Source organism: Anomaloglossus baeobatrachus, chromosome 5, assembly GCF_048569485.1.
Source record: "Anomaloglossus baeobatrachus isolate aAnoBae1 chromosome 5, aAnoBae1.hap1, whole genome shotgun sequence".
NCBI classification, from domain to species: Eukaryota; Metazoa; Chordata; class Amphibia; order Anura; family Aromobatidae; genus Anomaloglossus; species Anomaloglossus baeobatrachus.
Genome location: NC_134357.1, coordinates 228,801,573 through 228,945,751, shown reverse-complemented (window position 1 = coordinate 228,945,751; position 144,179 = coordinate 228,801,573). Strand labels below are relative to the sequence as shown.

The 144,179-nt window shown below is 46.0% G+C and overlaps 1 protein-coding gene across 1 annotated transcript; it reads right to left on the bottom strand.

Moving 5' to 3' along the window:
• Positions 1-35,581: 35,581 nt before the first annotated feature.
• OSBP (oxysterol binding protein) lies at positions 35,582-131,562 on the bottom strand. Its single transcript, XM_075349145.1, has 15 exons — positions 131,380-131,562; positions 131,152-131,338; positions 74,833-75,041; positions 74,494-74,744; positions 73,519-73,711; positions 72,180-72,288; positions 64,994-65,045; positions 64,571-64,702; positions 58,289-58,534; positions 41,141-41,261; positions 40,956-41,059; positions 39,242-39,337; positions 38,890-39,059; positions 38,577-38,797; positions 35,582-36,533 (listed from the first exon to the last, which is right to left on the bottom strand). The coding sequence occupies exons 1-15, from the start codon at positions 131,552-131,554 to the stop codon at positions 36,391-36,393; spliced, it is 2,409 nt and encodes an 802-aa protein (XP_075205260.1). The 5' UTR covers positions 131,555-131,562; the 3' UTR covers positions 35,582-36,390.
• Between the last annotated feature and the right edge of the window lie 12,617 nt (positions 131,563-144,179).

The following is a 144,179-nucleotide window of genomic DNA, read 5'->3' as shown; positions in this document are numbered from 1 at the left end:
GACCCCCCTTTTGAAAAAGAAAAAGATGCTTTGCATGAAGCACTCTCAAAAATACGCGTGCCTTTCCCGTCCCCTGGCTGACCCAAGGGAAGAAAAGTCATCTGAGAGCCATGACATGTTCATCTTGGTTATTTTAGAAACACAGCGAGGGGACTCCAACCACAGTCTCCCTCGTTGCCACTAATTGGGCCACACACACCCCACTTGACTGGCATCAGTTGACCCCCCTTTTGAAAAAGAAAAAGATGCTTTGCATGAAGCACTCTCAAAAATACGCGTGCCTTTCCCGTCCCCTGGCTGACCCAAGGGAAGAAAAGTCATCTGAGAGCCATGACTTGTTCATCTTGGTTATTTTAGAAACACAGCGAGGGGACTCCAACCTCAGTCTCCCTCGTTGCCACTAATTGGGCCACACACACCCCACTTGACTGGCATCAGTTGACCCCCCTTTTGAAAAAGAAAAAGATGCTTTGCATGAAGCACTCTCAAAAATACGCGTGCCTTTCCCGTCCCCTGGCTGACCCAGGGGAAGAAAAGTCCTCTGAGAGCCATGACTTGTTCATCTTGGTTCTTTTAGAAACACAGCGAGGGGACTCCAACCACAGTCTCCCTCGTTGCCACTAATTGGGCCACACACACCCCACTTGACTGGCATCAGTTGACCCCCCTTTTGAAAAAGAAAAAGATGCTTTGCATGAAGCACTCTCAAAAATACGCGTGCCTTTCCCGTCCCCTGGCTGACCCAGGGGAAGAAAAGTCATCTGAGAGCCATGACTTGTTCATCTTGGTTCTTTTAGAAACACAGCGAGGGGACTCCAACCACAGTCTCCCTCGTTGCCACTAATTGGGCCACACACACCCCACTTGACTGGCATCAGTTGACCCCCCTTTTGAAAAAGAAAAAGATGCTTTGCATGAAGCACTCTCAAAAATACGCGTGCCTTTCCCGTCCCCTGGCTGACCCAAGGGAAGAAAAGTCCTCTGAGAGCCATGACTTGTTCATCTTGGTTCTTTTAGAAACACAGCGAGGGGACTCCAACCACAGTCTCCCTCGTTGCCACTAATTGGGCCACACACACCCCCCTTGACTGGCATAAGTTGACCCCCCTTTTGAAAAAGAAAAAGATGCTTTGCATGAAGCACTCTCAAAAATACGCGTGCCTTTCCCATCCCCTGGCTGACCCAGGGGAAGAAAAGTCCTCTGAGAGCCATGACTTGTTCATCTTGGTTCTTTTAGAAACACAGCGAGGGGACTCCAACCACAGTCTCCCTCGTTGCCACTAATTGGGCGACACACACCTCACTTGACTGGCATCAGTTGACCCCCCTTTTGAAAAAGAAAAAGATGCTTTGCATGAAGCACTCTCAAAAATATGCGTGCCTTTCCCGTCCCCTGGCTGACCCAGGGGAAGAAAAGTCCTCTGAGAGCCATGACTTGTTCATCTTGGTTCTTTTAGAAACACAGCGAGGGGACTCCAACCACAGTCTCCCTCGTTGCCACTAATTGGGCCACACACACCCCACTTGACTGGCATCAGTTGACCCCCCCCTTTTGAAAAAGAAAAAGATGCTTTGCATGAAGCACTCTCAAAAATACGCGTGCCTTTCCCGTCCCCTGGCTGACCCAGGGGAAGAAAAGTCATCTGAGAGCCATGACTTGTTCATCTTGGTTCTTTTAGAAACACAGCGAGGGGACTCCAACCACAGTCTCCCTCGTTGCCACTAATTGGGCCACACACACCCCACTTGACTGGCATCAGTTGACCCCCCTTTTGAAAAAGAAAAAGATGCTTTGCATGAAGCACTCTCAAAAATACGCGTGCCTTTCCCGTCCCCTGGCTGACCCAGGGGAAGAAAAGTCCTCTGAGAGCCATGACTTGTTCATCTTGGTTCTTTTAGAAACACAGCGAGGGGACTCCAACCACAGTCTCCCTCGTTGCCACTAATTGGGCCACACACACCCCACTTGACTGGCATCAGTTGACCCCCCTTTTGAAAAAGAAAAAGATGCTTTGCATGAAGCACTCTCAAAAATACGCGTGCCTTTCCCGTCCCCTGGCTGACCCAGGGGAAGAAAAGTCCTCTGAGAGCCATGACTTGTTCATCTTGGTTCTTTTAGAAACACAGCGAGGGGACTCCAACCACAGTCTCCCTCGTTGCCACTAATTGGGCCACACACACCCCACTTGACTGGCATCAGTTGATCCCCCTTTTGAAAAAGAAAAAGATGCTTTGCATGAAGCACTCTCAAAAATACGCGTGCCTTTCCCGTCCCCTGGCTGACCCAGGGGAAGAAAAGTCATCTGAGAGCCATGACTTGTTCATCTTGGTTCTTTTAGAAACACAGCGAGGGGACTCCAACCACAGTTTCCCTCGTTGCCACTAATTGGGCCACACACACCCCACTTGACTGGCATCAGTTGACCCCCCTTTTGAAAAAGAAAAAGATGCTTTGCATGAAGCACTCTCAAAAATACGCGTGCCTTTCCCGTCCCCTGGCTGACCCAGGGGAAGAAAAGTCCTCTGAGAGCCATGACTTGTTCATCTTGGTTCTTTTAGAAACACAGCGAGGGGACTCCAACCACAGTCTCCCTCGTTGCCACTAATTGGGCCACACACACCCCACTTGACTGGCATCAGTTGACCCCCCTTTTGAAAAAGAAAAAGATGCTTTGCATGAAGCACTCTCAAAAATACGCGTGCCTTTCCCGTCCCCTGGCTGACCCAGGGGAAGAAAAGTCCTCTGAGAGCCATGACTTGTTCATCTTGGTTCTTTTAGAAACACAGCGAGGGGACTCCAACCACAGTCTCCCTCGTTGCCACTAATTGGGCCACACACACACCCCACTTGACTGGCATCAGTTGACCCCCCTTTTGAAAAAGAAAAAGATGCTTTGCATGAAGCACTCTCAAAAATACGCGTGCCTTTCCCGTCCCCTGGCTGACCCAGGGGAAGAAAAGTCCTCTGAGAGCAATGACTTGTTCATCTTGGTTCTTTTAGAAACACAGCGAGGGGACTCCAACCACAGTCTCCCTCGTTGCCACTAATTGGGCCACACACACCCCACTTGACTGGCATCAGTTGACCCCCCTTTTGAAAAACAAAAAGATGCTTTGCATGAAGCACTCTCAAAAATACGCGTGCCTTTCCCATCCCCTGGCTGACCCAGGGGAAGAAAAGTCCTCTGAGAGCCATGACTTGTTCATCTTGGTTCTTTTAGAAACACAGCGAGGGGACTCCAACCACAGTCTCCCTCGTTGCCACTAATTGGGCCACACACACCCCACTTGACTGGCATCAGTTGACCCCCCTTTTGAAAAAGAAAAAGATGCTTTGCATGAAGCACTCTCAAAAATACGCGTGCCTTTCCCGTCCCCTGGCTGACCCAGGGGAAGAAAAGTCCTCTGAGAGCCATGACTTGTTCATCTTGGTTCTTTTAGAAACACAGCGAGGGGACTCCAACCACAGTCTCCCTCGTTGCCACTAATTGGGCCACACACACCCCACTTGACTGGCATCAGTTGACCCCCCTTTTGAAAAAGAAAAAGATGCTTTGCATGAAGCACTCTCAAAAATACGCGTGCCTTTCCCGTCCCCTGGCTGACCCAGGGGAAGAAAAGTCCTCTGAGAGCCATGACTTGTTCATCTTGGTTCTTTTAGAAACACAGCGAGGGGACTCCAACCACAGTCTCCCTCGTTGCCACTAATTGGGCCACACACACCCCACTTGACTGGCATCAGTTGACCCCCCTTTTGAAAAAGAAAAAGATGCTTTGCATGAAGCACTCTCAAAAATACGCGTGCCTTTCCCGTCCCCTGGCTGACCCAGGGGAAGAAAAGTCCTCTGAGAGCCATGACTTGTTCATCTTGGTTCTTTTAGAAACACAGCGAGGGGACTCCAACCACAGTCTCCCTCGTTGCCACTAATTGGGCCACACACACCCCACTTGACTGGCATCAGTTGACCCCCCTTTTGAAAAAGAAAAAGATGCTTTGCATGAAGCACTCTCAAAAATACGTGTGCCTTTCCCGTCCCCTGGCTGACCCAGGGGAAGAAAAGTCCTCTGATAGCCATGACTTGTTCATCTTGGTTCTTTTAGAAACACAGCGAGGGGACTCCAACCACAGTCTCCCTCGTTGCCACTAATTGGGCCACACACACCCCACTTGACTGGCATCAGTTGACCCCCTTTTGAAAAAGAAAAAGATGCTTTGCATGAAGCACTCTCAAAAATACGCGTGCCTTTCCCGTCCCCTGGCTGACCCAGGGGAAGAAAAGTCCTCTGAGAGCCATGACTTGTTCATCTTGGTTCTTTTAGAAACACAGCAAGGGGACTCCAACCACAGTCTCCCTCGTTGCCACTAATTGGGCCACACACACCCCACTTGACTGGCATCAGTTGACCCCCCTTTTGAAAAAGAAAAAGATGCTTTGCATGAAGCACTCTCAAAAATACGCGTGCCTTTCCCGTCCCCTGGCTGACCCAGGGGAAGAAAAGTCCTCTGAGAGCCATGACTTGTTCATCTTGGTTCTTTTAGAAACACAGCGAGGGGACTCCAACCACAGTCTCCCTCGTTGCCACTAATTGGGCCACACACACCCCACTTGACTGGCATCACTTGTCCCCCCTATTCAAAATGAAAAAGATGCTTTGCATGAAGCACTCTCAAAAATACGCGTGCCTTTCGCCTCCCCTGGCTGACCCAGGGGAAGAGAAGTCCTCTGAGAGCCATGTCCACATTGTCAGTGGACAGACACGTGTGCTTATCTGCCAGCAGACCCCCAGCAGCACTGAAGACAGGTTCCGAGAGAACGCTGGCTGCAGGACACGACAAGATCCCCAAGGCGTACGTGGCGAGCTTAGGCAATTTATCCAGATTGGAAGCCTAAAATGAGCAGGGCTCAAGTTGCACATTAATGGCATCAATGTTTCCTTGCATATACTCATATATCTGTGTCTCCTCCTCTTTTTCCTTGTCCAGCTGTTTTGTTTTCGCATGAGTATATGTCCTTGTCACTTTCCTATGTGTTTGTGTTTGTGTTGTGTTGTGAGTTGTTTATCACCTTTTGGACACCTTTGAGGGTGTTTTCTAGGTGTTTTTATGTGTTTGTGATTGCCTGCCATTGTTTCCTATGCAGTTCGAGTTCGGTTCGTCGAACGTTCGACGAACCGAACTCGAACGGGACCTCCGTTCGGCGAACCGACCTCGAGCCGAACCGCGACCGGTTCGCTCATCTCTACTCATGACTTGTCTACTAGTTCCCCATTGGCTGATATCACGCCTGGGGTATTTCCCCAGGTCTTACTCCCATAAAAAGGGTGTGCCAGCATCGTCCGCATGCGGAGACACCATTTTTATGCCTGCCATTTTTATGGGAAATATGGCTTGCGAGATATTAACCATATTTTACCGGAGTCGTTTTGTCTGGATACTTCCAAGCTGCTACAGGGTCACGGCAGGGAGTCATCCTGTGTCCACTGTTCCCAGCTCATCTAATCTCCATATCACAGGAGATGGCCATGGGATGTGTTGCTAGGATGTGACACCTTCCCAGATGTTGGACATCTGAGAACAAGAAGGGAGGGGCACTGCCATGGAGTGATGAGAGCGATTATGACTGGAAATCATAATTCCTCTTCATATCCCAGGATTTTCCTCACACCTCCCCCCTTTTGAGGGCGCTAGGGGGCAGCACACTCCGGTGTTCCCCTGTGCGCCCGTCCACGACCTCTCCTTGTCGGGACAGCCCGTCTGCGTTACCGTGGTCGCGGCCCCTTTTGTGGCGAATGGTGAAGTTGTATTGCTGGAGCGCAAGGCTCTATCGCAACAACCGCCCATTCGTCCCAGAGACGGTGTGCAACCAGCTGAGCGGATTGTGGTCCGTCTCCACGATGAAGTGGCGCCCGTATAGATAGGGTGGCAGACGCTGCAGGGCCCACACTATGGTCAGGCATTCCTTTTCCATCGTGGAATAGGCCACCTCCCTCGGTAACAGCTTCCTGCTCAGGTACAAGACTGGGTGCTTTTGGCTCGCAGAGTCCACCTGGCTGAGCACCGCACCGAGGCCGAAGTCACTGGCGTCGGTCTGTACTACAAACGGCCGCGTGAAGTCGGCTGCCTGTAGCACGGGCGGGCTGGACAGGGCGTCCTTTAAGGCCCGGAAGGCTGTCTCGCAGTCCATTGTCCAATCGACTGCAGAGGGCAGCTTCTTCTTGGTGAGGTCCGTCAAGGGCTTTGCCAGGCTACTATAGCGTGGAACAAACCTCCTATAGTACCCGGCGGTCCCCAAGAAGGACATCACCTGCTTCTTGGTCCTGGGGGTGGGCCAGCATGCGATGGCCTCCACTTTCTCAGGCTCGGGCTTCAGTGTTCTCCCGCCTACCCGGTGACCGAGGTACTGGACCTCGCTCATGGCCAGCTGACACTTTCCCGGCTTGATGGTCAAACCTGCCTGGTGGATCCGCCTGAGCACCTGTGCTAGATGCTCTAGGTGGTCCTCCCAGGTGGGACTGAAGACGGCAATGTCATCCAGGTACGCGGCCGCGTACCCTTCAAGTCCCGTGAGCAGGGTGTTGACCATCCGCTGGAAAGTGGCAGGGGCATTCCTCATCCCGAATGGCATCACCGTGGACTCGTACAGTCCAAATGGGGGAATAAAGGCAGAGCGGTCCCTGGCCTTGCGAGTCAGGAGGATCTGCCAATATCCCCGGCTCAGATCCATGATGGTCAGGTACTGAGCCCCGGCCAACTGATCGAGCAGGTCATCGATGCGTGGCATTGAGTACGCATCGGCGACCGTGACAGCATTGAGCCCCCTGTAGTCCACGCAGAACCGAGTGGTTCGGTCCTTCTTAGAGACGAGGACTACAGGTGAGGCCCAAGCGCTGTTGGATGCCTGGATCACCCCCAGCTTCAGCATCTCGTCTATCTCCTGGCGCATGTGTTGCTGCACCTCCAGGGAGATCCGATATGCTGAACGCCGGGGGTAAACAACCCCCGGAAGGGGTGTAGGGTGGCCCACAGCTGGGACCGTTGGTCCTCCAAGAGCTGGTGGCCAACCTCCACATCCTCAATGGATCCGCCTGCCCTAACCTGGGCTAGCATATCCAAGAGGGTTTCCGCTTCTCCCGCCTCGGGCAGGTTGCACACGGGGAGCGCACACGCCTCCCGCTCATGATGTGCCTTCATCATGTTCACATGGAAGGGCTTCCGCCTTCCACGGGCAGGGTCCAGGGTGACCAGGTACGTCACAGGGTTTAGCTGCTGGTATACGAGGTATGGGCCTTCCCAGGCTGCCTGAAGCTTGTCCTGTGGTACAGGGACCAGTACTCACACCTTTTGACCCACTTGGTAGGTCCTCTCACAAGCGTTCTGGTCGTACCAACGCTTCTGATCGGCCTGGGCTTGAGCCATATTGTCGTGTACCAGTTGCGTCAAGGCCTGCATTTTGTCCCGGAAGCGCATGACATACTCGATAACTGACACTCCGGGGGTGGCCAAATCCCCTTCCCAAGCCTCTTTCACCAGAGCCAGGGGGCCCCGCACACGTCGCCCGTACAGGAGCTCAAACAGTGAGAATCCTGTTGAGGCCTGTGGAACCTCCCGGTAAGCAAATAACAGGTGTGGGAGATACCGCTCCCAGTCACGCCCATGGGAGTCGACCAACATCTTAAGCATCTGCTTTAAGGTGCCATTGAACCGCTCGCACAGGCCATTAGTCTGTGGATGGTACGGGCTGGCCACCAGATGTTGCACCTGGACTTGCTTACAGAGGGCCTCCATCAGCTGTGACATGAATTGGGTCCCCCGGTCAGTGAGCATTTCCTGGGGAAAACCCACTCGGGAGAAAATCTCCAGCAATGCGGTGGCCACCTTGTCAGCCCGAATGGACAAGGCCACTGCTTCAGGGTACCGGGTGGCATAGTCCACTACCGTCAGTATGAAGCGTTTCCCGGAGCTGCTGGGGATGGCCAGCGGGCCGACTAGATCCACAGCCACCCTCCTGATGGGCAGAGATACCAGTGGGGCTTTGGGGAGTGGCCCCGCCTTCCCCACTCTCTGACAGGTGTCACACGAACGGCAGTAGGCAGCCACATCGGCCCCCATTTTTGGCCAGTAGAAATGCTGGCTTAACCTGGCCTTGGTCTTAGCGATCCCTAGGTGTCCGGCCATCGGAATCTCATGTGCGATCCGCAACAACTCCATCCGGAACGGATAGGGTACCACCAACTGTCGGTCCCTGGGCCACGCCTCCGGTGAACCCTGCTGGACCGTGACCCGGTACAGCCGTCCTTGGTCCCAGACCACTCGCTCCGGGTCCGAGTCCGAGGGAGGCTGTGCCGCCTTCTCCTTAAGAGCTTTCAGGCTGTCGTCAGCTTCTAACGCTGCCTGAAACCCCTGACTAGATATGGCCAGAATCGACGAGACTGTCACATCTTCGGTCAGTACCCCGGGACCTGTGTCCTGGCCTCCGCCTGACTCTGCTGCCACTTGGTCAGAAGGGGAAGAGCTATCGGACCTCCGTGAGGCCCCTTGGCTTCCAGCACTCCCACTGCGGGTGACAGCGGCCACAGCCGCTGCGACCGTGGGTCGTGCCTGCTCCTCCTCCGTTCCTGACCAAGTCGCCGGTTCAGGCAGACCTACCTGGCTTTTTGACACCCCGGTTGTGGGGGAACCCTGCACCGAGAGATTACCTGTGAGCACTTCCGCTCCTGGACCAGCCCCAATCTCACCTGCCAGTTCCCCCCCTGCAGCAACAGAACCCCGCTGTGAAATCTCTGGGGACCCCACATTTGCTGTGGTAGCCCCCACCCCACACACTGGTTCTCCCCCTGCAGCACCCTGCTCTCTGCTTATCCCTGCAGAGGGCAACAGATCCCAGCTCACTGGCTTACTTGTAAAGGCATTGTCACACCTTTCTCTGACCCCCTCCCCTGTCACAGCTGCCGCTGTGTGTGTGTCTATGGTGTCTGTGCAAGCAGAAAAATCAGAGCTCACTCCCTCCTCCCTTACATCATTCATAGATAACACATTAACATTGTCAGGAGTCATGTCAGTACTGGCTGAAGGTTCAGCCCTTGGGGGGGCCCGAACTGGGAGGTTATCTGCCCCAAATCTGTCCCAAGTAGCACATCTGCGGGGATCCTATCAGTTACCCCCACCTCCTTCACCCCTCGTCCTGCGCCCCAGTCCATATAAACGCTGGCGATGGGCAGCGCCGGGTCAAGGCCTCCAATTCCGGAGACAGCGAGGGTTTTTCCGGGTACCAAGTCTTGGGGGGACACCATCTCAGGCTGCACCAGAGTCACCTCCGAGGCGCTGTCTCGCAGTCCCATGGTCACAGACCGGCCGACGGTGACAGGTTGGAAGCTGTCCAGGGACCTACCACCACCCCCCTTTACACAGTGCACCGTGGGCGGTTTTGGGGACGGGGCCGGGGCCTTGGGACGCTGAGGGCACATGGCCTTGAAGTGTCCAGGTTGGGTGCACTGGTGGCACCGTCTTGGTTCTGCCACGGGCCTGGAGAGGGGAGTTGAGGGGGACACCCCCTGCGGTCTAGGGGCAGGTGGGGCAGTCGCAGAATTCATCTTATCCCCTCTCCAGGTGCTGCTGGTGGCCATTCTCCTGGCCTCAGGGGCCCGGTTGTTGGTGTAGTCATCGGCAAGGGCAGCTGTAGCCGTGGACCCCTTTGGCTTCTGAGTTCAAGAGTTGCTCCCTGATGACCAAGTCCAGGATCTCCGGTCCGGTGGAAAGCTGCAGGCCTTGGGTCCAGTGGTCGGCAGCTTGGGCAAGTGCCCGCCGGTGGTCAGCCCAGGAGTCCTTTGGTCCCTTCTGCAGGGTCCGGAACTTCTTGCGGTAGGACTCCGGAGTGAGGTTGTACTGTTGGATCAGGGCACGCTTGATGGTGTCGTAGCCCTGATCTGCCTCAGTAGGCAAGTCCAGGGCCTTACCCCTTAAACGGGGGGTCAGGTATTTGGCCCACTGGTCCTTGTCCAGATGGTGCTGTAGGCAAGTCCGTTCAAAAGCAGTCAGGAAAGAGTCCAAGTCTCCATCCTTCTCCATCACTGGGAAGTCCTCAACACGGACCTTTGGGGGTTTGGTGTCTCGAAGGTCATGGGTGGATGATGAGCGCTGGAGCTGAGCTAGCCGCAGCTGGTGGTCACGCTCTGCCTGTTGCTGTCGCTCTTCATGCGTTGCTTGCCGCTCCGCAGCCTCAGCCTCACGCGCTGCCTGTCGCTCACGCTCTGCCATGAGTATCTCGTAGGTATCCCGGTCTCCAGCCATAAGCCTGGCCAGGGCAGCTTGAAGGAGAGCCTCTGCACCTCTCAGGCCGGAGGGATTGGCAAGTGGTGATCTGCGGCACGCTGCAGAGCCAGGTGATTCACTGTCCACTGCAGAGTGGAGGACTGGCATCCGGCTCCCTGAGGACATTTGGGTGTGCTCCTCCTCATCTTGTCCATGAGTGCCAGGTTGTGCGATGTCCTCTGCAGAGCTGTTCTCTGGCGTCGGGCTCTTGGAGGGCTCGTGGACAACCTCCTCATTGCTGTCCACAGCACCGTCCTCCCTCTCTTCGGCTCCTGCCTTAGCATTGGCCAGTTGCATAGCTCTGCTCCTGGTGCCATCAGCCAATCTTGCAGACTTTGGTCACTGACACAGAACTGACACCTGATGCCTCCACACACCTTACAGTATCTGCACTCTGACACTCTAGTGTTGGTCTGGTCTGAAGACCCCAGCAGCCACAGCTGCTGCAGGCAGTCTTTAGTGTCTGGGAGTATGGGTCTCACACTCACACACACTATTATCTCGATCCCACCGCTATGCCACCAATATGTCACGAACCACCGGGGGGGTCACTCAGAAATCCCCCGTGCTGTCCACCAAGGTCACGATCGGGGGGTAACAAGTGGGGGTCACCCCTCCTTTATACCTCCCGACCGACAGACAGAGCACGTGACGCGCTCTCTAGCGCCCCTCTTATAGTCAGGCCAATTATGGAATTGCCCGAAAATAAGCAAGGAGGCCGCTATTCTCCTGTGCCGATGATTGAAGGGTCCCCGGTGAGAGCAGAGTATATATTCCTCCGACCTCCGCGGACGGAATATATAAGAACCTCCTCGCCTCTCACTGGCTGCCCCACAATGATCCTTGGCACACACTCGCTGCCACAAACCGATTTACGGTAACTATTAGCCGAACACACAGACGTGGGATTCAAGATCGAGATAACAGAACAGCCCAAGATTAATTATATAATTTAATCGGCCTAAGCCACACTAGAAACTACAATATATACAATAGGGGATCTACAGAATATACATAGGTCAGAGTACAGTTACAATTAAAGCATGATTTACAAACAGGCATACACAGTTCGAGCAGTTACCTTGTGCGTCTGGCCACAGGGGGGCGCCGTGGACCAGGTTTCCAGGATCTCCCTCACAGGTCTTCCCTGACCAGACCCCCGAGCAAAAGAACACTGGAAAATGGCCGAATTGGGGGTTATCAACCTGGGCAAATCCAGGTCCCCTCCTACCTTTGTGACCTCAGAGGGAGCACTGCTCCACCCCTGGCTGGAGTTATGGATAATATCCACAACAGGGAATATGGGCCATAACTTGGCCTGGGAACGTCGTAGGCAGACGCCAATGCTCTCATTGTGACAGTTATGAATTTAGCTGCAAACGAGAGGACTCATGACTTGTCTACTAGTTCCCCATTGGCTGATATCACGCCTGGGGTATTTCCCCAGGTCTTACTTCCATAAAAAGGGTGTGCCAGCATCATCCGCATGCGGAGACACCATTTTTATGCCTGCCATTTTTATGGGAAATATGGCTTGCGAGATATTAACCATATTTTACCGGAGTCGTTCTGTATGGATACTTCCAAGCTGCTACAGGGTCACAGCAGGGAGTCATCCTGTGTCCACTGTTCCCAGCTCATCTAATCTCCATATCACAGGAGATGGCCATGGGATGTGTTGCTAGGATGTGACACCTTCCCAGATGTTGGACATCTGAGAACAAGAAGGGAGGGGGCACTGCCATGGAGTGATGAGAGCGATTATGACTGGAAATCATAATTCCTCTTCATATCCCAGGCACTCAGCTTTTCAAATATTCAGATTATTCGCGGGAGTTACAACAATACATATTGGTGGTGATATTATTTTTGTTGAATAACAATTATTTCATGTTTCTGGGGGACTTTACAGACTTACTTACAGACACAGGGACGTTCGATGCAGTTTTTCACCCTCCCTTGCAAACATATTCATGTTTTGGTGGGAGGAGGAATATATTTTTAACATCAGGAATCCCGTCTGCAAAAATCTGTCAATTTATCTTAGCTATATTGACGATATTTTGATTGTTTGGAATGGCCCCATGAGTGACATAGAAAACTTCATTTCATATACTGTATAAGTAATAACCCACACAATTTAACTGTCACCTACCAAAGTGATTCCCTTGAAATTCAATTTTTGGATATGACTTTGACAGGGAACATAGAGAATGGTAACATAGATTGCAAATTGTTCGCAAACCTGAGTCAGGAAATTCTATATTACATGCCAGCAGTTGCCATCCAGGCATTGTCATAAAAAATATACCCACGGGAGAATACGTTCGGGCCAAACGTAGCTGTACTAAACAGAGTGATTTAACAATAGACTATGACAGAAATGATAAATGGTTCATAGCCAGAGGATATTCCCAAAAAAATTTGAAACAAGCCAGAAAGAAGATAAGTACAAAAAGTTGAGAACAGTTCCTTGAACATATAAAAAGAGAGAAAAAATATTGATAATACTAAATTATTTTTTTCCACGAAATTCAGCAAAAACTATTATGATGTTGTGCACATTATAAAAAAAATTTCTTACGGTGTTATCTTCCGATGAAACTCTTAATCACATCCTAGGTGAGGGTGTTAAATTTGTTCCTAGAAAAAATACTACTTTGGGTGCCCTTCTTTCACCTAGTGATCACTTAAATAAAGGCAAAAAATCTGGAAAAAACGCCAATTGGTTGTCCACATCTGGGTCATATAAGTGCGGTAAAAAAATTGTGTGGTCTATGCAAATATATGATCAACACGAAAAACGTCTCATCCTATTCTAATAGCAAGAAATTTGATATAAAAAATATGATGAATTGCGGCTCTAAATGTAATTTATATGATCTCATGCACTGCATGCCGCTTACAATATATTGGATATACCACACAAGAATTAAGAAAAAGAATATCTGAACGCATATATGATGCGGTAAATAATTCTACTAGAAGCCCTTCAGGTGCTTCTCAGCATTTTCTGAACGCACATAATGGGAATCACATAATGGGAATGTGGACAGCCTCCAAGTGAACGCTATAGAAAGGGTAACGTTGCCAAAAAGGGGATGGGACCTAAAAAGTATTTTACACTATAAAGAAACAAAATGGATTTTTACTATGGAAACGAGGACCCCCTCTGGATTAAACATTAAGAAAGATTTATTTTATATGGACCTAGTTCTTTTTGCAACCTATGTATAACTATGTAACTTAATTGCCAACAGTTCCCTATTGCCAACATCATAGTTTTTGTCTGCGGAGTTAATTTTTTAGAAAATGTACATTGATGCCATGTACCAGGTGATGTACCCTGCGTCAACACAGCCCCAAAGCTCACCTTTGATGCATCAATCTCCACGATAAGAGGCTGTGAAACATAAGGCTGGATGGGCATAGGTGCTGTGGAAAAACATCTCTTTAGAGGAAAAAAAAGCTTGCTGTGCAAGATCCAACCATTTTGAGATATCAGATCCCTTTTGTGTCATGTCAGTAAGAGGTCTTACAATTACTGAGTAATTCTATATAAATTTCCACTAAATATTGGTAAAACCTAAAAAGCATTGTAACGCTTTCACGCTTTTTGGAAAATCCCAGTCAAGTACAGCACAGACATTTTCTGGATCAATCCGAAAACCTGAAGACAACAACAAGCACCCCAAAAATTGCACTTGTAAAATGTCAAAAACACACTTCTCCAGGTTGGCATACAGTTTATCATCTCTTAAAATCTGTAACACCTCTTTAACATGTACCAAATGTGTCTCCATATTGGGCGAGTAGATCAAGATATAGTTAAAATACATAATTACAAACTTGCCTACCAGATGGTGAAAAATGTAATTGACAAAATGCTGGAAACTGGCGGGGCATTCATGAGGCCAAATGGCATGACCAGACTTTCAAAATGCCCCTCAGTATTGAAAAATTGTATTGAGTATTGAGTATTGAAAGCCATTTTCCATTCATCCAATTCTCTGATTCTAACCAGGTCGTAGGCCCCTCTTAAGTCCAACTTAGAGAACCATTTAGCTCCCACAATCTGGTTAAATAGATCCAGACGAAGAGGAAGTGGGTATTGGACAGTAATCTGATTCAATTCTCAAAAAATCAAAACAATGACAGAGGCCCCATCCTTCTTCTTAAAAAAAAAGAGTCCTGCCACCGTGGGTGAAGAGGAGGGTCTGATATAGGACGGATGGGGTCATGTATCGCAAGATTTTGACCAACAACCTCCTTCCCTCAGTAAGACCATTGAAGATGCGTCATGTTTGGGTCTTAAAGCATGACAGGGATCCAAATCACACAGCCAGGGCAACTAAGGAGTGGCTCCGTAAGACGCATTTCAAGATCTGGAGTGATCTAGGCAGTCTCCAGACCTGAGCCAAATAGAAAATCTTTGGAGGGAGCTGAATACTGAAACCTGAAAGATGTGGAGAAGATCTGTATGCCAGAATATCTGCTGCAGGGTGTGCAAAGTTGGTCAAGAACTACAGGAAACGTCCGACCTCGGTAATTGCAAACAAAGGTTTCTGTACCAAATATTAAGTTCTGTTTTTCTATTGAATCAAATACTTATTGCATGTAATAAAATGAAAATTAATTATTTAAAAATCATACAGTTGAAGTGTACCTACAATAAAAATTACAGACATCTTTGTAGGCCCTTGCAAGCAGGATCATGATACAATGTACCCATGAATTTTACCATCTTGATAGCCTCTTGATAAACCCCAACTATCGTTAAGAAAAAGGAGGGGAACGCATCAAGGCAGAGGTGGAAGAAACTTTTATATACTGGATGATCTGATAGTGGGGTGCTCTGAATATATGGGAGTAGCTATACCTCGTATAAGCTGTATGTGCACCAGAAATCTTTTCAGATCAAATATTGGCGAATGTGAACCCATATGATTTGGACTATGGAGTCTCGTTAAACTGTGTAATATCAAGATGTAGTGACACAGTTTGGGAAACATCTAAAATCAAGAAATTACTAATGGACTATATGACCATGCATTGGATGATGTCTGTTTTGTGTCTGCATAATTGGACCTTTAACATTGTTGGCTCCCTACTTTGCACCTTATAAGGATAATTTGTCTTTTCTCCTCTATCCGTCTCCCCGGGGGCTTCTATCCCTCTACCCCTTTACTATTGTAAGCTATTGGCCTAAGTTTTTGGAGAGTTAGGAGTTTAATAGCTGCATCCTCTGTTAAGCAAGGGCACTGGAAAAATGTAGGGTGTTCCTCCGTGGATAGGAAGGAATTTATATAGGGTGTATGTAGGGTAGCAAGTATATCTTATGTAGAATCTTATTGTGGAATTTCCTATTGTGCTTTATTACTCCATTGTTGTATTTTGTATTGACTTTATTAAACTTGCAAAATTGTCAGTGTGTCAAATATTTATTTTCCCCACTGTGTATAAATATGTATTCACTTACGCTGGTCATGTATTATTCTTTATACTGGATGTGAAATAATGTGTGATTTTATCTGATGTTACTATCACATACTATTCTGTATATGACATCTGATGTCTGTAGTCATAGGACCCAATTCATTAAGCACGTTTCAGTAGAATTCTGAACTAAAGCTGTTTGAATGGTGGTAACGTTTTTGGCCAGCTCAAAGTTGTGCAGACATTTTGTGACTTTTGGTGGGTTTTACACCAGGCCCAGCCAGCTCCACCCACGCTTAGAAAAGCTCAGTCAGGACATAGTGTGGCCAATAACACCAGACAAATTCATTATGACTCCCACAATGTGGTGGACCTTTCTGCCAGTGACGCACAGCAGTTGAGAGATGCACCAAATTCATTGAAGATGTGCACACCAATGAGTACACCAATGAGTGTGGTGCATCTTACTCCAGTGTTCCCTTCATCAATACTGGCATACAAAATGTCAACCTTAGGGAACCTTAATATAACCTATCCAAGTAACATAACCTGTATACTGGATATAGAATACTACATGCACAGATATCTGATATGTATACAGGATAAGTGACTGGTTTATCATATTCTATGACGTATTTTTCATTGTTGTGGAATTCACATGTACATTAGTAGTTGGTCAAGTGAGTATGTGTAATTGGAAAAATAGAGTTACCAAAAGCTAAGAAAGTGGTATGCAGATGGACTTCGAACAACATGAGTTACTGTCTATGTATACTATTAGGACAAATGCCATGTCTAAACTGTACATTTTTTCTCCAACACTTTCCCATTTCTTTGCAGTAATCTTAGTTTAATTACAGTGTCCACACAGTAAATATGGTTCTGTTCCCGTATCTGCATAGCACTTTTTTGGTATCTATCGTATCCATATGTATCTATGGTTCTGTTACTGCATTTATTGGTTCTTCTAACTTATCTGCTCTCAGTAAAGCTGGTTTTGTTACTGCATCTATGCATTCTACGGCTTATCCCCTTTCAGCAAGTTTTCAAATCTTTCAGCTACATACTGCAGTAGTTATACAAAACAAAGAAAAAACGCATATCACGCACCCGCCTCAGGTTCAGTGCTGAGTATCTGACACTCGATATGTCACCTTTGCAAACAGAGATCGGAGCAACAGTGAAAGCAATCTGACTGAAAAACAAAAGTTGGTCATAAATCTCATAGTGCCTGTCACACCAACCCCTGGGAGTAGAGGCTTGGCGTGGATGGCACTATGAGGGGCAGCTAAGTGTGGCTATTGTGTCGCCCAGGGAATGGGGTACTTGGTCCCGGGCAGTGTATAACTGGAGAATGTCACTTTGGTGGCCGTTGCCCGGTCCCGTGCCCTGGGTGCTTTTTAATGGGGAGTAATTACAGGGGAGATTAAAGTCATTGGTGTGATGCCACCTGCGGGTTGCAGTTAATATGGGGGAATTGCCGCTGCTGAGTTGGTTATCTCTAGGGCTGGTGTTAATGGCAGCTGTGTTGGTAGGCCCTCCGCAGGTAGGGCTTAGCCCAGGAAGATGTATGGTGGAGACTTTCGCCATTAATAAGGGAGGTCACCCCGTGTGTTGTAGTTAACAGTCTCTACTCACTCTTGACCCTTGGATGGCTGGTTCAGGTCCCTGTATATCCAGTGCCAGTTGATGACTCAGTTGCTCTGTCCCCGACGCCCTCAATGTGATTGGGTCTCCGTAGTATGGAGCGGTTTGGGATCCGACTGTCCCTTTTTGTGGCAGTCTCCTTGTCCATACGGCTGGCTGTGTGGACCCTGTAGGGCTGGTCTGTGTCCCGAACCCCGATTCTTGCTTTATTGCTGGTGCCCCCGGATCTGTGGGTCAGTGAGGTCCGTGAAGGTCCCCTCACTGTGCAGGTATTTGCCAGGCTGTATGAAACTATCGCCTGCCCTAGGGCCCTGTCGGTGCTCTGGTCCCAGCGGTACTCGGGTGTACCTGCCCTGGCAACCACTCTCCTGTGCCCCGGGTCACCGTTACACGACCCAGCTCTAGGCACGTCTTTCCACGTTCACTACTTCTCTAGACTTCTGTAGACTGACTGACTGCTGTCCCCTCCCACCAGGTTGTCTAGTCCTCTGGTCTGGCTTCGCCCTCTAGGTGGCCATCCCCTTGTGTCCGACTAACCAATTACCCCTGATGTGGAGTGTTAACTAGGATTTTGGTGTGTCTAGTTGTTGCTGGCACTAATGTTCCAGGTCCCTGGGGGTAGGCCTGCATCTCTGTGTGGATGTAGTTTCTAGTAGTGCCCTGAGTGGCGTAGGGGCGCTACACTGTCACTGCTGGAGTATGTGAATTATTGCAGACAGCATGAATCAGGTCTTGGCTGAAGGAATGCAGCCAGGTATATTTTACTCTACATTCCTCCTTCAGAGAATATACAGTACTTGAAAGATCGCTCCCTGGCTGGCTTCTTCCACCACTGCTGCAGGTGATTGCCAGATTTCAGCACTGGGCAGAGCTGGCCAAGAGCGGTGCCGACTAGATCTAAAAGTATATTTTCTCTGAAATGATGCATTTCAGAGTAAAATTTACCTGACCGCAATCTTGCAGCCAGGCACTGACACGTGCTACTCCTGTTCTGGGGAGCATGAAAGGGGTAAAAATATATTTATTGATTTTTTTAAATGAAGATAACAATAGCTGACCAGTAAAACTTTCAATTATTTTGTTTTCAGGAAACCATCTAGGTGATATGAATTTACCAGATTCCATTTATGAAAATATTGAAGCCAACGAATTGAAAGACACTCCACCAGTCTGAAAAGGACGAAGGATCACCATTTTTTTTACTTCTCTTTATTATATATATTGTCGTAATGGGCAAGTTATAGCCTCAAACCTTTCCCACTGATAATGAAACATTATGTAAAAATCCACTTGTCATCTATAACCTTTTAGTTTAGCACATATGTATATTGTAGAAATGTTTGGTGGATATGCTCATGACATCACACATGCACTTATGGAGGGAATATAGGCAGCCTGTTACCCCCAAGACACTCATTGAGTTCTTGCGCAAATATAGGCGTTGTGTGCCTGCGTGTGAAATGGGCTCAAGAATGGACTGATTTTCACGTGCTGTAGATGCCTGCCATATTATGTTTTGGTTTCAATATCTTTTCAAACGTACACTGTGATAAAAAGGAATGTACAATATAGGAATAATAATTTAGACAAACCTGAGAATAAACAAAAAGAGACGAAACAAGGAGGCATAAAGGAAAAGGGGTGGGGGTAAGGTTATTTCCCCTAAGCACTGTGCCCCTTTTCCTTTATGCCTCCCTGTTTTATGTCTCTTTTTGTTTATTCTCAGGTTTATATATTTGTCTAAATTATTATTTCTATGTTGTGCATTTCTTTTTATCACAGTGTAAGTTTGAAAAATATTGAAAAAGAAACGTCACATGTTGTACACTTGTTTTGAAAATAAATACTCACCTTGCAAGTTTCAGTGCCGGATTTCTTCTATGTGATTTGCATTATTTTTAACGTTTGCACAGTACTATATTATAATATAATTTAGCACTCTGAAAGGCCAACACCATCCCCTGGTAGAGATCTCTGATCGTCCTGTGCCTAGAAAGATCGTCGCCAGGCAAAACAGCAACTACCTGCCTGTTAGTTCTTAGGTCCATAGTAAATGCGGTAAATATTCCTGTGAGGAACATTTTCTTGGATAAAAAGGTGCAGGCTTTTTCATATACTACAGCAAGAGGAAAGTACAAGAGTAGAAGTATAGATCTATGACTGTAAGTGATTCTGCCACGGACTCATTCATCTGGTCTGTCAAGAGCAATTCTCATCTCATCAGTTCATAAAACCTTTGAAAAATCTATCTTCAGATATTTCTTGGCCCAGTCTTGACACTTCCACTTCTGTATCTTGCTCAGTTGCAATCATGTTTCAGTCTCCCTCACCTTGGCTATGTCTCTCAGCACTAAACACCTGGGCACTCCAGAGAGCTTGAAGTTCCGGACTACGACAACACTTGAGGATAATCTGTTGCACTCCCATGTAAGCCGTGTACCGCGATGGGCTCTTTAGATACAGCGAAGTCACAAATGGGAAATAAATGGTTCCAACACTAGATCAACCAACTAAAGTATTTTACTTCAATATGTAAAAGAACAAAACTAGAATAAAGGAAAACACTAAGGGAAAATCCACAGACACTAAGCCAAGAGGCTGAGACCCTTGTGCTGTACAAAGTGGCAGCCTACAATATTTATACTACGTGTTACCTACAGGCATGCCTGGATAATCCAACCGCCAATTTCCTATTAATACCCTTGACCTGAAACAATTTAATGGGTGTGTTGTATGAGCCACCTGCAGTACAGCACAACAGTTTACAAATTTACAATAAATCCACTCTAATCCTCAACTAAATATTCCCCTGCCTCAATATAAGTACAGTGAACTTTGATGGATGGTCCTTCCTCAGATTCTCCTGGAATGGTAGAACAAATTATATAATATGCAATTGCTGCTTAGCCAAAACCTGAGTATAACAAATTGAACAAATAGCACGTACTTTTAGGCTATGTGCGCACGCTGCGTTTTTTTACGCTGTGTTTTTGGTCTCTAAAAACGCATAAAAACGCACCCGCGGCAAAAACGCGCAAAAAATCACCGATAAAAATGCGTTTTTGGCTGCGTTTTTGATCTCTGCATTTTTCTGCGTTTTCCCAATGCATTGCATGGGGGAAAAACGCAGAAAAACGCAGGAAGGAATTGACATGTCCATTTTTTTTTTAAGCTCAAAAATGCAGCGTAAAAAAAAAAAAGATGTGTGCGGACAGCAAAAATGAAAACTCATAGACTTTGCTGGGGAAGCAAAGTCATGCAGTTTGGAGCCCAAAAACGCACCCGAAAAATGCGCAAAAACGCCACAAAAAAACGCACTGTGCGCACATAGCCTCAATCTTCTTCACAAGTTCCATCCTGGATGTGCTCAAATATGGACTAAAATCTATGAGAGACCTTGTCAACAGATCTTTGTGGTCAACACAGAATCCTCAATGGTGAAGAGACAGGTGGTATAGCAGTGGAAATGGTGGTCACAAAGCGTGATCATGTCAGTAACTGCGAGCTGACACAATAACTATACCTACCTAAACTAACTACATGCTTTGCCCCAGTGTCAAGTATATTTGTGCCAAACTGCTGTGAGGTGCGTGCACGGTTACCCACTGTGATGGCGTAGTGGGTGTTACTGATCTGGATCTGCTCTGGAAAATACAACTGAAGCATCCATACAGATGAGAGACCTCTCCAATAGATGAGCAGTACTGCTGGTAACTGTGGCTTGACTCCTCGGGGGCATCCTATCAGCAATTTTCTCCCATCTGGTAAGGATTAGGATATGGACAGGGTCAGCTCCACTCTGGTCAAGATGATATACTTTATGCGCAGATATTATTGACTCTGATCTGCACATCCTCTCTCTCTTCATTCAGTAACTGACAACTGCTCCCAAGATGGCCGTCGCTTTACTTCCTGTCATGTACATTATATCACAAGCTATGTATTGCAGTCTTTCATCTGTGCTGGGAAACAGCGACTTCTTTTGGCGGAGTAACAACATTTTAGTCCCTTATAAAGCATTATCACGTCATTCGTGATGGAAGAAAACGAAAAAATCCAGCTCAACCCAGTAACGTACATGCTCTCGGCGGTATGGAAGGAAGTGATCCCGCTGCTCCTCAGTGCTGAGACACAGGTGCAAGGGTAAATGATCCAGCTTCCAATTTCAATAAAATCCAGCTTTAATGAAAAACCTTAAAACATACAAATCCATTCCAATTGAGTATATGCCATTATATGTATACCATCTCCAGGTCTGGAAAAAAATCCAATGCTTATGCTGCACACCAGACACATTTTGAATTTTTGACCAAAGTTTAAGAGCCATGCGCTCGAAACGCGTCTGGTGTGCGGCATAAGCATTGGATTTTTTTCCAGACCTGGAGATGGTATACATATAATGGCATATACTAGATTGGAATGGATTTGTATGTTTTAAAGTTTTTCATTAAAGCTGGATTTTATTGAAATTGGAAGCTGGATCATTTAACTTTTCACCATTATCACGTCATTACAGACAGCAAGCAGGGGGTAAACTTCCATACAATAAGTATAATGTTCATACTTATGCTACAGAAATATGTACATCTAAACCATGCTGGTGAGCTAGTACAGGGGCTTGCCATCTGTTTCTTTAATTAGGAACATATTTCTGACCATGAACAATGGGGACTGTTTCACCATCTCACACCTGCATTAGCATTTCTCAGCCACCATTTTCCTTGTATTATACCATATTATAGTGGTGATTGAAAAGTTTTCCTTGTAAACATTTACTAATACCTAACATTGTTATGCGAGTACCCCTCTGGCTGATGTAACTTTTATGGTTTCCTAATTCACATCTATTTTATCATCTTTTCAACGCTATTATCTAATAAAAATCATATTTCAAGTTTAAATTGTGAGTGGGGGTATATTTTTCTATATAGGATTTGTTACTTCTACAACATCATCAGCCATTGTATTTGTGAAATACGTATTGTCTGTGTATGGAAATGTATGAGCAGAAAGTATTTTTTACACTTTATTAGGATTCAAAAAAATGATAAAAAATAAGACTTAATACTACAGATATAATTAAAAAAAAAAAACCTCAAAGAAGAAAAACAAGTATATAAGAAAAAGAAGTAGAACCAAAGAGAGGGTCACTCTGTAAGCTAAATATAAAGAAATTACCGTACATTGAATAAGGATTTTTTTTCATGGCACAAGGAATCCCACAAATGAAAAAGGGGAGGAAAACATAACTAAAAAAAAAAGAAAATAATTACATACTGGTACTTTTATTTTCCTGATCCATGACAGCACCTGAGAGAGTAGGATTCATCCCTATAACTGGACAAGAGCACAAAAAGGCAACTCCCACTTCTTCCTTTAATGTGGTTTCCGAGAACGTCAAGTAAGAGTCACCTAATTTGTAATCTTTATAAAATTCTTATTATTTCAAAAAGAAGAAAAAAACTGTACAACGGCAAATTGTGAAAAATAGTATAAATTTATTTATTTAATCAATTCAAAATAGACATACGTAAAAGGATTAAAACAGAACTTTGGTGAGAGGACCAGCAGGTGGCGCACTCACTCTCCACAACTCAGTGACCAAAGGTATAAAGGTATTGAGAGAAAAATAGCTGCAGTAAAACACCACACAAAGATGTCCACTGAATACCAAATAAACAACTATATATGATAGGCTGTCATGGTGCAAACAGCGGAGACAAAGTGTCCATACAGCAGCAAAGTATGTGATACCCAGGGGACACAGAGGTGGGATTAATCAAAGCAGCAAAAGACTCATCAACACATCAAAAGGATGAAGCAGGCATAAGATCGAAACCTATAGGTCGGGGTTTCCTGGATCCTCACTCTACGACTCAGGTATTATATACTCACCTTTTGATGTGTTGATGAGTCGTTTGCTGCTTTGATTAATCCCACCTCTGTGTCCCCTGGGTATCACATACTTTGCTGCTGTATGGACACTTTGTCTCCGCTGTTTGCACCATGACAGCCTAAGTGTCCATACAGCAGCAAAGTATGTGATACCCAGGGGACACAGAGGTGGGATTAATCAAAGCAGCAAAAGACTCATCAACACATCAAAAGGATGAAGCAGGCATAAGATCGAAACCTATAGGTCGGGGTTTCCTGGATCCTCACTCTACGACTCAGGTATTATATACTCACCTTTTGATGTGTTGAGTCGTTTGCTGCTTTGATTAATCCCACCTCTGTGTACCCTGGGTATCACATACTTTGCTGCTGTATGGACACTTTGTCTCCGCTGTTTGCACCATGGCAGCCTATCATATATAGTTGTTTATTTGGTATTCAGTGGTCATCTTTGTGTGGTGTTTTACTGCAGCTATTTTTCTCTCAATACCTTTATACCTTTGGTCACTGAGTTGTGGAGTGAGTGCGCCACCTGCTGGTCCTCTCACCAAAGTTCTGTTTTAATCCTTTTACGCATGTCTATTTTGAATTGATTAAATATATAAATTTATACTATTTTTCACAATTTGCCGTTGTACAGTTTTTTTCTTCTTTTTGCATTTATGTTCTGTATATGGCTCTATCCATGCACAAATCATGGCACGGTTTAAATTTCCGTGTATGTTGGTTGTTCTAATCTTTCTAAAATTCTTATTATTTATACATTCACTCAAGCCCATTCCTTGAAGAGCAGATTGTTGAGAACCATCACCAACCATAAGCCAGCAGGAGGGAAAAAATAGGGGTGCTGTCATGTATTCAGGAAAATGAAATTACTGGTAAGTAATTATCATTTTTCCCCTCACCCATGACAGCACAGAGACGATAACCAAAAAATCCACTGATTGGGAGAGAGCACCTCTCTAAGATCTTATACCTGAAGAAAGATTCCAAAAATATCCTAGTTCAAGGAATCGTGTTTCAGGAAGGAAGATTGTGAAAGTTTTAGATATCATTCAACACAGGTAATGCTTCTATCAATTTGGAGCGCCAACAAAAAGCACCAATAAGACTAACAGAATTCTTTTAAAGGATACACCTTTTTTTACTCATATGTATGGCTGGTTATCGTCCTGGAAGTAAATATTTTGTACTTACTAAATCACCTATCGAACAGCTGAAGTATACAGGAACTGGTACTAAGACTTAGCATGTTAATGGAAACAGAAGCCAAGTGATTGAAAGAAACAAGTAACTGTTAATGGAAACAGAGGCCAGGTGATTAAAAAAAATCTAGTAACTTCATCAGCAACTGAACCTGCTTAAAATATTAAGTAACATTAAACCCGATATTGCCACCAAGGAGTAGAAATCCAACAACTGACCGAAACAATGAATAAAGAATAGCATCCGAAACGCGTTTCTTTCTGTTCTCATCTCTATTTCTCTGGAATATTTATGCTACCGCCTATGGATCTATTTTAAAAGAAACATTTTTTTGGAATAAAGATTTATATTTTTTAAGAAGCTCGGTTGCTGGATTTCTACTTTTTTGAATCTTTCCCTGGGGGCAATACAGCGTCCGTGCGGTGGACCTTCAGTGGGAGAAGTGAGCTGAAAACTTTACTTTTTTTCTATCAAACCCAACAATATTGTTGACAATTTTCATTGAAGTAAAGCCCCCTAGTGTTGATGATCACCAGTGGCGTAACTAGAGTGCGATGGGTCCCGATGGAAAATTTGGACCTGTGCCACCCTCCTGACGTTGATCAGATGTATGTGTGTATGTACAGGTGTTCATATATCTGAGCACCTGTACCATTCTAAATCATATAAAGACATATGAATGCCCCCTTCATTATGCAGTAATGTCTCCCATCCTGGTACATATGTCCCCCATCCTGGTATCCAGGTATCTGTCCTGAGAACATAGAGATTACAGTACAGTTATAGATGGTGATTTTCAGCTGACATTCTTTCTAAGAGAGTCGTTCACTTTTCCCGTCTTTTTCATCTGGCCCAGACCGACATGACGTCTGCCAACCACAATTCATCTGTAGGGATTACAACAAAGACACATTTGACTTCTCACATTTCCAACACTGTCCCATCTATTCCCAAAATGACCTGCAAAAACTCCTCATCCTCCTGATGCCCCAATACTGAGCTGCTGCTGCCAGAAGTGTTCGTATTACTGCACCTGCTATGTGACGCAAAAACTGTGCTCCTCTTACTATCTCACATAATAATGCCACCACTGTGCCCCTTACATGGTAATAATGCCTCTTTTGTACCCTCTAGATGGTAAAAAATATTTATGCTTGGTTCAAGTGCCCTACAAAAGTGTTCACATTTTGATCCTAAAAAGTAATAATGCTCCATGCGCTCCTTTGATGGTCACACTACCCTGAGTGCTCCTATAACAGTAATGGTTAAGTGCCTTCTTAACATTTTCTAATGTCTCCCAAGTCTCCCTATGAAAACCTCCCATATACACATTATGATGGACCCACAGCTCCCCCTACATTGTATAAAGGCTTCAATAGTAGACCACACACTGTACGAAAATGTCCAAAGTAGTCCCCACAGTATATGACAGCCCCCACACATTAGCTCCTATACTGTATAAAGGTTACCCATTAGCTCCCACACTGTATAAAGGCCCCCACACTGCATAAATCACCCCCACACCGGCAGCATAACTATAGTCCTTTGGCCCTGGTGCAAGATTTGGATCTGCCCCCCCATTCCTACCCCCCTGCATGTTGATATCAGATGTACGGGCCCTTGTAGCTTTCTAAAAGTTATAAAGACATACGTGTTGCTTTCCTAGTAATGCAGCCTGGGCCCCATCTTGGTATACATACACGTCTCCCAGCCTGGTAAAGGTTATATATATATATATATATATATATATATATATATATATATATATATACACACACACATATATATATATATATATATATATATATACACACACACATATATATATATATATATATATATATACACACACACACATATATATATATATATATATATATACACACACACACATACATACATACATACATACACATATATAATACACATACTATACATGTTCCCCCAGCTTGGGTCCTATCCTGGTATACATATGCTCTCCAGCCTGGGCCCTATCCTGGTGTATACATGTCCCCCAGAATGTGCCCTCTCCTAGTATATATATGGCCAACAGCCTGGGTCCTATCCAGGTATACATCCCCCAGCCTGGGCCCTATCCTGGTATATGTCCCCCAGCCTGGCCACTATATTGGTGTATATATATATATATATATGTCCCCACCCAACCTGGGCCCTATCCGGGTGTATATATATGTCCCCCAGCCTGGCCACTATACTGGTGTGTGTGTATATAATATTATATTATCTATAATATATATATATAATATATACACATATATATATATAATATATACACATACATATATACATATACATATATATATATATATATATATATATATATATATATATATATATAGTACCTTGCGAAAGTATTCGGCTCCCTTGAATTTTTCAACCTTTTCCCATACTTCAGGCTTCAAAAAACGGATTTTTGTGTACTCACCGTAAAATCGTTTTCTCTTAGTCATCATTGGGAGACACAGGACCATGGGACCATGGGTGTTATGCTGCCTATCCATAGGAGGACACTAAGTAGATACAAAAAGCATTAGCTCCTCCTCTGCAGTATACACCCCCTAGCCGGGCCATGTAACCTCCGTTTTAGTACACAAGCAGTAGGAGAAAAAAAACAGTAAAAACTTATATCAACGGAGGAACATGAGAAAAAAAGAGTCATAACCAAATAAGGTACCGAGAGAACCAAGGCCCAACAGGGCAACAGGGTGGGTGCTGTGTCCCCCAATGATGGCTAAGAGAAAACGATTTTACGGTGAGTTCACAAAAATCCGTTTTTCTCTGACGCCTCATTGGGGGACACAGGACCATGGGACGTCCTAAAGCAGTCCATGGGTGGGAAAAATAAAAGAAGACAACACAACCCAAGGACTAGGAACCTGTCCCAGACAACCTGGAGCGCCTACTGAGAGAGGTGCTCTACTGCCATTTGCAGAATTTTCCTAACCAGATTTGCCTCAGCTGAAACCTGGGTATGGACTCTGTAATGCTTGAAAAAGTATGTAGGCTAGACCAGGTCGCAGCCGTACACACCTGTTCCACTGAAGCCTGATGCCGAATGGCCCACGAAGCTCCAACTGCTCGCGTGGAATGAGACCGCAGCCCACTAGGAATGGGCTTGAGTTGCAAGCGATAGACTTCCTGGATCGCAGAGCGAATCCAGCATGCCAGAGTTGCCTTTGAAGCGGCCTGTCCCTTCTTAGGCCTCTCAGGAATGACGAACAAAGAGTCCGTTTTCCTAAAGGGGGCTGTCCTGGATATGTAATATCTGAGAGCTCTGAGGAGGTCTAACGAATGCAGAGGCCTTTCCACCCTATGAACTGGGTGTGGACAAAAGGAAGGCAGAACAATGTCCTCGTTCAAATGAAACGGGGTAGGAACCTTTGGAAGAAAATCCGGAAGGGGCGCAGAACCACCTTGTTCTGGTGAAAGATCAGAAAAGGCTCGCGGCAAGAGACTGCTGCCAGCTCCGAAACCCGTCTGATGGACGTAATTGCCACCAGGAATGTTACCTTCCAGGACAGAAGAGCAAGGGAGGATTCCTTGAGAGGTTCAAAGGGAGACCTCTGGAGACCGTCCAGAACGAGATTGAGGTCCCGTGGATCTAGCGGCCATTTGTACGGGGGAACTAGATGGGAAACGCCCTGGAGGAAGGTCTTGACTTGCGGTTTTTGAGACAGGCGGCATTGGTAGAAGATTGAGAGCGCTGAGACCTTCCTTTTAAGGGAACTGAGAGCCAACCCCGCTTGCAAGCCAGACTGCAGAAAGTCGAGAATTTTGGGGATGGCCAGAGGCATAGGCTGGACATTAGTTTCCCTGCACCATGAAAAGAAGATTTTCCACGTACGGTGGTAAATGCGGGATAAAGCAGGCTTTCGGGCGCTGATCAAGGTGGAGATAACCGCGGGGGAGAATCCCGCTCTTGTTAATACCCAGGTCTCAATAGCCATGCAGTCAGCTTCAGGGCTCTGGAGTTTTGATGGGAAAATGGGCCCTTGGGTCAGCAAGTCTGAGATGTCTGGAAGGCGCCGCCACAGTACGTCTGCGAGCATTTGTACTAATTCGGCGTACCAGGCGCGCCTGGGCCAGTCCGGTGCTATCAGTATCACCGGGACGCCCTCTGCCTTGATCTTCCTGATTACCCGCGGCAGCAGGGGCAGAGGTGGAAATATTTAGGGCAGGTGGAAGTGGTGCCTGGAGCAGACTAGAGCATCCGCGCCGATGGACTTCGGGTTGCGTGACCTGGCTATGAACGCGGGTACCTTTGCGTTCAACCTTGAGGCCATTAGATCCACGTCTGGTGTGCCCCAGCGAGTGCAGATGTGTAGAAACACTTCTGGGTGGAGAGACCATTCTCCGGCGGCCAGGCCTCGGCGACTTAGAAAGTCTGCTGCCCAGTTCTCTACCCCCGGTATGTGTACCGCTGATATCACTGACCCCGTCGATTCGGCCCAGCTGAGGATCTTGTGGGCCTCGAGATAAGCCGCTTTGCTGCGGGTGCCCCCCTGCCGATTTATATAGGCTACAGCTGTCGCATTGTCCGATTGGACTCGAATCGGACAACCCGCTAGCAGAGGGCAGAACGTCCTGAGCGCGAGGAAGATTGCGCGGATTTCCAGGATGTTTATGAGTAGGGAAGACTCCTGGGGCGTCCAACGTCCTTGAGCAGTGTGGTGCCGGTACACTGCTCCCTTGCCTAGGAGGCTGGCGTCCGTGGTCAGGACCAGCCAGTTCACTGGGAGAAAAGATCTCCCCTTCGATAGGGATGAGGACCGAAGCCACCAGTGGAGTGCATCAGTGTGGACTGAAGGCGTCAGGTGAAGATGTTTGTCCAGGGAGAAGGGGCTCTTGTCCCAGGCAGCTAGAAGGGCTAGCTGCAGTGGGCGGAGGTGCAGTTGAGCAAAAGGTACTGCCTCCATAGCCGCCACCATCCTGCCGAGCACCTTCATGCTGAATCGAATGGAGCGAGACGGAGGACGTAGACGGCAGCGTACCGCTTGTCGAAGAGTGATCGCCTTGTCCTGAGGGAGAAGGATCAAGCCCCGACGGGTGTCCAGGGACATGCCCAGGAAGGTGATGGATCGTGCTGGGACCGGGGATGATTTGTCTAGATTCAGTAGCAACCCTAAGCGGGATAGGGTGTCCACGGTGATCTGTACGCTGGTTGAGCAGTCGCGGAAGGATGGGGCCTTGATGAGGAGGTCGTCCAAGTAAGGGAGAACGACTACTCCCCTGGCGTGAAGGATGCTCATGGCGGCCGCCATGACTTTGGTGAAGACCCTTGGTGCGGTAGCAAGGCCGAAGGGTAGGGCTACGAATTGAAAATGGGAGACCTGAACTGCGAAGCGGAGGAAATTTAGGTGATCTGGGGCGATGGGTATGTGCAGGTATGGGTCCTTGATATCTATGGAGGCGAGGAATTCCCCTTCGACCATGGATGCAATAATGGACCTTAGGGACTCCATTCTGAATGTCCGTACGTGTACATGTTTGTTTAGGTGTTTGATGTCCAGGATGGGTCGAACTGACCCATCCTTTTTGGGGACCGCAAAGAATAAAAAAACCCTGAACTTCTCGTCGTCCGGGACGGGTATTATCACTCCTGCTGTTTGGAGCGAGTGGATTGCTGAGAAAAAGGCCTCGCATCGTTTTCGAGTCTTTGGGGGGTTTGAGAGAAAGAACCAACCCGGGGGTCGGGTCCGAAATTCTATGTGGTAACCGGAAGACACAAGGTCACGCACCCATTTATCGTCTGAGGAGTCAGCCCAGATGTGTTGAAAGAGCCGCAGTCGACCTCCTACAATGAGTGTGTCTTCCGGGGCGCCGAAGGAGTCATGAGGGGGGAAAACGTCGTGGACGAGTCTCCTTAGTCCTGGACTGTTTCGGTCTAGGCTGTCATGACGAAGTGGGTTTCGGGGAGAGCTGAGGTCGGTCTCTGCGTAGTCCGCGGCTAGTGGCGGCGACAGCGCGGGATGTCGACCAACCAAATGAGTTCCGAAAGGAGCGGAACGAGGACTGTGAGCGTGTGGTGAAGGTCGTCCTGGGCTTCAGTAGGGGGAGGGAGGTACTCTTTCCTCCCGTGGTGTCAGAAATGAGCTTGTCCAGATGTTCGCCAAACAATCGGTCTGTAAAAAAGGGAAGGCCCGTGAGAGACTTCTTGGAGGCAGAGTCCGCTCGCCATTGTCGGAGCCAGAGAGCTCTACGGATGGCTATGGTATTTGAGGCGGCAAAAGCTGCGCAGGTAGCAGCATCAATGGAGGCCTGCATGAGGTACTCTGCCGCAGCGGCAATTTGAGCTGTTACCTCAGTGACGGTATGAGGGAACTGGGATTCCTCAAGCGAAGTGTTAAGGGATTCTGCCCAGACCGAGATCGCCTTTGTGACCCACACAGAGGCAAAGGAGGGTGAGAGGGAGGAACCCGCAGCCTCAAAGGCAGAGCGGGCGAGGTGCTCCACCTGTCTGTCGGGTCCTTGATGGAGGAACCATCGGGTAAAGACAGGAGCGTTTTTGTGGCAAGGCGGGAGACCAGGGGGGGGGTCGACCGAGGGCGGATCAGCCCAGCCCTTAGGGGCAGGTGAGGCAAAAGGGTACCAGGACTCCATGAGTTTACGGTTACCGAAGCGCCTGTCAGGCTTCTCCCTTTGCTTTGTGAGGATATCATGAAACTTTGGGTGATCAGCTAAAACCTTTTGGGGTTTCCTTGCCCTCTTAAAGGAGACCACATGGTCAGTGGTAGTGGATGGGGGATCCTCCACATGCAGAGTTTGGTTAATTGCTGCTATAAGGGAGTCTATTGCAGTTTGATCATCTGGGGAGGGTGAAACCAAGGAATCATCCTGGTACAAACAGCATTCTCCCTCCTCCAGCTCTTCAGAAGCCGTGGAGCGTGTGGGAGAGCCTGCCCTGTGTGCTCCCGAGGGAGAGCCATGGGGGCCATGAGAGTGTGCTGGAGACACCCGGCCGTGTGCTCTTTTTCTGATCCCTGCAACCGGTGAAGTATGGGCCCGGATTACCTCAGAAGGACCCTCCATAGGGGTATCCTCAGGCTGCGTTCCGTCCAGGGGCCCAGAAGGGTGTGGAGGACGACATTGCATAGCCAGCACCAGGTTCTGTGAGTTTTTCATTGGATTGGGACAGAAACTGTGCCCATTTCGGTGGGCTGGGAGCCCTAGGCTCTGGGCTGACGGTTGCGGTGGTGGTGGCGGGGGGGGGGGGGGTCTTGGGTGGCTATAGGGGCACAGGACTCACAGAGAGGAGGTGTGTTTACGTGATAGCTCAGCGTGGCAGGCAGTGCAGGCTGAATAATAGACTATGTGAGCCTTAGCACTCTTAGTACCCTTAGAGTTCTGCATGTTCCTAATAGGAGTATGCCAGGAGGGGGAGCAATGATATGCAGAGCTACAAGTGAAGCAAGGATTGTATTTGCTTCGGTGTACCTCACCAGAATCAGCCGATGGCCCTGCGTCCTCAGGAAGGAGTCTCTGTGGAGATCTTCGCGTGTTTTTCCTGGGGGGCGGAGCTTATCATGGCCCGCGGGGGCGGGGCTTAGCGCTAAAAGAGCGCCAAGAAGAAGTCAGTGTGCCCCCCTGCTGTCGTTAGTAAAAAAACGGCGGGAAGGGAGCTTCTGCAACAGTTTTTCTCCCCCTCCTTCCAGTCAGCACACAGCTACCAGTACAGTAGATTATCTCTGCAGGAGTCCCTGCAATCAGCAAGGGACTCCCCCTCCTCCAGCCAGCACGCAGCTAGAGGGAATAAACACTGAATTTATGAGCCCTGGGAGCCCTCCCCCCGCCACCGTTAGATTATCTCTGCAGGATTCCCTGCAATCAGCAAGGGACTTTCCCCTCCTCCAGCCAGCACACAGCTATGGTGGGAATAAAGACTGTAAATTCAGCAGTCCTGGGAGCCTTCCCTGCACCGTCTTTCTCCCTTTGTCTGGGAAACCAGTCAGGGGGGTCTCACCTTAACACTGCCTCAGTGCAGGCAGTGGAAATAGCAGAGTCAGCCTGCTGTGTCCGGCCACACAGGTGCAATGTATCAACTCAGAGCCTGCAAAGAGGGGCTGAGGAATTGTGCCTCTGCCCTGGGCTCTGGAAAATCATTGTCTGTGGGACCCGTCGTCCAGTAAAAGGCAGCCCCGGATCCAGCGTCGCAGGAGGGTGTACGTGGAGGCAACACTCCGCGTTCCCGCCCGTTGATGGTATTGGGAGATCGGTACCTAAGGGAAACCGTCGCCCTTAAAAAATAACAAAACCTTGAAAGGATGTGCCACCTACAGACACTAAAGCTAAAACTGAGGTTGCCTGGCCAGGGGGTGTATACTGCAGAGGAGGAGCTAATGCTTTTTGCATCTACTTAAGTGTCCTCCTATGGATAGGCAGCATAACACCCATGGTCCCATGGTCCTGTGTCCCCCAATGAGGCGTCAGAATACAAATATTAAAATGTTAATGTTATGGTGAAGAATCAACACAAGTGGGACACAATTGTTAAATGAAATTTATTGCTTATTTTAAACTTTTGTAAAACATAAAAAACTGAAAATTGGTGCGTGCAATATTATTCGTCCCCTTTACTTTCAGTGCAGAAAACTCACTCCCGAAGTTCATTGAGGATCTCTGAATGATCCAATGTTACAATCCAGTGTACTTTATATAAGTCTTTACTCTGTACCTGTTATATTTTTGTTATTTAATAAACGAATAAGAAAAAAACCCCAAAAAAAATGTATTTTTCGGCGTATAAAACGACTTTTTAACCCCTGAAAATCTTCTCAAAAGTCAGGTGTCGTCTTATACGGTGGTGCACCGTGCTGCATCAGCCCATTGTTTAGTAATTCCCTCCTACTGGTCCCCTTCTTACACACTAACATTCTCACCTGTCCTCTGTTCCCGCGGTACCTTCAGCTTCTTCTGGCAGACTGCAGGCCAATGGACACCTCCGCGATAGCATCCTGTGACTGGGCTGCTGCTGTCATGGCTTTACTGCAGTTGAATGCTTTGCGGTGCCGTAAAGCATTCAACTGCAGTAAAGCACTGACAGCAGCGGCGGTGGCCCCATGTATAGAACACGATCATGGCGGGAGCTATGGGCCTGAGGTCCACAAGAAGCACTCCTACATGATTGCATCCCATACACAGGGCCGCTGCTGTCAGCGCTTTGCTGCAGTTGAATACTTTACGGCACCGCAAAGCATTCAACTGCAGTAAAGCCATGACAACAGTCCTATGCATCGGACGCTATCATGGAGGGGTCTATATGCCTTGCGGTCTACAAGAAGCAGCTGAGGTCACCGCGGGAACGGAGGAGAGGTGAAAATAATGTTTATTATTTGTAAACAACGGCATAATAGGGGACAAGTAGGGGACCGGTAGGAGGGCAATACTAAACAATGGGCTCATTACTACAAGGGGTGGGGACAAGGATGGTCACATTACTAAACAATGGGCAAATTACTGCAGGAGACATTACTAAACAATGAGCACATTACTCGGGTTGGCTTATACTATTATATACGGTACTAGCTGTAGTACCCGAGCTTTGCTCGTGATAGTAACTATCTTTTTGTCTCTCTCCCAGTCTCTGTCTGTTTGTGTCTATGTCTCTCTGTCTGTGTGTCTGTCTTTCAGTGTCTGTCTCAATCCATGTGTGTCTCGGTCTCTATCTATGTCTGTCTGTCTGTGGTTATCTCTCTGTATGTCTCTGTCTGTCTCGGTCTCTCTCTCTGTGTCTGTCTCTTTCCCTGTTTTTGTCTCTTTCCCTTTCTTTCTTTGTCGCTTTCCCTGTCTGTGTCTGTCTGCCTCTGACTGTCTGTCTCTCTCTTTCCCTATATGTCTGTCTCTGTCGGCCTCTGTCTCTTTGAGTGTCTGTCTCTCTGTCTCTTTGTCTGTCAGTCTGTCTCTTTCCCTGTCTCTTTCTCTGTCTGTCTGTGTCTGTCTCCCTCTGTCTCTTTCCCTGCCTGCCTCTTACTCTGTCTATGTCTGTCTCTTTCAGTCTCTCTGTATCCGTTTCTTTCCCTGTCTGTCTCTGTCTGCCTCTGTCTCTTTGACTGTCTCTCTCTCTCTGTCTCTTTCCCTGTCTGGCTCTATGTCTGTGCCTATGTCTGTCTGTCTCTCTGTTTCTCTAGCGACATCTATTAGCTCACACATAAGCTTCTTATACTATGAATGTCTTTCGTTCCTATAGCAACCACTCACAGCTGCTATTAATAACCTATAGCTTGTAGCTCCATTGGCTTTAATAGAGGCAGGTTTGTTGGAGAGTAACTGTAAAGCGCGGGGTTACATTTTTCCGCATAGTCTATGACGTTTCCTGAGTCACATGAGGTGTCTGTGCAAAATTTCGTGATTGTAAATACAACCGTGCTGATTCCTTTAGCGGACATACACACACACACACACACACACACACACACACACACACACACACACACACACACACACACACACACACACCACACACACACACACACACACACACACACACACACACACTCAGCTTTATATATTAGATATCCCAAACTCTATAGTTTAACTGGAAACATTGGGGGTCGTCATACGCCCAGTCGTCTTATACGCCGGAAAATACGGTAGTTTTTTTCATCTATTGTGGATGCTGGACTAATTGCTCTAGTCCTTTCTGTAGGTCACCTGGGAGTCGGACCAGGTTACCCGAGCATCGCACTTCATCTAACATTCACCGGTGAGCTGTGTTCTCTATTTGACTTATATGTACACACAAATACATATATTATATACAATTTCTTGCAGTTATATTCCCCTGTATACATGATCTGATGGGCCAAATTCCTCACTTGAAATGTAGAATATTCACATATTCATGGATGTAAATTCCTCTTCATTTCGATCAGCAAAGTCAGGTCCTTGGCAAGTGAAAAGATGGGGCCTCCAGTTGCCTACCACTGAATGATTTGTGTAGCAGCTAATGTATTGTATGTAATGTGGACAGGTAGACATGGGTAGTTCAGTGAAGGCCAGTGTACAAACAAATCTAAAATCACTGCAAGGAAAACTGGTCATTATAGTCCCAAAATTTAAAATCCCACAAACTTGAGAAGTGTAATCTGATCTTTATTTAATTTAGTATTTGCACAGAAACAGAGAAAAAGGTGAGACACACAGCGAGAGGTAGTGACGGGAGAGAAATGAAAAATATACATATATATATATTTATATCTGGGGCAGAATAGAGGAAACCCTCAATTGTATACCCAAAATCGATACCAGAGGTCTGAGAAATTGTACCCTCCCACACCTTCATCCCCACCCCTCTTCAAAAGAAAAGAAAAACAAACCAAAACAAACAAGAACACAACAAACCCAAAAATCACAGAGATTAACTCAAACATAAGGCAGACAAGAGTGCCCCCACCCACCCTAGTGCACTAGGCAGGGGCTGTGAGATGGTTCAAAGACCCAAAGAGAAGGATTTTATCAGAGCAATGCTCTGCAGACTAGAAAGAGCCCCCACAAACAAACCTAGGAAAGCAAAATATTTTGTGCAATAGCACTGTCACCTGTACGGCTGATTGATGGCAACTGTACGCATATATTAGGTTATGCCACGCACCGGCAATGCAGAAGAGCTTTATCACTAGTGGCGTAAGTGCAACTGTCAATATTGCAGACACAATGATGAATTGCTGGTGACAGATGGGAAATGGGGAACGGTATTTCTTTAAAAACTAAAGATAATGCACTACCTTATTCATTCACTGGGGATGATCTGCAGAGCATTGCTCTGTTCGGGGGTGCCAGAACTAGGGTCAGTAAGGCATTGCAGAAGGTAAAAGGACATACAGAGCATGGGGTGGAAGAAGATGGGAGGGGATCGAGATGTTGCCACTTCCACTTGCTCCTCAGAAGATATCCGGGCAGGCACTCCAATGTTGCTTTTCCTTGGCTTCCCAGTAAGTGCCTCGGTAAATGTGTGTTATTTCTTTGCTCATTGGATCCATTTTGCGTTCAAACCATAAAGGTTTGTATGAATCCACTGGGGAATCTATGAGAAGAGATGGAAAGGTCACATAAAGCAGTCTGCCCCTGTTTATGATGGGACACTTAAAACATATACAATGCAGAGTGATGAAAAACTGATTCAGATTTCTGGAAGCACGTCATTAATATGTGGACCAACACAATCAATCGTTTTGTACTATTAAAAGGGATTTTGGTTATGTCGTTCTAATTACCTACATTCCTGCTGATGTAGTACATTTAATAGTGGCTGGGCTTGGAAGTACAGATAAGTGCCATTTACTTGAATGGGACTGACTGAATTCCAATCACTGTTAGGCTAGGTTCACACTTCCGTTGTTTTAAATCCGTCAGGTCCGTCAGCAACGGATCAGTCGTTTTTAAGTTGTCAACTGATGCAACGGATGTGTTTTTCACAGAATTCCTTTCACAGGAATCCTGTGAAAAAACTGATCCGTTGCATCCGCTGTGCGTCCGTTTTTTGACGGATCAGTCATGATCTGTTTGTGTTTGGGACAGCCCAGTGGGTGTGACAAACCTGCTGGGCATGCTCAGTAGAGCATGACGGAATCCAGCGCTGGATTCCGTCGTAAAACGGATTACGATGGAATCCAGCACCATAGACATACATTACAAGTGTGACGGACTGCGGCGGATTCCTGCATGGTGCGTCAATTTTAACGGCCAGAAAAACGTTACATTCTGCGTTCCTCCCCGCCCAGTGGTCAGTCAAAAAACGATGGACCGCGACGCAGCGGACGCAACGCAGGGTCATCAGTCGCAATCCGCCACTAATGCAAGTCTATGGGACACAACGGAATCCGCTAAATGGATTCCGTTGTTTACCATAGCAGCGGATTAAGACTGATACATTTTAGCGGAAATGTGAACTTAGCCTAAAACGCCTGGCACTGTAATAGTAAACAATGCTGGGGAAGAGGAATTTTGGACTGCATCATCCTTTTTACTCAGCCGAACACATGCGGTAATGGAGTCAGGACCCCACAATTATATTCCCCAAAAATAGGCTATCATTATTCACAAAAATCTTCAACGCATTATGAACTAGTGGAGTAATGACGTTTTGATACACACCTCCTAATAACTAGAAACACTGCTGAAGAAGTGACACCTATCAAGTGTGGCAATGGAAAGAACTATGCATCGTGTATGAGAAGCTACTGAATGTGATGCCAAGATGTGGCACATCTCATAGCAGAAATAAAGCCGCTGATTATTTACACCTCGAGTGGCTTGGACGTTGCAGAACTCCATATCAGATCCAAAAAACACAGAAACATGGTGTGCGACAAATGGGATCACCAAACAATTCAGAAATTGCAAAAAAAAGCTTTATTTACAAACACCAAATTCTATTAAAAACATTTAAAACACTCCAAAACATGAAACATACACACAATGGGGCTTGCATATAATAAAGCATCATAAATCCTCAGAAAAAACCCCTTATATCGACCCCACAGGGAAATGGTTTAGCAACATTTTTTTTTTCTATCCTTGCAATGTAACAATGATAGAAAAAGGCATAGAAACAACACTGCAGTGTAACATCACCCACACTGAGGTGAAACACAAACACTGAGATATAAGCATGAAAAATCATATGCTGATACAAATTGAAAAACCATGAATGCCATACCCATTAAGGTCAAATAAAGTGGTATCCAAAAGAACCAAGTCCTAGGTGCAAGGTGAAATGACCATGATAAGGAAGGAACCTGAACCCCCCCAACGCACGTCGCCACCCTAATGGCAGCTTCCTCAGGGAAAATGGGGATTTATCATGCTTTATTATATGCAAGCCCCATTGTGTGTGTAGGTTTCACTTTTTGGAGTGTTTTAAAATTTTTGTGTTTTTTGTAAATAAAGATTTTTTTGCAATTTCTGAATTATGTTTGATGATCCCATTTGTCGCACACCATCTTTCTCTGTTTTTTGGATCATATGTTACAGGTGTGCGCCTTTGGCTTGATCCCATTCACTTCAGCCGTGGTGCCCTCGCATACCCCTTCTTAGAACTGGCATTTCTTTCATAAATGCTTCTTACCATCTTCCCCAACTTTCTCTCGCTCAGCTTCTCTCCTTCGTCTTGCACTTCTTTGCTTTTCTTCAAGTCTCTGCTTCTCAACATTGGCTTCATCCCAATTGCCATTCTCCATTAGCCTTTGATCAGGCCGCAAACGGCTGTCTGTAGGTGCAACCCCCTCTTCTAGGGCATTAAGGGTCAATGCCAGTTCAGAAAAGTAATACATGTATTCTGCATTCTTCCTGCAAATTAAGGGAAAACAGCACAAAGTGAAAACATTACAGTCAACAACGGCGAGAAGGCAGAACATAGGAAATCTTGTGCAGAAACATACGGCAAAGGGTTTCTTCTCCACAGAAGAGTCTTGTTTTCTGGAGCCTTATCAGCACCGTTCTCAAAGCCACTACCAGGTGGAGACACTGGAGCACACTCCATCCGCTCGTCCCACGTCCCCATCAACGTGTAATGTACGCGCCCACTTACATCCAACACCTCACCCGTCACCTATGAGACAGGAGGTGCGTTAAGATTACCAATACTGTAATACTTCATAAAGCGGGTGCACACGTACAAACCATGTGACACTGATTAAATGAATACATTTGGTGATCAGTCTGTGTATATGGATCTTCAGCTAAGGGCATTGTACAAACCATCAGGCGGATTTGGGATGCATAGAGACTCACCTTGCGGGCCACATCGCGAGAGAAGTAGCTGTAAGGAGAGAATTTAAGTTTACACTTGTCTCCTGTCTTGTGATTGACAATTTCAATTTCTCCAGACTGAAAGAAGAACAAAATGTTAATACACACTATAAATCGTTATATTTCAATTAAAACACCACTCCAGCAGTACAATAAAAAATGCTGGAGTGGTGGTCACCTTCCGGCGGCTTCACCCTCTATTGCTGCTGCTTTGTCAGGCTATGGTGATTTGGGACCTGCCAGCAACTCCAGTGCTTCATGGAGCGGGCCGGAGGTCACTCTTCAATGCATCTCTATGACAACCTCATTCTAGCTTTGATAGAGTTACATTGAGACCTTGTCATATAATATCTAACTTGTGGCTAGTTTTAAAGGGAACCTGTCATCAGAAATTTCGCCCAAAAGCTAAAAGATTCCCCCTCTGCAGCTCCTGGGCTGCATTCTAGGAAGGTCCCTGTTATTATTGTGCCCCATGTGAGACCAAAATAAAGACTTTATAAAGTTCTACCTTTTTGTATGCAGCTTCTGTAAATCTGACACGGGGGCGGGCTCTCTGCCGTCCGTTATTCTGCCTCCTGGTCCTGTATGCCGCCCCCATCGCTCCTTTCCATATCTGATGCACCGCCCACTGCTCCAGCCATCCCCACGCATGCCCAGTGCCAGTCTCACAGGACTGAGCAGTGTGACCGCTGGTGACGTGTGCGCAGGCAAGTGATTATGGACGGGACTGTGACTGTTATCAGCAAGTACCCGGCCATAATCTCGTGAGCGCGCAAACCTCTCCAGCGGTCACACTGTGCTCAGTGTAGATGCTAGACTGTATGGGCTGCTTCCAGGGATGACGTCCCTTTGTCATGTGATAGGGGCGTGTTCGAAATACTATCACATGACAAAGGGACGTCATCCCTGGAAGCAGCCCATACAGTCTAGCATCTACACTGAGCTCAGTGTGAATGCTGGAGAGGTTTGCGCGCTCACGAGATTATGGCCGGGTACTTGCTGATAACAGTCACAGTCCCGTCCATAATCACTTGCCTGCGCACACGTCACCAGCGGTCACACTGCTCAGTCCTGTGAGACTGGCACTGGGCATGCGCGGGGATGGCTGGAGCAGTGGGCGGTGCATCAGATATGGAAAGGAGCGATGGGGGCGGCATACAGGACCAGGAGGCAGAATAACGGACGGCAGAGAGCCCGCCCCCGTGTCAGATTTACAGAAGCTGCATACAAAAAGGTAGAACTTTATAAAGGCTTTATTTTGGTCTCACATGGGGCACAATAATAACAGGGACCTTCCTAGAATGCAGCACAGGAGCTGCAGAGGGGGAATCTTTTAGCTTTTGGGCGAAATTTCTGATGACAGGTTCCCTTTAACTTATAGTCACACAATGGCACTGTGGGACTGGAGCGGTGTCGATAAGAGGTGAAGCCACTGCAAGGTGAGTATATGACAAGGGGCTTGCATTTAAAATGCCACTCTAGCACTGAAAAAAAACAAAACGTAGGCATGGAGCTTTAAATAAACAAATATGATTGAGATGTATGACTATTTATATTGTATGAAATGGCAGGGCTTTGCTATAAACAGTGGTGCTGACTATAAATCTTCGAGGAATGCAGTGACTGGAGCAGGCCATGGCGCAGACAATGGAGCAGAGGAGAGAACCTGGAGCCAATGCTTCATCCATTCTATTACCTGGTCAATCCATAATTTTCCTACAATGATGTTGTGCACAGTTGTGGTCACTTTCTTCCATGTGTAATGGTTCCCAGAGTTATTAAATATACAGTGAATGGTACCTAGGAGGATTAGAAGAATAAGTCAGCATCAAATGATAATGACTGTGCATCTAGTTCTTAAGTGGCCCATCATATTCTCACCAAGGGGCATGATGGAGAGATATTTCCCTCGGAACTTGCTAGTAATTTTGATCTCCTGCCGCAGGGTCCAGCCATTACGGGATTCAGCATGATGGGCTGCTGCAGGGGGGTGATGGCTGACCTAAAAAGAAAAAATATATATATATAATATATTGTTGACAAAGTTCTATTTAATACTGTTATTCTGCTCTGTCACTACATGCCAGACATCAGTAGCACCCAACACACCAGTAAGGACTATGGGGTCAATTGGGTTGATATCTTCAAACTTGACATCAGGACATCCAAGACTGATGTAAATGGAGCAGTAACCTTGAGCCCACATTACAGAATGATTTACTCTTAAACAGTCATTTCCAGGTCTAGGTTTGCACAAATATATGTAGTAGAAATCATGCACTTGAAATTTATCCTTAATTTGTATCATTCTATAAAACGGACCACGATAATTTCATAAATATAAATCCCCCTAGAGTATTAAACCTTGTGGTTCTTGGTAACTGTAAAATGGATACATAATTATAAAGGTATGAACGTTGCAAAGAAATACTGGAATATTCCATGGCACGTGTAGACTAACGTACATGTATTAAGGGTTACACTTAATAGAACAAATCAAAACATGGAAACGCAAATTTGTTCCTAATCTTACACTTTAAAAGTAACTAACCCTGACTTGTCAGGCTGGAACATACATGATTTTAAAGACGGAATAAGAGTGCTTGTTTTACAGAAATACACATCAGCAAACTGAAGGTGTAGACAGCCGCTTGCTGTAGGCATATGAACGTGGACTTGTATGGTTAGGTATTTATTCTAGAGACTAGTTTGAGCCTCAGAAGATACAGTCCCATGGGTATGATTGACAGTACCTGCATATCTCATCAGCCAAGAATGAGCAAACGACGGATGAAGACATGAGCAGTGCTGTGAATAAGTCACATCAGAGGGACATGACCACAGGTATTGGGGCCAGACTAGTCTCTGCGACAAAGTATCTGGTCAAACTAGTCCATGTTTATATGCCTACAGCAAGCGGATGTGTACACCTTCATTTTTCACAGATATGTGCATTTGTATAAAAGATAGGAGTTTAAAGAGAATTTTTCAAAAGCTTTTTGCTATGTAATAAGAGCAACATTATATAGGAGCTGGAACCGTGATTCCAGCACGTGGCACTTACGAGGCTGCTTGCTGTCATTTTGATACAATAACGGTTTTCTCAACTGCAGAACTAGCAGTGGTCAGAATTAATGATGAGAAAATACTAAAATATCCGGGTTTGGGATATTTGTACCGAATACTTAGTAATATTCCAATATTCGCCACGAATAACAAACCTAATGCAAGTCAATGGGGAAGCAGAGAATATTTTTTGAAGATTTTCCAGAAAAAAAGGCTCGGATTCTCCATTGACTTGCATTAGGTTTTCTATTCATGAAAAATTCTGGAATACTACTAGGTATTCAGTAGACATATCCCAAACCTAGGGGTGGGATTCAAATTTTTAACAAGTTCTCTGTAAACCCCGCCCATTTGAAAACCACACCCATTCTGTAACCACACCCATTTTTACGCACTTGAACCGGCCATTTTTTGCAATTTTGACCAGTGTCACTTTATGAGGTTATAACTCTGGAACGCTTCAACGGATCCCAGTGATTCTGAAATAGTTTTTTTCGTGACATATTGGGCTTCATGTTAGTGGTAAATTTAGGACAATATTTTTTGCATTTATTTGTGTGAGAAAAAAAAAAAACGGAAAATTTTGAAAATTATGCAATTTTCAAAGTTTGATTTTTTATGCTCTTAAACCAGCCAGACATATGACACAAAATAATTAATAAATAACATTTCCCACATGTCTACTTTACATCAGCACAATTTTGGGGGAAAAAAAAAAAATTATAATGAAGTTATAGGGGTTCAAAGTTTATGAGCAATTTCTCATTTTTACAACAAAATTTACAAAGCCACTTTTTTTTTTGTTTTTAGGGACCACATCACATTTGAAGTGATTTTGAGAAGTCTACATGACACAAAATATTCAAAAGTGACACCATTCCAAAAACGGCACCCCTCAGGCTACTCACAACCACATTCAAGGTAATTAACCATTCAGGTGCTTCACAGTAACTAAAGCAATGTGGAAGGAAAAAAATAAAAAATTTACTTTTTGCAACAAAACTTAATTTAGCCTCAAATATTGCATTTTCACAAGGGTAGCCGGGTTAAATGGACCCCGAAATGTGTTGGGAAATTTCTTCTGAGCACGCAGATACCTTATATGCGGTGAAAAACCACTGTTTGGGCGCACGGCAAGACTTTGAAGGGAAGGAGCGTCATTTGATTTTTTGAACGGAAAATTAGCTGGAATAGTTAGCCGCAGCACGTTGTGTTTGGAGAGCCCCTGTTGTGCCGAAACAGTGGAGCTCCCCCATGTGACTCCATTTTGGAAAATTATAAAAATGGCATAAGAAAAAGAAAAAAAAAAAAAATCAGGACGCACGCTCTGATGTGCTGCAAAAAGGGGTGGGAGGACTAGGTGGGATGGAAAAAAATAAGTCCTGTCCAAAGTAGAGTACGGCTGCAGGACGCTTGCTGATCAGGTACCTAATTGTTCAAGTTTTGTCTTTTTTTTTAATTTGGAGTGCACAAAAAAAGCAAAAACTCAAGCAATTACGTACCTAATCAGCCAATCATGTAGCTGGAAGGGGAGTGGGAGGTGAGACTGGGGATAGCTACCTTACAGGATGGATCTAGGCAGCAGGATCACAGCAGATGGAGGAGGAAGCAGATGAAGGAGGCAACAGATGAAGGAGGCAACAGATGAAGGAGGCAACAGATGAAGGAGGCAACAGATGAAGGAGGCAACAGATGAAGGAGGCAACAGATGAAAAGGATGGGAGAGAACGGGCAGCAGATGGAGGAGGGCGGCGGAGGATTGGGGGCAGTGACTGCGGTGGCTGAAAGGGGGCAGTTGCGGTGGCTGAAAGGCGGCAGCTGATCGGGGGCGCCGGCTGATCGGGGGCAGTGGCTATAACTTACCGACGGGGCACGCAAGGGATCGCTCTCCTCAGCTTCCACGGACGGATTGAAGCTGAGGGGAGCGGTCACCGGCCCATATCCAGTGATTGGAAAGATCGGTCACAAGGTCACAGAGTCGACTCTGGCATAGATCTACATGATTGCCTTGCTCTCCTGAGGCAGGAAACCTCTGGATTCAACACAGTGAAGGATACAGCCTTGGAAGAGCCTGACTTAACTCCTTTGCGGATGAATCAAGATGTGCATCAAGAAGGACGATGCCACACGGGTATGGTGGTGGTAGCAGAAGACGCTGTGCTGATAGAGCAGTTGCTACCCACATCCCTGTCTGCAAAAGAAGCAGAGGTTTGTGCTCTCACTGAAGCCTGCAAGATGGCAGCCAACATCTACTCTGTATGGAAGACGAGACACTTGATCACCGGCCAATGGAACTGTACACCACCATGAGGCCATAGAAGAACTGATGGAAGCTTTGCTATTACCAGAAAGTTGCGGTGAGCAGGGTTGAGGCCTACAATGGAGGAATAAAGGGAAGCAATAAGAAATGCCCTCGCTGACAGAACAGCCAAAGTAGCAGCAATGCGATCACATACCACAGAAACAGTCAGACAATCTGTGCTCCTTAAGTGACCCCGATGTGAAAAAGAAAGGAAAGATGGAAAGTCTTGAGCAAACATTGTCCTGACCCTACAAAAGCAAGTCTCAGAAGAAGAAGAGGACTGAGATAGGGTGCGGCTGTGGGCTCCTGGAAACCATAGAAAGTGGCTAGTGACCTGCTTTTACTGCTAGCCAAAGAGATATGGCAGGCCTTGGGGACAGAACTGACCCTACACACGGGTCATTCCATGTCAAGTGATCCAAATATGAATATTTTTTTTTTACCTGACGTCTTTAGATTTTTTTTTATTCCTTTTTTTAAGAAGTACAACTTTAGTTAATACAAATTAAAAGTTTTGAATTTTTTTCTTCATCAGTTAATGTTTTACAGACTTTTAAAGTTTTGAAAAAGCACAAATTTTGGCCTGGTATGGCATTACATTTTTTATCATATCTCAGGTTAGAAGTAAGATAAAGAGGTGGGAGAGGCATCATTAGTCTCAGAACAGTAGCGGCTTTCATTTGATATGTCACAAGACTGTTTCTTTATATTCTGTTTTAGAGAAATCAAATTCAAAATTTTGATGCGCAATTGTAGAAAAAAAGTATGTTTAAAATTGTGAAAAATTGCATGTGTGTTACTTGTGTTCTTTGTTATATTTGTACAGGGAATCAACTTGGGACCTATCAGATTTTATTTTATTTTTTTTAAGCCTTGAATCCTCTGATTTTCTGTTTCGGTTAGTTTCTTCCTTTTTCTTTCCAAATTACCGTACAACTTACTGAACAGAACATTTAAATGCAACAATAAAAAAAACACAAAACACAAATACCGTAAGTGCCAGAATAAATCCATCTTAAAAGAGAACACGTCATCAGAAATGTACCTGTAAACCTAAAAGTTCCCCCCTCTGCAGCTCCTGGGCTGCATTCTAGGAAGCTTCCTATAGTTTTTGTGGCCCCTTTTATACCAAAATAAATACTTTATAAACTTGTACCTTTTCGTATGCAAATTTTGAAAATTATCCATGGGGGCGAGCTGCCTGGTGTCCGTTGCTGTCATCCTGCCGATTTACGCCGCCCCCGAACGCTGAATTTCAAACCTCAGGACGCCGCCCCTGGGCGCCCATGGTCCCGCGCATGCGCTGTGCGACTGTAGCGGTGCCGTGCACTGTGTGCACGTGTGACCGCTGGTGACTCTTTGCGCGGGCACGAGGTTATGGGCGGCACTGTGAGTGTCATCAGCAAGTGCCGCCCATAACCTCGTGACCGCACTTTCCCCTTTGCCTCCTGCGTTCTGCGCAAGAGTCTCCTCGTAACCTGTGGTGGCCTGATCCGGTCCTCCCATCTATTTCCTACTGCATGGCAAGATGGGAAAAGTGACGTCGGATCATTTGGCCAGCGCTTGCGCAGAACGCAGGAGGCAAAGGGGAGAGCGCAGCCACGGTATTATGGGCGGGCACTTGTGATGCATTCACAGCGCCGCCCATAATATTGTGCCTGCGACCACGTCACCAGCAGTCCTCGTGTGCACGGGACCTCGGGCGCTGTGGGCGGCGTCCTGATCTATGAAATGAAGCAATGGGGGACGGCGTAAACCAGAAGGAGGGACAGTAACGGACACAGACGGCCTGCCCACATGGAGAATTTACAAGAAATGCAGGCAAAAAAGGTACAACTTTATAAAGTGTTTAATTTGGTTTAAAAGGGGGCACAAAAAGTACAGGAACCTTGCTAGAATGCAGCCCAGGAGCTGCAGAGGGGTAATCTTTTAGGTTTAAAGCTCAATTTCTGATGACAGGTTCCCTTTAATTATCATAGCACAACTTGGTCAACATTTTCAACCTGAATGCATTGAACAAACTTAAAGAAAAAAGGTGGTGATATCCTCAAGGGGGATTTTGTAACAGTCTCATCCTAATTATATGTTAACAAGATTAAAAGAACCAATATTTTTAACACCTTTTTATACATGTAACAATTTTTTTTTTATTATATCACGAAACATGTCATGTCATCGCGATTTTGGCAGCATTTTTCTACCCAATTTTCAGTATATCTGCATTAGTTATTTTTAAATCGCTAGTGAAAAGGATGGCAGCTTTTTTCAGATAAATAGTGATAAATGCTGTGTTTATTGCAGCAATCAAAAAGTAGTGCAAGCAGTGATTTCCTCTGAGTGTTTCAAAAAACACTGTGTTTAACCCCATTGAAATCAATGGGGGGTGTTTTTCTGAACGATGATCACTCAGATTAGCGCTGTGTTTGTGTGTATTAGCCCTTAATAAGAAAAAGCATTAAACTATTAATATAAATGTACTCAATATTTAAACACACCAATATTGTAGCACACCAACTCCCTTGATGCCTGTGTAGAGAACGGTTTCTGCAAAAGTGAACATGTCCAAGCATGGCGTCCACATGAAAGCTCTGTCTTAGGCTAGGTTCACATTTCCGTCAATTTGTATCAGTCACAATCCGCGGCTCTGGTAAACAACGGAATCCGTTTGGCGGATTCCGTTGTTCCCATAGACTTGTATGAGCGGCGGATCGTGACTGATGATGCTGCGTTGCATCTTCTGCCCGACTGATCAGTCGCGGAACGACTGACCGCAGGGCGGCAGGAACGCAGCTTGTAACGTTTTTTGAGCAGCGAAATCCTACGAACGCATGCTCTCTCTGGCTCCTTGCACATGTAACCAGGGTACACATCGGGTTACTAAGCAATGCGCTTTGCTTCGTTACCTGATATTTACCCTGGCTACGTGTGCAAGGAGTCAGCGCTAAGTGGTGTACGCTGGTAACCAAGGTAAATATCGGGTAACCAAGCAAAGTGCTTTGCTTAGTTACCCGATGTTTACCCTGGCTACATGTGCAGGGAGCCCGACACTTCCCTGCTCGGCTCCGCCCCCTCCCGCACTACACACACACACACACACACACACACACACACACACCCAGCCATGCAGTCCCCGGCACTGACGTCCTCAGCGCCATCCCGCACACATTCTCGGCGGCCGAACGATCAGCTGATCACCCGGCGGCCAGCTGCTGTGAGCGATCAGCTGATCGCTCTCATTAGCCGGCCGCCGGGAGATCATCTCTTCGCTCTCAAAACCCGACCGGCTATTGTGAACGATCAGCTGATCGCTCTCTCTTTTACAACGGAGTCCGACAATGAAATCAAATTCTTGTCATCCGTTGTACAACGCATCAGTCACAAGCGTCAAACAACGCATGTGACTGATGCAAAACAACGGAAATGTGAACCTAGCATTACTTCTTGACTCTGCGCTGGGCAGACACTTCACATGATTTGATGATCTGAATTCAAGATTTTTGAACTGACACTGTAATAGTTATAATTTTAAATATGATCCCATCGCGATCCCAACTTGAAATTTGGTACAGATGTGGCTAGGAACATAGCATGCACATGTGCATTTTTTTGAAATTTTTAAATTAAACGTTTTTTTTTTTGGAAATTTGATTTAAAATTTTGCGTTTGCATGGGTAAAATATTAACAAAGATACTCTTGTGACATATCTGGTGAAAGCATGTAAAGTTCTGGAGTAGAATAATGTTTATTTTGTTTCTCTATCTTTTTTCTAGCCTGAGTTATGAGGAGAAATGTAAAGGCAGGCAACACCGAAATTCGCACTTTCGAAACTTTGAAAATCAATAAAAAAATAAGTAAATATCTAGAATTTTTTCTTCACATTTTGCATTCTCTGACACACTATTACCAAATAACAACATCAAAAAAGAATTATAAATATAGAGGTAAAAATCATTGGTTCACTTGACATGGAATGACCCACACCCCATACCATCCACAGAATAGTGGGAGGGTTGAGAGCTTGGGGCAGTGTAGGAAACAAGGGCATGAGAGTCTCCCCCTTGCATTGTTCAGTATCAAACACACCCCAGCAGGGACCACTAAGTTGAGACCCTATGAAATCCTGTTTAGAAGTACCCTCAGATACTTTAACTAAACTTGTTGTTTAACTAAACATTTGACTAAAATACGTTGAGTTGTCTCCTCTTTCTCCAGATCCAGGCAGACCCAGATCAGGAGATGGCTGTCTACGAATCCTGGAGCCAGATATGATGTGACCTTCCAAGGTTTCCTGATGACCAGCATTGCTGTAAAGGTGGAAGGGAGATGGAACTGTACATCACCAAGGTGGAAGGGAGACCCACATAGATCCACGCATCCCACTACAAAAGATGTCGGACCTGGGACCAGGAGATGGCCGTTTCCCCTCTTCTACCCGATACTTTGTGGACAAGAAAATGACTGTGCATCCCCCCCCTTGATGATGTCCCACCTGAGGACTGAGAATATGAGGCTCTGAGTGAAACCAACCCTGATAAATATGAGCTGATGAGAGGACTACCACCAATTCCTTTCCCCCCTCCCGAATAACGTGTGCCAGGGTGGAACATAGCCATGATGACAGTCAAGGGGATACGGACAGGATCTGACTTTCTATGCATAGTCTGTTGATTGAGGAGGTTCATCCAGCAGGGATGGGTTATCTCCTAGGCAAGTGAGGTAACCATCGGCATTAAGACAGATCGATAGCCAAAAATCTTTACTGTGTACCGCACCTCAATCTGCATTCAGCCATCACAAGACATTCTGGGACTTTTCATGTGATAAGTGAATCATGTAGACAAAGCTTAATATAAATGAGGAAACACGTATACATATATCTCAGAATAAGCTCTTTTACAGTTTACCCAATAGGAGACGTGTTACGTATTCTTGGCTCCTAGCCAACTGATTTCTTTAAATGTATCTTAATTTCCGCAATTAAACTAGTCATATGTTCAACCTAGATCTGTGTACACATCACTGGTCTCCGGATAAATGAGATTGCATTTGTCAGTAGCATGCTGACACTTGGATTGCATCACTGTAATTTATGTCCTCCCTTAACACAAGAGGGAAGTAGCTCCCTCTTTGATCAGATTGGTACAAAACAACTTCATCATGTCGATGGTCTCCATGGCGACCCTGGGCTTGAAAATGACAGCAGGGTCACCCAAGTACGGTGGCATGCAAGTTCCTGCATGTGTCAGATTGACAGCTCTAATACTCTGCAATGCCAAAGCATTGAAGGGTATTAGACCAGTGATTAGGATAGGGAAACTTTATGTACCATGGAAAGACTGTGTGTAGCATCATGACACTCCCATAATGCTACACAAAGAAGCAGTGTGTTTCAGGTGTGCACTAAAATACATCCACAGGTGTGTCTAATTAATTCAGATGTTGCCGATAAACCTATCAGAAGCTTCCATACACATTACATCAACATATGGGCTGTCCCATATTGTTTAAAGGCATAGTACTGTTAGGTGTATGTAAACTTTTGACTTTGCAAAAAGTAATAAAAATGCCTTAAAACATGCTCTCTCTTGCTCATTATTCTGGCATTTGGCAAATATAAATAATTTTGGTTCCTAATTGACCCAAAACCAGAAAGGTTTATTCCGATTTCATGTCAGATATTGAGAAAAACATGCATATGTGTCTTTATAGTGTATGTAAACTTCTGGTTTCAACTGTATATAAGTAAATAAATAAAAGTACAAGTATTTGGTATTGTTAAGTCCAGAACGATCTGATATAGAAAGCTATCACTCTAGTAACCTCTTCAGCGAACACCATAAATAATAAAAAAAAAAAAAAAAAAAAAAAAAAAGACAAACATGGCAAAAAAACATGTTTTTTCATCATACAAGCAAAAAAGTGGAATAGTAAGCCACTAAAAAGCTAAATGTAAATAATGGTATAGCTTAAAAAAAATAATCTTGTCCCGTAAAAAAGAAGCCCCAATTCAGCAAACAATAAAAAAGCTGCAGCTTTCAGAAAAAAAGCAATGCAAAAAGTTTTTATTGTGTAAAAGCATAAAAAGAAAAAAAAAAAACTATTGTGATACCACTGTATGTGAATGGACCTGGGTGATAAAGTTGTCTTATCAATTTTACCGCATGATGAATGGCATAAAAAAAATAAAATACACTGTGCAGAATTATTAGGCAAATGAGTATTTTGATCACATGATACTTTTTATACATGTTGTCCTACTCCAAGCTGTATAGGCTTGAGAGCCAACTACCAATTAAGTAAATCAGGAGATGTGCATCTCTGTAATGAGGAGGGGTGTGGTGTAATGACATCACCACCCTATATAAGGGGTGCATACTTCCTTTCCTTTGGAAAAATGGGTCAGAAGAGAGATTTGACGGGCTCTGAAAAGTCCAAAATTGTGAGATGTCTTGCAGAGGGATGCAGCAGTCTTGAAATTGCCAAACTTTAGAAGCGTGATAACCGAACAATCAAGCGCTTCATGGCAAATAGCCAACAGGGTCGCAAGAAGCGGGTTTGGCAAAAAAGGCACAAAATAACTGCCCATGAATTGAGGAAAATCAAGCGTGAAGTTGCCAAGATGCCATTTGCCACCAGTTTGGCCATATTTCAGAGCTGCAACGTTACTGGAGTATCAAAAAGCACAAATGTGTGCCATACTCAGGGACATGGCCAAGGTAAGGAAGGCTGAAAAACCACCACCTTTGAACAAGAAAAATAGGAAAAAAACGTCAAGACTGGGCCAAGAAATATCTTAAGACTGATTTTTCAAAGGTTTTATGGATTGATGAAATGAGAGTAACTCTTGATGGGCCAGATGGATGGGCCAGAGGCTGGATCAGTAAAGAGCAGAGAGCTCCACTCCGACTCAGACGCCAGCAGGGTGGAGGTGGGGTACTGGTATCGGCTGGTATCATCAAAGATGAACTTGTGGGACCTTTTCGGGTTGAGGATGTAGCGAAGCTCAACTCCCAGACCTACTGCCAGTTTCTGGAAGACAACTTCTTCAAGCAGTGGTACAGGAAGAAGTCGGTATCGTTTAAGAAAAACATCATGATTTTCATGCAGGACAATGCGCCATCACATGCATCCAACTACTCCACAGCGTGGCTGGCCAGTAAAGGTCCAAAAGATGGAAAAATAATGAAATAGCCCCCTTGTTCACCTGATTTCAATCCCATACAGAACCTGTGGTCCCTCATAAAATGTGAGCCCTACAGGGAGGGAAAACAGTACACCTCTCGGAACAGTCTCTGGGAGGCTGTGGTGGCTGCTGCACGCAATGTTGATCGTAAACAGATCAAGCAACTGACAGAATCTATGGATGGTCGGCTGTTGAGTGTCATCATAAAGAAAGGTGGCTATATTGGTCACTCATTTTTTGGGGTTTAGTTTTTGTATGTCAGAAATGTTTATTTCTAAATTTTGTGCAATTATATTGGTTTAAATGGTGAAAATAAACAAGTGAGATGGGAATATATTTGTTTTTTTATTAAGTTGCCTAATAATTCTGCACAGTAATAGTTACCTGCACAAACCGATATCCTCCTAAGATAGCCAAATCTGAAAAAAACCCACTCCAACTTCCAAAAATATTAAGCTTTGATATTTATGAGTCTTTTGGGTTGAATGAGAACATAGTTGTTGATCAATAATAATAAAAAAATCCTCTGAAATACAACTTGCCTAATAATTCTGCACACTGTGTATATATCCCAAATTGCTCTTTTTTGTTTATTCTGCCTCATAAAAGTCAGAATAGAAAGCAATCACAAAAATGTTATGCTCAAAATGGTGCAAAAATAAAAAAAATTGAATGGAGAAGAATGGTTTAGCTCTGAGCTGGCTGCATGGGTAAGACACCCTGAAAAGTGAACAATCCTGAGCTGTTCGGCAGTGTCTACAGAGAGCAAAAATGCACCGTTTTTTTTGTGCAGGAAATCTGTCCAAGCAAAATGGATGTGATTTCATAAGAACTCTGTCCACTGTGCGTTTTAAGACGCTACTGAACTGTGTAGTTTTGAGGAGTTAATTTCCCTATTGACTTCTATGGGGAGCCTCCACGGCTCCACTGCTTTTGGTGCTTGATGATATTGGCTAGTAGTACTAGTATTTTGTACTACTAGCTTTTTTTAGTGTGTGAAAGTAATAAAACCTAAAAAAAGCTACATAAATCTGGCATCACTATAAAGTAATCTTATCACTTATAATGCATGAAGAACGGCGTATAAAATAATTCCAGTTTTTAAACTACTGTCAATTTGTTCATTCTTTCTCATAAAAATTGCAGTAATACTCGGCTCACATTTATCCTGCGCTCTACGCTAAACGCTTATATCTGGATTTTCATATAAATCTCTGAAATACGCTATTCAGATGGAACCTCCGACAGAAGATTCCTTGTAATGAGGTAGACTGAGACACCTTGGGACTCAGGCAACCCTATGATAGACTGTCCCCGATCGGTCTGCCATCTGTTAACGGAAATATTATTGGGGGGTTTCAGGTTATTAGTAACATAAAGGCTTTGCAAAAGCGAAATGCCTCAGGTAGGATCTGCTACTAATTATAAGAAGTGGATTAAATTAGTGTCAGACCCTACCTGCCTATATATTTGTAGACGTTTAGTCCAGGAAAGGCATGAAATTAGGATAGGGTTCCATAAAAGAAAGGTGACCTTGCCACGGTTGATGAATTGCCCACTTTATGTGCTAAGTACATTCATTTTTCTAAGTATATTTCATATAGCATTAATGCATTTTAAATTTCATATACTCTAAGTTTGCGTATATCTTAGTGCTAACAAAGTTCTGCTGTATTCTTTTGTTGGTGTTCAATGTGACATGGCACCTGCAAAACATAACTGCAAAATCTCCACTATAATATGGCGCTCCTTTCCTTCTGAGCTTTGTACTGTGCCTCAAAAGTAGTTTTCGATCACATATGGAGTATTGGCACACACAGGAGAAATTCTGTAACAACTTGTACAGTTTGTCTTCTCCTATTAGCCATTAAGAAAATTAAAAGCTTCGAGCCAAAGCACCATTTTAGTGTAAAAAAAAAAATTGTAATTTTTTTTATTACGCCGTATAGTGTTATACAGTTTTTTGAATCGCCTGAGTTAAAAATGCTCACTATAAGGCTATGTTCACACTAGAAAAATGATTTTTCTTAAGAAATTTCTTAAGAGTGCACCTGTGTTAAAAAACGCACCAAAAACGCACCTGCGTTTTTGCCGCGTTTTCGGTGCGTTTTTGGTGCGTTTTTACCACTGGTTGCTCCCTGCGTTATTGTGCCAATTATCTATGGCAAAAAACGCAGTTAGCTGCAGAAAAGAAGTGACATGCTCATTCTTTTTCTTAAGAAAATCTACTGAAAGAATTTTCTTAAGAAAAAAACGCAGTGTGTGCAAAGCTAATTTTTTTTGCCATAGGTTTTGCTGGGGAATGTCTGCAGAAAGGTTACAAGAATTTCTCAAGAAATTTCTGCAGCAAAAACGGACCCAAAACGCAGGTAAAAAACGCAGTGTGTGAACATAGCCTAAGGGCTCTTTTCATTTGTGTACAGCTTCTGATGCGAGAGCATCGGAAGCAATATGCTAATGACCCTCTGCTGCGGGTGTCAGCCTAGGGTCATGCGACTATGATGCGATTTTGCGATCGCATCACAGGTGCGGAGAAGATGAAGGGAACACTTTCTTTCCATCTACTGCGCTGTCTGTCTCTGTGTGCACCTCTCTTCAGCAGCATAACATACGAGTGCAGTGCAATGTTTCACACGCTCCCATAGACTTGCATAGGGGTGCGTGAGCAGAAACTCGCTGCCAAACGCAGCATGCTCCAATTGCACCAAGAGCACAATACGTGTCAAAGAAAAATAAAGCAAGAGGATACTGCCTCAGTGACTAATACTGGTGCGAGTGCAATCCGATGTTTTATCAGATCGCACTCGTACATTGAAATTGCAAGTGGAAAAGAGCCCTAATACTAGATAAATTCCTCAAGAGGTATAGTTTCTCAATGGGGTCAAAAGCGAGTTTCAGCAGGTCAGAGGCTCTTCAAATGTGACAGTGTTGCAATCTATTACAGCCTAAATGGCACTCCAAAATTGAAGTAGTGCTCTTTCCCGTACAAGCACTGCTCTGCAACCAAACAGTAGCTTTCCACCACATATGGGGTACCGGTGTACTCGAGAAATTGTAGAACAAATTGTATGGTTAATTTTCTAGTGTTACCCTTGTGAAAATGAAAAGGTTTTGGCTATAGCAACACTTTTGTGGGAAAAATGTACTTCTTTATTTTAATGGCTCAACATTATAAAATTCTGTGACGCACCTGCGGGTTCAGTGTGCTCACCACACATGTAGATAAATTCTTTGAGGGGTCTGGTTCCCAAAATGGGGTCACTTGTGGGGGTTTTTCCACTTTTTAGGCACAAGGGCTCTGCAAATACAACAAGGCATCCACTGTCTATTCCAGCCAATTTATGTCCGTCTGAAGACATTCCTTCCCTTTTGATGTTTTTGTAATTCCGGTGAAGCATCTAAAGTGTTAATAAAAATCTTTAATGTAGGTTTGAGCATCTTGAGGGGTGCAGTTTTTAAAATGGTGTCACTTTGGGTACATTCGGTCGCATAGGCGCCTTTAAATCACTTCAAATGTGATGTGGGCCATAAAAAATGGTTTTGTAAATTGTGTTGGAAAGAAAAAAGAGAAATTGCTGATAAAAATGTAACCCTTCTAACCTCTTCTAACTAAATATTTTTCAAATATTATGCAGATGTAAAATAGACGTAGTAAATGTTATTAACTAACCATTTTAAGTGCTATAACTACCTGGTTTAGAGGGCATAAAAATTAAAAGTTTGAAAATTGCAAAATTTACAATTTCCTTTTTTGATATATTTATAAATGCAAATCATATTGACCAACATTTACCACTAATATGAAGTACAATGTGTCCCAAAAATATACCCCCATCCTGCTCATAATATGCCCCCATCCTGCTTATAATATACCCCCATCCTGGTACATGCTCTCATCCTGCTATATACTCCCATCCTGGTATATGGCCTGTATCCTATGGCATAGAAAAAAAAACGTTAATACTCACCTTTCCTCACTCCCTGCAGCATTGATCATCTTCCTGTCTGTGTCGGCAGCAGCGCCGCTGACCTGTGTGGAGCCGTTCCCCTGTAGCATCGCTGATGTGTGTGGAGACTAGCGGTGTGCACAGGGATGACGTCATCGCTGTGCTCACCGCTCTGTACACAGATCAGCGGACCGGCAGACAGGAGAACATCGCGATGCTGCAGGGAACAGTGACTGATGAGTATACCGAACTTATTCACTGCCCCCCGTGCTGATAATGATGCGCGGGGGGCACACAGCCGCACATAATCACTCCAGGCTGTAACTGCCAGGGGTGATCACGAGGGCCGGCTGTTTAGTATGTGTGCAACCCCCGCCCATCATCCCGCCCACCTGTCAGCGCCGGCTTCAGCGGTCACGGCAGGCGCTGCTACAGCCTGCTCGTGCCGCAGATGACCCGCTCCACCGCAGCACCCTGATTCCCCGCAGCCCTACATTCAGACTATAAGACGCACCCCCCCACTTTCCCCCAACATTTGGGGGGGGGAGGGGGTTGTATTATAGTCCGAAAAATACAGTACTTTACAAGTTTGGCATCTCTGTAAGTCTATGTTCACACAACGCATTTTTGCTGAGTTTTTTTTCGCATGTTTTTTAGCAAATAAACTGCTTTATCCAATACCAGCAAAACCTGAGATTCCACAAATCTCATGCACACACAGATTTTTTTTCCTGACCGAAATGGAAAACTGGTGTGTTTTTTAAAGAAGCAGCATCAGTTCTTTCAGTGCTGCTTTTTTTCACCATTGAAAGTAATGTGTTTTTGCTGCTTTTGTGGTAAATCAACTAACTTCAGTTAAACATGTACTGTAGACAAATGACAGCAAAAATTCAGCTTTTGTAATGCCAAGAGGTCAGGTTTTGCTGCAGAAAAAAAATGCAGCAAAAATAAATGCAATGTGTGAACATAGCCTATTACTGCTTAAAGAATAATGTTGCCACATCTTTCATAAAAATGTATGCCAAAAAAAACACGGAACCGAGAAACAAATGCTGGAATTTGGTTTCTATTATTTTAGCCCACCTGGATTTTTTTTTTAACGTTTTTTTCAGTAAAATTGAAAACTACTACCTGTCCTTCAATAAAGGAGAGCTTGTAGGGCTATGTTGAGGCAAAAAAACAACAGTTCTAGCTCAGTGAAAATGTGAGTAGTAAGAGTTTATATATTATACTAGAAGGTGGCCCGATTGTAACGTATCGGGTAGTCTAGAATGTGTATGTAGGTTAGCAGATTGAATAATAAGGTAATGTATGGGCTGGATGGGTTAGGTTTAATTTAGTATTCTTATAAATTGTTTATTGGTTTTAAAATGACAAACAACAGAAGGAACAGTTTTAATAGATGAGTCTAATGTTTAATGATGTCAATGGCTTGTAAGGAAAGAAGGCCATGAACAGTGTAAAGTTAAGTAAAAATATACTGATGCTGTGATGTGGCCCAATGCTGGTATGTGCCCCTATCGTGGTGCAGCCACCATCCTGACATGTGCCCCCATCCTGCGGGATAACGTGTGCCTGGGCGGGGGGGGGTATCCGAGCGGGGCCATGGTGCTGAGGACGTTAGTGCCGGTGACTGCATGGCTGGGGACAGGTGACTATTCAGGTGTGTGTGTGTGTTCGTTCAGTGTATACATGCGAAGGGTGGAACCGAGCGTGGTAATGTGTGCGGGGGAGGGGAGGAGCCGAGCGGGGCCATGGCGCTGAGGACGTCAGTGCTGGGGACAGATGACTGTGTGTGTGTGTGTGTGTGTTCAGTGTATACATGTGGAGGGCGGAGTGAGGGGGGGGGGGGTGGAGCCAAGTGGGGTAATATGTGCAGGGTGCGGAGGCGAGCAGTGGGTATGTGTCAGCTGTGTTGCCGATGTGGGCTCCCGGGGGTGCAGCACTCACCGGGGCTCTGTGTGGTTGCGGGGAAAAGTGTCGGGTGTCGTCCTGTCTGCCCGTAGTTCGGGCTGTTCAGTTAGCGGAGCCGTTTGTCGCAGGCTCTTTAACGCGCGCGGCGTGGCGACTGTTGTCACTGTAATGACGTCATATTGGAGACAGACAGACAGAGATATATATATATATATATATATATATATTAAATAAAAAAAAAGGCTCTGTCATGAGGAGCCTAAAAGTGTACTTAGAATAAAGAAAATGCCATTAGAAACTTCTAATCTTGGAGAACTCCTTTAGGTTTGCCAATACATGGATAGTTTAGTCGTTATGGATACAGTTGGTCAGAATGTCAGGAGCTTTCCTGGTTTTATGTTGTACGGATTAGGATTTTTGTTTCCTACACCACCTGCTTTATTTTTGGAGTTTTGTAAAACGGTTTTCAGCACAGGACGTGAATACAAGACATAGCCAAATTATCAGATTTTCCAGAACACTCAAAGATCTTCGACACGTTACCCAAAATGTAGAAGCCCACTTGGAGGGGAAAAAGTATAAAAATATACATAAATAATAGACACGCATGACAGACCTGCTCACATAGCGAGCGATAGCCACAATCCTCCATTCGATCCAGCTCAAATGTCTCTCCTAGGAGCGGATTAAAAGGTTTGCTGGCACGGAAGACTGTGGTGGAGTATGAAGATACAGTGAACGCAGCAACTAAACACAGCTGCTCAAGAGCACTCTCACACTGAGCTCCCCGGTCCAGCAGGGTGTAGTATTCCATGTCCTCGGTCAGACGTTGAAGCATTGAGAGTGGTTCGTTGAAATTCACCTGGTGGTGGAGAGGCAAGAAAGTGAAAATTATGCTGCATATATCAAATCAAAAAGACATAATTATGTTCACGTGAAGTATTTTACATTGATGGTCACAATGCTGTGTTTGACTACAATTCAAGGAATGCACTGTACAAAGAACTGGACAATCAAATAGGTTTCTGCGATTTTCACCAACTGTTCGCTGTAGAAAAATGGAGAAATGTCCTAGTTATGAAGGCGTTAAAAGGAACCAGTCATTAGATTATGAAAGCCCGATCCACAGCAGCATGAATCAGAGCATGGCTGCACGACTGCAGTTAGGCACGTATTGCCTACATAAAGAGATGTGAATGAACTGGAGTGGGGCGGAGAGAAGCCAGCGACCACATCAGGCTAGTCAAGTTTTTTACTATGGTCTGCCATTTTAAAGTATATTCACTCTGGAATAACTACAGTGTGGGAGAGTAAGGATACCTAACTAATTGCCCAGCCAGGCTGATTTCCTATAATTATGACACTCATACTGTCAGTAAACGTACCTTTACATGATACATACTTTTGTACTCTGGTGATAGCCCCTCCAGAGATATAATGAACAAATGAAAATACAACTCCAACATGTGGAACTGTTCTTCAGTGTCCCACATTGCTCAATTCTTTGTACAGTGGAACCTCGCTTAACGAGTAACCCACTTAACGAGAATTTCGCTTAACAAGCAAAGCTTTCTGTAAATTTGTATCTCTGTTTACAAGAAAGCTTTGCTGTACGAGCAAAATCCTCACCACACACCCTTCCGGTTCCGTACATCCACCACGCTCTGAACTGCAATTGCAGTCCACACAAACACACACATGCACGACGCGGGAGGAATCCTCGCGGCAAACTACAAGACCCAGGAGGCCAGCGATGGAACGGAAGGTGAGTTGAGCATAATGTGTACCTTCAGTTCCTTTGCCGGCCTCCTGGGTCCTGTAGTTTGCCGCTCCACGCTGTGTATCGGTAACCATCGGCGACGAGGCAGGAACTTCCGCTGTCAGACGCTACTCAAAGGCAGCTCGCTGACCAATCAGAGGCTCCAGCCTTTGATGTCAGCGCTCTGGGTGTAGAAGTTCCTCCATCGTCATCATGGTTACCCAATACACAGCCCGTGCTAGAGAACAGCAAGTCCCAGCAGGCCGGCCATGGAACGGAAGGTAAGGTGAGCATATAATATGTGCGTGCGTGCTTGTAAGTGTGTGGAATGGCACAACAGGGGACCAGGATGGGACATTTAACAAGTTGTGGAACAAATTGTCTGCATTGCAATGATTTCCTATGGGAAATCTTGCTTTGCTGAACGAGTAACTTGGTTAACAAGCACACTCCCAGAACGGATTGTTCTCGTTAACCAAGGTTCCACTGTAATTAGAAGAGTGTTTGTTTTTTTAACCCCTTCATCCCAGGGTGGGTTTCCATTTTTCCTTTTTTTTTTGCTCCCCTTCTTCCGAAAGCCGTAACTTTGATTTTTCCGTCAATCTTGTCATATAAAGGCTTATTTTTTGCGGGACAAGTTGTCTTTTAAATGAAACCATAGGTTTTACCATAAGGGGTTAGAAAAACATTGACGTTTGTCCAAACAAATTGGCGCAATTCTTGTGCCATTTTCCGAAAATCATAGCGTTTTCATTTTTTGGGATATGAGGCTCAGTAATGGCTTATATTTTGCGTCTCAAGTTGATGTTTTTAACGGTATCATTTTTGTGCAGATGTCACATTTTGACTGCCTGTTATTTCATTTTGCACAAAATTTGTAGCGATCAAAAAACGTAATTTTGGCATTTGGAATTTTTTTGCCACTACACAGTTTACTCATCAGATTAATTGATTTTATATTTTGATAGATCGAGCATTTCTGAAAGGCGATCCTAAATGTGTATATTTTTTAATTTTTTAACCCTTTAATTTTCAATGGGGCGAATGGGGGGGGGGGGTGATTTGAACTTTTGTCCTGTCTGCCCGTATTTGTCCTGTCTGCCCGTAGTTCGGGCTGTTCAGTTAGCGGAGCCGTTGGTCGCAGGCTCTTTAGCGCGCGCGGCGTGGCGACTGTTGTCACTGTAATGACGTCATATTGGAGACAGACAGACAGAGATTATATATATATATATATATATATATATATATATATATATATATATATATATATATATATATATATATATATATATATATATATATATATATATATATATATATATATATATATATTATAAATTTAAAAAAAAAAAAAAAAAAAAAAAAAGACTGTCATGAAGAGCCTAAAAATGTATTTAGAATAAAGAAAATACCATTAGAAACTTCTAATGCTTCTTGCTCCAACATGTCAGAATGAGAACATGCGAGGGCCTTGCTCCAACATGTCAGAATGAGAACATGCGAGGGCCTTGCTCCAACATGTCAGAATGAGAACATGCGAGGGCCTTGCTCCAACATGTCAGAATGAGAATATGCGAGGGCCTTGCTCCAACATGTCAGAATGAGAGCCTGTAAGGGCCTTGCTCCAACATGTCAGAATGAGAACATGCGAGGGCCTTGCTCCAACATGTCAGAATGAGAACATGCGAGGGCCTTGCTCCAACATGTCAGAATGAGAACATGCGAGGGCCTTGCTCCAACATGTCAGAATGAGAACATGCGAGGGCCTTGCTCCAACATGTCAGAATGAGAACATGCGAGGGCCTTGCTCCAACATGTCAGAATGAGAACATGCGAGGGCCTTGCTCCAACATGTCAGAATGAGAACATGCGAGGGCCTTGCTCCAACATGTCAGAATGAGAGCCTGTAAGGGCCTTGCTCCAATATGTCAGAATGAGAACATGTAAGGGCCTTGCTCCAACATGTCAGAATGAGAGCCTGTAAGGGCCTTGCTCCAATATGTCAGAATGAGAGCCTGTAAGGGCCTTGCTCCAACATGTCAGAATGAGAACATGCGAGGGCCTTGCTCCAACATGTCAGAATGAGAGCCTGTAAGGGCCTTGCTCCAACATGTCAGAATAAGAAGATGCGAGAGCCTTGCTCCAACATGTCAGAATAAGAACATGCGAGGGCCTTGCTCCAACATGTCAGAATGAGAACATGCGAGGGCCTTGCTCCAACATGTCAGAATGAGAGCCTGTAAGGGCCTTGCTCCAACATGTCAGAATGAGAGCCTGCGAGGGCCTTGCTCCAACATGTCAGAATGAGAACATGCGAGGGCCTTGCTCCAACATGTCAGAATGAGAACATGCGAGGGCCTTGCTCCAACATGTCAGAATGAGAACATGGGAGGGCCTTGCTCCAACATGTCAGAATGAGAACATGCGAGGGCCTTGCTCCAACATGTCAGAATGAGAACATGCGAGGGCCTTGCTCCAACATGTCAGAATGAGAACATGCGAGGGCCTTGCTCCAACATGTCAGAATGAGAACATGCGAGGGCCTTGCTCCAACATGTCAGAATAAGAACATGCGAGGGCCTTGCTCCAACATGTCAGAATGAGAACATGCGAGGGCCTTGCTCCAACATGTCAGAAAAAAGAACATGCGAGGGCCTTGCTCCAACATGTCAGAAAAAAGAACATGCGAGGGCCTTGCTCCAACATGTCAGAATAAGAACATGCGAGGGCCTTGCTCCAACATGTCAGAATGAGAACATGCGAGGGCCTTGCTCCAACATGTCAGAATGAGAACATGGGAGGGCCTTGCTCCAACATGTCAGAATGAGAACAAGGGAGGGCCTTGCTCCAACATGTCAGAATGAGAACATGCGAGGGCCTTGCTCCAACATGTCAGAATGAGAACATGGGAGGGCCTTGCTCCAACATGTCAGAATGAGAACATGCGAGGGCCTTGCTCCAACATGTCAGAATGAGAACATGCGAGGGCCTTGCTCCAACATGTCAGAATGAGAACATGGGAGGGCCTTGCTCCAACATGTCAGAATGAGAACATGCGAGGGCCTTGCTCCAACATGTCAGAATGAGAACATGGGAGGGCCTTGCTCCAACATGTCAGAATGAGAACATGCGAGGGCCTTGCTCCAACATGTCAGAATGAGAACATGGGAGGGCCTTGCTCCAACATGTCAGAATGAGAACATGCGAGGGCCTTGCTCCAACATGTCAGAATGAGAACATGGGAGGGCCTTGCTCCAACATGTCAGAATGAGAACATGCGAGGGCCTTGCTCCAACATGTCAGAATGAGAACATGGGAGGGCCTTGCTCCAACATGTCAGAATGAGAACATGCGAGGGCCTTGCTCCAACATGTCAGAATGAGAACATGGGAGGGCCTTGCTCCAACATGTCAGAATGAGAACATGCGAGGGCCTTGCTCCAACATGTCAGAATGAGAACATGGGAGGGCCTTGCTCCAACATGTCAGAATGAGAACATGCGAGGGCCTTGCTCCAACATGTCAGAATGAGAACATGCGAGGGCCTTGCTCCAACATGTCAGAATGAGAACATGGGAGGGCCTTGCTCCAACATGTCAGAATGAGAACATGCGAGGGCCTTGCTCCAACATGTCAGAATGAGAACATGCGAGGGCCTTGCTCCAACATGTCAGAATGAGAACATGGGAGGGCCTTGCTCCAACATGTCAGAATGAGAACATGCGAGGGCCTTGCTCCAACATGTCAGAATGAGAACATGGGAGGGCCTTGCTCCAACATGTCAGAATGAGAACATGCGAGGGCCTTGCTCCAACATGTCAGAATGAGAACATGGGAGGGCCTTGCTCCAACATGTCAGAATGAGAACATGCGAGGGCCTTGCTCCAACATGTCAGAATGAGAACATGCGAGGGCCTTGCTCCAACATGTCAGAATGAGAACATGCGAGGGCCTTGCTCCAACATGTCAGAATGAGAACATGCGAGGGCCTTGCTCCAACATGTCAGAATGAGAACATGGGAGGGCCTTGCTCCAACATGTCAGAATGAGAACATGCGAGGGCCTTGCTCCAACATGTCAGAATGAGAACATGCGAGGGCCTTGCTCCAACATGCCATTTTGTGATAAATTCGTGAGAAAGAAAAATAGACATGGTGCATTATTTCACCAGTGCATCCCAATGGGCAGCAAATCGAATTTTGCTCATCTCCCGCAAGCAGCTTGAACTTTACTACAAGCAGGGTATTATTATTTATCTGCCATGTAAGACTTCTGAGTATTATGGAGCTCAAGTAATAGAGGTCATTGATACTACTGCTTCAAAAGGGTTAATCACATGAGGACAGCAGTTTCTTGTAAAGGGGTCAGATATAAAGGATGCAGCCTGTTAACAGTTAATCTGAGTCTCCACAGACTAGATATACTTTAGTTGCAGTTTCTAGCCTTTTCTCTACAATGCACAGGACCTCGTCTTGCATTTCTGCTGGTTTACTTTATTTTGAATATTACATCCAGGCAAATCCCCTGCGTTATCTTGCTGAAGACTCCCAGACACCCCTCACAGTGATTTCTCCCAGTTCAAAAAGCAAGAAGTCTCACACAACTGTAAAATAGTGAGACAGTTAGGGTATGTGCGCACGTGTGCGTATTACATGCAGTTACGCTGCGTCCTGCATCCCCTGCACAATCTATGAAGATGTCACCACTTCCGTGCGCTTTGCATGCTGTCTATAGGGAGAGGCAGCATGCAGAGCGCACGAATTCTGCAGGCACCATGCGCTTCAGAACGGAGCTTTTCAGCTGCGCTCTGAAGCGCACCTTTTAGGTGCGGTGCAGAGCGCACACGTGCGCACATAGCCTTAGACTTAAGCAGGCTTCCATCTCCTTTCTTACTAGAGACAGAGCTATGATCACTATACTAGACAGCAATTTTTTAAGAAAAGTTTTAAATGTGAATTTCTATTTTACTTTATTAAGTTTTCCAGGATTTAACAAGTCCACTTTAAAATGTGATTTCTGAATAGGCTAACATATTTAAAAAGGAAAACAGTCAAGTTTTTCACACGGTGAACAATATTCTCACAGCCGAAGCTCAGCAGGGAGGGAGAAGGGCCAATATTACTATTGAGTGCATACTTACAGGCATTGGGATCTTGCTCAGCTCTTTCCCAATACAATTCTTCATCACACTCCATAAGTTGAGGCTGTAGTTTGGTTTATACGGAATTCTTGTGCGTCTCTCTTTCCTTGTGTCCTCCGATTGTGGACGAACCTATATAGTGTACCACAGAAAAAAAAAAAAAAAAGTCGCATTAGAGTCATGTGGCACTTATTTGTCTGAAAATGTAGACATTCAAAATTCAGCAAAGCAGCAATCTGCGGCTATGTGGAGGTGATTGCCCCGTGTTGTGAGAGGAAGGCGTGACCGATACTTGCAGCTATATATCCAGGAACACAATTTTCCATTCCAGCAGTCAGAGGCTAAATGTCATGTTTGTTTTAACTTTAGAAATATTCCTTTTTAATATGTGTATATGTTCTTTTATGAAGCTATGCACCTCACCTGCTCCTCCATAATATCACAGCTTGCGGCACTGATGTTGCTACCAGATCGTCTGTAAAGAAAAGATGAAAGCACGTCTGTATGGATAAAGGTAAGCATATGCAAAAAGCTTTCTTTGAATTTATGGTACTAAATTAGTTTTTACAGAATTGTTTGACTTCCAAGGCCTACAAGTAGCATTCAACCCCCTGCAGATTTAGCAGGTTTGATAAGATGCAAATAAGTTAGAGCCTGCAAACTTCAAACAAGAGCAGGATTTATTAACAGATGCATAAATCTTACAAACCAACAAGTTATGTTGCTCAGTTAATTTTTAATAAATTTTCAACATAAAAGTGTGGGTCAATTATTATTCAACCCCTAGGTTTAATATTTTGTGGAATAACCCTTGTTTGCAATTACAACTAATAATCGTCTTTTATAAGACCTGATCAGGCCGGCACAGGTCTCTGGAGTTATCTTGGCCCACTCCTCCATGCAGATCTTCTCCAAGTTATCTAGGTTCTTTGGGTGTCTCATGTGGACTTTAATCTTGAGCTCCTTCCACAAGTTTTCAATTGGGTTAAGGTCAGGAGACTGACTAGGCCACTGCAACACCTTGATTTTTTCCTTCTTGACCAGGCCTTGGTTTTCTTGGCTCTGTGCTTTGGGTCGTTGTCTTGTTGGAAGATGAAATGACGACCCATCTTAAGATCCTTGATGGAGGAGCGGAGGTTCTTGGCCAAAATCTCCAGGTAGGCCGTGCTATCCATCTTCCCATGCATGCGGACCAGATGGCCAGGCCCCTTGGCTGAGAAACAGCCCCACAGCATGATGCTGCCACCACCATGCTTGACTGTAGGGATGGTATTCTTGGGGTCGTATGCAGTGCCATCCAGTCTCCAAACGTCATGTGTGGTTGGCACCAAAGATCTCGATCTTGGTCTCATCAGACCAGAAGAGAACCTTGAACCAGTCTGTCTCAGAGTCCTCCAAGTGATCATGAGCAAACTGTAGACGAGCCTTGACATGACGCTTTGAAAGTAAAAGGTACCTTACGGGCTCGTCTGGAACGGAGACCATTGCGGTGGAGTACGTTACTTATGGTATTGACTGAAACCAATGTCCCCACTGCCATGAGATCTTCCCGGAGCTCCTTCCTTGTTGTCCTTGGGTTAGCCTTGACTCTTCGGACAAGCCTGGCCTCGGCACGGGAGGACACTTTCAAAGGCTGTCCAGGCCGTGGAAGGCTAACAGTAGTTCCATAAGCCTTCCACTTCCGGATGATGCTCCCAACAGTGTAGACAGGTAGGCCCAACTCCTTGGAAAGGGTTTTGTACCCCTTGCCAGCCTTGTGACCCTCCACGATCTTGTCTCTGATGGCCTTGGAATGCTCCTTTGTCTTTCCCATGTTGACCATGTATGAGTGCTGTTCACAAGTTTGGGGAGGGTCTTAATTAGTCAGAAAAGGCTGGAAAAAGAGATAATTAATCCAAACATGTGAAGCTCATTGTTCTTTGTGCCTGAAATACTTCTTAATACTTTAGGGCAGGGGTCAGGAACCTTTTTGGCTAAGAGAGCCGTAAACGCCACATATTTTGAAATATAATTCCGCGAGAGCCGTACAATATGTTTAAAGGGCCATTGACAGATCAATCGCTCCAATGTTCACTTAGTACAGCAAGGAATGCTCCTCCCTGCTGTATAAAGCCACAACTGGACTGAAACAATGGTAATTAGCAGTAAAAAAATTAAATAAATAACTTACATTGTGAACTTGCGATGCATGACATCAGTCCAGCAGTCTGGCTTCTTCTTTTTCCTGCGCATGACTGGAAGCTGGCATTCTTCCCACCTGATGTTGAGAGAATGCCAGCTTTGAGGCATTCGCAGAAGAAAGAAGCTGGAATATTGGACATGTCACACAACGCATTGTCAGTTATGTCAATTATCTATTTTATTATTTTACAGCGAATTATTGTTTAGGTCCAGCGGTGGCTTAGTGCAGCAGAGAGGAACACTCCTTTGTGTACTAAGTGACCGCTGGAGCAATTGTATCTGTCAGTGGCCCAGACACCCTGCTTCCCATACAGCCTGCACCCCCCATATCACACACACACACTGCTCCACATACAGCCTGCACCCCCCATATCCCACACACACACACTGCTTCCCATACAGTCTGCACCCCCCAGATCTCACACACTACACCCCCATATGTCACATACCCTGCTTCCCATACAGCCTGCACCCCCCCATATCACACACACACACACTGCTCCCCATACAGCCTGCACCCCCCATATCCCACACACACACTGCTTCCCATACAGCCTGCACCCCCCATATCCCACACACACACACTGCTCCCCATACAGCCTGCACCCCCCATATCCCACACACACACACACACACACTGCTTCCCATACAGCCTGCACCCCCCAGATCTCACACACTACACCCCCATATGTCACATACCCTGCTTCCCATACAGCCTGCACCCCCCCATATCACACACACACACACACTGCTCCCCATACAGCCTGCACCCCCCATATCCCACACACACACACACACTGCTTCCCATACAGCCTGCACCCCCCCATATCCCACACACACACACACTGCTTCCCATACAGCCTGCACCCCCCATATCCCACACACACACACACTGCTTCCCATACAGCCTGCACCCCCCAGATCTCACACACTACACCCCCATATGTCACATACCCTGCTTCCCATACAGCCTGCACCCCCCATATCCCACACACACACACACACTGCTTCCCATACAGCCTGCACCCCCCCATATCACACACACACACACGGCTCCCCATACAGCCTGCACCCCCCATATCCCACACACACACACACACACACACACACTGCTTCCCATACAGCCTGCACCCCCCATATCCCACACACACACACACACACACTGCTTCCCATACAGCCTGCACCCCCCATATCCCACACACACACACTGCTTCCCATACAGCCTGCACCCCCCAGATCTCACACACTACACCCCCATATGTCACATACCGTGCTTCCCATACAGCCTGCACCCCCCATATCACACACAATACACCCCCATATCTCACACACCCTGCTCACATATCTCACCCTGCCTGTACCCCAACTTACCCCTCTCAAACACTCTGCACCCCTTCACATCCTTCTGTCAGTCTGCAGCCCTCATATGCCACTCACCCTGCAGCCCCCCTCACCCTCATGTCCCCTCTTTTCTTATTACCAGTCATGTGTCCAAATCTCCTTCAGGATTCAGTATCTTGCTTTCTGCCGGCCTCCTGTGTCTCCTCCCACACAGTCACATGGGCGTGACGTCATCGCAGGTCCTGCAGGATGGAGTATTCCGTCTTCTGTGCAGGTCAGGAGCACTCTTGCAGCTCAGACACGGCTGGTGCCTCTCCAGGTCAGGGGCCCCTCTTCTGACACTGGGCTCCCCTGACTCACAGTTCGGCCACTACACAGCAGCACTACACATAGACGCAGAGCGGCTGCCGGGCCCCTATGTGTACTAGTGCCGCTGTGTAGTGGCCGGCCTGTGAGTCAGGGGAGCCCAGTGTCAGTAGAGGGGCGGCTCACTCGTTCCCCCGCTGATCCGGTCTCCTCGGCGCATCGTCCATTGCTGTCGCTCGCTGACCTCTCAGCAGGCGCGCAGTGATGACGTCACCGCGCTCGCTGCAGAGCTGTCAGAAGAACGCCGACAGTTACAGCGGGGAGAATGATAAGAGAGAGAGCGCGCCGCTCACTCTCTCATCATTGCTCTCAATTGTGCTGGCGCCGGCCCTGATCCTTCCCATAGACAGGTAGGAGCCCTGTCTGCGAGCCAGATACGGCCATCAAAAGAGCCATATCTGGCTCGCGAGCCATAGGTTCCCGACCCCTGCTTTAGGGGAACCAAACAGAATTCTGGTGGTTTGAGGGGTTGAATAATAAATGACCCTCTGAATAAACTTTTCTCAATTTAAAAAAAAAAATAAAGAAATAACATTCTTTTTTGCTGCAGCGCATTTCACACTTCCAGGCTGATCTACAGTCCAAATGTCACAATGCCAAGCTAATTCCGAATTTGTAAACCTTCTAAATCTGCAGGGGGTTGAAGACTACTTGTAGGCACTGTATGTTCATGGCCTTTCCAAACTAACTTTTACAGGTGTAAAGTAATGCAGCCTTTCCCTTTTAACCCTAAACTCCTTCCCTATTTTCTCTTTTTTTTTTTTGTCTGGCGTTATTGCTATATCCTAAAGAAAAAAATAAAAATGTTCTCAATCTATTTGTGCAAGGTCTTGTTTTTTGCGGGACGACTTGTACTTTTGAATGGCACCATCTATTTTATCCTGTGATTTACTGTATAGCGGGAAATTATTTTTTTGTTTACAGTGTTCTTAATACAGTAAAAATAACCTGGCACCATCATTCTCCAAGTCAGTACGATTATGGTGATAAAAAAAAAAAAAAAAAATATGCATTTTTCAATAGTGGTAAAGAAAAAAAAATATACAAAAATAAAAGTTTACAAATGAAAAAAAATTGCATGTGTTGCTGATTTCCAAGAAGCGTAAAGTTCTTAATTTTGGGTCAACAGCGCTGTGTGAGGGCTTATTTTGCACTTTGAGCCGATGTATTTATTGATAGCATTTTTCGGTAGATACAATGCTTTGATCGTCTTATTGCGTTACTTTGCATTGTTGCAGAGACTGAAAAACGCGATTCTGGTAATGTCATTGACCGACTGAGTTAAGTAATTTTACATTTTGATAGATCGGACTTTTAAAATGTGGAGATATCACGTGTATTTTTTATTTATAAATAGGGGAAAAAAAGGGGGGTCAAAGCAACACTTTTTTTCTTGCTTTTTACTTTTTATTGTATTGTCTTTTTAGGTGACTTGAACCTGCAGAAATCATGGTCTCCCATAAATGCCAGCCACAAGCCGCCATGACATGCATGGAGATCTTCAGCAGACCCCCAGCTTTCAGGGCAACCCAACAACACCTGGTGACCGTACCGATGGGCGATAAGAACAGCATGCCCCACCGGGACGAGAGCTGTGAATTCCAATGTCACAGACGGGTAGCAGCGGCTATTAGAGGTAGATGATGATTGAACAATACAGGATTTCATCTCCGATGTCAGCTACTGGATATAACAATCGATATTCAATATTGACCCTTTAATCAAGCCTTGCCACACAACTTAGGATAAGAAGCCAAAGCAGAAACTTTGTTTGTAGACACGTGAGGGGTGTTGCCCCTCTTCAATGCAACGCAGGAGTTTTGGTTAGACAAGAGGCCTCACATTGGGATCTAAGGGGTATGTCTGTGTATTTAATTCCCCAGAGGAGAATAAATCTCCTTACACTGGCATGTCAGACATGTCCCTCTACATATGGAGAGACATTACCTCTGAGACCCCCTGTCAGTGGCTTCTCACCTAGTCAACTAATTAGCAACTGCTGATGAATCTTTTTACTGCAGTCATTAAGCTAACTTAGATCTCAGCACCATAAAAAAGCAGCACTGAGGATTAAGTAAAAGCTCTCGGAAGGGCAAGAATGCAGTGTGTGTCAGCTGTATGTCATAGCTGACACCATGCCGCATCAGCTGCCATTGATATGAGCTCCAATCATCAATGTTTAACCCACTAAATACCACTAGCAAACAGCAACATTTCGATAGCTAACAGAGAATAGGCTCCCTCTTTAGCCTATTGGCACTTCACAATCGCAGACTCCAAAAGTTGCCATGGCTGCAGGGTACAGTGGCTCATTAGGCTCATAGAAACCAATTTTGACCTTAATAATCATGTCCCAATTTCCAGATCTAACATGTCTACAATGAGATTCAACAATGAAGAAAAACAAGTACCGTATTTTTCGGACTATAAGACGCACTTTTTTTCCCCGCAAATGTTGGGGGAAAGTGGGGGGGTGCGTCTTACAGTCTGAATGTGGCTGTGGGTCATGGGGGCACGAGCAGGCTGTAGCAGCCTCCCGTGACCACGTGGGCCCGCTCATTTCATATGTATGCATCCTCCAGCCCATCATCTCAGCGCTGAAGCCGGCGCTGACAGGTGGGCGGGATGATGGGTGGGGGTGCGCGCATAGTAAACAGCCGTCCGGCATGATCACCCCAGGCAACTACAGCCTGGAGTGATCATGTGCGGCTATATTCACTGCCCCCCGCTCATCATCATCAGCGCGGGGTGCAGTGAATCAGTATACTCACCGGCCACGATCCCTGCAGCCTCGCTCGTCCTCCTGTCTGTGCTGGCTGCGACTGTGTGTGGAGACTAGTGGTGTGCACAGCGATGACGTGATTGCTGTGCGCACGTGTCCACACGCAGCCGGCACAGACAGGAGGACATCACGATGCTGCAGGGATCGTGGCCGGCTGCACTCTGCGGCGCTGCTACTGGCACAGACGGGAGGAGAAGCGATGCTGCAGGGAGTGGGGAAAGGCGAGTATAAACTTTTATTTTTTGGTGTGCCACAGGATGCAGGCCATATAGCAGCATGGGGGTATATAGCAGGATGGGGGTATACAGCAGGATGGGGGTATACACCAGGATGGGGGTATACACCAGGATGGGGGTATACACCAGGATGGAGTATATTATGAGCAGGATGCAGCCATATACCAGGATGGGGGTATATAGCAGGATGTGGCCATACGCCAGGAAGGGGTATATAGCAGGATGGGAGCACATACCAGGATGACAGTATATAGCAGGATGGGGGTATTTTCAGGATGAGGGACATATATATACAAGGATGGGGATCATATACAAGGCAGGCGAATCATTACCAGGATGGGGTACCTTAGAGAATTTAGGGACATTACCTCCATAACAGTGTCAGCAGCAGATCCTCGCCCCATAACAGTGTGTCATGACCACATTTTTAGCCTAAAATTTTATTTTCCTATTTTCCTTCTCTAAAAGCAGGGTGAGACTTATGGTCCCGTGCATCTTATAGTCCGAAAAATACGGTGCACCGTTGTGAAATATCCCTATGAAGTGTGTACTTAAGGCCAACTAGAGGCTTTAGAGAGCTCTTCAACAGAGGGCAAGGGCAACTTCCAAGTTGATTGATGGTGCCCAGGTCAGGTACTGCCAGTGATATAAAAATATATAGAGAGATTTAAAAAACCTTTTTAAAACCTTCCTCCATACTTACTTGTGCCCCAAGCCATCTTGGGAAGGACTGCTAATGATTTCAGGAGCATCAAAGAATTCATTCTCATCATCTTCATCACTTAGGTCTCCTTTCCCAGTCCCGCATGGGTCTAAAGACACAAAAAGACATGTGACATCACACATATACCTTTCACCCACCTGGGCAATTTGTGATAATAGTGTGCCAGAAATTGGATGTGCTACGTTTCAAACCCAAGAACAGATTGACTGGATGATCCATCTTAAACACCTGCTAGGATGAGAAAACTACAACACAGGATGAGGCTCAGGATGAACAGATATCTGCGCCGGCTCACACAGAGGAGTGCTGTACGTCTCATGCACCAGGAGGTTTAGGGTGAACAGATCTCTGTGCCCGTTCACATAGAGAAGTGCTGTACATCTCATGAACCAGGAGGCTAAGGATGAACAGATCTACTCATCCTGAGCCTCCCTGTTCATGAATAGATGTGTAGCATTCCTCTATGTGAGCGGGCGCAGAGATCTGTTCACCCTAAACCTCCTGGTTCATGCCTAGATGTGCAGCGCTCCTCTGCGCCCACGATGTGTCCCCCTGTCCAATATAATCATATAGGAAACAGAGATCTGCTCCTCCTGAGCTTCCTGGTTCATGAATCATGAACCATGGCTCAGGATGAGTAGATCTAATCATGAACCAGGAGGCTCAGAATGAGTAGATCTCTGCCCCCCACGATTTTTCTTCCTGTCCACTATAATCATGAAAAAGGGGGCTTTGCCCCCTCCCACACCAACCTCCCCCTGCATGATTATAGTGGACAGAAGGAAACATCGCAGGCACAGAGATATTCTCATCCTTAGAATCATAAACCAGGAGGCACATGATGAGCAGAGGAGGAAACATTGCAGGTGCAGAGATTGGCTCATCCCCCCACCCCATCTAGGAGGTCTTACCCCCAGACCTCCACTTCTAGTATAAACAACTCCACACCCACTTGGACTTAGAAAAAGAATGTTCATTCAGTCTGGCAAACATCGGGCTGCATTTTGAACATGCCCCCCCAATCACATGACAAATTACATCATACCTGGAAGGAGCCCGTACATTCTAGCATCTACCTTTATTTTTAGTGCACGATCTAGACACACGCAGCACTGGAAATGAATGTGCGACCTGGAAGTAGCTTGCCGCCAAGACACAGAGCTTTGGATTTTTTTTTAAAACATTTAGCAGGGACCCGCCAGTCATGGATATCTGCGAGTCCGCTCATCTCGAATAGCAATACTAAAGCACTGAACCATTGTGCTACATTTATGATTTCTGTAGTTTTCAGGTACACAGAAGCTTTGCAGCATCTCACCTTTAGAGACCCCAGAACGAGACTCTGCAGGCAGCACAGTGGCTCCACGGAAAGCCCGCTCCAAGTGATTGTGCTGCTTTGCCAACTGCTCCAATGTCTCTTCCAAGCGTAACCTCTGATCTCGTTCATATTGCAAAGCTCTCTGCCAGCGCTTACTGTGACTCTCTGCAAGAGACATGAAATCTCGACATGCCTGAAAGGGAAAACGAATGGCAGATAAGAAGGAATCAGTTCATTCTTCCTGCATACACAAAAACACAAGAAAAGGAGCAAAGAAACCGAAATGTCTACCTTCTTACCTTCTTGTTTTTGCACTCTCTGCAGAAGATGGCCTTGTCATAGCCATAGAGAGAGGGTGTACAGCACAAGGCTCAGGTTGCCACACTTAAAAATATTTACACTCACTAATAAAATGATATTGCAACACAAAAATAGTATTGTATTCTTTTTCATTCATTCCCTTACACATTTTAATCTAAATTACATAAGAAGATAGGTATTGTATTCTTAACAGCTCAGCTGATTATAAAAAAAAACAAAAACCCCACTTGTGAGTGATACTGATGCTCTGATCACATGACCGACAAAGAAAACTCAACGCTGTTAGCGGAGGAGCTGAGCCAATTCCTGGAGGCAAGTATGATTTTTCTTTTTTTTAGAAACAATCCAGCTCTAAATCAGGGTTAAGAATTCATTACTTAACAGCTGGACGGAGTCATAAAGCTTCATAGTTAGCGCCAAGATTGGTGAAGCGCCTATGCTGACAGCGCAGACTCTTCTTGATGGTCACGCAGCCGACAGAAAACCCACTGCAGACATCAGAGGAGCGCCAATTACAGCGGTATTAAGGTATTTTTTATCCAATCATGAACAGCTGAGCTATTTTTAACAAAAACATAGGCTAACACAATTAAGTGGATTGCGGTTTTTTATTTTCTTACTATCACGAATGATATAGAGCTTCTTTACACTCACATTTATCATTGCATTAGAGGTGATCCTGAAGAGTGTTGCTCTCTCGTTGACCTGCTTGATCTTTTCGGAGCTGTCTTGAGGGAGGCGCAGACTCTCTAACTCACTCAGAGATCGTTGCAGAGCGGTTCCATGTTTTGCAATAAGGTCATTGCACGTACCCAAATCTTCAACCTTTCCTGAGAGTGCACGAAGTGTGTTGTGAACTTCTGCTTTATCTGTCTGAGAGGTGGCATCATCATCTCCAGAGTCATCTGCAAGAAACAACCAATAGATTTAGAATTCGGAAGCAATAAGCTAACAAGGTGTATGTGCAGTTCAACTGCTGAAAGCCTGACTTACCCGATTCTGCCTGCATCTTGACAGCCCGTGCCTTGGCAAGCTCTAGTGCTGTAATCCAGCGTTGACGCTCCACTTCGGAACTTGCCTTCAGATGATATGTCTGTGCTCCCCCATTGGAAATCACAAAATTGCAGGAATCCTCCACAGAAATATTGGCAGTGGCCAGATTGATCGTGCCACGACAGGTATGCCGCATCTCTGCCTTCGATCTGTAGGTGGCACAAAAACAGAGCAGAGTGTAAGTTTAGAAAAACTCAACATAATAGAGTTTGTGGGTACCCATTAGGGTCTGTGCACATGTTGCAGTTTTGTCCTGTAATGGTCAGCTTGGATGTATAGGTTTTGAAATCCAAGAAAATAACTCTCAATACACCCCCCAGATATTATCTGATCCTCAGCTGCTGTCACTCAAGAAGCTGTTTATTTTATAAACTTTACTTTCTTGGTTTCAAATCCTATATATCCTAGCTGACAACAAAAGATATGTGGAGAATCAGCCTGATAGTGCCAGCATAGCACTGGCTTTAGGTTATATACGGAAATCCTGGTGATTGGTGCGCTTTAATGAAGCAGCTGTAGACAATATTCCAGTTACTGATTCTTTGGAAACAATCTTTTCCATTATTTCCCTCTGTAAATCTAGAGAATAATCTGTAGTATTTATGGCTGAGGCTTAAATATTTCTATTCCATTGTAGAGGTCATTGGGAAGAGGATGCTGCTACAGTTTGTTGTCTTTCAGTCAGAATAATGACTAGAACATGGAGCAGATGGTTTAATGGGTTCTTAAAACTATTATGCATTGTAATTGCAAATACTGCACCATTTTCCAGATAGAGAACATTTAACTCCCAAAATGTTGTTCCTCCTGGTCGAGACTGCACTGTATTCACTCCTTCCTGAGCAGTAATGTTTCTCATTAACTTGAATGCAATGGACCCCCCTCCCCCTATAAAAAAATAAATAAAATAAAAAAAATAAAAAGGTCTACCAACATGGTCCTTCAAATCATTTTGCTCAACTAGATTGACTTTGGCATCCCCCACACCTCTTGACGGGCAGACGTGGAGCAATGTCATGCGTACATCATGTCTGACCTACTAATCAGAAGAGTGCCAGGGAAACCGGCAGGTAACAGGAGGTCAGCAGGGGTCTTGTCCAGTGGCAAGATAAAAAAAGGGTGGTCTTATAATAATGTTAACATCTATTCATTTGTGGCAATTTAGTTTTTCATTTTCCCTGGTTTGCACAAATCCCCCACCAAAGGGTGCCCCTCCAGTTACAATTGGAACTGTCCTGCTGTCATTCCACCTGTGCTGGTCAATCACATGCTGCCTGCCAGCATTACTCTGCTCTGGGTGGCGTCTACAATGGAGCGGCTTCTGTAAGTAATGAGGTCATGGAGGCGGCTGAAGCCTTCTTCATTACAGTGCAAAGTTTATAATCAGGAAACATCGATGTGCATGTGTATTGATAACTAAGTGGCACAATGTACTGCACGATGGGGCTGTATATAGAGGGGCAGAAAGATTCTGTTGTGTTTGCTGCCTGCTGCTGAGGGATTAGTGATATGAAACTACAAATGCTTCTCTGTTAAAGGGAACCTGTCAGGTGTAATATGCACCCAGATCCACAAGCAGTTCTGGGTGCATATTGCTAATCCCTGCTTAACCGTCACTGTATACACCAGAATAGATATAAAGAGATCTTTAGAGAAGTATCTTTATCTTATGCTAATGACCGCGAGGACTAGTCACAAGGGTGTTCTTTCCCCTGACTAATCCGCCCTCTTAGCATGTTAGCACGCCCACAGGAGTGTACTAACATGCTGTTCAATGCAGCGTCACTAGTAATGCCACACAAACCTGTGTTGACTGTGACCGCTCTTCTGAATGCCCGCCACTTCCAGTCATGCGCAGTAGACCTATCTGAAGCCGGGATGCGTAAATCTGGGTTCATACTGAGCATGACCGGAAATGTCGGTCACAGCGAACACAGGTACACGCGTCACCGCTGGTGATGCTGAATTGAATAGTGTGCTGCCATGCTAAGAGGGCGGACTAGTTGGGAGATATAACGCACTTAAGACTAGTCCCTGCACTCATTAGCAAAAGATAAACAATCTTAAAAAATACTTTTTCTATAGATCCCTTTATATATGCTAGTGTATACAGTGACGGTTAAGCAGGGATTAGTGATATACGCCCAGAACTGCTCGTGGTTCTGGGTGCATATTGCACCTGACAGGTTCCCTTTAATGCATATGGCAGAAGATAACGCTCTACCATGTGCATCAACACAGCAGTATTTACAGTTTCACATTACTAATCTGTCGCCAGAAGGCAACAAAAAGTCCAGATCTCCATTGCCTAGATATTGTAAACGCCGGTGTCAAGGATTACAGTAGAAAACAGCTAAAAATGTAAAGACACAGAGGCAACAATACAGATGTAGAGTGGGGAAAATAAATGTTTGATACACTGCTGGATGAAGAATGGAGAGGTCTGTAATTTTCACCTATGAGAGACAGAATAATAATAATAATAATAATAATAAAAAAAAAAATCCAGAAAATCACACTGTATTACTTTTGAAGAAATAAGTATTTGATAGAGTAGAAAAACAAACTTAATATTTGGTACAGAAACCTTTGTTAGTAATTACAGAGGTCAGACATTTCCTTTAGTTCTTGATCAAGTTGGCACACACTGCAGCAGGGATTTTGGCGCACTCATTCATACAGATCTTCTCCAGATCTTTCAGGTTTCGGGGCTGTCACTGTGCAACATTTTGTTTCAGCTCCCTCTACATATTTTTTATTAGGTTCAGGTCTGCAGACTGGGTAGGCCACTCCAGAAACTTGAAATGCTTCTGAAGGAGCCACTCCTTAGTGGCCCCGATGGTGTGTTTCAGGTTATTGTCATGCTGTAATACCCAGCCACAACCCATCTTCAATTCGCTTACTGCGAGAAGGAGGCTGATGGCCAAAATCTTACGATGCATGACCATCCTCCCTTCAATATGGTGCAGTCGTCCTGCCCCCTTTGCAGAAAAGTACTTCTAAAATATGAGATTTCCATTCTCATGATTCACGGTTGAAACGGTGTTCCTGGGGTTGTACTCATCCACCTTCCTCCTCTAAAACACAGCGAGTGAAGTTGATACCAAAAAGTTCTATTTTGGTCTCATCTGACAACGACCTTTTATGCATCCTCTGGATCATCTAGATCAGTGTTTCTCAACTCCAGTCCTCAAGACTAGAGATGAGCGAACCGGTCCCGGTTCGGCTCGAGGCGGTTCGCCGAACGGGGGGTCTGGCTCGAGTTCGGCTCGTCGAACGTTCGACGAACCGAACTCGAGCCCATAGGAAACAATGGCAGGCAATCACAAACACAGTAAAACACCTAGAAAACACCCTGAAAGGTGTCCAAAAGGTGACAAACAACTCACAACATAACACAAACACATGGGAAAGTGACAAGGACATATACTCATGTGAAAACAAAACAGCTGGACAAGGAAAAAGAGGGAGACACACAGATATATGAGTATATGCAAAGAAACATCGATTCCATTATTGTGCAACTTGAGCCCTGCTCATTTTAGGCTTCCAATCTGGATAAATTGCCTGAGCTCGCCACGTACGCCTTGAGGATCTTGTCGTGTCCTGCAGCCAGCGTTCTCTCGGAACCTGTCTTCAGTGCTGCTGGGGGTCTGCTGGCAGATAAGCACACGTGTCTGTCCACTGACAATGTGGACCTGGCTCTCAGAGGACTTTTCTTCCCCTGGGTCAGCCAGGGGAGGCGAAAGGCACGCGTATTTTTGAGAGTGCTTCATGCAAAGCATCTTTTTCTTTTTCAAAAGGGGGCTCAACCGATGCCAGTCAAGTGGGGTGTGTGTGGCCCAGTTAGTGGCAACGAGGGAGACTGTGGTTGGAGTCCCCTCGCTGTGTCTCTAAAAGAACCAAGATGAACAAGTCATGGCTCTCAGAGGACTTTTCTTCCCCTGGGTCAGCCAGGGGACGGGAAAGGCACGCGTATTTTTGAGAGTGCTTCATGCAAAGCATCTTTTTCTTTGTCAAAAGGGGGGGTCAACCGATGCCAGTCAAGTGGGGTGTGTGTGGCCCAGTTAGTGGCAACGAGGGAGACTGTGGTTGGAGTCCCCTCGCTGTGTCTCTAAAAGAACCAAGATGAACAAGTCATGGCTCTCAGAGGACTTTTCTTCCCCTGGGTCAGCCAGGGGACGGGAAAGGCACGCGTATTTTTGAGAGTGCTTCATGCAAAGCATCTTTTTCTTTGTCAAAAGGGGGGGTCAACCGATGCCAGTCAAGTGGGGTGTGTGTGGCCCAGTTAGTGGCAACGAGGGAGACTGTGGTTGGAGTCCCCTCGCTGTGTCTCTAAAAGAACCAAGATGAACAAGTCATGGCTCTCAGAGGACTTTTCTTCCCCTGGGTCAGCCAGGGGACGGGAAAGGCACGCGTATTTTTGAGAGTGCTTCATGCAAAGCATCTTTTTCTTTTTCAAAAGGGGGCTCAACCGATGCCAGTCAAGTGGGGTGTGTGTGGCCCAGTTAGTGGCAACGAGGGAGACTGTGGTTGGAGTCCCCTCGCTGTGTCTCTAAAAGAACCAAGATGAACAAGTCATGGCTCTCAGAGGACTTTTCTTCCCCTGGGTCAGCCAGGGGACGGGAAAGGCACGCGTATTTTTGAGAGTGCTTCATGCAAAGCATCTTTTTCTTTGTCAAAAGGGGGGGGTCAACCGATGCCAGTCAAGTGGGGTGTGTGTGGCCCAGTTAGTGGCAACGAGGGAGACTGTGGTTGGAGTCCCCTCGCTGTGTCTCTAAAAGAACCAAGATGAACAAGTCATGGCTCTCAGAGGACTTTTCTTCCCCTGGGTCAGCCAGGGGACGGGAAAGGCACGCGTATTTTTGAGAGTGCTTCATGCAAAGCATCTTTTTCTTTGTCAAAAGGGGGGGTCAACCGATGCCAGTCAAGTGGGGTGTGTGTGGCCCAGTTAGTGGCAACGAGGGAGACTGTGGTTGGAGTCCCCTCGCTGTGTCTCTAAAAGAACCAAGATGAACAAGTCATGGCTCTCAGAGGACTTTTCTTCCCCTGGGTCAGCCAGGGGACGGGAAAGGCACGCGTATTTTTGAGAGTGCTTCATGCAAAGCATCTTTTTCTTTGTCAAAAGGGGGGGTCAACCGATGCCAGTCAAGTGGGGTGTGTGTGGCCCAGTTAGTGGCAACGAGGGAGACTGTGGTTGGAGTCCCCTCGCTGTGTCTCTAAAAGAACCAAGATGAACAAGTCATGGCTCTCAGAGGACTTTTCTTCCCCTGGGTCAGCCAGGGGACGGGAAAGGCACGCGTATTTTTGAGAGTGCTTCATGCAAAGCATCTTTTTCTTTGTCAAAAGGGGGGGTCAACCGATGCCAGTCAAGTGGGGTGTGTGTGGCCCAGTTAGTGTCAACGAGGGAGACTGTGGTTGGAGTCCCCTCGCTGTGTCTCTAAAAGAACCAAGATGAACAAGTCATGGCTCTCAGAGGACTTTTCTTCCCCTGGGTCAGCCAGGGGACGGGAAAGGCACGCGTATTTTTGAGAGTGCTTCATGCAAAGCATCTTTTTCTTTGTCAAAAGGGGGGGTCAACCGATGCCAGTCAAGTGGGGTGTGTGTGGCCCAGTTAGTGTCAACGAGGGAGACTGTGGTTGGAGTCCCCTCGCTGTGTCTCTAAAAGAACCAAGATGAACAAGTCATGGCTCTCAGAGGACTTTTCTTCCCCTGGGTCAGCCAGGGGACGGGAAAGGCACGCGTATTTTTGAGAGTGCTTCATGCAAAGCATCTTTTTCTTTTTCAAAAGGGGGCTCAACCGATGCCAGTCAAGTGGGGTGTGTGTGGCCCAGTTAGTGGCAACGAGGGAGACTGTGGTTGGAGTCCCCTCGCTGTGTCTCTAAAAGAACCAAGATGAACAAGTCATGGCTCTCAGAGGACTTTTCTTCCCCTGGGTCAGCCAGGGGACGGGAAAGGCACGCGTATTTTTGAGAGTGCTTCATGCAAAGCATCTTTTTCTTTTTCAAAAGGGGGCTCAACCGATGCCAGTCAAGTGGGGTGTGTGTGGCCCAGTTAGTGGCAACGAGGGAGACTGTGGTTGGAGTCCCCTCGCTGTGTCTCTAAAAGAACCAAGATGAACAAGTCATGGCTCTCAGAGGACTTTTCTTCCCCTGGGTCAGCCAGGGGACGGGAAAGGCACGCGTATTTTTGAGAGTGCTTCATGCAAAGCATCTTTTTCTTTTTCAAAAGGGGGCTCAACCGATGCCAGTCAAGTGGGGTGTGTGTGGCCCAGTTAGTGGCAACGAGGGAGACTGTGGTTGGAGTCCCCTCGCTGTGTCTCTAAAAGAACCAAGATGAACAAGTCATGGCTCTCAGAGGACTTTTCTTCCCCTGGGTCAGCCAGGGGACGGGAAAGGCACGCGTATTTTTGAGAGTGCTTCATGCAAAGCATCTTTTTCTTTTTCAAAAGGGGGCTCAACCGATGCCAGTCAAGTGGGGTGTGTGTGGCCCAGTTAGTGGCAACGAGGGAGACTGTGGTTGGAGTCCCCTCGCTGTGTTTTACATGCTTTTAGAAGGGCATGAAATGGCTTGGAGGTTGACTTTCATCATATGCAAACTGTTGGCTACCAAAATGCTGCCTTTCCAACAACTGTGGTTATAGGCAATGAGGAACATACTGATGAAGATGAGACGCAGATACCCGATTGGGATGACAACTTAAATATTCGGTCAGGGCAAGAAGAAACTCGGTCTGAGGGGTAGGGGAGTGCAAACACAACAATTGATGATTAAGTTCTAGATCACACCTACTGTCAACCCACAGTCAGACACTCGAGGAGGTCAACAGAGGCGGTGGAGGAGGATGCAACCGACGTCGAAGTAACCTGGCGCCTTCCTGGACACAGTCGGAGCACTGGTAGCACGTCTACAACTGCATCCTCAGCCACCACTCTGCCTCTGAGCATTATTCGGGGTGGATCAACAGGTCGCATGGCCTCTAAGCCTTGCCTAGCCAGGTCCTTTTTTGACATAGAAAAAGATCGCCCAAATTATGTGATCTGTAAAATTTGTCATGGTTCTCTTAGTAGAGGTCAAAACCTCAGCAGTTTGACAACTTCTTCCATGAATCGTCACATGAATAAATATCATATGGCCCGATGGGAAGCTCACCGTGCTGCAATGCGGCCTAGCGGAGCGAACCATCCACCGCCTGCCCCTTCCAGTGCATCCGCGCGCTCGTCATCTTCTAGGACTGTGGGGACAGCTGTCACACCTGTTTTTCCACCCACAACTTCCACCACTGTAACCGCAACAGGCAGTTTGCTTGGTAGGTCGTCAGTTGGTTTGGAAGGGGAAACAAGTGAGTGTGTACAGCTCTCTCAGACATCGATAGCACCAACTTTGGATGAAGGCAACATCATGTCTCCGCCTGCACTTTCCTCACAAAGCTGCATTTTTCCAGGGACACCCGACTCAACACCGTCTACACACAGCAGCCAGATCTCTGTCCCTCAGATGTGGTCAAATAAAAGGCCACTTCCTGCGACCCATGACAAAGCTAAGTGGTTGACTCTATCCCTCTGTAAGCTGTTGGCTACCGAAATGCTGCCTTTACGCGTAGTGGACACACAGGATTTTACAGACCTTATGTCTGTCGCTGTGCCCCAGTACCAGATGCCCAATCACCACTGCTTCTCCAAGAAAAGCATGCCCGCGCTACACCGGCATGTCGCACACAACATCACCACTTCCTTGAGAAAATCTGTGTGCGACAGGGTGCATTTCAACACAGATACTTGGACCAGTAAGCATAGACAGGGTCATTACATGTCACTGACTGGGCACTGGCAAACTATGGTGAGAGATGGAGAAGGGTCTGCTGTACAAGTCTTGCCGTCCCCACGAGTTGTTTCAATCCTTGTTCTGTATGTAGAAGTTAATACACTGCTTCTGCCTCTTCAACCTCGTGTGGGTCCTCTACCTTTGCGCAAACCCTGTGTGGTCAGGCCACCCTTCCTTGCAACTGCGCACAAGGACTACCACACACCTCCTTACTATGCTGGCAGCAGAGCTCAATGCCATCAGGCGGTCAAAGTTTTACTTTGAAATGTATGGGAAATGTGAGTCACAACGCTATTACAGAGAATAGTAGTCAGGCAGGGTCAAAACATTAATTGAGGAACAGGAACAGAATGGGACGGCCAGGACTTAATCAGAAAACAAGCAGAGGTGAAATGCGTATCGGCCAACAAGGTACATAAACAGCAAGCAGGAAAAGTAGTCAGGTAACAAGCACACAAAATCATAAAACTGAACTGGGGGTAAAATTAACCAGAGGTTCATAGCTATGTCTGGCAGTGGTCTGCAGACAGGATGGGCATAAAAAAGGGTGTGGTGTCTTCCCATTGGTTGTAGCTGAATGATGGTATTTCATCTGTGAGATACCCACCAGCTACATTCAGCCAGAGATTCTGCATCTGTCAAGGTAATGCAGCCCAGTGGGTGAGCATAACCTGCGTCCACCTGCGCCGCTGGCATCGACTACTCTCCCATCATCAGCACTATTCATGAAAGGAACACGTTGTCACCTGGCGACCGGAGTACAAATTGACGGAGCGGACTACGTTGGTGACTTAACAGCCGTGTGCGGCAATGATGCAAACCTGGCTGCGGGCCATCCTCAGGGCAATGTGACACACGTGCCTTTTATGGCTCACGTGTTGATCCGAATTCTCCAGCAATTTTTAAAACACCATCACGGCCTACATGGCCTTGTGCAGCGGGCACGCTCGCTATGTGCTCACTTCCATCGTGCGCACACAGCAGCTCAACAACTTTCATCACTCCGGAAGTCTTAGGGTCTGGCAGTTAAACGCCGGAAATGCGATGTTCCGACACGCAGGAATTGGAATCTGCACATGTTGCAGCGTGTGTGGCAGCACCGCAGAGCCCTGCTGAAATACGGTAAGACATATAGCCTGGGATAAGTTGATCCAGAGGTGGTGCAGATCACGCTGCTGGAGTGGTGTCAGATCAAGGACCTATGCACCCTGCTACACAGTTTTGAAATGTCGACGAAGATGTTTAGCACTGGCAATGTCATTCTCAGCGTGACAATTCTGGTCATCTACATGATGGAGCACACTGTAATTATTATTCGGAGTCAGGTGTTGGGACAAGAGGAAGGGGAGGAAGTACAGGAGGAGTCATATGCGGAAGGGATAACAAGATCTACGAGGTCCAGATGGTCAGCGGCACCTATGCGGCAGTCATGGTGAGGGAGAGGGATTAACAAGGGCGCATAGTATCAGCAAAAAGTGTTGATGAAAGTGCAGGAGCCCATGAAGAAATGGAGGACGAACTGGCGATGGGCATGGAAGACTCAGCAGATGAGTGAGAGCTTGCTCACATTTCGGTTGTGCGAGGTTGTGGGTAGAGGGCAGAGGAAGGATGCACGATTCTCACCTCTCTGCCACCAACACACCAAGGACTTGGTCCTCCTGGATGCACAAGACACATGAGCGCCTTCTTGCTGCACTACCTACATGACCCTCGGATTGTATGAATTTGAAGTAATCCTGAATACTGGGTTGCCACACTGTTAGATCCCCGGTACAAGACAAAATTTGGCGAACTAATTCCTGCCATAGAAATAGACGCACGTATACAGGAGTATCTGCAGAATGTGGTACGCAATCTTAGATCTACTTTTCCACTAAACACCAGTGCTGCACAGAGTGAATCTCAACACTTTGTCATGGATAGGAGGAAATGGTCTTTTACTTGTCCACATCGGAGGGACCGAGGGATGGCTGCTGTGCTGAGATGGCGTTGAGTACGGTGTCCCTGCACAGTTGCACTTTTGGTCATATCCCAAAATGAGTTGAAAAAGGACAGATGCTGTTGGAAAGGGGAACAGGTGTGTTGGAAAGGGGAAAAAAATTTTGGTCCGTGGATTTGGTGGTTAAACAACTGTAACATTTGCTGAAGAAACAACATCTGTTACAGTGGGACTGGCAGATTTGGATAAAGTGGTATATAATCTGTGACCGCTATATAACAAAAATTAATAAGAAAAGAAAGAGAAAGGTATATATCACCTTCAGCAGTCAGTGTCCACCGTGCTCCCAGTTGGAAAAGGAGAGGTTGGCAACTTGAAGGTTTGGTGGAGGATACAGAGCTGTGTGGCTATGAAACTAATAGTAGCCTGAACCGAGTTAGACGCCATTCGGATCTGGAGACTGTGAGCCCTGTTAGCGTCACAGGGTCCACATGCCCACCCAGCCCAGGAACTCCCTGTTAACAACACAGGGGCCATTGAGTACGCTGACCGTGTGCGTAGGGGCCACACCTGTGGACAGCAGGCGCATCAGCAGCAGCAGGCCTGTTAATGCCACTGGGCTGCACAAGCAGGACTGTTAGGACAGGAGCTGGTCTTAACCGTTCTGCGTTACCAACTGTGGTGGTGGCCTGCATCCACCACCCTATCCCTGCCTACCTCTGGCCTAAAGCCGCAATGGGTTCAACACATGGAGGTGTGCTCTTTCGGAGCATAATAGAAGACTGCGCACCTCCTTGTTGGCTCCAGCCCCTTTTATAACCTGGGTCCGCCCCAAACCAGGGTGAACCACAATGCACCTCCTGGAGACAAAAGCAGAGTGACACGTCATGAGTGGCATAACTAGCGTCCTATTTGGAAACGCAACTTCAATGATGACCTCATGGCTGCCATGACCCAAACACCTCACCAGTCATCGTCTGACCATCAATAATGCGGTGACAAGTCATAGGTGTGGGCCTCTGCAAGCCATTTGGGAGGACACCTGATGCCCTGTGGTCTATATGGGACCCCCACATCAGGGCCAGGGCCAAAGAGTTCATTACCGGACCTAGTCTCTGATGCAGGAAGTGCCTGAGCATGCTCAGTAGCATGAAATACAGTCTCTGAAAAAAAACTATCAGCTTTAGCATGGTGTCTAGGCACAAAACAGGACTTAGACCCGGCACAGAATGCAAGCACCTGTGCAAAGAGGCTTTTCACACTTAGTGTGGGAGCATGCGCTGTATCCCGAAATGAAGACTTAGCGTCAGGAATGGCACAGTCAGGCTGAGCATACTCACTAGGCGAAACACTGTAATTATGCTGCAGCTGGGGTACATCGGCACACGCATGCGCACTAGCTGCCTCTCCACACTTAGACGTGGAGGGGAAATTTGTCTTGGAGATGCTGTCTATGAACAGAAGGAAAAGCTAAAGGAAGCCTGACTTTCTATCCCTCCGAATTATGAAATGCAGCAATGAATTCCATGAGTTTGCTATAACATTAGCGTAGCTAAATGTGCATGAGGGTGTGATGTAGAGGTGCTAGAAATAGCTTGTCACCAGTGGGGCACTAATGGAATACAACAGCCAGTTCTATGATGCCACAAAATGGCAGTATTTTGTGCTATCATTATAGCTTATTAAAAACAGAGCACGAGGTTGTCATGCAGAGGTGCTGCACATAGATTTGCAGTAGTGTGAATAGACAAAAGTACAATAGCCACGTTTAGGATACAACTAGGTACAGTGAGTGTTTGCTAGTATAATGGCTGAGTTTAAAAAAGTTTGAGTGTGCAATGCAGGCAGATGTCCTGCAAATATCGTTCCAATACTGTGAATTGACAAAAGTACAATAGCCACGTTTAGGATACAACTAGGTACAGTGAGTGTTTGCTAGTATAATGGCTGAGTTTAAAAAAGTTTGAGTGTGCAATGCAGGCAGACGTGCTGCAAATAACGTTCCAATACTGTGAATAGACAAAAGTACAATAGCCACGTTTAGGATACAACTAGGTACACTGAGTGTTTGCTACTATAAATGGCTGAGTTTAAAAAAGTTTGAGTGTGCAATGCAGGCAGACGTGCTGCAAATAACGTTCCAATACTGTGAATTGACAAAAGTACAATAGCCACGTTTAGGATACAACTAGGTACAGTGAGTGTTTGCTAGTATAATGGCTGAGTTTAAAAAAGTTTGAGTGTGCAATGCAGGCAGACGTGCTGCAAATAACGTTCCAATACTGTGAATTGACAAAAGTACAATAGCCACGTTTAGGATACAACTAGGTACAGTGAGTGTTTGCTAGTATAATGGCTGAGTTTAAAAAAGTTAGAGTGTGCAATGCAGGCAGACGTGCTGCAAATAACGTTCCAATACTGTGAATAGACAAAAGTACAATAGCCACGTTTAGGATACAACTAGGTACACTGAGTGTTTGCTACTATAAATGGCTGAGTTTAAAAAAGTTTGAGTGTGCAATGCAGGCAGACGTGCTGCAAATAACGTTCCAATACTGTGAATTGACAAAAGTACAATAGCCACGTTTAGGATACAACTAGGTACACTGAGTGTTTGCTACTATAAATGGCTGAGTTTAAAAAAGTTTGAGTGTGCAATGCAGGCAGACGTGCTGCAAATAACGTTCCAATACTGTGAATTGACAAAAGTACAATAGCCACGTTTAGGATACAACTAGGTACAGTGAGTGTTTGCTAGTATAATGGCTGAGTTTAAAAAAGTTAGAGTGTGCAATGCAGGCAGACGTGCTGCAAATATCGTTCCAATACTGTGAATAGACAAAAGTAAAATAGCCACGTTTAGGATACAACTAGGTACACTGAGTGTTTGCTAGTATAATGGCTGAGTTTAAAAAAGTTAGAGTGTGCAATGCAGGCAGACGTGCTGCAAATAACGTTCCAATACTGTGAATAGACAAAAGTACAATAGCCACGTTTAGGATACAACTAGGTACACTGAGTGTTTGCTACTATAAATGGCTGAGTTTAAAAAAGTTTGAGTGTGCAATGCAGGCAGACGTGCTGCAAATAACGTTCCAATACTGTGAATTGACAAAAGTACAATAGCCACGTTTAGGATACAACTAGGTACACTGAGTGTTTGCTAGTATAATGGCTGAGTTTAAAAAAGTTAGAGTGTGCAATGCAGGCAGACGTGCTGCAAATATCGTTCCAATACTGTGAATAGACAAAAGTACAATAGCCACGTTTAGGATACAACTAGGTACACTGAGTGTTTGCTAGTATAATGGCTTAGTAACAATGAGTTGTAGTGTGCAATGCAGGCAGATGTGCTCTGCTAATATCTTTGCACTAGTGGGACTATAGCAAAGTCCAATAGCCACGTATAGGATGCCACTAGGTACACTGAGTGTTTGCTAGTATAATGGCTTAGTTAAAATGAGTTTGAGTGTGCAATGCAGGCAGACGCGCTATGCAAATGTCTTTGCACTAGTGGGACTATAGCAAAGTCCAATAGCCACGTATAGGATGCCACTAGGTACACTGAGTGTTTGCTAGTATAATGGCTTGGTTTTAATGAGTTGGAGTGTGCAATGCAGGCAGACGCGCTCTGCAAATGTCTTTGCACTAGTGGGACTATAGCAAAGTCCAATAGCCACGTATAGGATGCCACTAGGTACACTGAGTGTTTGCTAGTATAATGGCTTGGTTAGAATGAGTTGTAGTGTGCAATGCAGGCAGATGTGCTCTGCTAATGTCTTTGCACTAGTGGGACTATAGCAAAGTCCAATAGCCACGTATAGGATGCCACTAGGTACACTGAGTGTTTGCTAGTATAATGGCTGAGTTTAAAAAAGTTAGAGTGTGCAATGCAGGCAGACGTGCTGCAAATAACGTTCCAATACTGTGAATAGACAAAAGTACAATAGCCACGTTTAGGATACAACTAGGTACACTGAGTGTTTGCTACTATAAATGGCTGAGTTTAAAAAAGTTTGAGTGTGCAATGCAGGCAGACGTGCTGCAAATAACGTTCCAATACTGTGAATTGACAAAAGTACAATAGCCACGTTTAGGATACAACTAGGTACACTGAGTGTTTGCTACTATAAATGGCTGAGTTTAAAAAAGTTAGAGTGTGCAATGCAGGCAGACGTGCTGCAAATATCGTTCCAATACTGTGAATAGACAAAAGTACAATAGCCACGTTTAGGATACAACTAGGTACACTGAGTGTTTGCTAGTATAATGGCTTAGTAACAATGAGTTGTAGTGTGCAATGCAGGCAGACGTGCTCTGCAAATGTCTTTGCACTAGTGGGACTATAGCAAAGTCCAATAGCCACGTTTAGGATGCCACTAGGTACACTGAGTGTTTGCTAGTAAAATTGCTTAGTTTAAAAAAGTTGGAGTGTGCAATGCAGGCAGATGTGCTCTGCTAATATCTTTGCACTAGTGGGACTATAGCAAAGTCCAATAGCCACGTATAGGATGCCACTAGGTACACTGAGTGTTTGCTAGTATAATGGCTTAGTTAAAATGAGTTTGAGTGTGCAATGCAGGCAGACGCGCTATGCAAATGTCTTTGCACTAGTGGGACTATAGCAAAGTCCAATAGCCACGTATAGGATGCCACTAGGTACACTGAGTGTTTGCTAGTATAATGGCTTGGTTTTAATGAGTTGGAGTGTGCAATGCAGGCAGACGCGCTCTGCAAATGTCTTTGCACTAGTGGGACTATAGCAAAGTCCAATAGCCACGTATAGGATGCCACTAGGTACACTGAGTGTTTGCTAGTATAATGGCTTGGTTAGAATGAGTTGTAGTGTGCAATGCAGGCAGACGCGCTCTGCAAATGTCTTTGCACTAGTGGGACTATAGCAAAGTCCAATAGCCACGTATAGGATGCCACTAGGTACACTGAGTGTTTGCTAGTATAATGGCTTGGTTAGAATGAGTTGTAGTGTGCAATGCAGGCAGATGTGCTCTGCTAATGTCTTTGCACTAGTGGGACTATAGCAAAGTCCAATAGCCACGTATAGGATGCCACTAGGTACACTGAGTGTTTGCTAGTATAATGGCTTAGTTAAAATGAGTTTGAGTGTGCAATGCAGGCAGACGCGCTCTGCAAATGTCTTTGCACTAGTGGGACTATAGCAAAGTCCAATAGCCACGTATAGGATGCCACTAGGTACACTGAGTGTTTGCTAGTATAATGGCTTAGTTAAAATGAGTTTGAGTGTGCAATGCAGGCAGACGCGCTATGCAAATGTCTTTGCACTAGTGGGACTATAGCAAAGTCCAATAGCCACGTATAGGATGCCACTAGGTACACTGAGTGTTTGCTAGTATAATGGCTTGGTTAGAATGAGTTGTAGTGTGCAATGCAGGCAGATGTGCTCTGCTAATGTCTTTGCACTAGTGGGACTATAGCAAAGTCCAATAGCCACGTATAGGATGCCACTAGGTACACTGAGTGTTTGCTAGTATAATGGCTTAGTTAAAATGAGTTTGAGTGTGCAATGCAGGCAGACGCGCTATGCAAATGTCTTTGCACTAGTGGGACTATAGCAAAGTCCAATAGCCACGTATAGGATGCCACTAGGTACACTGAGTGTTTGCTAGTATAATGGCTTGGTTAGAATGAGTTGTAGTGTGCAATGCAGGCAGATGTGCTCTGCTAATGTCTTTGCACTAGTGGGACTATAGCAAAGTCCAATAGCCACGTATAGGATGCCACTAGGTACACTGAGTGTTTGCTAGTATAATGGCTTAGTTAAAATGAGTTTGAGTGTGCAATGCCGGCAGACGCGCTATGCAAATGTCTTTGCACTAGTGGGACTATAGCAAAGTCCAATAGCCACGTATAGGATGCCACTAGGTACACTGAGTGTTTGCTAGTATAATGGCTTGGTTTTAATGAGTTGGAGTGTGCAATGCAGGCAGACGCGCTCTGCAAATGTCTTTGCACTAGTGGGACTATAGCAAAGTCCAATAGCCACGTATAGGATGCCACTAGGTACACTGAGTGTTTGCTAGTATAATGGCTTGGTTAGAATGAGTTGTAGTGTGCAATGCAGGCAGACGCGCTCTGCAAATGTCTTTGCACTAGTGGGACTATAGCAAAGTCCAATAGCCACGTATAGGATGCCACTAGGTACACTGAGTGTTTGCTAGTATAATGGCTTGGTTAGAATGAGTTGTAGTGTGCAATGCAGGCAGACGCGCTCTGCAAATGTCTTTGCACTAGTGGGACTATAGCAAAGTCCAATAGCCACGTATAGGATGCCACTAGGTACACTGAGTGTTTGCTAGTATAATGGCTTAGTTATCAGTTGGAGTGTGCAGAGGACAAGAGGGTACAGTGGCAGGATTGTGGTGCTCTGGGTAGAGGAATGGAAGCCTGCCTTTCTATTCCCTCCTAATGGTGAAATGCAGGTAGGAAATCCCTGACCTGGGCTACACAGACGCTGTTGCTGTTTGCAGGACCTGTCACCTATGGCTCTCTGACCCTGCCGGTTGGAGCCCTTAAAAGGACTGCTATAAAGTGCTCTCCCTAAGCTGTCTAACGCTGTGTATGCAGCGCATACAGCTGTATCGGCTATAGGACTCAGGAAGACGGAGCTGCGACAGTGATGTCTGACACCAAAGACGCAGAAGGCAGATAATGGCGTCCGTGAAGAAAATGTCCGGTTTTATAATGCAGGGACATGTGACATGCAGATCCTATCACACATGCCGTTGCTTCTCTGGCTCAAAGTCCACTTAGCTGTGTGTGTGTCTGGGATTGGCTGACATGCTGGCCCGCCCCACAAGACGCGCGCGCTTAGGGAAGGAAGACAAGAAAAAAAAAAAAAAAAAATGGCGATCGCCATTAACCCCTTAACGACCGCGGGCCGTAAAATTACGTCCTAAATGACATAATCTTACTGCCCGCGGTCCTCCGGCGGCAGCATGCCGCGATCGGCACACATCTCAGCTGATTTTCACAGCTGAGATGTGTGCCTGCTAGGCACGAGCAGAATCGTTATCTGCTCGTGCCGATTAACCCCTTATAATGGCGCTGTCAATACATGACAGCGCCATTATAAGCGCAATCGCGGTAAAGTTTTACTTACCGCCGAAACCGGAAGTCACGTGACGCGATCACGTGACTCCCGATAGTTGTCATGGTAGTACAGGGTCATGTGATGACTCCTGTACTACACATGAATTGGTTTCACTTTCGCTGTGCCCGAGGCACAGCAAAAGAGAAAGACAGCGTATCTGCTGTTTACAGCCTTCCAGCTGTGATCAGCAGATACTGCAGAGCGATCGGAATGCTGATCGCAATAGCCCCCTAGGGGGACTAGTAAAATAAAAAAAAAAAGTAAAAAAATAAGTTTTAAAAAATTAAAAAAAAACAAAAAAACCTAAAAGTTCAAATCACCCCCCATTCGCCCCATTAAAAATTAAAGGGTTAAAAAAATAAAAAATATACACACATTTGGTATCGCCGCGTTCAGAAACGCCCGATCTATCAAAATATAAAATCAATTAATCTGATCAGTAAACGGCGTAGCGGCAAAAAAATTCCAAACGCCAAAACGACGTTTTTTTGTCGCCACAACTTTTGCGCAAAATGCAATAAGAGGCGATCAAAACGTAGCATCTGCGCAAAAATGGTACCGTTAGAAACGTCAGCTCGAGACGCAAAAAATAAGCCGTCATTGAGCCTAAGATCCCGAAAAATGAGAACGCTACGGGTCACGGAATATGGCGTAAAACGTGCGCCACTTTTTTCGGACAAACTTCCGATTTTTTTTTAACCCCTTATATAAAAGTAAACCTATACATGTTTGGTGTCTACGAACTCGCACTGACCTGAGGCATCACACCCACACATCAGTTTTACCATATAGTGAACACAGTGAATAAAATATCTCAAAAACCATAGTGCTATCGCACTTTTTTTGCAATTTTTCAGCATTTGGAATTTTTTTGCCATTTTCTAGTACACAATATGGTAAAACTGATGGTTTCATTTAAAAGTACAGCTCGTTCCGCAAAAAATGAGCCCTCACATGACCATATTGACTGAAAAATAAAAAAGTTACGTCTCTCAGAAAAAGAATGGCGAAAAAAAAAAACGGAAAGCGAAAAATCGGCCGGTCGTGAAAGGGTTATAGAAACAGCAGTGATCTGAAGGCGCTGTTCACGCACACTATACACTGAAATGTGATAATAGTTTGATTCACAGAGTGACTTACACTATTACAGCAGAAACCAAGCTATGATTTAGCTGTTTTTTGGCTGCTAGAACCGTTCTCGAACGTTTCTAGAACTACCGAGCTTTTGCAAAAAGCTCGAGTTCTAGTTCGATCTAGAACATGCCCCAAAATCACTCGAGCCGCGAACTGGAGAACCACGAACCACGAACCGCGCTCAACTCTACTCAAGACCCACCAACAGATCATGTTTTCAGGTTTTCCTCATCAGATTTTCCTTAATGTTTCACAGATGATGGAATTATTCCCTGTCTAACATTGAGGAAAACCTGAAAACATGATCTGTTGGTGGGTCCTGAGAACTGGAGTTGAGAAACACTGATCTAGATGATCACTGGCGAACTTTAAAAGGGACTGGACATCTGGTGGTGTGAGTAGGGGGACCTTGCAAGCCTTGCAGAATTTTAATCCATAACGGCATACTCACCTTCCTCAGAATCATCCTTACTGAATGAGGTGAAATCGCAAAATGGAGTCCCAGACCGAGTAAGATTGACAATCATCTTGTGTATCTTCCATTTTATAATAATTGTACCAACAGTTGTTGCCTTATCACCAAGCTGCTTGCCTATTGTCCTATAGTCCATCTCAGTCTTGTGCAGATCTACAATTTTGGCCCTGGTGTCCTTAGAAAGCTCTTTAGTCATGCCCATGGTGAAGAGTTTGGAGTGTGATTGAGTGTATGGACAGGTGTCTTTTATACAGGTCACAAGTTCAAACAGGTGCAATTAATACAGGTAATGAGTGCAAAGTAGGAGGGCTTCTTAAAGAAAAAAAAATAACAGGTCAGTGAGAAAAACATTTTGCTGGTACGTGATCAAATACTTATTTCCTGAAATAAAATGCAAAATTATTTAAAACATCATACCGTGTGATTTTCTAGAATTTTATTTATTCAGTTTGTCACAGTTGAAGTGTACCTACTGAAAAATTAGACCTCTCCATTATTTGTAGCTGGCTAAACTTGCAAAATCAGCAGTGTATTAAATACCTACTTTCCTCACCCATACGTGACAGATATGCCACTAATGACTTCCAGGCGATGTAGAAATTTAGGCTACTTTCATACATCTGGTTTTTGCCGTCGGGCACAATCCGGTGTGTGCCTGATGCAACGGATCCTGTAAAGAAAAACTGATCCGTTGTAGCAGTTTGTACCGAGAATCCTGCTGTGGCCGCGGGTAACCTGAGTGACATCACCGGTGACAATGCTACTCACTTCAGTTGCTCTGTGGAGCTTACAGCGAGCGGTAGTGTTCTACAGCCGCTCCTGTCAGCTTCTGATGTAGCAGAGCTGAAAGTGTCGTGGGACCTCGTGTGGATTACGTCGGACCTGGAGGGGTATTTGGGGATTTTAATAAAGCGGTGATAGAGCGTGTTTTTTTGTCTTTTATTTCAAATAAAGGATTTTTCAGTGTTTATTTACTTTCACTACAGATTAATCATGGAAGGTGTCTCAGACGCCTGCCATGATTAACCTTGGACTTAGTGGCAGCTATGGGCTGCCATTCACTCCCTATTACCCAGATTGCCACCGCACCAGGGCAATTCGGCATGAGCCGGGTAGAGTCCCGGGACTGTCGCATCTAATGGATGCAGCAATTCTGGGTGGCTGCTGTCTGATATTTTTAGACTGGGGGGCTCCCCATCCTGAGAATACCAGCCCCCAGCCGTGTGGGTTTACCTTGGCTGGTATCAAAATTGGGGGGAATGGGGACCGCATGCGTTTTTTTTTTCTTTTACTGCAAGATTTAGGGGAGAGGCGACACAGAGGGGGAGAGGCGACACAGAGGGGGAGAGGCGACACAGAGGGGGAGAGGCGACACAGAGGGGGAGAGGCGACACAGAGGGGGAGAGGCGACACAGAGGGGGAGAGGCGACACAGAGGGGGAGAGGCGACACAGAGGGGGAGAGGCGACACAGAGGGAGAGAGGCGACACAGAGGGAGAGAGGCGACACAGAGGGAGAGAGGCGACACAGAGCCCGGGCTCCCTGACATGCGTGCTGACACGTGATGCTGTGGTGGTGAACAACTGCATTGGAATGGTGCGCATGTACTGCAGAAACCCTGCTCCATGGAGACAGTGTGACCTAATCCACATGAATTAAAAACGTCCTGGCCAGCCAGTATGATTATTCTCCTTGATAAAGCGGCAATCCAACACGCGAAATGTACGGCAGGGTACAGCCTTCTGTAGGAAATCCCCCTGCACCACCTTCACCTTACGCTACAGAGGTAATAATACTTGATATTTCTCGCAGATACACAGGTGGAAGCTATGCCAGACTACCAGGTTTAGTGATATTGGCGCTACATTTTCTCCTCTATTCACTTTTGGTGCAGAAGCTGCTCCTACTCAATTATTTTCCTATGTTGTCCCACTCGAATCTTTAACTCTTTAGGCATGTTTGCCGACAATATTGCTTTGTACTCAAACTTTTCATTTTCTTGTGGGACAGACATAGTACTATAAATATTTTTGTGCTATTGATTACTTGTAATCGCACATTTACGATACCTACACTTTAGCATCAGTGTTGTTGTCCTTGTCCGTTCATAATATTTTGTATGTCCAGATTTTAATCAAGTACATTAAAAGTTATAACTTATGTAGCATGCGTTGTCCACATTTTTTTTCTGCCTGTTAGTTTGAAGCCTCACAGTAAAAAATGTATATACCGTATTTTCCGGCGTATGAGACGACTTTTTAACCCCTGAAAAGCTTCTCAAAAGTCGGGGGTCATCTTATACGGCAGTGCAAGGTGCCGTCATGGCTTTAATGCAGTTATTTACATACAATAAAAGATTCTCACCTCTCCTCCGTTCCTGCGGTGCCTCTAGCCGCTTCTTGCAGATTGCAGGCACACAGACCACTCCGTGATGGCGTCCGGTGCACAGAGCGTCCGCTGCAGGATGTCGTCATGGCTTTACTGAAGTTGAATGCTTTACAGTGCCACAAAGCATTCAACTGCAGTAAAGCGCCAACAGCAGCGGCGGCCCCATACACCAGACACGATCATGGAGGGGTCTATGTGCCTGCGGTCCACAAGAAGTACTCCTCCATGATAGAGTCCAATACACAGGGCCGCTGCTGTGGTCAGCACTTTACAGCAGTTGAATGCTTTCTGGCGCTGTAAAGCATTCAACTGCATTAAAGCCATGACAATATTCTGCAGCTGTCACTCCGTGCGCAGGACGCTATCATGGAGGGGTCTGTATGCCTGCGGTCTGCAAGAGGCAGCTAGAGGAACTGCGGGAACGGAGGACAGGTGAGAATATCTTTTATTGTATGTAAACAACAGCATAATAGGAGACAAGAAGGGGACATTACTAAACAATGGGGACATTACTAAACAATGGGGATGTCGCGGGCGGGGAGGAGGGTGCCGGCACCGCGCTCACCCCTCTGCTCGGGTCTGGCTGCTGCTGCTAAGTGGTGGCTCGAGCGGTGGGCCGGATCCTGGGGGTTCTCGACAGGGCTGTGGAGTCGGTAAGCCAAACCTTCGACTCCGACTCCTCAAATTCTCTTGCACCGACTCCGACTCCGACTCCGACTCCGACTCCGACTCCGACTCCGACTCCGACTCCGACTCCGACTCCGACTCCGACTCCGACTCCGACTCCGACTCCTACATATATTGCTTATAGTTAGGTGAAAAATTTATTGTAGTACATGAATATGTGTATGTGAACATCAGACATTTAATAATTTTTATGATACAATAATCAAGATATTTGGATAGAACATAAAATATATTTATTGGAATACAACTTTAGAACACAAAAAAACTGTAATAAATTGTAAATAAGTAATACACTATGTAATATACAGTAGATTACATATATATCTTGTGTGTGTATATACACTGTATATATATATATATATATATATATATATATATATATATATTTATTACATATTTACAATTTATTAGTTTTTTGTGTTCTAAAGTTGTATTCCAATAAATATTTTATGTTCTATCCAAATATCTTGATTATTGTATCATAAAAACAATTAAATGTCTGATGTTCACATTGTACTACAATACATTTTTCACTTAAATATACGCATTATACTAAATGTTATTATTTAGTAAAATATTCAGCACATTCTGCATTGCACTCCTGTCCCCAATTTATTATATATTTTAGGAGTCGGAGTCGGTGCATTTTATACCGACTCCGACTCCACCAAAATGAGCTCCGACTCCGACTCCACGACTCCGACTCCGACTCCACAGCCCTGGTTCTCGAGCGGCACTCCTCGCCCGTGAGTGAAAGGGGTTTTGTTGGGGAGATTGTCCGTGACGCCACCCACGGTTGTGGTGATTTGTAGCACCACCGCTGCTCAATATGGGGATCCCGGGAGTGGTGATGCGGAGCAGCCAGGTGTTGTGTTGCCCCTCCGTGGGTAGGGGTTGGTGATCCCGGGGCCAGGTGATGGGGTGAAAGGGTGCAGGGCCTGGTGGGCGCAGGGACGCGGGGGGGGCAGCGCCGTGCCTTGCGGCACTGTGGTACTCACTCAGCCTGAGACGTTGGCACAGTTTTACGGTAAACCACACGGCTGGAAAGACTGTTCCCACGGACGGCTGCACTTGCTCTCCCAGTAGGTAACGGTGATGTCCCTCTGACCTGCACCTGATATTTCTCTGTTGGTAGCGATGGGTTCCCACCGGTAACCCGCTCCCCGGCTTGGATATGGGCCGGAGGAGCCCTACTTTGCCCGCAGACGCTGGCCCTGAGGAGCTGGTGCCCTGGCGCTGGCGGTGTTCCTCACTAATGGTTGGACGGTTGTCTTCAATCGGGACTTGGTTGTTGGGGGATCGACGTCCCCTTCACTGACGGATTCGGCAAATTATGGCGACTCCTAGCCTTGCCGGGGTCCGAGAGGCCCCTGCCCAGCTGCTGACTGTCCTTCGTATACTGCTCCAGACCGCCGGGCCACTACTCGTCCGCGGTCCTTCCAGCAACCTCAGAGCAGTCCCCCTCCAGACGATCACCGCCGTTGCTGACCTTGCTGACCTGTCCTGCACTTAGCTGGACTAACTTCAGGTCTTTCTACGCTCACTTTTGCTCCTTTTCTTCTTTGCTCCACTACCACTTCACTTTCACTTAGCTCCTCTACCACTTCCTTCTACTTTCACTTCCCTCACTGTTCTGCCTGGTTCTTCCCGCCTCCAGAGCTGTGAATTCCTCGGTGGGCGGAGCCAACCGCCTGGCCCACCCCCTGGTGTGAACACCAGTCCCTGGAGGAAGGCAACAAGGATTTTGGTAGCTTTGGTGTTCCTAACTGGGATGTAGGGTGTGGTGGTGTGATGACCTGTGACCCCTGGCTTGCCCAGGGCGTCACAGGGACATTACTGAACAATGGGCACATTACTGTAGAGGACATAACTAAACAATGGGGACATTACTTGGGTCTGCATTAGGGGTACTTCTCACATAGCGAGATCGCTGCCGAGTCACAGGTTTTGTGACGTACCAGCGATCTTGCTGTGTGTGACACTAAGCAGCGACCTGGACCCTGGTGTGAAATCGCTTATCGTTACACACTGTTCTGGTTCATTTTTTGGTCGTCGGGCTCCCACAGGGCAGCACACATCGGCGTGTTTGACGGCGGGAGACCAACGAGCACCGACTCTGTGTAAGTAGTGTACGCTGGTAACCAGGGTAAATATCGGGTAACCAAGCAAAGCGCTTTGCTAAGTTAACCGATATTTACCCTGGTTACCAGCGTACACTGCTTACAGGCTTCCAGCGCTGGCTCCCTGTATACGTAGCTAGGTTACACATCTGGTTACTAAGCAAAGCGCTTTGCTTGTTACCCGATATTTACCCTGGCTACGTGTGCAGGGAGCCAGCGCTGGCAGCCTGTAAGCGGTGTACGCTGGTAACCAGGGTAAATATCGGTTAACTTAGCAAAGCGCTTTGCTTGGTTACCCGATATTTACCCTGGTTACCAAGCACAGCATTGTTACATGAGTCGCTGGTGAGATCTGCCTGATTGACAGCTCACCAGCTCAGATCGCTGGTGGCATCGTTACATGTGACGGGACCCTTATACTCGAGTATATACGATATATGCCAAACTCAATATTTTAACTGGAAAAGTGGGGGTCGTCTTATACGCTAGAATATACTGTAGTCCTGGATAACCCATTTTAGTATAACCTTACAAATCGTCAGCACTCACAAATAATTTGTCAACAGAGTTATTCTGTCAGCAGGTCTTGGTTTCAATCTACACATTCTGCTCTCCAAAAATAAGAACACATACGGTAGCATTCATTCACTCACTCATGGAACAAAACACATCAGTAACAGGAAAAAAAAGTGTTAAGGATGATAAAATTACTATTCAGCTTCGAGACATCAAAGACCGGTAGGGGGTGGGAAAAAAAAAAAAAAAGGAAAAGCAAGTATCCCTTTAGTTGAAATGAATGAATGAATAGGTTAATACTAACTGCGTTGCCAGGGAATCCTATCAACTGTTTGTGACATGCAGAGATCTCTCCAATGCGATAAACCTAGGTCAGCCAGTGGTGTCACAATGCACAGTGTACCAGTCAGGAGGAGTGCACTGGGAACAGACTGCTTTGTGACACTTCTCTACAGCACAATCCATTATACAAAAGGAAATGAAAGGGCTGAAGAGTCTCAAGTATATGTAAAGTACAATACGTTTACCCGGGCACATAGGTCTTTTTTACCCACTAGCCTGTGTTGATCCCTGCCATTGCAGGCTGATCTTCCCTCTCTCTGTCTCCCCTGAGGAACTCTTGTTATTAAGAGGGAAACGCGTCGGGAGGACATCTAATTTTGTGGTTGTGGGGGCAGACAACTCATTTGGGGCTGCCCTTGTCAGGGCGGAAGTCCATTCACGGGGCACAACAGGGTTTGTTAATCCATTACCCGATGCTTTGCCCTGGTTCTTCCAGCCTGTGACCAATCCTGGACCGGTGTTTAATCTTGCCCATGGAGAAGATCTGGGTGAGATTTGTCTGATACGTTGCCATTTGGCATCACTATTTATTTTTGTTATTTGCACAATTTATGCACAAGCACTTTGGTACTTTTAAATGTATTTATTAAAAGTTATGTTTTAGTCCCTGCTATTATCCAAGTATATGTAAACCATGCAAAAAAAATTTTTATTGCTCGGGTTTGTCCATTCTCGGGAAAGTGCGCCCTAAACTGTAACATACCTAATTAGACTCACCCTACGTAGATTCAGTGCTGGCTCCCTATCGCTGCTCCGATCCCCAGATTTTGGCTGCAGTAGCAGCGGCATATCAATAGTACACATCATAGGTCTGCCACTGAGAATAATGGCTAATGCCAGAGCTTAACAGCAGTGCTGAAATTGAGGGTATGCACCAGAGCACAGTGACAAACTGAAGCCGTGCCCTGTTGATGAGACATTCCCACTGCAGACAAAACACCGAAACCAGAGATAAAAAAAAAATGTTTGTAAGAACTGAGAGTCTTCAGTGGTTGATACCATTTTTTCAGTTAGCCATTGAAAAGTAATAAGGTAATATATAGCAAGCTTTCCAGACTACGCAGGTCTCTTCATCAGGCCCAGTGCTGAAGGAGAGACCAGAGCAGTCTCGAAAGCTTGCTATTACCATCTTTTCACTTAGCCATTAAAAAGGTATCAGCCACTGAGGACTTCAGTTGTTTTAAATTGTCTCTTCAGGAAGGAAGGAGAAACTCTAGCGCCACCTATTGGAAGTAGCAATCCTAAAAGTCAAAAGTGACTCTTCAACGAGCTTTTCATATGACCTAGGATTTTTATGCCAGATCAGAACCTCAATTTGCAGACACGGTGTTTCAGGATGATTGTCCCTCGTCAGTGCAAAGTATGAAGTCTGATCTGGCTGAATGAAAAGCTCTACTGGGGTCTCAGGGGAAAACTTTTCTCCTGTAGAGACTGAAAAACCAATCTGCTCTCTGGGGTAAGGAGACATAGCAGCAATGCTCCTCTGGAAAATATTCAAATTGTCTCTTCAGGAAGGAAGGAGACAACCTCTAGCGCCACCTATTGGAAGTATTAACCAGATTGGTTTGTCAGTCTCCGCAAGGAGAGTTTTCCCCGAAGTTCCTTTAAACAATTTTTTTTATCTCTACTGGCTAACATGGTACAAAGATCCCAGGGTGAGAATATGCGGAATTTATTAGGTTGGAAGTCCATGTTGCCAAAAGTGGACAATCCCTTTAACCCCTTCAGCCCCCGGGCACTTTCCGTTTTTGTGTTTTGCTCCCCTTCTTCCGAGAGGCGTAACTTTTTTATTTTTCCATCAATCTTGCCATATGAGGGCTTGTTTTTTGCGGGACGAGTTGTACTTTTAAATGAAACCATGAGTTTTACCATATAGTGTACTGGAAAACGGCAAAAAAAATTCCAAGTGCGGGAAAAATTGCAAAAAAAGTGTGATTGAACAATAGTTTTGGGGATATTTTATTCACTGTGTTCACTATATGGTAAAACTGAGGTATCTATGTGATGCCTCAGGTCGGTGCGAGTTTGTAGACACCAAACATGTATAGGTTTACTTGTATCTAAGGGGTTAAAAAAATTCACAAGCTTGTCCAAAAAACGTTTTGCGCCATTTTCCAAAACCCCTAGCGTTCTCATTTTTCAGGATCTGGGGCTCAGTGATGGCTTATTTTTTGCATCTCAACCTGACGTTTTAAAAGGTACCATTTTTGCGCAGATGCTACGTTTTGATCGCCTGTTATTGCATTTTGCGCAAAATTTGCGGCGACCAAAAAATGTAATTTTGGCGTTTGGAATTTTTTTGCCGCTACGCCGTTTACTGATCAGATTCATTGATTTTATATTTTGATAGATCGGGCATTTCTGAACGTGGCGATACCAAATGTGTGTATTTTTTATTTTTTTAACCCTTTAATTTAAAATGGGGTGAAAGGGGGGTGATTTGAACTTTTAGGGTTTTTTTATTTTTTTTAATTTTTTAAAACTTTTTTTTATTTTACTAGTCCCCCTAGGGGCTATAGCGATCAGCAATCCGATTGCTTTGCACTATCTGCAGATCTCAGCTACAGAGCTGAGAACTGCAGATTTGCTGCTTCACTTTCAATGCCGGCTGTATTCCGGCATTGGGAGGAAGTGAGTCATGTTAGCTACAGGCTTCATCGCATGACCCTGTGCTACCATGGCAACCGCCGAAAGTCACGTGACTTCCGGTGGGGGGGGGGGTAAGTGACTGTCATGGCGGCGCCCATATACATATCGCTGCCAGATTTTGGCAGCGAAATGTAAGGGGTTAATGGCCGCGGGTGGAAGCGATTCCACCCGCGGCTAGCAGGCACACATGTCAGCTGTTGATAACAGCTGATATGTGCGCGGATCACCGCCGCCTGCCGGCGGCAGGGGGCGGAGCTTACCGGCACACGATCCATCGTTAAGGGGTTACAGCATTATAAATCTCCTTTTACTGCTGCTATGCAGACAACAGTGTCTCTAGGACTACAGATTACAAATACAGTGGGGGAAATACTTCATCCTTGGCTGATTTTGTAAGTTTGCCCACTGACATGAACAGTCTATAATTTTAAGTGTAGGTTAATTTTAACAGTGAGATAGAATATCTAAAACAAAATGCAGAAAATCACATTGTATAAATTATATGATATAATATAAATTATATAGAATGTATTTATGTATTTGCATTTTGCAGAGAGAAATAAGTATTTGATCCCCTACCAACCATTAAAGAGTGCTGGCTCCTACAGACAGACGCTCTAAATCAACTCGTTACCTGCATTAATGACAGCTGTCTTAAATTGTCACCTGTATAAAAGACTCCTGCCCACAGACTCAGTCAGTCAGACTAAGGCCCCTTTCACACGTCAGTGATTCTGGTACGTTTGTGCTTTTTTTTTTAAACGTACCAGAATCACTGACATACGCAGTCCCATTATAATGAATGGGTCTGCTCACACGTCAGTGATTTTTCACTGCACGTGTCTCCGTGCGGCGTACCCGCGTGTGCGTGATTGCCGCACGGAGACATGTCCATTTTTTTCTGGCATCACTGATGTCCCACGGACCACGCAGTGGTGTGGTCCATGAAACACGTGCCAGAAAAAAACGTGCATTTAAAATAATAAACATTTTTACTCACCCGGCTTCAGGCGCGCTCTCTGCAGCCCGTCCTCCCTGCTGCTTCTAAGCCGGCTGATTACTGTCGCGCATTTTAATGATGCACGACACAGCCGACCCGGAAGCAGCTGCTGCAGGGGTCAGCACCGGCCAGATGCTGCACCGCGGGAGCAATCAGCACCATGGACAGCAGGAGCGGGCACAGGTGAGTTGATTTGTAAGTGCAATCACGGGCCACGGAGAACGGAGCCCGGATTGCACTTAGACAACCCACGTGTGCCGTGATTCACGGCACACGCAGGGACATGTGCGTGTTTTACACGCCAGTGAAAAACGTCTGTTTTTCACTGACGTGTGAAACGGGCCTAAGGCTAATTTCACACAGGTTTTTTTTCCATCAGGCACAATCCGGAAAAAAAACGGGTAAAACTGATCCGGCGCCGGATCCGTTTTATTTCCATTGATTTGTATTAGTGCCGAATTGTGCCTGATGGCCTTGCGTTGCATCAGGCTTTTGCCGGATCCATCATAATTGCCTAAAGCGGCGGCCGGAGGTAACGTATCTTGTAACGTTTTCTTGTCCGGCAAAAAAAACGCATCGCGCGGCGCGATACGGCGTGTTTTACAATGGAAGCCTATGGAAACCGGATCCGACGTAATGCGGTAACAAAACGGACGTGGCCGCCGGATCAGTTTTCGTAAACTGAGCATGCTCCAATGTATTGAAAAAAACGGATCCAGCAAAAAAAAAAAAAAACGGACAAAAGGATGCAAAAACGGATGCGCCGGATCAGTTTTTGACGGATCAGGTATATTGGAACCGTCAAAAAAAAAAAAAAGGATCAGGCACATCAGTTTTTGCATATTCTGCGCCGGATCCGTTGCATCAGGCACATGCCGGATTGTGCCTGATGCCAAAAACTGATGTGTGAAATTAGCCTAACCTCTACAACAGATCAAAGAGCTTTCTAAGTATGTCAGGGACAAGATCATGGACCTACACAAGGCTGGAAAGGGCTACAAAACCATAAGTAAAACGCCGGGTGAGAAGGAGAAGAACAAAATTAGTGTCAATCGACATCTATCAGGGTCACCATGCAAATCTCACCTCGTGGGGTATCCAGGATCATGAAGAAGGTGAGATATCTGCTTAAGGCTATATGCCCATGGGGAAAGTGTCCTGTGGTTATATCCGCAGGAGCTCCCAGAAATCCGCAGCAGAACTTTGTTTCAATGATGCGGATGTGCTGCGGAATGTCCGGCGGATATGGTGCGGGGATTCTGCATTGAGGATACAGTACCATGGCTTCAGCACTGCATCCTCAATGCAGAACATGTGCTGAGTGATCGGGGAGTTCATACTTACCTCCATCACGCAGCACTTCACTTTCCGGCGTCTGTCAGCGTCTCTGCACTGTGCAGGAGAAGGTGGGCGAGCCTGAACTAGCTCTGGCTGTCACATGACCGGAGTTCGTGCAGGCCCCGACCACATCCTGCTTCCTGCTCCTGTGCACCGAGGGAAAATGACCGGGTGTCTGCTATCAAGCAGGTAAGTATGAGACCAAGCAGGAGATTTCCGCAGGTAATGCCGCAGGAATAATTGACATGCAGTTATGTGCGGCTGCGGGATATCCACAGTATATTCCGCAACCGCACATTCCGCAACGTGGACACAGACACGCACCATGTCCCATAGGATAACATGGGGAGTGTCTGTACATGCTGAAACCTGCGGATTTATCTGGAAAATCCAGATAAATGCGCAGGTGTTCCGCTGCAAAATCCGCAGAAGGAAGCTCCCGTGGGCACAGGGCCTTAAACTACACGGGAATTTGTTCATGATCTATAGACAGCTGGGCCCACTGTCACCAAGAAAACCATTGGCAACACATTACGCCGTAATGGCTTAAACTCCTGCAATGCCTGCAAAGTCCCACTACTCAAGAAGGCACATGTGCAGGCCTGTCTGACGTTTGCCAATGAACACATGGATGATTCTGAGAGTGATAGGGAGAAGGTGCTGTGATGAGACAAAAATTGAGCTCTCTGGCCTTAACTCAACCTTCCATGTTTGTTGGAAGAATAATGCTGCCTATGACCCAAAGAACACTGTTCCCACTATCAAACATGGAAGTGGAAACATTATGTTTTGGGAGTGTTTCTCTGCTAAGGGCACAGGACAACTTCACGGCATCAAATGGGACAATAGATGTAGCCATGTATCCTAAAATCCTGAGTGACAACCATCTTCCCTCCACCAGAACATTAAAAATGGGTCGTGGAGTGGCCTAGCCAGGCTCCCAACCTAAAACCGCTAGAAAATCTATGGAAGGAGCTGAAGCTCCAAGTTGCCAAGCAAAGCCTCAAAATCTTAATGATTTAAAGATAATCTGCAAAGAGTAGTGAACCAAAATTCCTCCGGCCATGTGTGCAAACCTCATCATCAACTGGGTCATACCATGTCAAGTGGACCAGTGGTCCCCACTCGACATTCTCCGATTTTGCTGAAAATTTATAAGGATGTACATGTATGTTTGAAAAGAGGTTCTGTAAATTTTTAGGGCCAGATCTCAAATACATTGGGCACTGTTGACCTTTCACTGGAGGTTCCACCAAGCCTGCGGCTTCAGCTAAGAGGATTTTGCAAACTTTGGCACATAGCCATTAGAGTTCTATACTGGCTATAATGCTGAAATTTGGCATACTAGCTCAACTTTTGCTGCTAAACACGATAAAATTATTACCGACTATGACAAAACAATATTTCGGCCGAAATTTTGTGTCAAAGTAGCTTGTAAAACGCGTCGCATAAAATTTATGCCTAACTTTGCCCATATATAACTCAAGACCAAAAACCAATAGTAACTGGTGCTTTACCCTGTACACCAAACATCTACATGACTTTGCATTGTTGCAATACCACGGTCAAAGCATATGTATTTGTGGAAATATTCACACCCACATATGAAAAACAAAAAAAACAAAAACAAAAAAACGAATTTTACCTATTTTTAGGTCAAATTTCTCAAAAAGGGTACCCCTAAAATATATTAATTCTGATATCATAAAGAGCACATTTTTCTCTACAAGGATCATTGGTTTTTTTTTGTGGAGTCTCTCAGTTTAAGAAAAGACAAATGCCACTGAATATGGTGTTATTTATGCGCGTAATGCATTGATTTTGTGTTTGATTTTCAGATTCTTATCACAAGTTACAGAGTTGTATTGTTGCTAGCAATGCCTATTATAATCAAAAACCTATAAACCTTTTTATTTATGAAAAGTTATGGACTATTGTTACATTTTAATGCATATATTATTTTAATGCATATATTATTTATTTTTTAGCGATGGAGAATGAAATTGATGAAGAATCGGCCCAGTGCTCTATCGGCCTTGCGAACAATTCGAAGTGCCACCTTAAGGCTATGTGCACACTAGAAAAAGGATTTTTCTTAAGAAAATTTCTTGAGAGTGAAGGATTAGCGCACCTGCGTTAAAAAACGCACCAAAAACGCACCTGCGTTTCTACCGCGATTTGGTGCGTTTTTACCGCTGGTTGCTCCCTGCATTATTGTGCCATTATCTATGGTAACTAACGCAGTTAGCTGCAGAAAAGAAGTGACATGCTCATTCTTTTTCTTAAGAAAATCTACTAAAAGAATTTTCTTAAGAAAAAAACACAGTGTGCGCACAGCTAATTTTTTTTGCCATAGGTTTGGCTGGGGAATGTCTGCAGAAAGGTTACAAGAATTTCTCAAGAAATTTCTGCAGCAAAAACGCACCAAAAACGCAGGTAAAAAAAAAAAAGCCTAAGACATTCACTCATAGCGGAGTTGAAATTGTTTACAACCTTTGGATTGGATGAACAGAAATTGCTGCGTCGACGAGTGGGACTAAATTTTGACGAACATTCACAAATCTGTTTACACCATGAAGCTTCATTATTGACCAAATATGAGCATTTGCAAAAATTGTGTTGCAATCCTTTTGGGAAGAAAGGTCATAACACCAAAAAGAATTTGCGAGCTATCAATTTGTTAGCAGCTGACCAGTTGAACGAATTTACAAAGAATGATGTGAAGCCTGGCCAGAAGATGTGTGCATCATGTCGAAAAGAATTTGCTAACAGGAATAAATCAGCTGATCCAGTTTCCTCTGAATCAGATCCAGATGGAATGGAATGTTCTTCTGAAAGTCTAAATTCAAGCTCAACATCCATTCGCATCTCTCCTCTGAAATATGCACAGGTAAGCCAGCGGGATTCACTTAGATATGCAAGGAGAAAGATAAGCCAGGTACAAAATGCATTTTCTAGCAAGATTGCTTCAATTGGAGGACTTGAGCCGAAAGACATTGAGCAAACAAAAACAGCACAGTGCACAATGTGTCTGGATTACAATCACCTTTTGGCAGATTTGAAGCAAAAGCTGCAGGTGTCCAGTCGGGCAGAAAAGGTCCAAATCTTGACATTGGCACCTAAAAGTTGGTCCATTAAGGCTATATCAGATGAATTCGGTGTCTCTGAACGAATGGTCAAACAAGCTCGAAAGCTTAAATGTGAACATGGGATCTTAGCCTTACCTACAATAAAGGGTGGCAAGAAAGTTTCTGAGGAAGTGAAGAAAAAGGTGCAGGCATTTTTTGAGAATGATGAATTCAGTCGAATGTGCCCTGGTAAAAAAGACTACGTATCAGTGCGAATAGCAGGAGAAAAAAAAGCAGATGCAAAAGCGACTTTTACTGAGCAATATGAGGGAAATGTTTGTTGCCTATCGGGATCGGAATGGCCCTGAAATTGGATTTTCCAAGTTTTGTGAGCTTCGGCCAAAGTGGTGCGTAATCGATGGATCTGCTGGAACACATTCCGTTTGTGTGTGTACCATTCATCAAAATGTCAAACTAATGCTTGCAGCATGGCCAATCAATGATGACTACAAAGAGTTCATATGCAAAATGGTCTGTGGAATTGAATCCAAGGACTGTATGCTTGGCTGTTGTGATAAATGCCCGGGTCCTGAAGTTTTAAAAGAATTTCTAGTCAATGTGTTTGTCAACAGTGACCCTGAAGATATTATTGAGTTCAAACAATGGATTCACACTGATCGAGACACGCTTGATACCAAACAACTGACTATAGAAGCTTTCATTGAAGAATTGGTTTTGAAAATTCCTAAACTTTGTAGCCATCACTACATCGCCAAGCATCAAAGTTGCTATCTGAAATCGTTGAAGGAAAATCTGAGACCTGGAGAGCTTGTGATCCTTATGGACTTTGCTGAAAATTACTCATTTATTGTTCCAGATGCCATTCAAGGTTTCCACTGGGAAAATAGTCAAGCTACAGTATACCCATTTGTAATTTACTTCAAGGAGTTAAATGGTGAAGCTGCGCAGAACATCAGCTTGTGCATAATCAGTGATTGCTCACGACATGACAGTTGCAGTCCACACTTTCTTAACAGTAATTGTGGAATATCTGAAGACTCTCATCTAAGGGATTCGTCATATCCACTACTTCAGCGATGGATCTGCAGCCCAGTACAAAAATTTCAAACATTTTCTCAACTTGTGCCACCACAATGCTGATTTCAATATCAGCACTGAATGGAATTTTTTTGGTACCAGTCATGGAAAGTCGCCCTGTGATGGGATTTGAGGGACAGCAAAGAGGTTGGCAGCTCGTGCCCGTCTTCAACGCCCAACTGAAAACCAAATACTGACCCAGGTGCATTTATTCAACTTTTGCAACGAGCAACTGCATGGAATCAAGGTTTTTTTTTGTTCCAAAAGAAAAAATTGACGAAATGGGGTAGTTCAAGAGGAAAGGTTCAAAGATGGACATACAATTGCTGGAACAAGAGAAAAATCACCAGTTTGTGCCAATTGATGACAAAAAGATTGGCATTTCAAGGGTGTGAAATGAGACATCATCTTTCATTGCCCATGTAGATAGATCTGTCAGATCAGAAATGCCTTTTGTGCCAATTGCAAACCTCCAGCCAGGGCAATACATTGCCTGCATTTACAATAGGAACTGGTGGATTGGAAATATTTCTGAAATTTCAGTCGACGACCATGATGCATTAATAAATTTTATGCATCCTCATGGACCAGCTAGCTCCTTTCACTGGCCTGTGAGAAATGATACATGCTGGATTCCCGAGCAGTCAATCATTGCAATAATTCCAGCAACAGCAATGGGCCGACAATACAGCTTCTCTGAACCCATTATGTTGCAAATTCAGCAACAATTCCAGACCACTTACTTAGACTGAACATTATGGCTTGGGAACCAACAAAAGATACCCAATATTAGGCTTGGGATCCTAGGCAAAGACACCCACCCTCAGGCTTCGGAACCTGCGATAAAGAGTCCGCCCGCGGCTGGCCTTGCACGGCTATCGGCCATGGCTCCTAGGTGATGGGGTTGCCAATTCTCGAAAGACATCATTATTACAATTCTTAATAGGATTATAATACCAATTCTCAGTGAATTGGTTGTGGTATAACCACCATGGACCAACGCAAGGGTTTGAGTAGTGCAGTTACCATTCATTGCGTATTAATAAATAACACCATGTTCAGTGGCATTTTTCTTTTCTTAAACTGAGAGACTCCAAAAAAAAACCAATGATCCTTGTAGAGAAAAATGTGCTTTCTAATGATATCAGAATTAATATATTTTAGGGGTACCCTTTTTGAGAAATTTGACCTAAAAATAGGCAAAATTCGGGTTTTTTAAGTTTTTCATCATATGTGGGTGTGAATATTTCCACAAATACATATGCTTTGACCGTGATATTGCAGCAATGCAGTTACTATTGGTTTTGGTCTGGAGTTATATATGGGCAAAGTTAGGCATAAATTTTATGCGACGCGTTTTACAAGCTACTTTAACACAAAATTGCAACCGAAATATTGTTTTGGCATAGCTGGTAATAGTTTTATCGTGTTTAGCAGCAAAAGTTGAGCTAGTATGCCAAATTTCAGCATCATAGCCATTAGAGTTCTATACTGGCTATGTGCCAAAGTTTGCAAAATCCTCTTAGCTGAAGCCGCAGGCTTGGTGGACCCTCCAGTGAAAGGTCAACAGTGCCCAAAGTATTTGAGATATGGCCCTAAGGCTATGTGCGCACTTACCGGATTTTGCCGCGGATTTTTTGCGGATTTGCTGCATGTTTCGCTGCAGAAAATGTTCATAACATCTCTGCAGTGAATCACCAGCAAAACCTATGGGCAAAAAAAATCCTGTGCGCACTAGGCGGAATTTGACAGCTGCATGTTTTGCTGTGGGATTCCCGCAGCAAAAACAATTGCATGTCAATTCTTTTCCGCACGTCGCTGCGGGATTTCACTACATTGACTCCAACGTTAATCGTGAAATCCCGCAGGGAATAACGCAGGAAGCAAATTCTGTGCGGTTCACTGCGTTTTCCTGTGTTATTCCCTGCGGTATTTCGCGGTTTACCTCCGGTAATGTACATTGCTGCCTGCGGTTTGCAGGGAAGTGATGTCATTACAGGAAGAGGAAGCCGTGCAGAGAGTAAACACACACACAGATCACACACACACACACACACACACACACACACAGACATAGATCACAGACATAGATCACAGACACATAGAACACACACAGAAAGAAAACGGAAATATAGAAAACAAAGAACGTGGGCTCCGCTGCATATTTACCTTCCAGCCGAGGTAAGCACACAGCGGCGGCCCGGTATTCTCAGGCTGGGGAGAGGGGCAGGGTTAATGTCCCCCGCCTCACTCCCCCCTCCCGCAGCCGAGAATATCAGCCGCAGCTGCCCCGGCACTGTCGCATGCATTATGCGGCAGCACCAGCGTGTCCCCGGCTCTTCCTGCCGCTGTGTAGCAGTGGCAGCAAAGTAATACAAGGGGTTAATGGTGGGGGATCACCGCCATTAACTCCAGACTTGATCATGGCAGCGTCTATGTGACAGCTGACATGATCAACCCGTAAGTAAAGTGAATAAAACACACACACAGAAAAATCCTTTATTTTAAATAAAACAAACAAGCCTCATTCACCATTTTATTAACCCCTCCTGCACCAAAGCTCCGGCGTAATCCACAGCTCCGACGTCCTGCGGTGCTTACATCCAGCCGCGACTGTCACAGACACAGCGCTGAATGAATGCAGCAGACAGCAGAGGTAATTACCGGTCATTTCCCACGGCCGGTAATGTGAACTCACTGCCGACCGTGGGAAATGTAGCGATCTGTCCTCTATCTGTCTGTCTATCTATCTATCTATCCCTCTATCTATCTATCCATGTATCTATCTATCTATCTATCCCTCTATCTATTCTTCTGTCTATCTACTATCTCAGAATTAAATGACTTTTTTTTTTTTTTTTCAATGTGCTTTATTGCATTGAATGCAATAAAGCACATCCCAACCCGCACGCGGCAAAACCGCGGCAATACCGCGAACAATACCGCGGTGAAACTGCAGCAAACCACGGCAAACCACATGCGGTTTTCGGCTGCGGTTTGCCGCGGTTTTTTACCGCGGGTGCCGTAATCTTTGAGAGCATGCGGAATTTTCTCAAGAAAATCCCATTTCCCAGTGCGTACATAGCCTAAAAATTTACAGAACCTCTTTTCAAACATACATGTACATCCTAATAAATTTTCAGCAAAATCGGAGAAGGTCGAGTGGGGACGATTTTTAAAACTGGTCCACTTGATGTGGAATGACCCAACTACAAAAAATTTGACTGCTGTGCTTGCCAACAAGGGTTTTGCCACCACGTTTTGTTTGCCAGAGGGATCAAATATTTATGTCTCTCTGCTAAACGCAAATAAATGTATATAATTTATGCAATGTGATTTTCTGGATTTTATTTTTGATATTCTCTGTTAACCTACCCTTAAAATTATAGGCTATTCATGTCTTTGTCAGTGGGCAAACTTACAAAATCAGCAAGGGATCAAATACGTAATTCTCCCACTATAAACTCTCCTCTGCACTCATTAATAGGCACACACAAACTAAAATTGATGAACATGGACAACTTCAACCAGTATGAATAATTAGCAGACTGGTTACAAGTGACAAGGTTTGGATTAAGAAGCGAGGAAAATAACCTTGCCATGTTTGAATTTCTTTACAATTTTTCATTCCCTGACAACGTTCAGAAATATATTTCTCAATTCATTTGGGGTCACTGAAAATGTATGGCCAAAGCCTAAACTCAAGTGCATGGGCACCTTAACCCACTACTGGAAACACTTAAGTGAGTATGCATGTGTACCCCTGGTGGAGGGTTACAAAGGGTTGGTGTGGCACTTTCAGCAATGTACACTTTTAGTGATGCTTCTTCAGATCATAGAAGAGGCCTCAAGAAGGGGAAGAGGCTGAGGGTTTAGGGCAGAAGCGGATACTCACTCACTCACTTGTAAAGCGCCATGGAACAAATGGCGCAATAATAATGATAAATATTATTATTAATAATTATTATTATTATTATTATTATTATTAATAATAATACTATTTGATAGTCACAAGTCACATACCCTTACATAGTGATCAACACAAAAATACAATTTATTTGTCTCCCAGTACCTACCTGCACGCAACCTTAGATCCTCACAAGATCTCCTTCTCTGCTCCTCTCTTATTTCCTCTTCCCACAATCGTGTACAAGATTTCTCCCGTGCATCCCCCATACTCTGGAACGCTCTACCTCAGCACATCAGACTCTCCACTGCCGTGGAAAGCTTCAAGAGGAACCTCAAGACCCACCTCTTCCAACAAGCCTACAACCTACAATAGCCCTCAGCCCAGTAGACCACTGCGCAACCAGCTCTGTCCTCACCTATTGTACCATCACCCATTCCCTGTAGACTGTGAGCCCTCGCGGGCAGGGTCCTCTCTCCTCCTATACCAGTCTGTCTTGTACTGTTAATGATTGTTGTACGTATACCCTCTTTCACTTGTAAAGCGCCATGGAATAAATGGCGCTATAATAATAAATAATAATAATAATAATTTGAAGCCTGTAGCTGGCAATGTAGACTGCAACCATGGAGACACCCAGACCAAAAAATGATACAACGGCTGACAACTATAGTCCACCTGTGCTCTTCTTGCAAAGGTGAGAGAGTAAGGGGGGAAACAAAAAACAAAAAAACACACTCACCCGGTAAAATAGCTTCTTTACTAAAGTCCTTTAAAGAATATGGGCAGGGAGAGCAGATGTGGTAGCATTTAGTCAGACGACGGGCCTTTTACATATGAGAACACTTCTACGAGTCTGATCACTGATGTTTTAAGGGACTTTAAAGGGAACCAATGAGCAGGATTTTTGTATATAACCTAAAGCCAGTGCTATGCTGGCACTATCAGGCTGATTCTCTATATACTTTTAATGTTCAACTCAGATGTATAGGTTTTGAAATCCAAGAAAGTGAAGCTTATAAAAATCGGCAGCTGCTTGAGTGACAGCAGCTGAAGATCATATAATATCTGGGGGGGGGGGTGAATTTATAGTTCTCCCCTTCCTGTTAGAATTAGCATAAGTGTTATAGAATCGATGTAAGTTTTCACTTCCAGGACCTGTGGTGAGGTCATACCCATGTGACCAGAAGGGGCGGAGCCTCAGCCAAAAGGAAAATGTTGCTTCCTGATATCAGCTTTGTTAGCTGAGGCCCTGCCCCTTCTGGTCACATGGGTATGACCTCACCACAGGTCCTGGAAGTGAAAAGTTCCATTGATTGTATAATACTTATGCTAATTCTAACAGGGAGAGGGGATAACTATGAATCCCCCCCAGATATTGCTCCTTTGCTGCTGTCACTCAAAAAGCTGACAATTTTATAAACTTTACTTTCTTGGATTTCAAAACCTATACATCCGAGCTGACCACTCCAGGTATGTAGATAAGCAGCCTGATAGTGCCAGTGTAGCACTGGCTTTAGGTTATATACGGAAATCCTGGTGATTGGTATGCCTTTAATAAAGAAGCTATTTTACCACTCCTCTTGATTTTTATGCTGTTTGTTTTCCCTCCCGAGGGGTTGAAAGCTGGGAACCACCTTATCTGTATGATTTGTATGTGGAGCTATGCAATACTGAGAACTCCATCCTGTTTCAACTGATAGTGTGGAGTTGTTTCAGTTTTTTCTTGTTTTATATTTCTACCTCTAAAAAATACCTGTCACCAATCTGGAGCTACGCTTTTTATTTAATTAGTGTAGGCATCCCCAGACTAGAAATTTTACTAAAAATGTCAACAAAGCCTGTAATACCGCCTAAAAGAAGATTATCAAATTCCGGCCCCAACATCCGGGTTGAGGGATCACAGCATGCAGAATGTGATCCCACAACACTCTGCGGCACTACTTACAGTGAAAGAGCGCGATAAGGCGGCATGACGGCTCAGTGGTTAGCATTGTTGCTGTATATGGGGTCCTGAACAACAACTACATGGAGTTTGTATATTCTCCACATTTTTGCATGGGTTTACTCCTGGTACGCCGGTTTCCTACCAAACTACAAATACATGCTGATAGGGAATGTAGATTGTGATCACCAGTTGGGACTGTGATAATGAGGTCTGTGAAGCATTGTGGAATTAATGCAATTAGTAAATACTGTTAAAGCCACGTCTTGCTAAGCGACATCGCTGCTGAGTCACTTTTTATACGCAACAGCGATCTTGCTAGCGATGTCGCTGTGTGTGACATCCAGCAACGACCTGGCCCCTGCTGTGAGGTCGTTGGTTGTTGCTGAATGTCCTGGACTATTTTTTAGTTGTTGCTCTCCCGCTGTGAAGCACACAGCCCTGTGTGTGACAGCGAGAGAGCAACAATCTGAATGTGCAGGGAGCCGGCTTCTGCGGACGCTGGTAACCAAGGTACACATCGGGTAACCAAGCAAAGGCTTTGCTTGGTTACCCGATATTTACCTTGGTTACCAGCATCCGCAGCTTCTAGAAGCTGGCTCCCTATACACGTAGCCAAGGTACACATCGGGTAACTATAAGCAAAGCACTTTGCTTAGTAACCCGATGTGTACCATGGTTACGAAGCACAGCGTCGTTACACGGGTCACTGGTGGCTGATCTCTGTGGAGAACTGCCTGTTTGACAGCTCACCAGCGACCATGTAGCGACGCTCCAGCGATCCATGCCAGGTCAGATCGCTGGTGGGATCGCTGGAGCATCGCTTAGTGTGACAGTACCTTTAGGTTACAGTTTAGTAGAGTATGCGACAAAGTAGTGCAAGCAATGAAAGGTCCCAAGATTGTTCCCTTTCTCTGCGAGAAGGGCCACTGAGTGTTGTGGAATCCAACAACCCAGACATTTAGGCCATACTTTCTGAAAGTCAATACTTTTGGAAGGTATTTATAAGCATTTTTGGTACTAACTAATATTCAGTATAATCATCAATCTGGGGTCTTTAACTTTTATTGAACAAAATGGTCGCCCCCAAATTTCTAATAGGAGCTCTTTAAAGGGGTTGTCCGACATTAGCTTAACAAAAATGTTTGAGTTTATCTGTGCTGTATTGTCATATAAATCACACCTACATTGTTATTTTTTGTTTTCTAACTTTTGTTCCTCTTGAATTATACCTTAAGGGTATGTGCGCACGTTGCTTTTTACCTGCTTTTTTGCTGCTTTTTCTTCTGCGCTGTTTAATGCCAAACTGGATGTGTTCTTCTATTCAAGCAAAGTCTATGGGAATTTGGGTTTCTTGTTCACACTATGTTGTTCAAAATGCTGCCTTTTTGTGGCAGAACTTTGGTCAAAAACTCAGCTTTTCAAAGAAGCAACATGTCAATTGTTTTTGCCATTTGGGTTTTGCACTGCAAAGCTGAGTTTTTGACCAAAGTTCTGCCACAAAAAGGCAGCATTTTGAACAACAATAGTGTGAACAAGAAACCCAAATTCCCATAGACTTTGCTTGAATAGAAGAACACATCCATTTTGGCATTAAACAGCGCAGAAAGAAAAAGCAGCAAAAAAGCAGGTAAAAAGCAGGTAAAAAGCAACGTGCGCACATACCCTTATTCTCTGCAGCTTCTTGTTTACATTCAGCTCTAGCAAACTGACCACTTCCTGTGCAAAACCTCCCAGTCACAGCTGTCACCGCCCAGCCTCAGTGTCCAGCCCCACCCCAGTGTCCAGCCGCACCCTCTGCCCGCCCCCTGCACACACATTCCCTGTCAGTATATTCTTCCCCAGCACCTGACCTGGTATCACTACAGCATTGCAAATAACAGCCCCACATCGGACTCTGCACCGTACACGCACACACATGGCTCTGCACCGTACACGCACACACATGGCTCTGCACCGTACACGCACACACATGGCTCTGCACCGTACACGCACACACATGGCTCTGCACCGTACACGCACACACATGGCTCTGCACCGTACACGCACACACATGGCTCTGCACCGTAAACGCACACACATGGCTCTGCACCGTACACGCACACACATGGCTCTGCACCATAAACGCACACACATGGCTCTGCACCGTACACGCACACACATGGCTCTGCACCGTACACGCACACACATGGCTCTGCACACGCACACACATGGCTCTGCACCGTACACATATGGCTCTGTACCGCACACGCACACATATGGCTCTGCACACGCACACACATGGCTCTGCACCGTAAACGCACACATATGGCTCTGTACCGCACACACATGGCTCTGCACCGTACACGCACACACATGGCTCTGCACACGCACACATATGGCTCTGCCAGCCCCCCCATCCCCATAGGGAACACATGTGGAGTACATACTCACCTGTCCTTGGTCCCCGCCGCTCCTGCACGTTCGTGCGCTGTCTGTGCTCTGTTCAGCACAGTAGTGACGTCACCGCTGTGCTGCAGATTGCACAGACAGCGGGAGGGACAGTGATGAGAAGCAGCGCTGCGCTGCTTCTCATCAGCACTTTCAAATGTACCGACATCGGTGATCTGTGATGCCGGTACATTTGAATGTGCGATCCTGGGCAGGGGGCCCGGTGCTGGAGCTGACACCACACGGCAGCTGCCGCCAGGCCCCGCCCCCAGGTCACGGACCCCCACAGCAGTGCAGGGGGAGGTTACTGGAGGTGCGGGGGAATGTGTGGGAGGGTGCAGGGACGGGGGCGGTGACTCCTCGTACTGTAGACACCCAGCAGGGAGCTGACATGCTGCTCCACATTTGCATGTCAGCATGGCCCTGCCCATGTAGACGTGCAAAGACCGGAAGCAGCAAAATCGCGGCAGGAGCGGTCACATGACCGCTCTGAGCCGGGGGAGAGGGGCTGACAGCGGGGCAGGTAAGTGGTCTCTATCTACTTACCTGCCCCAATGTAGCCCAATAGGGAAATAAAAAAAAAAATGTCAAAGAAGCCGGATAACCCCTTTAATGGAAATGATTTCTTAATAGTCTGCAACCATGGAGACTTTGAAACCTTAACCCCTTCATACGCCCTCACCTAACTGTAGATCACAGTCAGGGTGCAGCTGTAACTAGAGATCGGCTGCTATGGTAAGCCGAGACCTGCTGAAGGCTTTTATTGCGGCCATGCTGGTCCTCCTATGAAGCCTTGGGCTGGGCTGCACAAGAGAATGTCAACTTAACTATATACTACAAGATTACACTAGAAGCGACCAAATGATTGCAGATTCATGTCTCCTAAACAGAGACTAAAATATTTACAAAAGAAAAAAAAAAAAAAAAGTGTATACACACACACACACACACACACACATTACAGTAGCCAGCAGAAAGGAGTAGATTTTAATCAATATCTCACTAAATCCAACAACAATTTCAAAAATTGTGACATGAGTGTCATAGACTGGAAACAGATACTGAAGGCCGAGAAGACTTTGTGTTTGGTCCTTAAAAATCACAGAGGTCATACAAACTGCTAGATGTAGTTTTTATGTAGGGGTGTATTTATTTTTAAATCAATTAATTTGAGTAAAACCGACGGTTTTGTAATGAAAGGTTTCTTTTTGAGCACTGTATTTTGGCATTATTTGGGCTCTGAATATTGGAATTATTTTAGCACTGTATAGGTATGCCTTTTAGGGTGAACACACAAATTAAACTAAGTTGTTATGACGGTATTATAACCGCGGCAAGTTAATCAGCTTAAGGAATAAGCCTAAATTTCCCTGTGCTTAAGTACACCCTAATTTTTTGATCATACGTATTAACTTCTTTGCAAATTTTTCATAAGACGTGAACTGGTTTATCCCCTTTGGTTGCAGTTGTATCAAAGAAGCAGTTCAGCTTTTTTTTTTTTTTTTTTTTTTTTTAACTAAAAATCGAGTTGATTAGAAAGCCTGATCCTTTCTGCTTAGGAGTAAAGAAATATCTAACGTTTAGAAACCCTGAAGTAGTTACATTCTCTATACCTAAAATTGTGGAATAAAAGACGCCAGAGGAGCCACTACAAGAAAGGCAAAACTGCTCGAGGAAAACAAACGTCTGGTTTTGCAGCTTTGCCCAGGAATACGCGGCTGGTATGCATAGCCCTAATATAAAATAGCCCACCTTAGGAGGCTGGTCACAGCAAGAACTGTCAGTGATAAATATATGAAATATACGTAATATAAATATTTATAATAATAATTATATATATATATATATATATATATATATATATATATATATATATATATATATACACATGCACATACACACACACACACAGTACAGACAAAGTTTGGATACACCTCATTCAAAGAGTTTTCTTTCTTTTCAGGACTCTGAAAATTGTAGATTCCCATTGAAGGCATCAAAACTATGAATTAACAAAAGTGGAATGAAATACTTAACAAAAAAGTGTGAAACAACTGAAAATATGTTTTCTATTCTAGGTTCTTCAAAGTAGCCACATTTTGCTTTGATTACTGCTTTGCACACTCTTGGCATTCTCTTGATGAGCTTCAAGAGGTAATCACTGGAAATGGTCTCCCAACAGTCTTGAAGGAGTTCCCAGAGATGCTTAGCACTTGTTGGCCCTTTTGCCTTCACTCTGCGATCCAGCTCACCCCAAACCATCTCGATTGGGTTCAGGTCTGGTGACTGTGGAAGCCAGGTCATCTGGTGTAGCACCCCATCACTCTCCTTAGTCAAATAGCCCTTACACAGCCTGGAGGTGTGTTTGGGGTCATTGTCCTGTTGAAAAATAAATGAGGGTCCAACTAAACGCAAACCGGATGGAATAGCATGCCGCTGCAAGATGCTGTGGTAGCCATGCTGGTTCTGTATGCCTTCAATTTTGAATAAATCCCCAACAGTGTCACCAGCAAAGCACCCCCACACCATCACACCTCCTCCATGCTTCACGGTGGGAACCAAGCAGGCATGTAGAGTCCATCCGTTCACCTTTTCTACAAAGACACGGTGGTTGAATCCAAAGATCTCAAATTTGGACCGATGCACAGATTTCCACTGGTCTAATGTCCATTCCTTGTGTTCTTTAGCCCAAACAAGTCTCTTCTGCTTGTTGCCTGTCCTTAGCATTGGTTTCTTAGCAGCTATTTTACCATGAAGGCCTGCTGCACTAAGTCTCCTCTTAACAGTTGTTCTAGAGATGTGTCTGCTGCTAGAACTCTATGTGTCATTGACCTGGTCTCTAATCTGAGCTGCTGTTAACCTGCGATTTCTGAGGCTGATGACTCGAATAAACTTATCCTCCGCAGCAGAGGCGACGCTTGGTCTTCCTTTCCTGGGGCGGTCCTCATATTAACCAGTTTCTTTGTAGCGATTGATGGTTTTTGCCACTGCACTTGGGGACAATTTCAAAGTTTTCCCAATTTTTCGGACTGACTGACCTTCATTTCTTAAAGTAATGATGGCCACTCGTTTTTCTTTACTTAGAATTTGTATTATGGCAAGAAAAAAGCAGCTAACAGTCTATTCAGTAGGACTATCAGCTGTGTATCCACCAGACTTCTGCACAACACAACTGATGGTCCCAACCCCATTTATAAGGCAAGAAATCCCACTTATTAAACCTAACAGGGCACACCTGGGAAGTGAAATCCATTTCCGGTGACTACCTCTTGAAGCTCATCAAGAGAATGCCAAGAGTGTGCAAAGCAGTAATCAAAGGAAAAAGGTGGCTACTTTGAAGAACCTAGAATATAAGACATTTTCAGTTGTTTCACACAATTTTGTTAAGTATTTCATTCCACTTTTGTTAATTCATAGTTATGATGCCTTCAATGTGAATATAAATAAAGAAAACTCTTTGAATGAGAAGGTGTGTCCAAACCTTTGGCCTGTACTGTAAAATAAATATATAAAAAAAAATTCCACACACAGACACAAAGGTTGGGGGATATTTGGCTTTTGGGTGATATTTATAGGAAACGTAAAAAGGTCTCGCTACAGTAATGTTTTATCATGAAAGTAAGGCATTTAAGTAGAAGCATGCAATGGCAGTATAATTTCAAACAGTGGTGGGCTTACTCCACAAAAAAAAAAAAAAAAAAAATATAGCAACGTCACAGTAAGGCTGCTTTCACACATCCGTTTTTTGCTGTGCGTCACAATACAGCGCTTTGCGGGAAAACCGCATCCGATTTTTTTTGCTGCCGGGTGCGTTTTTTTCACATAGACTTTTATTAGCGCCGGATTGTGCCGCATGGCCTTGCGTTGCACCCGGTTTTTGCCAGATGCGGCATATGTAGCCGATGCCGAGGCCGGATGAAACGTTCAAGTGAACGTTTTTGTCTGCGGCGACATAACCGCATCCGGCTCGATTTCCAATGCAAGCATATGGACGTCGGATGCGGCGTCTTGCGGCAAAAAACGCATCCGGACGCCGGATGCGGTTTTTTGAACTGCGCATGCTCAGTATCAAGCTGCATCCGTCAAAAAAAGGACGGGCCGCATGGAAAAACTTATGCAGCGGATGAGGTTTTTTTGCCGTATCCGTTGCATAAGTTTTTGAGCCGGATTGTGCCGCACTGCAAAGACCGGATGTGTGAAAGCAGCCTGTCTGCTCCCTGTTCCATGACTATTTAAACCTGCCCATATTACCACTTTTGCATGCTTGAAAAAGACCTATAGACTGATGTACTAATGGCAGAATGAAAGGATTCCTTTGGACTTCTTCACCTTTGGTGGACACTGTCTCTCTTCTATCCTTAACACACTTGTCATGTGGCCTGAAAAAACTTACAGCTAGATAACGATGTCTCATGCTGTTCACACGTCGAGCTATCGTGCGCTGATGCATGGCATCCCACGCTTCTTGAAGGGCAGCCCTCAGGTCATTGAGGTTCTGGGGTATAGAGTTGCGATCTTCTACACAGTGACTCAGCTGATCCCATAGGTTTTCTATGGGATTCAGGGCTGGAGAAAGCGCAGGCCACGCCAGTTGAAGTACTTGTGACTCCAGCAGCCACTCCCTAATGATGCAACCTCGATGAGCTAGAGTAGGGGTCCCCAACCTGTGATTCGGGAGCCACATGTGACTCGCAAGCCCATGATGTGTGGCTTGTGGCTGTCTACCAGCCTGATGTATAAGCACCAGAGCTAGCAAACAGCTATGAAGAGCAGGTCTCCAGATGGTGAATTTTGTGAGTAGCTCTACATAGAAAAGCAAATCTAAATGGGGAAAGGTAGGAACCCCTGGATCTTGGTATACTGCATCACTGTGACTTCTATGGAAACGCTTTGGCCTCATTATACCAGTAATAAGGTCTCTGGGTGCCACTATGGTGAGGGGTCATATAAGGTGTTTTTTTCCTTTGGGCACCAATAACAATAGCAGTTGAGCTAGCATATCTGTTTATGTACTATGGTGAGGGGAGCTCGATGTGGCTCACGATCCTCTCTCAGAGCTAAATGTAGCTTGCCATGCCCTTTCAAAGCTGAATATGGCTCAAGGTCAGAAAGGTTGGTGACCTCTGAGCTAGAGCATTGTCGTCCATGAAGATGACATTAGGACTGTGGTGTTCATGCAGAGGCACAATGACTGGATTATTGATGTTAAAGGGGTTATCCGGCTTCTTTTGACTTTTTTTTATTTCCCTATTGGGCTACATTGGGGCAGGTAAGTAGATAGAGAGCACTTACCTGCTCCACTGTCAGCCCCTCTCCCCCGGCTCAGAGTGGTCATGTGACCGCTCCTGCCGCGATTTTGCTGCTTCCGGTCATTTCATGTCAACATGGGCAGGACCATGTTGACATGCAAATCTGGAACAGCATGTCGCCTCCCTGCTGGGCGGCTACAGTGCGATGAGCCCCGCCCCCCTTCCCTGCACCCTCCCACACATTCCCCCGCACCCCTTACTCTCCCCGCAACCTCCCCCTGCACTGTTGTGGGGTCCGTGACCTGGGGGAGGGGCCTGGCGGCAGCTGCCGCGGTGTCACCGGCAGCACCGGGCCCCCTGCTCAGGATCACACATTCAAATGTACCGGCATCACAGATCACAGATACCGGTACATTTGAAAGCGCTGATGAGAAGCAGCGCAGCGCTGCTTCTCATCACTCTCCCGCTGTCTGTGTGTGCTGATATGTCCAGAGCACAGACCGCGTGCGAACGTGCAGGAGCGGCGGGGACCGAGGACGGGTGAGTATGTACTCCCTACATGTGTTCCCTATGGGGGTAGGGGGTCGGTACAGAGCCCGATGTGTGCGTGGGGGGCGCAGAGCCCGATGTGTGCGTGGGGGGCGCAGAGCCCGATGTGTGCGTGGGGGGCGCAGAGCCCGATGTGTGCGTGGGGGGCGCAGAGCACGATGTGTGCGTGGGGGGCGCAGAGCACGATGTGTGCGTGGGGGGCGCAGAGGACGATGTGTGCGTGGGGGGCGCAGAGCACGATGTGTGCGTGGGGGGCGCAGAGCACGATGTGTGCGTGGGGGGCGCAGAGCCCGATGTGTGCGTGGGGGGCGCAGAGCCCGATGTGTGCGTGGGGGGCGCAGAGCCCGATGTGTGCGTGGGGGGCGCAGAGCCCGATGTGGTGTGGGGTGCAGAGCCCGATGTGGTGTGGGGTGCAGAGCCCGATGTGGTGTGGGGTGCAGAGCCCGATGTGGTGTGGGGTGCAGAGCCCGATGTGGTGTGGGGTGCAGAGCCCGATGTGGGGCTGTTATTTGCAATGCTGTAGTGCTAACAGGTCAGGTGCTGGGGAACAATACTGACATGGAATGTGTGTGCAGGGGGCGGGCAGGGGGCGAGGCTGGACACTGGGGTGGGGCTGGACACTGAGGCCGGGCGGAGCCAGCTGTGACTGGGAGGTGTGGCACAGGAAGTTATGTTTGCTGGAGCTGAATGTAAACAAAGAGCTGCAGAGAATAAAGGGTGAATTCAAGAGGAACAAAAGTTAGAAAACAAAAAATAACAATGTAGGGGTGTTTAATATGACAAAAACAGCACACATTAGCTTACCAAAATTTTTTGAGTTTATGTCGGACAACTCCTTTAATCAAGTAGTCGGGGCTTGTCACTGTACCATTCACAAAGCGTAAGGCAGTTCTATATTGACTAGTTAAACCTGCCCACACTGTAACACCACCACTATCAAAGGCTCATCTGGTACATACACCAGCTGATGAGTAGCATGTGAATCAACTTTCATCAGTGAAAGCACAGAGGCCCACTGGCCCCTCGTTCAGCAAGACAATAACCCCTGTGCCTGGTGGTGTGGTCGTCTAGCACGCAGACTACACTGATGTAACTCGGATGCCTATCACCTCCCTTATAGAGAACCTGTTAAGTGGAAAATAAAACATATGTGCAGGTTAAATGTGCCTGGAGATGTGTGGCATTAATTATCCGGTTCCAAAGAGCATTGTTCACACTGAAGCGCTCAATACATCCACTTCTATGCCTTTCTGTGACACTTCCATTCTCTGTGTATCTCTGTTGCAACCTGCTGGCAGCACTCTGTGATGCTCTAAGCTCAGTGGTCCCTTCTATCGGACAAGATCCTGCGTGAAGCCTCACAATGGCAATGTTGTTGTAGGCATGATCTTATGTCAGCAACACTGGAAAGATGAAGATGGTGGCAAAGGACTTAAATTTTAAAACCACTCCAGCAGTGAAATAATTAAAAAGAAAACACAAAAAAAACACATCAACATTGGAGTCGTGCTTTTAGCTGGGGTTGTCCAGTAGTAGACAAACCCCTTAACATATAATTATGTACATATAGAAAATTCATGTTGATTGAGTTGAGGCACTTGGGGTTATGAGAGAAACGAAAATGCTCCACTCTTATTCCTCAGTTAACTTTTTTCAACTGTATAACTATGAAATGGCAAAAAAAATATTAAAATTTGTTTTGTGTTTAGTCCCAAACTTGGAATTGCCATATTTGTGCTGATCTGGAAAAATCACAGTCAGGTCAGAGTTATGATTCTTGGAAAAAAAAAACAAAAAGGAAGAAAGAAAAAAAAAAGGAGTGCACACAGAGGGTGGGAAAGTGGTGTCATCTAATACGTTAGGAGAACAGCATACACAGGAGGTAGGACTGAAAAGTCATGTAATACATTAGAAGAACAGCATACACAGAGGCAAGACGTGGTGTCAGGTGATGGGTAAGGAAAACAGCAAAACACACACAGGGCAGGACGGCGGTGTCAGGTTATGAGTATGGAGAAGAGTGTACACACAGGACAGCGGTGTGAGGCTATGAGTATGGAGAAGAGTGTACACAGAGGTCAGGATTGTGGTGTCAGGTAACGAGTAAGGAGAATAGAGTACACAGAAGACAGGAGTGTGGTGTTAGATGAGTAAGGAAAATAGGGTACACAGAGGGCAGGACTGTAGTGTCAGGTAGTGAGTAAGGAAAATAGGGTACACAGAGGGCAGGACTGTGGTGTCAGGTAGTGAGTAAGGAAAATAGGGTACACAGAGGGCAGGACTGTGGTGTCAGGTAGTGAGTAAGGAAAATAGGGTACACAGAGGGCAGGACTGTGGTGTCAGGTAGTGAGTAAGGAAAAATAGGGTACACAGAGGGCAGGACTGTGGCGTCAGGTAGTGAGTAAGGAAAATAGGGTACACAGAGGGCAGGACTGTGGCGTCAGGTAGTGAGTAAGGAGAATAGGGTACACAGAAGACAGGAGTGTGGTGTTAGATGAGTAAGGAAAATAGGGTACACAGAGGACAGGACTGTGGTGTCAGGTAGTGAGTAAGGAAAATAGGGTACACAGAGGGCAGGACTGTGGTGTCAAGTAGTGAGTAAGGAAAATAGGGTACACAGAGGGCAGGACTGTGGTGTCAGGTAGTGAGTAAGGAGAATAGAGTACACAGAGGGCAGGACTGTGGTGTCAGGTAATGAGTAAGGAAAATAGGATACACAGAGGACAGGACTGTGGTGTCAGGTAATGAGTAAGGAGAATAGAGTACACAGAGGGCAGGACTGTGGTGTCAGGGGGGGGGGGGGGGGGGGGTAGTGAGTAAGGAAAATAGGGTACACAGAGGGCAGGACTGTGGTGTCAGGTAATGAGTAAGGAAAATAGGATACACAGAGGACAGGACTGTGGTGTCAGGTAGTGAGTAAGGAAAATAGGGTACACAGAGGACAGGACTGTGGTGTCAGGTAGTGAGTAAGGAAAATAGGGTACACAGAGGACAGGACTGTGGTGTCAGGTAGTGAGTAAGGAAAATAGGGTACACAGAGGACAGGACTGTGGTGTCAGGTAATGAGTAAGGAAAATAGGATACACAGAGGGCAGGACTGTGGTGTCAGGTAATGAGTAAGGAAAATAGGATACACAGAGGGCAGGACTGTGGTGTCAGGTAATGAGTAAGGAAAATAGGGTACACAGAGGGCAGGACTGTGGTGTCAGGTAATGAGTAAGGAAAATAGGATACACAGAGGACAGGACTGTGGTGTCAGGTAGTGAGTAAGGAAAATAGGATACACAGAGGACAGGACTGTGGTGTCAGGTAGTGAGTAAGGAAAATAGGATACACAGAGGACAGGACTGTGGTGTCAGGTAATGAGTAAGGAAAATAGGATACACAGAGGGCAGGACTGTGGTGTCAGGTAATGAGTAAGGAAAATAGGATACACAGAGGGCAGGACTGTGGTGTCAGGTAATGAGTAAGGAAAATAGGATACACAGAGGACAGGACTGTGGTGTCAGGTAATGAGTAAGGAAAATAGGATACACAGAGGGCAGGACTGTGGTGTCAGGTAATGAGTAAGGAAAATAGGATACACAGAGGACAGGACTGTGGTGTCAGGTAATGAGTAAGGAAAATAGGATACACAGAGGGCAGGACTGTGGTGTCAGGTAATGAGTAAGGAAAATAGGATACACAGAGGACAGGACTGTGGCGTCAGGTAGTGAGTAAGGAAAATAGGATACACAGAGGGCAGGACTGTGGTGTCAGGTAATGAGTAAGGAAAATAGGATACACAGAGGACAGGACTGTGGTGTCAGGTAGTGAGTAAGGAAAATAGGATACACAGAGGGCAGGACTGTGGTGTCAGGTAATGAGTAAGGAAAATAGGATACACAGAGGACAGGACTGTGGCGTCAGGTAGTGAGTAAGGAAAATAGGATACACAGAGGGCAGGACTGTGGTGTCAGGTAATGAGTAAGGAAAATAGGATACACAGAGGACAGGACTGTGGCGTCAGGTAGTGAGTAAGGAAAATAGGATACACAGAGGGCAGGACTGTGGTGTCAGGTAGTGAGTAAGGAAAATAGGATACACAGAGGACAGGACTGTGGCGTCAGGTAGTGAGTAAGGAAAATAGGATACACAGAGGACAGGACTGTGGTGTCAGGTAGTGAGTAAGGAAAATAGGATACACAGAGGACAGGACTGTGGTGTCAGGTAATGAGTAAGGAAAATAGGATACACAGAGGACAGGACTGTGGTGTCAGGTAATGAGTAAGGAAAATAGGATACACAGAGGACAGGACTGTGGTGTCAGGTAATGAGTAAGGAAAATAGGATACACAGAGGACAGGACTGTGGTGTCAGGTAGTGAGTAAGGAAAATAGGATACACAGAGGACAGGACTGTGGTGTCAGGTAATGAGTAAGGAAAATAGGATACACAGAGGACAGGACTGTGGTGTCAGGTAATGAGTAAGGAAAATAGGATACACAGAGGACAGGACTGTGGTGTCAGGTAGTGAGTAAGGAAAATAGGATACACAGAGGACAGGACTGTGGTGTCAGGTAATGAGTAAGGAAAATAGGATACACAGAGGACAGGACTGTGGTGTCAGGTAGTGAGTAAGGAAAATAGGATACACAGAGGACAGGACTGTGGTGTCAGGTAATGAGTAAGGAAAATAGGATACACAGAGGACAGGACTGTGGTGTCAGGTAATGAGTAAGGAAAATAGGATACACAGAGGGCAGGACTGTGGTGTCAAGTAGTGAGTAAGGAGATCATTGTACAAAGAGGACAGGACTGTGGTGTCAGGTAATGAGTAAGGAGATCATTGTACACAGAGGACAGGACTGTGGTGTCAGGTAATGAGTAAGGAGATCATTGTACACAGAGGACAGGACTGTGGTGTCAGGTAGTGAGATCATTGTACACAGAGGACAGGACTGTGGTGTCAGGTAGTGAGATCATTGTACACAGAGGACAGGACTGTGGTGTCAGGTAGTGAGATCATTGTACACAGAGGACAGGACTGTGGTGTCAGGTAGTGAGATCATTGTACACAGAGGACAGGACTGTGGTGTCAGGTAGTGAGATCATTGTACACAGAGGACAGGACTGTGGTGTCAGGTAGTGAGATCATTGTACACAGAGGACAGGACTGTGGTGTCAGGTAATGAGGAAGGACACTGTGTCCTTATGTGCTGCTGAGGGTGGAGAAAAGGGAAGTTTGTAGAGAGGAGCTCTGGCCACGAACTCTCATCATGGCATCTGTACCACGTAGAGAAAGGGATGGGAAAATTCAGAGAAGATGTCATCTGTAAGGTAACTGGATGTAAATGTTTATTTGTGATTCGGAGCTGAATATAGGCTTATTTATTTTTGTGGGGCGAACAAATGGAATAAGAATGGGTTGTCCAAGTAGTGTACATCCCATTCATGTTAAAGAAAAATCCTCAAAAGGTATTTTTTGAGATTATGAGAAGGTTTTGAGTTTCTCCTCCAAAAACTCAGCTAAAGTTTGGGTGTGTTCACATTGTTTTTTGGAGCAGAAACTCTCAAAATCCTTCTCAAATACTGAAAACTTGGTTCTGTAGATCTATTCATGTAAATATCCCTTTACATTTTTTGTGGATTGGTTCAGTATGACAATGTGGCACTTGGACCATAAAATGTTGTGCACCCCTGTCTAGGAGAACAGCGTCACAGAACAGGACAGTGGTGACGTAGAATATAAGTAACAAGTGCACTGTAAAAAATAGGACTAAGTGAAGCCAACATGTCCCTAAGACGAGGGTTGACAAACAAGAGGTTAATACACTATGTATACAGAACAAGAGGGAGGTGACCGGTCAGGGCTACACCATTTGGGCATGAGTGCTGTTCTATGGCAGCTGTTTTAAGTCAGGAGACATGTACTCTGTAGACATAAGATAGCGGTGGTAGATCAGAGGTGAAGGGCAATGAAGGTATACAGCTACAGCATGACACGGGGATAGGTCTGGAGGTGAGGAGTACACCGTCCGTGAAGACTAGGGACATTATACAACAGGACGGATACAAAGCGAGTGAGCCATATACAAACAAGTAAGGACATTGGGGCGACACGTCACCCACCGGGTTCAGAAGAAAGGACAACGGTGACTGATCTGGCTCCATTCACATGACTGGACATTAACTTCTAAAAACAAAGCCAAGTAATGAATAAGTTTTCATTTGTTACTTCAGTTCTCTAATGGAAGCAGAGCGGCCACATTGATTATTGGCCCCGTGTTCCACATTTAAGAATGGAAGACAACGTTCTTCATTAAGAACTGTTTCCCGCGATTCTGTTTTACTAACTCATACAATTGAGGATGAAACAGACAAATGGACATGTGACTAGAGACCTAGAGACAGACTGGGATACTGGGGATACAGGAGACAGCTGACAGGTCAGGTCACCAGAACATAATAGGTCCAGGACAGACTAGAGGAGCGCGGAGCCCACCGCACCGGACACAGGAGCGCGGAGCCCACCGCACCGGACACAGGAGCCCGGAGCCCAACACGCCGGCCAGAGACAGACTGGGATACTGGGGATACAGGAGACAGCTGACAGGTCAGGTCACCAGAACATAATAGGTCCAGGACAGACTAGAGGAGCACAGAGCCCACCGCACCAGACACAGGAGTGCGGAACCCAACACGCTGGCCAGAGACAGACTGGGATACTGGGGATACAGGAGACAGCTGACAGGTCAAGTCACCAGAACATAATAGGTCCAGGACAGACTAGAGGAGCGCGGAGCCCACCGCGCCGGACACAGGAGTGCGGAGCCCAACACGCCGGCCAGAGACAGACTGGGATACTGGGGATACAGGAGACAGCTGACAGGTCAGGTCACCAGAACATAATAGGTCCAGGACAGACTAGAGGAGCGCGGAGCCCACCGGACACAGGAGCGCGGAGCCCAACACGCCGGCCAGAGACAGACTGGGATACTGGGGATACAGGAGACAGCTGACAGGTCAGGTCACCAGAACATAATAGGTCCAGGACAGACTAGAGGAGCGCGGAGCCCATCGCACCGGACACAGGAGTGCGGAGCCCACCGCACCGGACACAGGAGCCCGGAGCCCAACACGCCGGCCAGAGACAGACTGGGATACTGGGGATACAGGAGACAGCTGACAGGTCAGGTCACCAGAACATAATAGGTCCAGGACAGACTAGAGGAGCACAGAGCCCACCGCACCAGACACAGGAGTGCGGAACCCAACACGCTGGCCAGAGACAGACTGGGATACTGGGGATACAGGAGACAGCTGACAGGTCAGGTCACCAGAACATAATAGGTACATGAGACACTAGAGGAGCGCGGAGCCTACAGCGGCGGACACAGGAGTGCGGAGCCCAACACGCCGGCCAGAGGCAGACAGATCAGGTCACCAGAACATAATAGGTCCAGGACACTAGAAGAAGAGCGCAGAGCCCACTGTGCCAGACACAACCGTGCAGAGCCCACCGCACCAGACAAAAGGCACTAGACATAGTTAAAGGGGTTGTCCACTACTTTAACATTCGTGGCCTATGCTTAGCCTAGGTCATCAATGTCTGATCGGCAGGGGTGGTGGGTGTCGGCAGCCACAGCAGGCAGCCGGAAATTCTCAGTTCCGAAGCTTGCCCGTCTTCTGACAGCAGCCGGGTACTGCACCTCTTCCTATTGATTTGAATAAGAATAAGCCATCAATGTTAAAAGTAGTGAACAAACCCTTTAAGGGGGCCAGGGGTGACAGGGCAGGAGAGGGGGGGGGGATGACAGGGCAGGAGAGGGGGGGGGGGTGACAGGGCAGGAGAGGGGGGGGGGGTGACAGGGCAGGAGGGGGGGGGGGTGACAGGGCAGGAGAGGGGGGGGGGGATGACAGGGCAGGAGAGGGGGGGGGGGATGACAGGGCAGGAGAGGGGGGGGGGGGATGACAGGGCAGGAGAGGGGGGGGGGGGATGACAGGGCAGGAGAGGGGGGGGGGATGACAGGGCAGGAGAGGGGGGGGGGTGACAGGGCAGGAGAGGGGGGGGGGGGTGACAGGGCAGGAGAGGGGGGGGGGAGGTGACAGGGCAGGAGAGGGGGGGGTGACAGGGCAGGAGAGGGGGGGGTGACAGGGCAGGAGAGGGGGGGGGGTGACAGGGCAGGAGAGGGGGGGGTGACAGGGCAGGAGGGGGGGGGGGTGACAGGGCAGGAGGGGGGGGGGGGTGACAGGGCAGGAGGGGGGGGGGGGTGACAGGGCAGGAGGGGGGGGGGGGTGACAGGGCAGGAGGGGGGGGGGGTGACAGGGCAGGAGGGGGGGGGGGTGACAGGGCAGGAGGGGGGGGGTGACAGGGCAGGAGGGGGGGGGGTGACAGGGCAGGAGGGGGGGGTGTGACAGGGCAGGGGTGAATACACCGTCACTAATGCACGTACGGAGCTGTACAAGTTAATGACACGGATCTGCACATTACCGGTAATAGGACAGGAGGCCATTGCTGAGGACGAACCACCTCCGCTGGTAGCCCTTGATGTAATTAGTCCACTTGAAAAGCCAGCCTTCACGAGCTGAGCCAGAGGCCGAGCCCGAGGAGCTGCTGGAGCTTTCCCGGGGCGGTACCGGGCCGGAGCCTGGTGGTGGCGGGGCAGGCGGAAGCGGAGGTATAGCTCCAGGAGCCGGTCCGGGGCAGGCGGAAGCGGAGGTATAGCTCCAGGAGCCGGTCCGGCAGGGGGTGCAGGAGGAGGAGGCGGTAACAGCGACGGGGACACTGAACCGGAAGCGGCGGAACCCGCGCGCACCTCCGCCATCAGGAGACACCGAGGCGGATAAGCCGGAACCGGGATGCCGGAACCAGAAGAAACGTCATGGACGTGCATGGGGAGGCGGAGCCTCGGGAGGACGTCCGGTACTGGGAAAGTCTGAGTGCGGACGGCCCTCGTCCGTGCGCTCTCCCCGCGGCGGTGGCCGGCCCTCGTCCGTGCGCTCTCCCCCCGGCGGTGGCCGGCCCTCGTCCGTGCGCTCTCCCCCCCCCGGCGGTGGCCGGCCCTCGTCCGTGCGCTCTCCCCCCGGCGGTGGCCGGCCCTCGTCCGTGCGCTCTCTCCCCCCGGCGGTGGCCGGCCCTCGTCCGTGCGCTCTCCCCCCGGCGGTGGCCGGCCCTCGTCCGTGCGCTCTCCAGACTGTAGTCAATGCTGCACCGGTTTCTCTTGCGCCTTCGCTTTATCGGCCGCTGTCCTGCATGGGGGCTGTAAGGTCCCATCCGCATTAATTTATTCTCTGTTGCTGGTCGCTCGATAGTTTAACAAATTATTGTAATGCCGACACGTTTCTTTTGTTTTTAATGGGGGAAGGGGTGATTCAAATATATAGGTTTTTAAAAATATATTTACATTTTGTAGTCTTCTTTAAGGGAACCTGTCACCAGGTTGTCCCCTATAAGCTGCTGCCACCACCCTATATACAGCATTCTAACATGCTGTCAATTTCCGCATTTCCCCATATAAAATATTAAAATGGCCATGTGTTTTCCTGAGCTTCACAAGGGGGTGAATCCACATCCTTTTCTCCAGTGGTGGCTCTTCTTCAATCATATGTCGCCTTACCCAAAATCTCCTAGATATCAACCAGAGCAAATACATGGTTGCTTCATTGGAGAGAGACATTTTGGAGTGTGTCTAATGTGAGAAAGAGCTTTGAAGCCATGTTTTTTAAGGTTATTTAAGTAAACTAACCAAATTGGGTAGTTAATTGACCAATTTAATACACCAGGAGCACATTATGAAGGTCTAACAAGGTTTTTTGTGTGAAACTACGTATCCAAAAAAACGGACTGCACACGTGCGTATTACATGACAATACGGACATTCCACACATGCACACGGCTCGCATACGCCATCACACGAATGCCATACGTACCGGAGAGAGAAACTCCCCAAAAATACGGAACACGGACCCAAAAAACGGACCATGTCACACGGACGTTTTTTTTACGGAAGTGTGTTTTAGGCCTTAAACTGATGAAATTAATCATCAAGGAAGAAAACATCAAATTAGCGGAGTTTGATACTACTATTAAGTGTGAATTTGCAAGTCATAGTTTCAGTGATTTAAAATCTAAACACAATAAATCTGTTGAATTTAGAAAATTCCATTATCTCTCTTAAAAGCAAAAAATTCAACAGCGACTGCAAAGATTATTAGTCAGATTCGGTGTATGTCTGGAGAAGAAACAGGCTACCTAGATCTATATTGAGAAGAAAAACAATATTCTCACAATAACAATCGATTAGACACGTCAGTTTTTCTTCCACTGATCTTGAGTAATGATTGCCATCGCAGTTTCCTGTCCAATTCAGACATGGCGCATACATCCGGCATCCAAGCCTGGGGAAGGAATACTCCAACTGGACCTTCACAAAATGGAGGAAAATTAAAATACAACGACCAGGGCGGAAACACGGAGGAAAAACAACCAAGATACAGTTTCCGCCAGCCGAAACATTAAAGGAGTTGTCCGACATAAACTCAAAAATTTTTGGTAATCTAATCTGTGCTGTATTGTCATATAAATAACCCCTACATTGTTATTTTTTGTTTTCTAACTTTTGTTCCTCTTGAATTATCCCTTTATTCTCTGCAGCTCTTTGTTTACATTCAGCTCCAGCAAACTGACCACTTCCTGTGCAAAACTTCAGTCAGAGCTGGCACCGCCCAGCCTCAGTGTCCAGCCCCGCCCCCTGCCCGGCCTCAGTGTCCAGCCCCGCCCCCTGCCCGGCCTCAGTGTCCAGCCCCGCCCCCTGCACACACATTCCCTGTCAGTATGGTGGCCGCCTGCAGGAGCTGGGGTTACAGCCGCTGGAACCATAGGGACCGGGGTCGGGCGGTGGCCAGCCGGTACCGAACCGGGGAACCAATAGGAAACCAGAGCACCAGGAGGGGTACTCAGACCCAGTACGAAGCCCAGAGCCAACAGGGCTGAGTCAAATCAACTGATTGAGGACTGGACTTAAGGACCTTTCCCACACAAGACCCAACTGAAGACAACAGCCCAACCATTAGGGTAAAGCCACCGCCAAGGAAAAAAGACCCAAAGGGCCAGCGTCTGCAGGCAAACAGGGCTCTCCCGACACCCAGCAAGCCAGGGAGCAGACTACCGTTGCTTAGGCATAGGAGTCATATCATTCACATTAAAGAGGTGCAGGAGAAAGGCAGAAACCACCAATCTGTTAAGGGGAAGCTGCAGCCGGCTGCGGGCACCATCCATCATCCCGTTTGGTTTACCAGAGACTCCAGTGTGTTGTATCCTAGTGAGTACACCAGTGCCTTAGGGCCGCGCACCGCACCGACACGCCAGCACTATCCAAACCCCCACCACAGCACCTCCCTCGGAACCATCACTTCCCTACCCACGGAGGGGTCAACACCAAGCTGCGCAACACCGTCCCCGGGAGGCCTAGTCAATGGCAGCGGTGGTGTCCATCCATTCACCACAGCCCGTGGGTGGCGTCACAAACTTAAATCCCCCTACAAACCACCGCAGCCCCGGCCGTGGAACTCCCCACCAAAAAAGTCCCTGCGTGTAGCACCAACTTCCTTTCAGAGCGACGTGACCCCCGGGTCCGTGGAGAGCTCGAGCCACCCACCGACGAGCACGGAACCGAGCGGCTCGGCAGCCGGCTGAGCCCGCAGGGCGGTACACATCGACTCTTCTGGCGTCACGAACAGGATTGAACCATCCACTTACCTGTGGAGGTGCGCCTTGAAGTTATCGTCAGCGGAGTCCCCGTTGAAAAATTGCAGAATCCGCCATCTTGTCACCTTCCTGTGGTGCGAAGTTTCCCGCCCAAGCCATCTTCAAGCAAAAAGGGCGCAAAAGTAGAGCCCCCTGAGAGCAGAGCGGTGCAGAAAGCAAGCGGAGTGCCCCGAAAAGACCAAGGGAGGGGGGGGGGCGGGTGAAGATCCAGCCTCATGTGACTGAGGAGATAAAGGGCAGGGACTCCAGGACTCTGCCACCCGTCTGGTTCCTGGACAAACAAGCTGCAACATGTCCGGCGTGGGTGGAAGCCCGGACGACTCTTGTGTTGCCGCCTACAAGTGCAGGTGAGGTACAGTCATATGAAAAAGTTTGGGTACCCCTATTAATGTTAACCTTTTTTCTTTATAACAATTTGGGTTTTTGCAACAGCTATTTCAGTTTCATATATCTAATAACTGATGGACTCAGTAATATTTCTGGATTGAAATGAGGTTTATTGTACTAACAGAAAATGTGCAATCCGCATGTAAACAAAATTTGACCGTTGCAAAAGTATGGGCACCTCAACATAAAAGTGACATTAATATTTTGTAGATCCTCCTTTTGCAAAAATCACAGCCTCTAGTCGCTTCCTGTAGCTTTTAATGAGTTCCTGGATCCTGGATGAAGGTATATTTGACCATTCCTGTTTACAAAACAATTCCAGTTCAGTTAAATTTGATGGTCACCGAGCATGGACAGCACGCTTCAAATCATCCCACAGATGTTCAATGATATTCAGGTCTGGGGACTGGGATGGCCATTCCAGAATATTGTAATTGTTCCTCTGTATGAATGCCTGAGTAGATTTGGAGCGGTGTTTTGGATCATTGTCTTGCTGAAATATCCATCCCCTGCGTAACTTCAACTTCGTCACTGATTCTTGCACATTATTGTCAAGAATCTGCTGATACTGAGTTGAATCCATGCGACCCTCAACTTTAACAAGATACCCGGTGCCGGCATTGGCCACACAGCCCCAAAACATGATGGAACCGCCACCAAATTTTACTGTGGGTAGCAAGTGCTTTTCTTGTAATGCCGTGTTTTTTGCCTCCATGCATAACGCCTTTTTGTATGACCAAACAACTCAATATTTGTTTCATCAGTCCACAGGACCTTCTTCCAAAATGTAACTGGCTTGTCCAAATGTGCTTTTGCATACCTCAGGTGACTCTGTTTGTGGCGTGCTTGCAGAAACGGCTTCTTTCGTATCACTCTCCCATACAGCTTCTCCTTGTGCAACGTGCGCTGTATTGTTGACCAATACACATTGACACCATCTGCAGCAAGATGATGCTGCAGGTCTTTGGAAGTGGTCTGTGGATTGTCCTTGACTGTTCTCACCATTCTTCTTCTCTGCCTTTCTGATATTTTTCTTGGGCTGCCACTTCTGGGCTTAACAAGAACTGTACCTGTGTTCTTCCATTTCCTTACTATGTTCCCCACAGTGGAAACTGAAAGTTTAAATCTCTGAGACAACTTTTTGTATCCTTCCCCTGAACAACTATGTTGAATAATTTTCAGATCATTTGAGAGTTGTTTTGAGGAGCCCATGATGCCAATCTTCATAGGAGATTCAAATAGGAGAACAACTTGCAAGTGGCCACTTTAAATACCTTTTCTCATGATTGGATACACCTGCCTATGAAGCTCAAAGCTCAACGAGGTTACAAAACCAATTTAGTGCTTTAGTAAGTCAGTAAAAAGTAATTAGGAGTGTTCAAATCAAGAAATTGATAAGGGTGCCCATACTTTTGCACCGGTCAAATTTTGTTTAAATGCGGATTGCACATTTTCTGTTAGTACAATAAACCTCATTTCACTCCAGAAATATTACTGAGTCCATCAGTTATTAGATATATGAAACTGAAATAGCTGTTGCAAAAACCCAAATTGTTATAAAGAAAAAAGGTTAACATTAATAGGGGTGCCCAAACTTTTTCATATGACTGTACCTAATGGAGCAGTGGGCAACCGAGATGGGGGAGATAGCTTCGGCTGTGCGAACACGTGAGATGGAGACGAATTTGGAGGAGCGGCTGGGCGACCCACGCCCCTTTGTCCTGGAGGGACAGGTCGCTGCGGCTGAAGGACCCGGTCTGCCCCCGCTTCCCCTGTTGCCTCCTCCACGGCCCGTTCCAGTTGCGGCTGCCCCCCCGCTCGGTCTGCCGCCCCCGACCTCGCCGGTGGAACTTGTCCCAACTGCCCGTGAGAACGCACCTGTAGATGCGGCCCGCGAATGGCCGTATGCTCGGGCCGCACCGACCCCGCTACCCTGGAAGGTGCCCGTCCCGGACGTAATCCCGCCAGTCCCGGAGAAAGCGACGCCCGGAGAGACCCCGGCCCCGGCAGCCCGGCCATCGCAAACCAGGGACCCGCCCAGCCGGTAAAGCTGGCCGTTTCCCGACCCCAGGCCTCGGCTGAGGCAGCGCAGGGTTGTTGCTGTGAGGCAGCACTCCAGGCCGCGACACAGCGGGTTCCCCAGATAAGGTGCTGGTCGTGGCCGGCACGGGGGAACTCCGGCTGGGCGCAACCCGCGCGCAAGGAGGGCAACTGGACGCCCCATACTGGGAGCGGCAGCAGCGCCAGCTGGTCCGGGAAATCGCAGCCCGGGAAAAGAAGGCGGCAGAGGTCCTGGCCCGCACCATAAAGGAGAAGGACAATCTCCGTAATGCTACCTTTCGGGTACGAGGCACGAAGGCCAGGTCAGGCGGTATGACCCCAACAAAGGGTGTGGGGTTGTGTTTGAGCCCTGCTTGGAAGCGGAGGTCTTTGTGTCCCGTCGGGACGTCTACCCCCACCTGCCCATGGGTCACCCGGACCGTGACCTGATCCCAGGTGAGCTGGTCAGCTATACCCGTCATTGTGGGGAGAGGGGCTGGTTTGCCCTGAGCGTGCAGAGAAGGGCACGCCGTGAAGGCCCGGAGCGCTCCCAGACCCATCCCCCACCGTACAGCCCTGGAGTGACCGTTGAGGCTGAATACGAGGAGGATGAAAGTTAAAGGCAGCGGAACCCAGCTGCCAAGTTGAACAGTCCCCGTTGGGACCATACTGCCCGTAGCAACGGGACCCCCGGGTCCGTGGAGAGCTCGAGCCACCCACCGACGAGTATGGATCCGAGCGGCTCGGCAGCCGGCCGAGCCCGCGGAGCGGTACACTCTGCACTCCACACCACATCGGGTTCTGCACCCCACACACACATCGGACTCCACCCCATACACACATAGGGCTCTGCACCCCACACACACATCGGGCTCTGCACCCCGCACTAGATCAGGCTCTGCACTCCACACCACATCGGGTTCTGCACCCCACACCCACATCGGACTCTGCACCCCACACACACATCGGGCTCTGCACCCCACACACACATCGGGCTCTGCATCCCACACCAGATCGGGCTCTGCACTCCACACCACATCGGGTTCTGAACCCCACACACACATAAGGCTCTGCACCCCACACACACATAGGGCTCTGCACCCCCACTACGTAGGGCTATGCACCCCACACCACATAGGGCTCTGCACCCCCACACACACATCAGGCTCTGCAACCCTCCCCCCCAACACACACACACATGCCGCTCTGTACCGACCACCCCCACCATCGTTCTGCACCGACTCCCCCCCCCACCATCATTCTGTACCGACCCCTACCCCCATAGGGAACACATGTAGGCTACATTCACATGACCGTTCCGTTTTTGCAGTCTGCAAAAAATGGTCCGTTTTTTTCATGGATGCATCCATGTGGCATGAGTGTGACATCCGTTCCGTATACGGTCCGTGTGTCATCTGTGTGCCTTCCATTTTTTTTGCGGACCGCAAAAAACGGAAGCAGCAAGAAAGATAAATAGATGAGTAGATATAGAGATAGATAGATATAGACAGAGAGATAGAGGGATGAAAGAATGAATGAATGAATGAAAAGAGGGATATAATAATTAACAATAATTTAATAATATTAGATCGATAGATAAAAAAGACATACTGTATATAATGTCCCACCTCCCTGCATATTCTAAGCTGGCACCCTTTAGTGACTTTTATGTGGCACTAAAGGGTGCTTAACCTTGTATTTAGCCAAAAAATAAATAAATAATTAAAATAAAAAACGACATGGGGTCCCCCATATCTTTTGTAGCCAGCTAGGGTAAAGCACACGGTTGCAGCCTGCAGACCACAGATGGCAGCTTCACCATGGCTGGTAATACATAACAGAGGGCACGCCACGCTGTTATTTTAAATTAAATAAATAATTTAAAACAAAAAACACGGGTCCCCCCAAATTGGATGACCAGCCAAGGTAAAGCAGACAGCTATGGTCTGGTATTCTCAGACTAGGGAGGTCCACTGTTATTGGACAATCCCCAGCCTAAAAATAGCAGGCCACAGCCGGCCCAGAAGTGGCGCATCCATTAGACGTACCAATCCTGGCGCTTTGCCCCAACTCATCCCATTGCCCTGGTGCGGTGGCAAACGGGGTAATATATGGGGTTGATGCCAGATGTGTAATGTCACCTGGCATCAGGCCCTGAGGTTAGTGATGTCACGGCGCCTATCAGATACCCGACATCATAACCCAGTCAGTAATAAAAAAAAATAGACAAAAAAAGTTTTATTTGAAAAAACACTCCCCAACACATTCCCTCTTTCACCAATTTATTGAAAAGAACAATCAAATCCGGGTCTGGCGTAATCCAATAAGGGGGTTCCACGACCATCCATACCATAGTCACTGTCCCAGTCAATGAAGAACAGAATGTTCCCCATTGGCTTTGAGAGCAGTGCAGTGACCTGAGCTTACATCATTAGGTCAGCCCAGGTCACTGGAGGGGATGACAAGCGCTGCTGTCAGGAGGTTAGATGAGATCATTACCTGCTGTGACGATCTCCTGCACTCCTGACGTCAGCGCTGTCACTGACTTCCATTGCCCACCGCGTTCTCAGCAGTATCGCGGGAGCCCGTGACGTCACCCCTAGTGACAGTCTCGGGCCGCCCGCGAGACGTGATGTGAGAACGCGGCGGGCATAGAAGGCAGTGACAGCGCTGACGTCAGGAGTGCAGGAGATCGTCACAGCAGGTAATGATCTCATCTAACCTCCTGACAGCAGCGCTCGTCATCCCCGTGGCTGCCCGCACTGCAGTGTGAGAAGCTGCTGATACTGCAGTGCGGGGAGCCGCGGGGCTGGCAGGGAGCGGGACACAGACAACACGGGCAGTGATGAGAAGCAGCGCTGCGCTCCCTCTCATCAGTGCTTTCAAATGTATCGGCATCGCTTTTACGATCGTTTATCGGCGCATCTAGGCTTTAGACGTTGCAACGTCGTTAACGGCGCCGGATGTGCATCACTTTCGATTTGACCCCGATGATATTGCAGTAGCGATGTCGCAACGTGCAAAGTACCCCTTAAAGATGTCAACAAATTTGTGAGGCTATTAACCGTTAAAAGACATTTTTTTCAGGACTGTATGCCTTCCAAGACTAATGATCCGCCTGCTACTATTTGACATATTCCTCTCCATTTCAAGATTAAAGATCAGGTGTCTATCAAAATTTTGGATGATCTACAACGTGAAAGCCTTAGTGCCAGCAAAGGAAACATTTCCCAGATGCCATCTTTCAACATTACCAGTCCGGATTTTTATCCAATTTCTTCCAGATCTTCATCAATGGATATCTATCAAGACGTTGTTGAAGAAAAAGAAGTAAAGAATTTGCTGGATAAAAAATCTAATGTTCCCTACAATCTTACATCTTTCAAAAAGAAGTCTCTAAAAGAGCTTACCGAGTAGGAACAAATTACCATATAACAATCTGATAAGGGGTATCATCCCTAGTAGTCCTAGACAGTGGTCTCTACAGGACCTGTGTCATGACTATATTATCTGACAGGGATACTTACATTCCCCTCTCCAGTGATCCCACCACCAGAATCAAAAAATAATTATCTGCTATACTATTTGAAGGGGTTCACTTGGACTTCATCTCTGAAAAAACATCTGAATATATTTTGGTAGAATTTCCTGTTACCCCCTCATTTCACGCCCTTCCCAAAACCCACAAACCTGGTTTTCCCCCCACTTTCCGCCCCATAGTATCCGGTATTGGGTCCTCGACTGAACAGTTTTCAGCCTGGTTGGATAATATCATACAGCCCCTTGTTCACATTACTTTGGGCCATATGCAGGATACTAAACACAGTTTGGAAGCACTTCATCATGTAAAGTGGTTTGGTAGCTCTGTTTGGGTTACATGTGACGTCGTCTCCACATGATCTTTGTCTTGAAGCAATTACTTTCATTTGAATAAATTTACATCTTATTCTTCTGTACTTTCAGCCAACCAATTTTTACTAAAAAATAATTTCTTCATTTTTGATCTTGCTTATTTTTTACAGATATGTGGCTGTCCCATGGGGGCTAGGTTTCCCCCCACCCTGGCAAATCTGTACATGTGATGGGAGGAAACTTATAAACATTCATTTACCAACCCTTTTTCTACATCGATCATGTGGTATGCAAGATATATTGATGATGTCATAGTAATTTGGGATCGTAAAAATAATCAGGAAAATGCTCACATTATAACACATTTTGGTTCTTATTTAATGCGAATACTATGAACCTGAAATTCCCTTTTAAATATACATTCCGATACCGTCTCTTTTCTTGATGTCTCCCTGTGGGGATCAAAAGAGTCTGGAGAAATTCATTCCAAATTGTTCCGCAAATCAACCAGTGGCAATATGCTGCTACACGCGGACAGCTGTCACCCAGCTCATGTAATACGCAATCTACCTGTGGGGGAGTATACCAGAGCCAGGCGATTATGTTCAGCCCAATCTGATTTTCAGGCTGAGAGCAATGTTATTTGCAGGCATCTGGAGGAACGTGGTTATAAAAAACACCTTATTATAAAAGAGCTCAGTCCATCTCCCTTAATAAAAACTGTAAGGATCTGCTATGTACAGATAGGAATGTAAATGTGGTTAATTGTGCAGCCAGTGATGAAACTAACATTCCCACGTTTTCAACTCCCTTTAGCATGGACTATAGTCAAATTACTGGCATTATTAAAATGTTTTTACCTACGGTATCATGTACCAGGATGAAATATTAGCTAAAATTCTTGACAAGGGTATTAGGTGCGTGGCCTGTAGATCCAAAAATGTTGGCAATTCTGTTTCTCCCAGCCTTTTTTCTTGTTATGTTCAGGATAAAGCCGCATGGCTTAGATACAAGGGGGCTTTAAATGTGGAAAAAACACATGCAAAATCTGCAAATTTATCCTTCAGACTGTTTTCATAACAATCAAAATAATAAACCTTTTCCAATTATATCCCTTATAAACTAAGAGCACCCATATTATTTACATGGCCACATGCACTGAATGTAACAAATATTATATTGGTTACACTTCACGAAATTTGAAAAAAAGAATTTCAGAGCATTTGTCTGCGGGAACGCCAACAAACACCTTTAGGCCCTGTGCGCACTAGAAAAAGGATTTTTCTCAAGAAATTTCTTGAGTCTGAAAGATTAGCGCACTTGCGTTCAAAAAACGCACCAATAACGCACCGAAAAATGCATGCATTTTTACCACATTTTTGTGCATTTTTGATGCGTTTTTTTCCGCAGGTTGGTCCCTGCGCTTTCTTACCATTATCTATGGGAAAAAACGCAGGTACCTGCAGAAAAGAAGTGACATGCTCATTCTTTTACTTAAGAAATTCTGCAGAAAGAATGTTCTTGAGAAAAAAAATGCAGTGTGCGCACAGCTATTTTTTTTCCATAGGTTTTGCTGGGGAATGTCTGCAGAAAGGTTACAACCATTTTCTCAAGAAATTTCTGCAGCAAAAACGCAAAAAAAACGCGGTTAAAGGGAAGGTCTCGCTGTTTTTTTATTTTTGTATTAATAATAGTGATTATGAAATCAAGTATTTTTAATAAAAAAATAAATTTAGTTTTTATTTAATTCTACTTTTACTGACACACTGGGGGCTGCCATCTTGGATTTCGTGTTTGTAACGACAGTTACCTCCTTTATGGCAGCCCCTGTGCATAGAGAACAGTGGTCGGGATCCGACCCCATGGACTAACATAGAGTAGGTGTCTGCTGTGACCTGGATGCGCCCCCTGGGCTGTCCAGATCACAGCAGAGGGACAGAGGTCAGCGCCGTCTTTGTGGAGCTTCCCCCCTGTCACCTGCCGGGATGGGTGAGTACCGGTACGCTAATCCCCCTGCCGCCGGTGCTGCTCCCCAGCCCCCACCGCCTCAGCTACCAACAACCCCCTGCTTGTGTGTGCTCACCGGCCTCTGCTCCTAGCCGCTCAGTGGGCCAGCGCGGTATACCATGCGTGAGTACCGGGATGGTGTCCTCTACCGCCGTCACTGCTCCCCAGCCCCCACCGGTCCGTCCCCGTCACCACCAAACCCCCCCCCCCCCCACTGCCGCCGCTCCCCTACTTGTGTGTGCTCACCCCCGGCCTCTCCTAGCAGCTCGGTGGGGCAGCGTGGTATACAGTAAATATCCCTGCTTGTGTCGGTCTGCAGAATGTTGCTCCTCTTGACACATACACAGGAATAGCCTACAGAGCGTTGCTCCTGACACATGACACAGGAGGAGCGACGCTCTGCAAGCTATATATCCCTATGTATGTGTGGTTTCCACTCACTGACAGCACGCAGAGATGTCAGGGAATGTTTCTATTCACTGACAACAAGCACAGATAATGGGTAATGTTTCCACTTATCCTTCTGGAAACCCCCAGATTGGGAGGGTAAGGTGACATCACACACAGGAGAGCAGATTCTGACCACTTTTATTGCAGCTGTAATGTGAGATATTTCTACAGTGGGATTTCTGTAGGATTTCAGCAGCTGCTCCCCCTAGTGTTTAACAGTGGAAAATATCAAGCTTTAAAAAAAAATGTTAATATTTTTCTCAATTAAAAACAAATAATATGTAAACATAACATTAAAACATTAATACTTTATATTTTTTCACTTATTGAAAACCTTTTTTTTTTACGACACCTTCCCTTTAAAAATGCAGTGTGCGCATAGGGCCTTACTACCCGCTCATTATCTGGTCTGTCCAAGCACTTCAAAGAGGTGCATGGGGGTGATGTTACATCACTAATTGTAAAAGGAATAAAACGAGTCACAAAACTGCAAAGAGGAGGGGATTGGATCAAAATGCTTCTCACCAGGATGGCATTTTGGATCCTTCAGCTGGAATCCCGTTATCCTTTAGGCTTAAACTACAGACATGAATTAACCTATTTTTATTAGTTGTCTGTGAATAATATAGAATTAAATAAAAAGAGCTCTTATTCTTGCACTGACACACTGTACCAAGCCTTTATCTCTGCACAGCGCACCGGTTCATTGTAATGAGTTTCCATTATTGCAGTGCGCACTGACACACTGTAACAAATCTTCATCTCTGCAAAACGCACTGATACATTGTAACCAGTCTGCACTATTGCAGAGGTGTACTGATACATTGTAACGAGCCCTCGTCTTTGTAGAACACATTGAAGCATTGTAAGGCTATGTGCGCATGTCTGCGCTCTGCACCGCACCGAAAATGTGCGCTTCAGAGCGCAGCTGAAAAGCTCGGTTCTGAAGCGCATGGTGCCGGCAGATTCGTGCGCTCTGCATGCTGCCTCTCCCTATAGACAGCATGCAGAACACA

Bases quoted from the DNA above. Each gene is read 5' to 3' on its own strand.
- OSBP (XM_075349145.1), bottom strand. From the start codon at position 131,554: ATGCACGTCCATGACGTTTCTTCTGGTTCCGGCATCCCGGTTCCGGCT. The intron at 39,338-40,955 runs GTAATAGAATGG...TTCTTCTTTCAG, and splicing joins GAAAATTATGGATTGACCAG to TCTGGAGAAATTGAAATTGT. The intron at 39,060-39,241 runs GTGAGTCTCTAT...CCTGTCTCATAG, and splicing joins CTCGCGATGTGGCCCGCAAG to GTGACGGGTGAGGTGTTGGA.